The sequence below is a fragment of the Cyprinus carpio genome, chromosome B24, assembly GCF_018340385.1.
Source record: "Cyprinus carpio isolate SPL01 chromosome B24, ASM1834038v1, whole genome shotgun sequence".
Lineage (NCBI taxonomy): Eukaryota > Metazoa > Chordata > Actinopteri > Cypriniformes > Cyprinidae > Cyprinus > Cyprinus carpio.
The window spans coordinates 5,258,006-5,369,264 of record NC_056620.1 but is presented as its reverse complement, the minus strand read 5'-3'; the positions used below and the strand labels follow the sequence as shown (position 1 = coordinate 5,369,264).

Genomic DNA, 111,259 nt, shown 5'->3' with positions numbered 1-111,259 from the left:
GTCTTAATATATAAATATCTTCTGTAGAGTGGCTCAGGCCAATAAAATGTTTGTCCAATCATTGCATTCAGTCTGAATGGATGTCTTATCATAGATATGCAGATATATCTGTGTCCCATCTCATCTGTCAGTAGTGTCAGACTATGTATTTGCATAACTCTGTGCAGCCAATCATGAAAGTTTTGGGCGTGGCTACTGTCGCAGGCTGAGCCAGAGTGTTTAGCTGGTGTTGTGTTGAAAGAAAAAATTCAGATTCCTTCACAGAAGTGCAGGCAAATTTCGAAGACTTGCCAAAATTCACAGAGAGAAACACAGGTAAACACTAGCAGTGTTTTTTACTCGGTGGAGGTATTTGATGGAATGATGGAACTCGCGAAGTTTCTTTTCAACAGGGAAGCCTTCAAGATAAAAATATTCCTAAAATGTGGACCTTTCATTGAAACTAGTTCCTATGTTCCTTATTTGACTTTGTTTACCTTTGACTCTGACTTTCAATTTTAAACAATTTAAATTCTATTAAGCCTTAAAGTTCTGCATAATTAAGGGCGTGGCCACCTGAGTGACAGGTGGATTGCCGCTGCTTTCACCGCCGTCGCGCTAGGTGGGCGTGGCTTCAGCAACCAGCTCCCGCCTTTTTGCCCATTTTCGATTATCTGGAAGTGACGCGCGGTGACATGCTGCCAAGATGGCGACGGCTCGCTCTGCACACTTTGAGCTTCAGAAACGCTCTTCAGGAATCTACGGGTGACGTCACGGACACTACGTCCATGTTTTTATACAATCTATGGTCACAACAAACAATTTGGGCCCTAATGAATTTAAAGGGTTAGTTCACCCAAAAATGAAAATTAGCTTGTGTTTTACTCACCCTCAAGGGATCCTAGGTGTACATGACTTTCTTCTTTCAGACGAATCCATTCAGAGTTATACTGAAAATTGTCCTGGCTATTCCAAGCTCTGTAATTGCAGTCAGTGGGTGTTGCAGTTAAACAGTCCACAAGTCATCAAATAAAGCACATGCATTCATAATAAAACATGCCTCACACAGCTCCAGGGGCTGAATAAAGGCCTCCTAGTGAATCCATGCATTTTTGTAAGAAAAATATCCATATTTCAAACGTAATAAACACTTTTTTTCTCACTTCTGTTATCTGTCATACATGGAAGCCGTTTTTGGGTGAACTAACCCTTTAAGGCTAAACAAGCGTTAGCATACTTATTCACCCAGGAGACAATAGTGTTAGTGAAGAACATGAGACGTTATGCGTGAACAGAAAAATCACGGTAAATATCACTTGAACAGACTGTTTTTCATATTCTTGTTTCTTGTTGCGTACTGTTCATACATGTCTCTTTTTATAAGTTGTGGCTGGAATGCTGTATTGACCAATCAGCTTCCAGGACCACATCCATTTTTTATTCTGTATAAAGATATCATACTTGTGATGTTTTTTTTTTTTTTTTTTCCTGTGGTGGATGTTTCCTCTCTGGAGGTCTATAAATAGCTGAAGTCTTCTCCAGTAGAATAAGCCCCAGATGAAGGTTCTTGCGAGCGTGTCTTTGGGCAGCAGGAAGTGACAGTGCGGCATGATTTCACTGTCTTCCTGCTGTTTGCCGTTCAAGTGGAGTGACAAATTAGCAGTGCAAAGCCATTATAGGGCTCCGCTGTGGCTGTTTATCTTTCTGTGGGACTCTATCTTTGTCATTCACACACTCTTTCTTGGCTTCCTGTCTATCTTTCCTCCTAGTTTGTCTCTTTCTCTTTCTTTTACCAACAAAGCAGCGATTGCTGACTGCCAGTAAGGCCTCCCATTGCAGTCATTTTTGATGGGATGACTTCCGATACATAAACAAGCTAGGAGTGTGTCCACCTGCTGTCCTTTCAAAGCAGACAGCTGTGGTCCTCTTGTGGATGGCTGAAGGTACCAGAGGGTCTCGCTGAAGGGGGCGCCATGCTTTGAACCTAATGGAGCCTGAAGCATCATAACTGACGTGACTGGAATGAGGGCCGAGTGCAGCAGCTGCGGTGGTTTCATGTGAGCTGAATGTGTGGCAGGTGCAGTGGGATGATTTTGAGCCAGAGTTCACTATCCTTCCCCATGAATCTGCGCTTATGTAAGAATCCAAATGCTTGATGAATAGAGAGAACACCTGCAGGCTTATTTGACCTGATGACCAGTCATGACTGCATTAGTCCCTATGTAGGGAATGGTAATCTATCAGATTGATATGGGAACGTGTTTTCAGCCAGAAACGTTTTCCAGAACTGCCTCCCAAGTTTCATTTTCTACAGTCATACCAGTTATATATAGAATATGACAGAAAGCAGTCTGATATTTCAATAGATATGTATAGCAAAAAAATGTGTTTTAGCAAAAAATCAGTAAAATAGGATAAAAATAATTATTTAATCATTTAATACTCAAAAAAGTACAAAGGTTTTGGAAAAATACATGAAAGGCCAGTTCAATTCAGTGGCTGAAGTGACAAAAGTGTGATTTTGCATGCGTCTATGCGAAAGATTTTTAATTACACATTTGATTTAATGGTACGAAAACTCACATCCTGCTTAAAGATCATATTAATAATGTTGAAAATGTTTTACATTGCCTTCATTATTTATGTAAAATTATTTTAAAAATATATTTTATGTATTTTCTTACTCATGACACAGATCTTCGAATTTAAAGGAACACTCCACTACTTTTGAAAATAGGCTCATTTTCCAACTCCCCTAGAGTTAAACAGTTGAGTTTTGCCGTTTTCGAACGGTAGCACTTTTAGCTTAGCTTATCATTGAATTTGATTAGACGGTTAGCATCTCACTCAAAAATGAAAAAATAATTCAAACATTATACCTAATCAAAACTCCACTATTATTAACTTACATCATGTACTAAGACCGATGGAAAATGAAAAGTTGCGTTTTTCTAGGCCCGTATGGTTAGGTACTATCAGGAGATCGGCTGTATAGATTCAAAAACGGCAAAACTCAACTCTTGAACTCTAGGGGAGTTGGAAAATGAACCTATTTTCAAAAATAGTGGAGTGTTCCTTTAAAATATCACAGTCTACCATAAAATAATAATTCATGCATTTTAAAAACTATCAACTAAATAAGAATGAAATAATCATAATGTAATGTATTGTGTGAAAACAAAGTCACAAACTGCAAATTATATAATATTGACATTGTAGTATGCTACTTAAGAATATGTGTGTGTGTGTGTGTGTGTGTGTGTGTGTGTGTGTGTGTGTGTGTGTGTGTGTGTGTGTGTGTGTGTGCAAACGGCAAATTATTAAGTTATATATACATGATATATATATATATACATGACTTTAGTCTGTTTAATGTTGTCTGTGCATTATGTGTTTGACATACAGAGTTGCTGCCTGCGGAGAGTGTTTCAGATCACTAATTTAATCAGGTTTCATTTGAGTTAGGATGTTGTCTTGGAAAGTAGCTGCTTATGTAGACAATGAAACAGCTCACTAGATTTTGGAAAAGAGCCACAGTAAGGCTCATTGCCCTTCATAGGTAGTATAGTGATCAATGCTTGTTTCCGTGGTGGTGGTATTAAGGCCCACAGATCTGTTTAACAGAGAACCAACCAGACACTTGATTTTCAGAAGAGATCATCTAGATTAGTATACTGATTGTTTCAGGATAGATCTGTAGTGTTCAAGTAAGCCCTTGAAAACCAAAGATAACAGCACATTTCTTTCTTTTTCTTCAACCAAACCACCTCCACAATATGGAATGCAGTGGCATCTGGTGTTTCCTGTTTTGTCTCACTCGTCTGACTGGTTTGCTGTTTTTGTAAAGCACAAAAATCTCTCGCTATCATTTGCAGCCATTGTATTGGATGTCACACACCAGCTTTGCTCTGGACTGCCACACCATCCTCTAAAACACTGTTCATGCTGTGTGTTTATGCCGCAGGGTGTGCGACTCGTGTCTTAAAATAACCAACACACCATTCTAAGTGGGTCAGGCCAGGAAGTGGATGCCAAAGGCCCACACATGCACCAGTGGGCATACTGAGCTACATCCCAGTCATTTTCCCTTCAAGCTAATGTGAAGAATGATAGTGTCTGTTTAATGCAGGTCAGCGTATCACTGACACTTTCATTATGACGGAACTAAAGTGTGGACAGTTATGGATACTGCTCTGTTTTCATTGCCTTAGCCATAGTAGCCATTTTATGTGATCACTGACTGATGATCAAAACTGTATAGAGTTAATTCTGTTTCACCTGCTCTCAAATTATTCGTCAAGTTACAGCATGTGTGTGTGCATAATATACTTCCATATCAGTGTGAATCTAAAAAAAAACAAAAACAAAAACATGTCCAGTGCACTCCAAAATCGAAGGGAAAAAAACATGAATACATACATACATACATACACACACACATATATATATATACATATATATTATATATATATACATATATACATATATATATATATATATACATATATATATATATACAGAAAATGAAGACTATTTTGAATATAATGCATCTGAAAATTATACATATAGTTCAGAGGTCTTATGTTATGAATGCTATGTTTATTTGATCAAAACTATAGTAAAACAGTAATATTGTGAAATATTATTACAATTTAAAATACCCATTTTCTGTTTTAATATATTTTAAAATGTCATTTATTCCTGTGATGCAAAGCTGAATTTTCAGCATCATTGTTCCTGTCTTCAGTGTCGCATGATCCTTCAGAAATCATTCTAATTTGGAGCTCAAGAAACATTTCCCATTATCATCATCAGTGTTGAAGTTATTGTATGCTGCATTTATTTGTGATTTTAAGCCTTTGCTGTCAGAATATTTATTTGTTTGTTTTTTGGAGAGAAAATCTTTCTGACTCAAAACTTTTGCATAACAGTGTGCATATATATTAGATTTTAAAGATCGTTTAAAATTAAATAATGTATTGTATATACTATGCTATGCATACTAATTAAATACTGATATTTAAAAAAAATCACATTGTTATAAAGGGAGTTGTATTGTCTAAATGTGCAAAATTATCATAAAAATAATGTAACACTGCAACAAATCATTTTCATATTTCTCTTTCATTTTATATTTAAATGCTATTCATTCTTTTTTTTTTTCCTATTAATTTTGGGGTGAAATATGTCCTGGCAACTTCCTCAAATATTCTCAGACACAAGGGGGCAGACATGCATTCTGCTATAAGAGTGAATTGTTAAATGTCTTTCTGGCATATGCAGACACGCATGATTATTGTGGTTTTGAGGGGTGTATTTGTAGGATATGAGTGGATTGGATGCATGTTTTTCTTGGACTGAAGTCAAACTGTGAGATTCTGTGGCTTTGTCATGCCCTGTAATCATGTAACATACGTTGATTGAACTCAAACTGCACATACGTCTGCATAAGAAAAACAAAAGCGCTGTAAATATTACTACGTTCACTCATTAATATAAACCACTAATGGTGCTAAATACAAACCAGAGGATTCAATACCTTATACATTTTAATCAACTGAACATTACATATTAATGAAATTTCATTACTAAAGAAATTAAATCCGTATACTGCACAATCTCTTTTCAATTTCAGATTTGTGGCTGTGTTGTTTTATCAACAAGTCTGCAGGTCTGACATCGCTCACATGTTCTCCATCTGGTTGGCGCTGATAAGAACTTCCAAAGGCCTTCTGGGTAATAGTCTTCACCGACTTAAAAAGCTGGGATATAATGTATTCTGGCTGAGATGGCCCTGCCGGCAGCCTGCGTCTCCTGCTCTGCACAATCAGCTGTGAAGTGTGCGGTTGTCAGAGGCGAGCGTCTCTCTGAGAGGATGATTCACACTGCAGCCCCATTTCAGAGAGAGAGAGAGACAAAATGGCTGCTCTCAGGGCCAGAGGGGGAGCCAAAAATCATCACGCAAGCTGAAAATTGTGGCAGAGATTGAATGGAAAAATACTGTTTCACGCTCCCCGATGAATCCACTTTAATTTAGATATCATGTCGGTTTCTGAATTGTTTCATGATCGAATATTTGCATATATAACAAGATGTTTTATTTATTTTTTTATTTTTTCAAACTGCAAAAATATGGTTAAATCTTAATAAACCTGTCAAGAACTGGGATATGTTTTACTCCAAAATCAAAAGATTTAAATAAGAAATAACACAGTAAAACATCTAAATGCATTGCAGTAATGAGGATATGTGGAGGAAGGTTTTTAAATTATTATTTTTTTTGTCCATTTGGTGGCCTATTTTTTATAAGCTATTATATACATGTGTATTTGTGTTTTATTTTTTATTTTTCTTCTCTGTAACTGTTTTCACAGACATCCTCTCATGCTCAGAGGCTTGTGGGATATGTAAAAAGGACACAACCTCTATTTTCTGGGTCATGAGCTACGGTTTATGCCCCAGGTGTCATCTTCGCAAGGTGCGTGATGGGATGCCAGATTGTATAGATATTACATGCAGAGAGGCAGGAGGGAGTGTATATCAGGACACAACTGTGCAATTTTCCAGAAAGTCTCAATAACTTTCCAGGCTTTATGTAGTTTTATTTGTACAGCACTGCAAAGGTCAGTGGCTCCTATACTGTAGATTTAAATCAATCAGATCAGTTGTGTCACATTTGGGTTAAACAAAAAGTAATTAGTAGTAAATTTATTCCCATTTAAGCGAACAGAGACAAAAGTGGAATAATGCTCAGCTTTGCGTATAATCAGCAAGAAAAAGAAGGCAAAAAAAGGGCAAAAAACTCAAAACCGCCCTTTTCCACCTCCTCCACCCAGTTGGCTTCAAGTGCTATGACGAAAGAAAGAACAGACGTCAGCAAGGAACATGTACGTAGAGAGATTTCTCTCAGTCCCACCCCCCCTCGCATCTTTATTTTTGGTCAGACACACCAGGAGGTTTCGTTTCTTTTTGTAGTATATGTGTGACGTTGTGCCCTAAAAAGCATCGCCTGGTGTTTGACCGCCTTGTGTTCTCTCTCTGAAGAGTTAATGACAGGGAAAATTAGAAAAGGACTGAAATTATGTAAACTGCCGGTCATTATCAGCCAATACAGATAGGTGGGGTGCACAGTGGTAACCAGTGGAAACACATTGGTTTGTGCTATTGTACTGGTGGTGGTGCCTTAAAACACAATGCCCTGCCATGAGGAGCGATGGGATTTCAGTGGGTAAGGGCAATGATTTGCCATTTAAGCGCTCCATGATCCTGTTAATGGTCTACGGAAGGCATAATCGCACTCTTTGCGAGGAGAAGGGATAAGCAGATGCCATATTCTTTATTTTTCTCTCTCGGTTTGACTCTTTCGATAAGCCTGGTTAATGATGCAGCGATGGACTCACCTGTTCAGCCACAAAGGAAACGTTTGGGTTTTTAGAGCACGTGTAAGTGCTGTGAGAGTGTGTGCTCTGTGAGCCAATGGAGACACTGAAAAAAAAAAAACACTACAGTATTACATTTTCTGGAGAAAATATGAGTGGTGCAAAACCCGCTATTCTGAGAGGGTGTCTCTATGTGGTTGCTAGGTGAGAAAAGAGCCTATTGTCATGTCTCCATGATATGTTATTTCCTAGATATGGTTTATTAAGTGTAGGTTTTGCATTGACAAAAGTGAGCCGCAAGCAGCAGAACTGAAAAAAAACTCTGAAAACAGTGCCACTCTTTTAGAATGTCTTGTCAAGACACTGCAAAAGACGTAAAATGTAGGCCTGGTGGTCAAAGATGTCCATCTAGCATATTTAGAAAGAAAAAAACAATGGAAAATAGTTGATTGCAATCTAAAAATGTGTTCTGTGTGAAGTTGTTATGCTTTATAACTCATTATGTGGAGTATCGATCATGTCTGTATAGCTGAAATGGTGTAGGACGAGTTACGCCCTGAATTTTAATGCAAGTATGAAAAATAGGGACAGTTGCATTAGCAAACACCACTGAGCTTTACAATTCAGTGTGTTAACATTTTGCATGGCCTCCTAATAACCCCCATCCACTGAATTGGCTCTCTGTCTCCTCTCCACGTGTCCACCACCTGGTGGATGCTGCACACTGGTGGTGGTTGAGGAGAGACCCCCCACGTGATTGTAAAGCGCTTTGGGTGTACAGCAATACACAATAAAGTGCTATAAAAGTGCTACATTTTCATTCATTCATACCCATAAATGTGTTTCAAGCATTGACACTCTTTCTGTCCATTTTTGTGGCATTTTCCATTGATTGTGTCAAATGCAATTACCTCATGGTGGCGTATGTGGGAGGATGTAGTGAAATTTAAACACGAATCTGACTGGCTGGCTGTCGGTCGTGCTCAGGCGAGGTGACGCAGGCAGCTGAGAGACTCATCAAACTGGGACAAGAGCTAGATGAGACGGCTGGAAAATCCTCCCTCAGGCCTGGGGAAGCGTGAACCAAGCAGCAGCCCGACCCCCACACGTTCATAATGTCTTTTGTTATGATTAAGGCAACGCTAGAGGTCCAGCAAAACATGACACCCCAATACAGACATTTTTATTGAAAATGATTTTGATTATTCTTAAAGGGATACTCCACCTCAAAATGAAAATTTTGTCATTAATCACTTACCCCCATTTTGTTCCAAACCCAAAAAAGCTCTGTTCATCTTCGGAACACAAATTAAGGTATTTTGGATGAAAACCGAAAGCCTTGTGACTGTCCCATAGACTGTCCACATAACAGTGTCAAGGTCCAGAAAAGGTATGAAAGTCATCTTCAGAATACTCCATCTGCCATCAGACGTGCAATCTGGGTTATATGAAGTGACGGGAACACTTTTTGTAAGGGAAGAAAACAAAAATAATGACTTTATTCAATAATACCTTTGTCAACAGTCTCCTCTGTGTCTCCATATCACCGTATGCTGTGTATGCTCTTCTGTGTCATCCGTGCCACAAGGATGCGCTGTTTTATTTCAAATCAAAGCTAAATGCATGTAGAAACAGTGCATCCTTGTGGTTTGTATGATACAGAAGAGCATACGAAGCATGTTGGTATGGAGAGACACAGAGGAGACCGTTGACAAAAGAATTATTGAATAAAGTCGTTATTTTTGTTTTCTTCACTTACAAAAAATGTTCCTGTCACTTCATATAACCCAGATTGCAGGTCTGATGGCAGATGGAGTATTGTGACAACGACTTTCATACCTTTTCTGGACCTTGACACTGTTATTTACTTGGCAGTCTATGGGACAGTCTCAAGCCTCAAGCTTTTACGCGTTTGGAACGACATGGTGGTAAGTGATTGACAAAATTTTCATTTTGGAGTGGAGTATCCCTTTAATTAATAGTATTTGGTTAGAAAAGCGTCATTGTCCTATTGCTCAGATTTAAGGTTAGAAGTTTTTTTTTTCTCTAACCTTGAGTACTAAACCTTAATGTGTAAATTGTCCTGTAATGTTGGCACTACAGACATGAAAGTTGTGTCAAATAATGCAGAGTTTGCTATTATATTTCTGAGTGATCATGGTCGACAATAAAAAAGTTGGAAAAAATGCCATCAGACCAGGGGTTCCCAATCCTGTTTCTGGAGATCTACTATCCAGCAAAGCTTCAAACGCTGATCAAACACTACTGAACCAGCTAATTAAAATCTTCAGGAGAACTTAAGCAGATGTATTGGAGCAGGGTTAGAATTAGTCCCCGTTTACACCTGGTATTAAGATGCATTTTGGGAGAAAAGGGAGACACATTCTTGTTCACACCTGTTTTTTTTAATCCATCTCTTCTGTCCACTTTTGACCACTTTTCTCCTGATTTTAAGGGAGGGGCTATAGGTAAGTATATCTATGTGCTTTTTTTCTTATCTTTCAAACTATTAATTGTGAAATAAGCCTTCACACTTTACATAAGAATGTGGAAGGAGACAACGGAAAACAGTACGAAGATCAGCAGCTTTCATTTCTGCTGTGATAGCCACAAAACTCTGTCAAACACTGTGGGTTTGTTTTAGAATCAGGACTGGTAAAAGGACATTGACATTTATTCATCTTTATTCCAAAGTTACGATTTCAGACAGCAAAATTTAAACCTCTCTGGCTACAACAACATGTCCCGTAATGTTTCAGAATGAGGTCACTAGGCAGAGCGGAGGCAGTTTTGATGGCTGTTCGAAAGCATTTGATTACATGAGTGTCCAAACTGAGAGCAATCCATTCGAATTAGCTTTGAACTACCTATGGAAGTTATCAAAAGTGGACAAGCTCAAAAATGTCTTACACTGTGTTTACACCTGTATTTAGCATCATTCATTTGTAATCAGATCAACCTAAATGCATCTTAATAACAGGGCCTTAAACTCTGCAGGAAGTTACATCTCCAAGAACAGGATTGGGCACCTCTGCCTCCAAATACCCACACTTGCGGTCTTGGCCACTTGAGAGCGCGTACGCGTGACAGGAAGTAAGTGCACAAGACTGTCCAGATCTTAAAAATCCCAAAGCGCAGTGCCCTTAACGCACACTAAATACACACTCCGGAGCGGTATTCAAGACTTAGTGTATCCCATCATGCATCATGTTGCTGAAATAATTTGCGAGACTTTTTGCCAAGATCGCGAGATGTCACGGACACCTTTCCAATGTAAGTTAAATATTAATATTAATCAGATATTACATATAATTTGGTAGTAAAACAAAGTGCTACACATTTTGTTGGTGCAGAGCTGAGTAGCCTATATTTATTTTGTACATCATTTGCAACTGCTTTTTATCACTTAATTAGAAGCACCAGAAATTAAAGTGTGTCCCATCAGGTAATGAACAGTTGTACACACACTTATGGTCTTCATCCTCACTTGAACACTTGGGCCAAATACAAGAAATACGTCATATAAGTAGTCAAGTGATCAAGTGCAAAGACCTCAAGTGTGGGTATTTGGACAAGGCAACAGACTTTCTCTGAAGGGGGGTCCTGAGCCATATCTGTAGATCAGGGGTGTCCAATCCTGCTCCTGAAGTTTAGCTCCTACACACCTGCAAGTTTGTACAGCGGGGGTGGCAAAGCTGTTCCCTGAGATCCACTTTCCTGCAGAGCTTAGCTCCAACCAATTAAACTAACCAAACACACCTGGACAAGCTAATCAAGGTAGTGGGGGGAAAAAAAACTAGTGGGGAAGTAGGCATATACTGTATGGATGCATGGCTAGTAATTCTAAAGACCTTAAACCTTAAACTAAGGTTGCCTTCTAGGAGCAAGCCTGGGCTGGCATTGCGTATAGTTGATTTGGGCCAGTAAGCAACCACAAAGCTTGCCTTAGCAACAGCCCGGAAACCACTCTATAAAAGTTGTAGCAATCACATGAAATCCACTAAAACCACTCTAAACACCCTAAAAACTGCATGACAATGCCCTGGAAACCACCTACACTGTAGCATCATGGTGGCAATTAATAAAATTATAACTGTACCACTGATGTTAGTCATATTGCAGTATTCTTAATGCTGGTGTAAGACTCATCTCATCCTTCTGGCGGATAGATATGGATAAAGTGTTATACAAGTCTCTGAAGGCTTGAGGAGCCATTTGCTCTTTCTGTCAAGGGTTTCTTGCTGACACATAACATAATCTCCAGCTGTCTACTTAGTAGTCAGCCTACCAGAGGTTATGAAACGGCATAAATATTTTTGGATATGGTTTGATTTTTTATATATATGTATGTAAAAGTATATAATGAGAACTCTTGTCTGACTTTACAGTGAAGTACTGTAGGTCACGGATGGGCAACTTCAGTCCTGGAGGGCCACTGTCTTGCAGAGTTTAGCTCCAACCCTAATCAAACACACCTGAACAAGCTGATCAATGTCTTCAAGATCATTAGAAAGCTACAGGCAGGTGAGATTTTATCGGAGTTGAAGCTAAACTCTGCAGGACAGTGGTCTTCTAGGACCAAAGTTGTCTATCCCTGATGTAGTTTTAGTTATAGCAGGGGTGTCCAGTCCTGCTCATAGAGAGCCACCTAGCTCTAATTAAACTTACAAGAACCAGCTCAAGGTCTACAGCAGGGGATCTCAACTCTGGCCCTCGGGGTCCACTTTCCTGCAGAGTTTAGCACCAACTCTGATTAAAAACTCACCTGCCTGTAGTTTATAGGATCACTAAAAACTTCCAGACGTGTGTTTGAGTCAGTAAAGTGACCCTACATGAGCCAGAGTTAGTTATAGGCTGTTATTTTAGGATTTTTTGTGACAGTTCTAAAAGTAAAGCATGTTTAACTTTGTTAATTCACTGTTTTTTCCCCATAAGCCAGGCATTTATTCAAATGCCATTTATGTGTGGATAATACAGGTTTGATTAAATCATTAAAGAAATGATGAACCATTTCCTGTGGAGATTGAAGTTCACTTCATATGTAGATGAAATGTAGAATTCAATTTGTACATCAAAGATGTCTGTAAATACAGATTCAATCAAGGCACTGCATAATGACTTCAAACAAACCACATCAAATGCAGTAAAATTCAGCAGCCCATGTTAACCAGCCTCAAAAATGAAGCACAGACCACACGTGTTTTTGTGTTTCACATTGTGATGTGTCTTTAAGTCGAATTTTGTAGGGTTAATTCTGCAGTTTTGTACAGCAGATTAAAGCAATGAAAAAAAATCTATGTCTGTTGCTCTCAGTATCTACATTTAACCTTTAAGTTGTGGCATTATGGAAGTAGCAACAGATTTTTTATTGTTTAGTGACATACATGTAAGTGAAACATTATTGTAAAAGAAAAAAGTCCCTGCCCTATTTTTTTTATCCATTGGTTGTTGATTGGATAAAGACTGATCTGAATTTGAGCTTGAGGTCAAGCTTTTTGAAAGTGGTGGGGTTTAAGCAGTAAGTAATTGGATCCCGACATACATCACCAGGGAGAAGTCTGTAATATCTCCGGATGATTGAGTTTGATTTAAAAATGATTATGCTTTATTCATTTAAAGGGGTCATGAACTATTTTTTTATTATTATTTTATTTGAAAAAGTTCTCTGAGGTCCAATTTTAAAGGTTTTTTTTTTTGGTTTGTTTTTTACATTAAAAATATCATGATTTGGAAGGAATAGTCTTTTTATTTATAATAGGCAATGGAACAGACAATTCAATATAGGTAAAAAAACATGTTTACTCACACTTACGTGTTGCGACATTGGACCAATATAGTCATATCTTGTCCAAATACCCACACTTGCGGTCTTGGCCACTTGAGAGTGCGTGTGTGCAACAGGAAGTAAGTGCGTAAAACTGTCCCAGGTCTTAAAAGGCCAAAGCGCAGCACAAAACACCATAGCGCACACTAAATCCACACTCCAAAATGCTATTCGAGGCCTAATCAGTGTTGTCAACTGCTTTCAATTGAAAGTAGCTAAACTGGTAGCTAAATGTCACTAGATGACATCATAATGGCAAATTCACTGATCTATATAAAGATGACTGTAGATCAGTGGGCAAGATGAGAACTTAGATAAGGTTTGTCCAAGAAGTTGTTATTTTTGTCCCTAAACTTTTGAAAAGAGTCTCAAAAGGGGTGGGGAAGTCACTAATCTAGCTACAAAGTAGCCGAATTGGCAACACTGGTAATGTATCCCATCATGCATCATTTTCTGGAAATAAATTGTGAGACTTTTTGCCAGCCTGCTTTTAATGATCAAACATTACAAAATTATATTTGAACTGAGAAAACACTATCATCTGAGAAAAGGTAAAGAGACAGAAACGGCAGACAGAAGCCTGAAAGTAATGTGATATGATGGCGGTGGTCAGATTGAGCTACTTTTGTGAATAAGGAGCTGGTAAAGCAGTACATCTGCTATCTCCAGCAGCAGCAGGGGGGAGTCATGCTCCAGTAGCCCCTCACAATGCTGAGCAGATTTAGCGGCGCTCCAGAAGGAACACATTCAACTCACGTCCCCCTGCACGACAATGGCCTCATCATTGGCCACATCAGTCTATTGACGCGTGCTGCAACCCTCAGCGCCCATCAAACCTGCCAAGAGAATCCATGGCTTTTCACAAATCTTTTTTCAGACACTCTATCTCACTCTCCCTCCGTTAAAACAGAAGTATTAATTCCTCTGGAACGTTTTAGAATTTAGATTTTTTTGCTGGATGTTTTATTTGTTTGTTACAGTGTAGCAATGAAGGCACATCAGTTGATGGCATGCATGAGTAATGAGTTTCAGCAGGGAATATATTGACTTCAAAATGTCTGTATTGTATTGGTTACAATTGTGACTTTATCAGAGTATTTTTCAGAGCCAATGGGACATCACTAAAAGCATTAGGAAAGAATAGATTTCAAATGAGACCTCAATCTCATGTCTCCTGTTTCTACTACATAGAAAATAGATTAAATGGCACATGGAATGTTTAAATCTCCTTCTCAGATGTTTCTCCTGACAAAAAGATCCTATTCGTTTCAAATGTATCTTCTCTAATATTGAGTATCTCAATAATGTCTCAAATTGTGTGTGGATTTGTCAAGCCTGCAATTTTTCATCAAATTAAATTCTCAATGATCACACATGAGCTATGGGTCCAAATTCATTTTAAATCCCTGGACTCTTACTGTATGCAATTTGTGCCTGTGTGTATTTTTTGTGTAAGGAATTTTAGGAGAAACATCATGGAATGAAGCTGAAGCTTAACTGAAACAACTGAACTCCATGAAGTATTTCACACTATTAAAGAACATCTGAGCAATGTGTCATAATGCATGTTTATTTTCCATTTCAGATTTGTCGTCCTTGTTTCCCAATTGCTAAACTCCTCGTACATTCCCACCGATCTGACATTTTATGATGGAGCTGTTCTGAATGATGGTTATTATGATTATTATCTGGTCTTGAGTCCAGTGTGTGGGCTAAGATGCTTTCGCCCACTGAAGCCACTTCACTTTGGATGAGATAATTGTGTTAAAAGCAGCCTCACATATCCAAATCGTTCGGTGCAGAACTGTCCAACCATGTCTGGAGACAGCTGCATTCACCTCTGGTAAGAACAACTCTATTTCCACCATAGCTCCACTATATTTGATATCTTTCCAAGAATCCATCGTTAAATCTAAAACTTTGTTCATACACTGCAAAACATTGTTCATCTTTATTTTCACTGTTTGACTTTTATTAATATGTCTTTCAGAACATTTTGATAGCTACGTTAGTTGGTCTGAAAAAGGAAGTGACTTTTGAAGTAATGTGTATGGAATTTCTATTGTGTTTGTAGGAATCCCCAAAGTTTTTTTTTTTTTTAGCTAGTTAACTGAATGGAAATGGTTGTTTAATTAGTTGTCTTAGATGTTTCTGTTGATATTTTTTTGGGAGAGTATAAATAGTTTAGAACTATAAAATGAATAATGCACAGATTTTTCAATGCAAACATTTCTCAGGAAATTTCTCAGATCTGTGCTTTGTTAATTTTATAGCTCTAAAGTATTTATTTATATTCTGTTTATTCTATTAGCTATTTATAATTTATATTCTCCAAACAAATATATTGACACTGCTGACTAATTTGGCACATTTTAACACATTTTGAGATATTGTAGAGATCTCATATCTTATTATTATCTCATTTATGATGTTTTCTCTTTATTCAGGTTAAATTTACATTATTTCATTGCTCTCTCTCTCTCTCTCTCTCTCTCTCTCTCTCTCTCTCTTTATTTATTTATTATTATTTTTATTTTTTTCTGCTGCATTGTCCACTGCTCATGCAATGAATAGTAAATTTGTTTTTGTAGGATTTCACAACCTTGTGAGGTTAATTATTGGACTTGGACGTGATTGAAATGGGTAGGAGGAATGAAATACTAATTATAGTGTTTTTTTAAAGACATGAAGCCACACTCTGATACATCTGTACTCACAGTTATAAACAATTAAAGTCATCATGCTACAGTAAATGTGTGTTAGACAAACTGTTCCTCATGCATTTCTGCTGTCATATATAATGAATTACATGCCTTTTATTATTATGCCTTTTGCATTGTACCTGCCACACACACACACACACACACACACACACACACACACACATATATATATATATTAGAATTGCTATTCTGAAATGACAAGCAATTATTTAGAGCATAACTCAAATAATTGAGTCAAGAGCTGTTTTTCCAAAGTAAAGACAAATTATTAGATTGCTAAGGCTTGCTATTACTATTTAAACTTTCTTTTTACAGTTAATTCAATTTATTTAAAAAAAAAAATACATTTAACTGTTTAGATATAAAGTAGAAAACCACAAAAAGTCAAATCTGGATTTTGATGAGTAAATTAACCTTGGTTGGCCCTTCAGTTTTGGGGGATTTGATGAATTTGACATGCTTGTCACCCTGAGGCAAAGCCATTTGAATCCACACCTGCCTCACAACAGCACAGACTCAAGTGTGTATGGAAACAATCACGATGACTGTGTAAATACACTGGCTCTCCAGCTGTGATGCTCTGATTGTGGAAAGAAGCTAAGAAAAAAATAAAATGATGAGATGAATATGAAGAGACAGCTGTGTGTCTTCTGCTGTTGAAGCTAACAGTTTACACAAATGATGCGTGACGAGATAAAGGTCAGCTTTTTCCCTTATGCATAAATAGACACTGGTTTTTCATAATCAGATTTGCAGTCCATAAATTGTTTAGTGAAAATGAAGTATGATTATACTGGTCAATTCTGTTCTGTTCTGTTCCTCTGGAACTCTGCAGCTTCTCTGTAGATTTTTATGCTTACAGAAGTGAATAGGATGGAAATAACAAAGCTGAAGTTAGCCATTCCTTAGTGAGGATCGACCATTAGCTTATTTGATCATATGAATATAAAGTATAATTTTCATAAAATAAATTTAAATCATATTTTATGATTTCGAAATTTAATCATGGAATTACTAATACAATACTAATGAATGTACTGTTGTTTCCTGTTAACAAAAAATAATTGCATCTTTACAAACTATATTTATTATATTAATAATTTAATGTTTTATCTGATACATTTATCAAGTCATACATAAAGGGAACATAATGTTCTGCTAGAGTCTGAGCATTAATGAGCCCTATTTCATATCTTAATAACCATGAGCATCTTGCATTAGGCATCTGTCGGCATGGCCTTTTTTTCTCATTATGATCTTCTTTGTCATTGTAAGGAAATGGCAAGCATAAAATGTCAAACAGTGAGTGAATAATGTTCAGAGAGGGATGATGAACCACAAATGTAAGGCGAGCATATGCCTAAAGCATCAGCCCACAGTCCAATGGAGAGCGTATGACTTATGTTTCTCTGGATTGATTAATTAAAGTCTTTAATTCATCTTCATATCTTCATAACCTGCTTTGACAGGGTCTTGCTGATAATTTCACGTTTGGCAATGCAACCTGCAAAATCTGTTTAATTACAAAAGGCAAAGGATCACCAATAGATTATAATCATTGATACATTGCAGAATAACAGACTGCTGGGCTGGTTGATTTTTGGTATTCACTCAGTACCTTTACTTTTATTGTCACTAACAGCTGGTCACAGCCAATCATTGCATTCCACTTTTTTTCAAGGTCTCATTAAATATTATTATGTGTAGTGCTTACTATCAATATTTCATAAAATGAGGATTATTGATTGGAACAAACCACCAAGTATTAAACTTCCATATAAACCAGAATATCACAAGAGTGAGACAAATTGAGAGTATTTACTGGATACAGATGCACATTTCAGAATCTTACTGAATACTGTGCATTTGGACATACTACTTATTGAACATATTGCTTTTTGCATAAGCATATTCAGATGGAGAGACTTGGGGGTGAACTTTATTTTTACCTAGACTCTCAAAAAAAGGGGTACAAAAGTGGTACGCTTTCAAAAGGTAATAAAACAAGAATATGTACCTTTTAGGTTTTAATATGCACCCTTCATGGCTAAATAAGGTACAAAAGTATACCTTTTAAAAATGTACCGTCCCCAGTGACAGCTTTTGTACCATTTTTGCAACAACTTCAAAAATGGCCTAGCAATCACCCATAACACCCAAACATCTGCATAGCTGCACATTTAAGACATTCAGAGCACTTTAGCAACTGTATAGCAACACACTGCCACCACTATAATGCATAAGTATTTTTTGGGGAGTTGGTGAATCGTAGAGGCTGTGCTTTTCCACTTTGAATAAGAGCCCAGAACAGGTAATGTGTCTGTCTGGCTCATTGTCTGAAATGAGGGGCCGACTTTTGTACAGAGATTCAGTCCAAGTAGGTTGTGGGCCCTGTGCCCACACTAATCATGGGGTCATTATGGCCACTGCTGTGTCTCCGCCTGTGGGTTGGACCGCACCATTTGTAACCCAACAGAGCAGGAAATGAGGCACTTTAGCTGTGGTAACTCAAGCCTGGGAGATCCAGTTGAGGGAGCACCACTTAAGGAGCCTGATCAAATTGGACCCCTTTGGAAATGAAGGCCGTCAGAGGCCAGGGAGACCTGAAGAGGGGGCGGGGATGTGTCAGTGTGATGCATGACGAGGGGCCTCCTCATGGGCCGAGACGTGAACGACTTCATACAGAGTTATTGATTGCCTCTGGTCCTCCCATCAGCTTGTGATTGATGGTCCTCTTTCTAGAGGTTGAAACATCAGTGCTGGCTTTTTCTCACTGCTTCGAATTATGATGTTTGCTTGGGCTAGTCATATGAGAGAAAGTGTTAAAGAGAGAAAGGGAAGGAAGGAAAGTGACAGGGAGGGTAAAAAGAGATGATGAAGGTACACAGGAAGAGGTATCGGCATCTTCTGACAGAGTCCCACTGGGGTGCACACAGCAAGCGAGCAGCATGGCGTCTGGTGTCTCCTCCGGTTTGAAAACTGAACCTCGGGCAAGGGAGGGACCTAATGAACACCACAGGAGCTTCATAACAAACAAGAGAAACAGAGAAGCAGCCATGAATATTTCAGCTTTCTGCAGCTCTTCGGGTATAATGCTCTATCTCCGCAGGCCACACAGATAAACAGGCACATAGAGGTTGCGCAGCAGCCCCTGTTGGTGAGTGTTGTCACCGGTGAAGTGTGAAAGGCTGCTGAAATTGATTGACAGAGAAAAAGATGCTTGTCTGTGCTTCCCAATAATTGGGAATTATAACGGGAGTTGAATGCTGTAACTTACTGGACATCCACTCAAGCAAAGAGAGAATGGAAGTCAGTGTTGATCGATGCAGAGAAGGGTAGAATAGATTGATGGCTTGCATTTGTATGTGGCACGTAACAAGTCTATGAACTGGTACATTGTTATAGGTCTAATTTGGGTCTTTGCAACACCTTGGGTTCAGCAAAGAACCATCTTCGTAGTTTTAGCTGTATAGAGTTCTTGAAGTGGTTCTTTAAAAAAATTAAAAAGTTAATGTTACATCAGCAATGTATGTACGCAGATACATGGTTTACAATCAGATCAAAGTGTAAACAACGTAAACAACGTATCTGTGTACGGTGCTGCTGACACACAACAGCATATGTTGTTTGCGTATGTGATAAACTCCAAAATGGCACCAGGGTGATGTGGAGGAGACGAATGCTTGAATAAAATCTTTTTTTTTTTTTTTTTTTGCACACAAAAAGTATTCTTGTAGCTTCATAAAATTACGTCACATGGATTGTTTTAATGATGTCCTTACTACGTTTCTGGACTTTGATCATGTTAGGATCCTTGCTGTCTATGGGAGGGTCAGAGAGCTCTTGGAATTCATCCAAAAATATCTTAATTTGTGTTCCAACGATGAAAGAAGGTCTTACAGGTTTGGAACGACATGAGGGTGAGTAATTAATGACAGAATTTTCATTTTTGGGTGAACTATCCCTTTAATCTAACCGTAACCCTACATGTCTACTAATACTCTACTAACACTCTGTAGTGAGATCTAGTAGATATGTAGGTGCAACATTATTTATAGTAAATGGAATGTGTTAAAGGGACCATTAAAATAAAGTAAAACCACATTTTCTTAAGAAAATGTAAAAATCTCTTTAGTTTGTAAGTTGGTTTTGGCTAAAGTTGGTCTTGCAGTTACATAATTTAGAAGCTAAAGATGTTGCTCAGGGTAAAAGTGTTGGCTTGCAGCGAGAAAGTCTCTGGTTTGAGTCACAGGAGGTCTTTCTGTGTGAAGTTTGCATGTTTCTGCTCTGGTTTTCCCTATAATCCAAAAACATGCAGAACAGATACATGTGTGTATATCTGTGTGTATTAACCATGTGATGGGCTGGCCATCCACCCATCCAGATTTTTTTGATTCTTTCAGCCCAAGATGCTGGAACAGGCTCCTACATAGGCAACCCTACATAGGACACGTAGTCTGGATACCTTTTATTACTTTAGCTTTCAAAAAAAACTTTGGCACTCCTGTGAAATGGTACAAATAAAATGCTACAAATGCAGCAACTATATATATCTCTGATACTGAAATAACCCTGTCTGCTTGGTAATGGTGCTGTCATTGCCAGAAGTGAAGACACTAGATGTCTCTCTAAGATAGATAAGTCACATTAAATCTTTTCAGCAGTGCAGGCTTGGATGTAGTAGCAATCACAGTACCATCTGTTGCACTCTTAGAGTCATTGTAGGTTGAGTCAGAACAGAACAATAGCATAACCTCAAAGAAATCAAACTGTCTTTCCTTACCCTGCTCTTATTTAGTGCCTGCACTGTAGGTAGAAACTCTATCACACTGCTATATAGCCTGATGTCTGGTGTCATGCCCTATTGCACCTTTTACAGTATGAGTGTCCAAACATTTGCCTGTTTTAATATGTCATCTGCAAGTGATATTGCATGCCTTCTTCCATAGGTAACCTCAGCCTAGCAGCAACATCGAGCTGATATTAAAGCAACGGTCAGAAGCCAAGCATGTTGGGATATTGTACAATATTGTGTTACTTTTTGTTGATGAATAATACATAATACAGAGAGATAACCTAACTGTAGGCAGTAACTAGCACAGTCGCCTTCCTCTGCAACAGGAGGCTATGACTGATTGATACCTGAGCATGTAGAAGCAGCGGCAAACTGTAAGTTGAAGTTCGTTTACTTGCATGCTGTGGGCTTTTACCTTTTGCTTCAATGTTTGGATCTTAAAGCAGGTGTTTCTAGGTTGTTGCAGAATTAGGGACACTGCAGTATTAGTTAAACACATTGTAGTTCTTTGCTAACAGAGAAAAAAAACATGATCTGTTTTTACAAAAGACAAACATTAGAGCTATCTGTGGAACTGGCTTTTTTGCATTTGAGTTGTATTAGTTATGTTGAATGCATTTCTTTTTAATGTCTTCAATGAACTTAGTAAGGGCAGGGCTAGATAACCAAATTTGAGTGATTTGCTTATGCCTTCAGGTGTGGGACTGGCTTAAATTCGGTGCTTTGAATGTGTGCTTGTACATGTGCCTTTGTTTAATACATGACTTTGCCACAATGAGACTTCATAGGGATGTGGCTTGATTTGCATCTAAAGTTTCAGGTAAACATGAGTTAATTTTTTTTTTTTTTTTTTGATTCAATGATGATGAGTGACCTTGGGAAGCAATTGGTCATTTTTACAGTAGCATGGCAAATTAATATATTATAATTGTTAATAATACTGTATAGAGAGTATTATTACTGTATAATACTGTAATAATAGTACAACAGGTTAAATATAGCATACATACAAAAATATTGTTGTCGCTGTAATGCTGTCTTAAAATGAGTCTTTTGTCTTCCTTTTCCTCTGCATGCTTTGCCCTGCAAAGGTTAAACTGAAACTTCAACCCACTCACAGCCTTGTAAGTTAGCTCAGGTCTCCTTTCTTCCCCTGGCGGTCCTGGCTCCTGTTTCCTTACTCTCCTCAAGTTGCTTTGGCTTTTGTTCTTTAAAAAGGTGAAATAAGGCGACTTACCATACTACAAAATGTATTATTTTGAAATGTTTCAGAGTGCTGAGCACTTTCATAAAATTGCTCTCTGGATACAAAGCAGGCAGAGATGACATCTGGGCAAAACAGGTATGCAAATATACAGTGAATTCACTATTGCATTACATTTATAATTGTGCCATTTTTGTACAACGTATTTCAGTGCAAGACCTTGCACCCTACAATACAGGTGCTAAGTACACTGAAACAGTGCTGCACCTTATTTAAATTAGAGGCAAACACACCTCCTTTATATGTAAATTTTATTAGATTGTACCATTTTCACAAAAAAGTATTGTTATTTGCCTTTTACCTTCCTTACAGAATTTTATTAAAGAAATGTTTGTGCATATTCTGTTGTGATTATGGCTGCAATAGTTCAGCAAATTGTAGAGAAGATCATTATAACCGGGTATATCAGATGTGTGGTGCAGTACAAAATTTTGGTATTTTTTGCTTTACCTGATTTGCATAATTTCCTTACTGAGCTGGATGCTAAACAAGCACAGACCAACATGTGCAAATAAAATAGAACCGGGATTTTTAAATGACCTTTAATGACCAGATTTTGTATGGGAGTGTTTTACTATTGTTTTCATACTTGCTGAAGGTAATGACTGAAAGTAGTTTCACTCATAGTGTGCAAGCTTTGTGCATAATTGACCAATCATGGTGTGCAAGAAGAGAACAGAACACAAATGCACATACATATAATGTTTGAGGACTGTAGAGAGCATGTCAATAATATATATATATATAAAAGACCTTCACAACAACTTGCCAAAAAGTCCAATTTAACTTGAAGAAATTATGACTGTGATATATACTATTGTATACAAATATATCATACTAAAATATTTTTATATTTTTATATTTTATTTAAGGAATATCATGCGACCAAGGTATTTTTAATGAATTTATGCAGTTCTGTTGTGCATCATCTTATTCTATAATAAAAATGTAATGTTTTGTTGTTAAATTAATTTAATTTGATTACATTTTAAATGAACGATCAAGCTGTTAAAGTTTTAATAATTAATTTCATTAGACATCATTTTTATGATAAGTTTGTACTGAATCATAAACCATGGAATCCAGAAAAATAATAATAATAGTAATAGTAAAATGGGGAAAAAAAAGAATGTATGGGGGAAATAAAACTGATTTCATGGAGCCTTAAAAAAAAGGTATCTTACTCTGTGGATTTAATTGCAAACAAAGTTATGTTTCCTTTTTTTTATTTTTGCAAACTCTCTAACAAAATGTTCAGTTGATCTAGGAGGTTGCCAGAATATTGCAATGTTGTTATGGTGTTTAGGTGGTTGCTTACTGGCCCAATTGAAGAGTACATTAACATTGATACCTCAGACCTTAAGTATGAGCAGCAACAGTGATGCTTACTTAGCAAGGGCCACTTAAAAATGCATACGCTGATGCACCTCATAACCTCTAAGTACCATAGGTAGGGGAGGTCATGTTACACACTCACACCCAATGTCTTGTGCTGTGGCGGGCTAGTCTAATCTTTCGTTTTCTCCTGTGTCTCTGTGTCATGGAGTTTTGTAACATATAGAAACTCAATGCATTATTGAACATGTCTGGAGAGATCCTCGGACAGTTTACATTGAGTTCTTCGTGTGCTCAGTTACATGCTGCGTGGCCTCACTGTTTAGAAGGCTAATCACTCTCTGCATAAATAATGACCGATAATGTCCTGTCATGCTTAGATGATGTTTAATAAGAGTTGGATTTGGTCGTTTTCTTAATTTTTGCATGTTTTTACCAAAAAGCAGGTAGGCCAACGTGCTTCTTTTGACTGCATCCTGAAACAGAGTAACTTAATTGCCACTTTCTACAAATGAGTACAACATTTGTTTTGAAAATGAAGTCAGAGTTTTGTGTTCTTTGTACAACAAAGGGTGAAAGGAGCCACTCCCAAGAGAAAGATGTTGCAAGAGTAGGTAAAATGATAGAAGATTTAGCCTAAATTACAATATCCCTCAGTGGGGGCTAGTTAGTTTGGGACCAAATGTTGGTTTAGTTGCCGATAAACTTATATTTCTGTTTGATCATGTTCTTAATACAGTATCTCTCGTAACATGGTTGAATGATTGAGCTAGACGTAGTCAGGCACCACTACAATTTTTGTAAAATTTGAGAAAAATGGAACAAGATTATATACTTATCCTTCCACTGTGTGAAAAATGAATGGAAAAGAAATGCTCCAAATGCTGTTACTTCCTCTGCATTACAATTTTAAGGAATCTTCCAAAACACCTAATAGTTCTTGCAACTGAAAAAAAGGAAATTGTGCCATTTTTGCTGTAAAAAAAGTAATAGCACAACCATTTGTACCTTATTCATAGACACAATTGCAATTTCAAAAGAATAAACACTAAACACTGCATGAAAGAGCTTTCTCTGGTGTAAAACCCCTAACAAAGGATAAAGATGCTTCCTAAGCTACTCTGTGTGGTTACTTTCTTTGGGTTAGAGAGGTAGTCCCCCTGGAGTTATATTCTTAGTTGTTCTAACTAGCTTTGGCACCTGTATCAATGAGTATCTAAATGAGGAAAGGCTCATGGCATAGTCGACTAATTCTACTTAATCCTAACATATCTTCTGCTGCTTAGCGTTGTTTCTGGTGCCAGGCATGGCTCGCTGGGATTAGCTTTAGCTTTGGTCAACTCCTCCACAAGTGTTCACACGCTGCAACTGCTTCAACATCGTCAGTATGGACTTATTCAACAAAATGTTCATCGACCATTTAAGAAAGGAATGTAAGTGACATGTTGAACTATACAGTTTTATCTTGAAAGTGGGTTTAATTGCAGTTAGAGTAGAAAAAGTGCTGGTTGAACTTTCACCCGGTAGGGTTACAAATGGTAAGTCTGGTAGAGAGACGGTAATAATTTGGTGATTACTAACAGTAGTTACATAATTTTAAGCTTGATTTACTATTGTTTGGAATTAATGTGTTTTTTTTTTTCTTTTTTTAAACAAAAGATGTATTTATGACCGATTTTATGACTGACATGGTTGCTATATAACAATGTTTAGACATATTATTACGTTGCACTAAAGGGATAGTTCACTCAAACATTTTTTTTTATGAAATTTCAAACTCATATGCTATTTTGTTCTGTAGAACACAATAGGACAATGTTTAAAGAATGTTAACATATTCCATTTTCACACAATTCTGCAAAGTATTGTTTAGTCTAACGCTTGTTTGTCATATTGAATGTGCACACAACTTAACTGCCTTAGTAATGCTTAATGGCCATTAATAGTCTGACTATCCTAAAAGTGGATCCTCTACAATGCTCTACAATGATAATTAAAAAAAAAAAAGAAAAGAAAATGAGGTATAATTCTTAAGGTGAGAGATCTGATACCTGATATTGTGGAAGAAAACAGACAAATTCCTGTATGCTTGTAAGGCAAACTCAAGCAAACATTAAAGGGGTCATATGATGCGATTTCAAGTTGTCCTTTCTCTTTGGAGTGTTACAAGCTGTTGCAAAGACTAAAGTCTCAAACCCAAAGAGATATTCTTTACAAAAGTTAAGACTCGTCCACGCCCTCCTAAAACGCCTTGTTTAAACACGCCCCCACATGTCTACGTCACTGTGTAGGAAGATTTGCATAACACCGCCCAAAAGTTCACGGCATCGTAACTTTTATTCTCGCTGTAGTATTGTTGCCGCCGTCATGTCGTGGAGACGATGTTTCATTGTGAAAGCGACACTACTTTGTTTGGTCTTCTAAAAGAGGACACAACTAGAAATCAGTGGTTAAGTTGTTTTTACAACACTGTTCCAGAACAGTTCAACCCAAATATTCAGATGTGAGCAGCACAATTTATGGAGGACGAGGAATGTTTCCTTGGAGAGTAGCCTACAACGCCAGTGTTCTGACAAATAATGTTGACTCACAGCCTGTTAGTACGTATTCATATTTAAAGGATTTGCCTCTGACGATTCAAACACAAGTTTTGAGCAGTGTAGAGTAGTGCTTGTTGTTTGTTGTTTCTCTGATCACAAATGCAGACATGGTTTTAAGTTTACGCGGCATGATGCAACATGTAAAAAGACAGTATAAGTTATTATAATCAGTAATTATGTCCCCACTGGATGCTACAGATGGCTCGTTTGTAATGGGTTTTTATTGGTTTTGTCTCATAAGGGTGCAACATTTCCATTGCACGCTTGAGGTATTCGGCCAATCACAATGCACTAGATAGCTGGCCAATCAGCTTACACCTAATTTTTCAGAACAATGAGCTTTGTAAAAGTCAACGTCTTTCAGAAGGCGGGACATAGAGGAGAAACAATAATGTACAGTATGTGGAAAATGATGTGTTTTTTGAACCTTAAACTGCATAAACACATTTCATTACACCAAATACACAAAATAATGTTCTTTTTTAGCAATGTCATATGACCCCTTTAAAGCTTTCCTTAGCAGAGCTCTAGAAAGTCAATCTTCATTTTGGAACAATACAAATATTCCCTCTGAAATCCATTCTGTCTTGTGTGATAATTGAATAGTCTCTCTGTGAAATTAGCTTACATGCTAAAATACACAATGCAACATTTTCACTGTCCACAATAATCCTGGAGTTCATTAGGAATCCCATTCTTCACTGTGGTTTTATAGCTTGCACATCAGGTTATGGTAGCCAGAGCGGTTCATACTGTTTGACACATGCAGAGAACAAAAACGAGGTCATAAAAGCTGCTTGAATCAGGGTCTCCGTTATTCACTCACATTAAAGAGACATGCCCACATTCTCCATCACAACGATATGAGACTCTTATGAGGCGCTTAAACCACAGGGAGCAAGAGCTTTGTGGGAACTATTTAATTGAAAGGAAGGGATGCAACATTGGCAGCAATCCTCTTATCTACCTCAGTTTTATTATGGAATGTTATAACACAAACAGTTTGCTCAGTTCAAGGGAAAAGAACTTTTTGGTTAAATGTATGCTATTACTTGTTTAAGTGATCAGACATAAGATTTGCTTTTGGTCAGGTGTGTCCAAACCTGCACGTTTAGGGTGCCTAGCATTATCCCAATTCAGAGGCTGCATCCTCCGATCCATCCTTGTGCATTTTTGTAATGTTAGATATTTGATTGATTTGAAACTCAGTACTTACATTTAAAAGTGTAATCCAGCATTTCCGCTCAAAAGAATCCTGTTATCACAATGAATCTTGGGAAAGTCTGGATCATGAAGGATCCATCTGCTGTATCTTTCATGTCCTGGGAAGGAATGTTTCAAGGACCCATTTTAAGGAGACTTCGAGATGGTCCGATCTTTGTCTCACTGTTGTAATGCATTCAGTCTTCAAATGTGGCCTCTGTATTGGGACACAGTAACTTTTGTGCATAGTTTAGCTCTAACAAACCTGCTTGGAAGATCCAAGTGATCCTGATGACATTGATTAGCTGGTTCATGTGTGTTTAATCAGGGCTAGAGCTAAACATTGCTGGAAGGTGGCCTTCCAGGAGCAGGACTGGACACCCCTTTTCTTGGAGGAGAGGAAAATGGCAAAATTTGCATTTAACAAAAGACCTCCAAGTCATATCTAGAAATTAGAATTTCATAAACACTTGGCTTTTTACATTTAGGACATTGATCAACCACCAAGTAAACACCTAGTACACATTAACCACTACAAAGCAATGCCCTCGCAGCCACCCATAATACTTTAGCATAGTGCTTTGCACAGGCAAGCACCGTTCATGTTTCTTCAGAACTTGTATAACTCTGCTACAGGGTTTTCTTTTATGGGGTAAGTTTCTGTCAAACTTTTTGCATTGTGCGAACCGAAATGTAATGTTTTCTTTCTCTATGTTATAGTTACTGCTAGGTTTCGTCAAGCAATATCCACATAATGTAGTCTTTGAAGGAACAACTTCTGAACCTTTGGTAAATTGGTTCACGGCATCCTTTGATCTTTGAGCCCTTGATAATATCTTCCAGCTTTTCTCGTAAATTGAGCCAAAACATTTTAGTACAAAGTTTTCTATCCCATCCTCAATGACAGGCAAAAGCCAACAACTTTTGCAAAAAGTCTGAGGGATTCGCTAAGTCAGACATAATAAAGGGTGAGTTTATCAAGTAGGACATGTTTCTACTGCAAATATGGATTTTTTGTTAATCCCGAAGCAACATTGCTGTCATACAAAAATAGTCCTAGCTGTACCAAGACTAATTTTAAAGCCCATGCCTTACATATTAGTGTGTATTTTCATGTAGAGGTTCTTTTACTCATCGCATCGTTGTTAAAAGGTGTTATCTCATGTGTACAGGCATCACAAGTGAAAAACAACTTCCAAGTTAACCACTATAAGTCAACTGGAAAAAGAGCGGGTAGCCATCTATAACTCAAGACTCAATGTGTGCTCTTTCTCCATAGGAGATCGCTCGGGAAGATGTTTCCTCGCTCAGGAAAATCCATCGTCTTTGACAGCTTTCCAGATCCGTCTGACACCTGGGAGATCATTGAGACTATTGTAGGGACTTATGGGAAAGTTTATAAAGTGCTAAACAGGGTCGATGGCAGCAAAGCCGCCGTCAAAAATACTGGATCCAATCCATGTGAGTAAAACCCTGCTAGATCAAACCTTTATGTGGTGTGTGTTTTTAGGTCACAAAGAGAGACAACAAGCATGCACATCGAACCCTGAGTCGTCATTTTTAAACACAGAGCAAACTCAAGGTCAGATTTGCACAGAACTGTGGTTAAAAGCAGAGACATTGTAGGCCTTTCAGGTTCAATCAGTTCACATTTGCGCATTTGTGTGTACCTATGAGAGTGTTTACGCCTTAAGACAGGCCTGCAGTCAATTACTGACCACTGAAAACATCTACTTGCCACTGTCATATTAAGGAGAGAACATCTATATCCTGCAGATAACGCCAAAAGGCTCTCTGTGTCTCTGTCTCTCTCGTTATTTCTCTAGCCACACACTCTATCTTTTAGTGACTGGGCAAATAAAAGGGCCCCTAACAGCACATACCCAGACTAATCATGATGAGACGGCTTTCCAGAAAATGTGCAATTTGTGTTCATTTACTTCACAAGAGTTTCTCCAGTTCACCCTTTCAAGGTCCTGAAAGGAGGCTTGGAAGTATTTCAATGGCCTTTGGCTGCCAGTATATTTAAAATTACTCATCCAGATCAAATAAATCTAGGCTTAATTTAATAGACTGCAGCTGCCGTGGTCATTGTACCTCACAAATATTTATTCTCACCGCTTTCCAAGCACAGGAAATGCAGTAATCATGTGTAGTAATAGAAATATGGAGCACTTTTGAAGCCAAAAGGCATCACAGAAAAGACCTGTGCACCGTATCCATTAAAATTCTAAATTCAGGGGTTGTTTTTTTCCTCCAGGTTCAATCAGTAAAACAGTAATTTTTCCAACACTGGAGGATGTGAAAGCCAACAAATATTATTTCAATATATCCCTCATGTGTAGTGCAGCTCTGTGGCCTGTGGGGCTTATTATTAATTTCATGGCCTTTGCAGTTTTGCTAAATTCAGTAGATAAAATGATTTTTGTATTTATTTTTTTGACTCTCTTTGAAACATTGAACACTGAATAGTTTAAGAAATTTTTCTTTTTACTCAAAAATGAAAGTAGAAGTTTGAACCATTGCCCTGTGTCTCTTAAAAGTCAATTCAATTCATTTGTTTCTTTAAGGATATTGATGAGGAAATCGAAGCCGAGTATAACATCCTGAAAGCTCTCTCAGACCATCCCAATGTCGTCAAGTTCTTTGGAATGTTCTACAAGAAGGACGTCAAGAACGGGGACCAGCTATGGCTAGTGCTAGAGGTAAAGTTCAATTCAATATCATGCACGTGGGCCTCATTTATTTAAGCTTGTTGTACAGTATATCAGCAAAACACTTTTAAATGCCATAATCAATCATCGTTATTATATTTGCAGCCAAAAAACATGCATATGTTAATGTGTTTGTAAATTAGGGCAAAGTGTACTGCATGCTATATCATTATCACATTATGGATTTATTGCTGTCATCACAGTGTGGGCTGATGGGGTATGTATGAAAGCAGTGGAAATCTGTTTAAAGAGGATTAGCAAAATGTGCTGCTAATAAAAGGTTATTAGTATCAACACTTATTTTTGGGAACATGTTTAAACTGGAACATAGAGAACATTTCTCAAATCTTATGTAACATCGGGAGGAATCTCTGTATTTTTAGAACAATCAAGATATTTTGCATAAATGTATGTATTATTTTTAAAAACACTTAAGGCCTACAGTAATCATACTGACCTTTTCTGCTGTTTGACTGCTTGAGAACAGACAGGTATAAAGTTGTTTTGTATGGAAATGGGATAAGATGAGTGTTACATAAGAGACTTTAGTTTCAGAAGTAGGTCTGGACAGAGTTTTTGTGGCAGGACAGGTATGGGGGTGTGGAGATGACTGTTAATGTGGACTGGCTGTGTCTGGCTAAGATGAGCATGTTTAGATACCAATTCTGCATTCAAACACAGGCTTTAGCAGGAAAGAAGTGGTCTATCACTGTAATGGATAACAGTATTCTGACAGTGAGGTTGCTTTATATTGCACCATTCTGTAACTATATAGTGATGAATAATGCTCAGTAGTTATGTCTTTAAGCAGTAATTATCCAGAAAAAACAGCAGATAAATGTTGTATCGAATTTACTAAAGAAGTTGTGTTATTACAGATGAATCATACAGTAATTAGAATGTGCAAGAACATTAAATTATAAACACCTAATATTTAATGTGTAATATCTTTATAGCCACAACTGCTTGAATGGTTATGCACAAAAACCTTCTGGGAAAGTTTCATTCTAGCTCATCAAAATGGAAAAGTGACAAAATGCATAATTTAATTTGAGACTAATACAACATAATTATCAGTTTGTTTAAATTGTGCTATTTTTCAAATATCATCAAGGCATGTTTATAAAATGAAAGCCTACTGATTGATTTTCATAACTCCCTCAAGGTACAGTGATACAGATATGTTATTGGATGGTAATACCAATGTACTTTGATATATGCCATACTTAAAGTCTTTGCACACTGAGTCCGAAATTTTCACACGTTGAAAAATGAATACGACCTCACGTTGTGTCAATCACATTGAAACTGAAACTTTTGTCCGTCATAAAAAATTCAGATCAGGTTTGATTTTCTGCATTTTCGCATCCGTAGCATGCATTTTAATAGGAAAGGATGACGAATGCGAAAAACGGAAAAATGCATGCGGTAATTTTGGACTCAGTGTGCAATGGCCTTTAGTGATAAAATTTTGCTCATGCAGTACCATGATCTTTACATGGGACTTTAAGGTATTTCAAATTGAACTTTCTAATATTATTTTGGTATGTGTCCAAACAAAGTGTGTTGGACAGATTATATATGTTGGGATTTGGGGGTTGACCAACTTGTATTAAGGTCATTAAACCACATAAACCAGCATTATATCTGCCACTCTGCTCTCTATATATAAGTCCAAGGTTACTAAACCATCCATATCAAACATAAACCACTACATCTTGTAGAGAGCAAATTATTTGCAGTTGGTTTTAAAAATTGTGTTGTACGAAAGCTTCGGATGTACAGGTTTGGAAGTAATCTTCTCAGTGAGAGGTTTTGTCCTTGAGTCCTTTAAATGTACTTCCGATCTCAGACATTTATAAACATTGCAGTTCTTCGAAGCCATGGAGTTCAACATGTGCTCAGCAGAATATTCACAATCTCCAACACTTATCTTTGTTCTCTGATGATCACAGTGCAAATATACATTCCTTTTTGTTGACTATATAAGCCTTCATAGAGGGAATCACATGATTAAATATCAGTTAGTTTTGTATGTTATCTTTGTTAAGCACAGTATCAATACTGTTACCCTGGGGAAACAGATCGTAAGGGCTTTTTTTCTGTTATTGCACGACTGAGTTGGATTTTGGATCGTGTTCAACATATTAGACCTGTCTGGAGCGATTATCTCATGTTTACCTGGGGTGAAACGTTACCTCAGTCTCAAGATGCGGGGCTGAGGAGGGTTTGTTGACATGTCCCACATAGTCCTGTAACCTAATCTCAGGAAGACAGTACCATGACTTTCTGAGCCAATCTTTGTAAATAAAATAAAATGAATAATAATAATAAAAATTGAAAAAAAGATAGGGTATGGTAAATGTGTTTTACTGATGTCAGACATCACACAGTCTTCCACACATATCTGAAAGCATGCAAAGTCTGGTATTAAAGTTACAAAATCTGGCCTCTGGCAATTATGCATGTGACTATAACTGTTTTATTCGTGTTAAATATGTTTCAGAATCAGAGACACACTTAAAAATGTCTGAAAATCATTGCATTGGATAACAAAATATTAAACAAAGTTGTTATAAAAGTGTTGTAAGCAAATAATAAAAAAAAAGTTCCAAATGATAAAACAATAAGTATACTCTTTAAAAATAATAAAAAGTTTAAATCTCAGAGAATATCTTTGTTTACAGATGCCACTTGAATTTTAGAACAAAAAGTGATGATATTTTGAATGTCTTGTTCAAATACTGCCACTGTCCAAAAAGATTATATGTTTATAAAGATTCCTGCATATTTCAGCTGAAACCTATTTTTGATTTGTTTATTGTTTTTCTCAGGCTCCATTTATTTATTTTTTTCCAAACACAGTAACCACAAATTACAAAAGCAATTTTCTTCCTTTGCAAAGCTTTAAGCAAGTTTCTTCAGCTGCAGTAGAGGCAATGATATTTTTTTCTTGTTCGTGTTTCCCTAAAGAGCTTTGCATTTCTGTATGCAAACTCCTACATGCAAAATCCACAGTCAGCAATCCAAATGTGGAAGATAATCCTCTGGCTGGAGTCTCAGCCGAGCATTCAAGCTGTCAGCAGCAAGTTAGCAGATGAGGAGATGGGGGAACGCAGGGGGGTTGCATTGCCATGGTTACAGTCATCCCCTCTGAACTGTAATTTTCCGTATTTCAGTAGGATCCGGGAAGAAGGCTCCTCTACGTTGAGTGACCTCTGATTACAGAGAGGACTCACACAAATTGCGTCCTCCGCTTTGCTGGCTGCTCATCAGGCCTGGTGCTTGTTCTGCGTCTCTTTTGTGTTGTAGCTTCTAATTATGGATATAAAGGGAACTGCTTTCATCTGTACTCACCGGTTCCTCATCGTATAAAGGGCCAACTCCACTCCGTCATATTAAAACTTCAAAGATATCGGAAATGATCTCTATTCGGTTTTGTTCAAGTTGGCTTGTAGGGTCTAGTTGGTGGTTAATGTCTGATAGGACTGACGACAGCAGTTCATTGTTGTAGTTTCAAATGAAACAGTATGTCTCTGTACCACTATTATTCTTTCAGTTCATTTAAAATGCCTGGCTTTTTGCAGATATGTGGCTTGTTAAAGCCTATTTGATGAAGTGGATTTATTGACTGGATTCTTAAAAATTGGAGACAGTCAATATAACATGGTGCCTGCATCATTGCTGAAGTTATTTGCATATTGTATTTTTTGTGACCCTGGACCACAAAACCAGTCATAAGGGTACATTTTTCGAAATTGAGATGTATACATCATCTGGAAGCTGAATAAATTATATATAATATATAAAATTTGTTATGATAAGACAATATTTGGCCGAGATACAACTATTTGAAAATCTGAAAATCTGAGGGTGCAAAAAAAAAAAAAAAAAAAAAAAAAAAAAATTCTAAATAAAGTTGTCCAGATGAAGTTCTTAGCAATCCATATTGCTAATCAAAAATTAAGTTTTGATATATTTACAGTAGGAAATTTACAAACTATTTTCATAGAACATGATCTTTACTTAATATCCTAATAATTTTTGGCATAAAAGAAAAATCAATCATTTTGAACCATACAATGTATTTTTGGCTATTGCTACAAATATACCCCAGCGACATAAGACTGGTTTTGTGGTCCAGGGTCACATTTATTAATCTATGTTTTTTAATGTTTTTTGTTTTACAAATGACTTTTACACATTTTAACATCTTAATCTGCATAAATTAACAATAATGTCAAATAAAACATTAATTAGCAATGGGCAGTAGTATATTTATGAATTTTCATTTTTGTTAATAATGTTAATACATCAATGTTAACCCTTTTTTTATTACAGTATACACAAATGTTTAAATGTGTTGAATCAGAATGGTTTTTTGGAAGCAATACTTTTGAAAGCAAACACTTTTTCATTGTTACAACAAAATAATAAAATTATATATATATATATATATATATATATATATATATATATATATATATATATATATATATATATATATATAGCCTATGTATATTTACACGCAAATGATTAATCGCAATTAAGCATGCAAAGTTAAGGTTTTTGTTTACACAATATATGTTTGTATAAATGAATAAATGAATAAATACATGAATAAATTAGATAAAAAATAAATAAATAAATAAAAATTGTATATATATAAAGATAAAAAAAATAAAAATATATAGAATGAGTTTTATTTCAAAAACTATTAAAAAAAATAACATAAAATAAATATTTGTGTTTTACCCTATCAATAGTTGTAAGTTAAAGCAACTCACTTTAACAACTTTATTATACATGATTTTATGTATGTGTGAAGTCAAAGGATAAAGTTTCCTTTGCATCCAATTTTTATGAAGTAGTTATTATTTCACAGGTACTATCCACTATCCATCTCAATAAATCTTAGGACAGCACGTCTATTAGTATATATATATTTAATAAAGCAGCTTGACAAACAAGGAGATTTCTGTGAAGTTCAAGCAACACTGACTCTTGGAACAAATCTAATGTAGTTACTATAGATCAATTTTATTGCAACACATTGTTTCAAACTGTTTTTGTTAATGTCTTTATATGTAATTATATACAACTTAGCACATTGTGGTTAAAACAACAGATCAAATAGCGAATATGCTGTTTAATTTAATCCGTTCCCTTTAATATGGTCAAAGTGGTGGCTGTGGTTTTTGGCCTTGTTTCCTGTATTGAATGGCGGGTTCTTTGGCGCACCCTTTGAAACAAAGCCCTTTCCGAACCATGTCTGATGTGTCTAGCTTGTGCCCATCATTAATTCACTATGAGGTTTAAAATGCCATTGTTTGTCAGGGCTTTTTCATTAAACGTTGAGGGAAAGCGGACACCTAGCTCATTATTGGAGTGCAAATGATAAGGTCGCTTGAACAAAAGAGGTGTTTTTCTATAAAGGTGAGAGGACCACACACACACACACACAGCTCAAAGAAAGCTAGTGATTTGATCGTCTGCTGCACTTAACAAAACATTCAGCTCAAATTAAATATTCAAAGTCAGGAGCTCCAGGTATGTTACTCCAAGTAACTAGTAAATGAGGGCTTAAAGGGATAGTTCACCCAAAAATTACCATTCTGTCATCATTTACTCACCCACATGTCATTCCAAACCCGTTAGACTTTTGTTCATTTTCAGAACACAAATGAAGACACTTTTAATGAAAACTGAGAGATTTCTGTCCCTCCATTGAGAGTCTACGCAACTAACTTTGACACTTCAAAAAGTTCATAAAGAGATCATAAAAATAATTTAGTGGTTTAGTCGAAATTTCCTGAAGAGAGTCTATCACTTTATATGTTGAACATATTCAATTTAGGCTTTTATTCATCCGTTCTTGCTTGATGCACAAGAATAAATTTCAATTTTTACAGAATCTCAAACGTGCTACGTAACACACAAGAATGAACCTCATTGGTTCTCACACGTCAAACAAGTGTGCTTGAGTTTTGGTTTGCCGTAACTTATGTGTGCATTGATGAATGTTTTTATGGAAATTACATGAAGGTGAGTAAATAATGACAGAATTTTAATTTTGGGGTGAACCATCCCTTTATGGGCCAGATTTGTGCCATATGCGCCAGTGCAAACCGTCTTTTGCGTCAAAATAGTCCTGTCAGGATTTACTAAAGACAGTGAAGAATTAGCACTGAAAAGGCATGACCTTAATGAATATGCATTTGTTGGAGTTTCCCATTCAGAAGTAAAATTTATGGGAGGGGAGTATTAAAATGAATCACACAACACGATTTACTAACATTTGCACTCGTCAAATTACTAGTATTTGCGCCATTATTTAACGCCATTATTTAACAGAGAACAGAGAGCACTTGGTTGAAGGCAGAGGATTTTTTCCCACACATGTTAATTTATTTGGAATGCCAGAAGAACTTATTATCCGAATCCGAACATATCCTTACGCTAATTTGAGCTGAGCTTGGTATATTGCATTCATCATTATGGAAATGAGATGTTGCGATTATGTTCTTTAATTTGTGTGTTGTCAGTAAATCACCCACAGAAATTCCACACCCATCGGCACTGTTTTGGAGTTAATTTGCCCTGTTTAGTAAATCTGGCCTGAAGAGTGTACTGTATCTTCTTCTACTTCTTCGTCTTGTTCTTTTTTTCTCTTTTTTAAGCCTGTATGTTAAGACTTTGAGAGGCATCAGCCATGCTGGAAGTGGGAGCTGAGGAAAGATAGCAGAATCACTCTTGAGTCTTTTCATCCATACGTGAGGAATTATGTTGATGGCACGTCAGTAAATGACATTAATAACATGTCCTCTGTAGCCTGAGGTAATCCAGAGTGATACGGTCTAAAAATAAAACAATATCAGGAATAAATTAAATGAAAAGGTTTAATTTAAAAGGTTCTGCTTTTAATTCCTGTACAGAATTAATGATTTTATCACATCACTTCAAACCAACATTAATTTATTTCTTCTGTGAAGCATGGCATGAGATTGTTTAGCAGAATGTTCATCCTCATATTTCCATACAATGGAAGTGAATGGGGGTTATTTAGCTCCAAAATGGCCATAAAAAAGTCAATTTAACTCATGCACTCATGAAGTGTCACTTGAAAGTTTGTGAACCCCTTGCAGTAAAATGTGAGTGATTTTCACAAAATAAGAGCGATCATACAAAATGCATGTTATTTTTTTTTTATTTAGTACTGTCCTGAGTTAGATATTTTATATAAAATATGTTTACATTTAGTCCACAAGACAAAAAAATAAAAAAATAGCTGAAATTAATAAAATAACCCCATTCAAAAGCTTGTGAAGCCTTGGATCTTAATACTGTGTGTGGTTACCTGGATGATCCATGAGTGTTTTTTGTTTTGTGATGGTTGTTCATGAGTCTCTTGTTTGTTCTGAACAGTTAAACTAAGCACTGGTCTTCAGAAAAATCCTCCATGACCTGCGTAATCATAGTTTTCCAGCATCTTTTTCATATTTGTACAGAGCCCCGCACATGGCATGCAGGAAAAAATAGTAGGCTAAATTGTGCGCACGATTTACTAATTCATTCCCTCAATGTACTAAAACTTGCACCTGATACTATTGTATTCCCTCGATTTACTATTTCGTTCACTCGATTTATAAATTGTGCGCACGATTTAGCAAATCGAGGAAATGCAATAGTAAATCGAGGGAACACAATAGTAATCGTGTGCACGTTTTAGTACATTGAGGGAACGAATTAGTAAATCGTGCACACAATTTATTTATTTTTTCTTGCATGTCATGTGCGGGGCTCTGTATATTTGAACTATTTCCAGCAGTGACTGTATGATTTTGAGATCCATCTTTTCACACTGAGGACAACTGAGGGACTCAAACACAACTATTAAAAAAGGTTCAAACATTCACTGATGGCCCTGAAGGAAACATGATGCATTAAGAGCCAGGAGCGTGAAAACTTTTTGAATTTGAAGATCAAGGTAAGTTGTACTTAATTTGTTTGCATGCAAGTATCTTCTGTTGCTTCCGAAGGGCAGTACTAAATGGAATATATATATATGTATATTTCTACAAAAAAATAAAAAATAAAAAAAAATTTGGACCTCTTCATCCTGTTCAAAAGTTTAACCCCCTGGCTCTTAATCCATCGTGTTTCCTTCTGGAGCATTGGAAGAATACAAATTCAAGTTGTAAATTTAACTGAAAGGAACATTGACACTTTTTCATGTTTTCATGTTTAATATTGTAAAGAAACTTATTGTATAAAGTGCTATATAATTAAACGTGACTTGACTTGACTGCCAAATTGCTAGGATCAGATGCTTTCTTAACTGCTGTTTTCTCACCTCTATTTCTTCAGAACTTTTCTGCTTTTATATCCATACAGCTACTGATTTTCTCATTGTCTCTGTTGGTAAAGCAAGAAAAAAAGTGTGGCACTTTTGATGACTTTACTGAATAGACCTGAACCTGGACGTTAATGTTGCAGTATCTGAAGGAAGTGTTTAGTAAAACATTTAAGTTGCTCGCTGTCAGATAAATGTCTTACTCTCTCTATCTGTCGGTGTCAGTGTGAAATTTAATGATGGCAGGTGATCTCAGGCTGATGTTGTCATGACTTAATGAGGTCAGCTTTGCTCTTTAGTCTGCATGGCACTCTGACACACTGAAGCACTGTACAAATTTAACAGTAGGAACTGAGATTTATACTAACTTTGGATGATTTATGTCTGTGATTTTAGTGCTGGCATAATTGTTTTCTTCTATAATTGTGAATATTGTGAATGATTGTTTTATATGTATGATACAATGGCATTTATTGTGAGGTAAAAGCAGTACAAATAAGACCAGGAGTGAATTATATATTAATATAATTATATATTAAAAAATATAGGTTCTTTATTAGCATCTTTAACATCCATTGAATTTTTCCATCGCACTGAAGCTTCTTTGTAGCTGAAAAAAAGGGTCATTAGATTATTAAAATGTTCTTAATGCTGTATAACTATAAAAACCTTCTATTGGCACCTTTAGTTTAATAGTGTAGGGTCCATTTTTGAATCCATATTGACTAAGTTTTTTTTTTTTTTTTTGACCTGATTACCAATTGCCTTTAGTCATTGCATCAGCAACTCAAATGAAGAACATGTTTGCTGCCACCTCTGTGCTTGGCTCTCAAGCATGTACGGTAGCCATAAATGAAATGGGCAGCTCCCTGCAGTTAACTCAATTAACTTTGGTAAACAGTACTGAAACAGGAAGGTGTGCTACAATGCCAAAGGCCCCTCTGGCACAGTAATAATGAGATTTCAAAATGGGCCCGGAGCTGTGGGAATACTCCATTTCACACCCATCAACATACTTTTTTTGTTCAAGTGTCTATGTTTCACCTTTCTTGTTCAACCCAATGACAAATGACCCTTTCATCCCACCACTTACCAAACTTGGATGTCCAGAACAAGTTAAATTGAATGCTGTGTTGCCCCTTTTATAAACGAAAAAGACAGGATGCGTAAAGAGGTAAAGAACATTTAGTATTGTTTCTAAATGTATTGTAGAGAGTGAGACAGAGCTTTGTTAAAGGTATAGCAAACCCAAAAATTAGGCCATCCAAGATGTTGATGAGTTTGTTTCTTCATCGGAACAGATTTGAAGAAATGTAGCATTATAGCAATTGCTCAGTAATGAATATTCTGCAGTGAATGGGTGCCGTCAGAATGAGAGTCCAAACAGCTGATAAAATCATCACAAAAATCCACAATTTATCCACACGACTCCAGTCTATCAATAAATGTCTTGTGTAGCGAAATGTTGCATGTTGGTAAGAAGAAAAAAAAATCATCTAAACATTTTAAACTTTAAACAGATGCTTCCAGCTAAAATACGAGTCCTCTGTCCATAATATTGCTTTCTCCAGCTAAAAAGTTGTCTGAATCAGGAGAAAAAAATGCACAGATCAAGCACCGTTTGCAAGCAAAAACTGTCTAAACAAATATGTGGATTACAGGACAGCAGGGGTGGGACTTTTTCACTGGAGGAAGCAGTATTATGAATTTTTGGTTCATATTTTGGCCGGAAGCTACAGTTTGGAGTTTAATTGCCTTAATGATAGATTTGTTTCTTACAAACATGCTGGCTGTGCCTCATTTTGACGGCACCCATTCAATGCCGAGGATCCATTGGTGGGCAAGTGACTTGCTTTCTCAAAATCTTTTCAAAAAATATTGTTTTGATTAAGAAATAAACTCATCTACATCATGCATGGCCTGAGGGTGAGTTAATTTTAAGCAAATATGCAGAGTATTACCAGTGCTCTTTGCTTTTTTATTTTTTATTTTATTTTATTTTTTTATGAACAAAATCCAGTCATTTCAATAGGAATGCGAGCATTCTGGAACTGTGCACAAAATATTTCCCCATGCAGATTTCACGTTGGCCTCAAGTTGGTCACGCAGTGCTGTCAGTAAGTGCATTTAGTGGTTTTTAATGGCTCATTCTGATGGTTTCATCACTACACCAGTAGGTGGCGACAGATGTCTTTTTGAATGAGTCATTGAATCTTTTAGCCAACTTGTTCAAAAACACTGATTCATTCTGGGCTGTAACTTATACTGAGAAGTGCTCCGACACAAGAAAACCGGTCTGAAGTGAGTTTGTTTTTTAAATATTTAAAAAGAGACAAAGTAACTCCCAATAATGTGTCTAAAATATTATATATATATATATATATATATATATATATATATATATATATATATATATATGTGTGTGTGTGTGTGTGTGTGTGTGTGTGTGTGTGTGTGTGTGTGTGTGCATCTCTAGATCTGGCATTTCTTTCTGTTCCACTTCTCTGCACTTTTTGTTTTAAAACACAAAAATATATTTTGTGTGAATGGCCACCAAGTAATACATTTTGAGATGTAAATCCACACAGGTTTATGCTACAGACATAAATGATACCTCAAATTGGCTCAGTGGAGTGCTGTTACAAATATTCAATCAAATACAGTTTTCCCCTGGTAGACAATATAAAACAGAAATCGAATATCATATACAGTATATCATATTTGACTTCCCACTTGCAATCAATGCATAACACACTAGCGTTCACATAGCAAAGTGCTGAAACAGCTTAAAACACCATAGCAACTCCTTGCCAACACCCTCTCACATTTCAGAAAATGCAGAAATGCAGTTATTGCTGCAGTTCCATTTGGTGCCGCTATAGTAACACAGAAATGACACAATTCAGCTTTACATATTTTAAGTTCTGCAGATGTTTGAGCTTTATGCATAATCAGGGAAATCAAGTCTATCCACCCACCCATCCAAACCCTTTGGGATGAGTCTTGGAAATAGAAGTAAATGTATTTGAAAATGTAAATGGCCTCTCAGGGCATAAAGTGATGTGAGTCATTGATGTTCCCTTTGAAGTGTTCAGTGTTCTGCTGAAAGGCCGGATCAAGCAGATTGTTTTCAAAGGATTTGTAATTGGGTGCATTACTAATGTTAGAGGCAATTTGCTGTCTTTTTTATTATTGGTTAGACATCTTTTTTTTTTTTTTTCTTAAAAGGTGCACATCTCTGTCTCTGTATTTCTATTTCTTTCAGCAAAATAGAAGAGAATAGATTTTGCGATATTGTGAATAATAGACTGTCAAAGCATTCATACAAACATTTTGTCCCATTACAATAGCAGCGGGCCGAAGACAGCCGTGTTTGCCTTTGGTCGATATAAATGGCTCTAAATAAGAGGGTATTGTTGTTGCCTTGGCAACATGCTAGACAATTTTATGTAATTTCAAGAGGGCTTGCCTTAGAAAAAAGAACCATTTTCACCTTTGTGTCCTCTGACTGAAGGGAAGATTTTAGCATTGATCATAACCACATCATCAGCCCTTAGTTAGTTTTATAGGATTCTGTTGCAATAAAAACTGTGTGTTAGGCTTTGAAATACAATGGTAAAAAAAAAAAAAAAATATATATATATATATATATATATATATATATATATATATATATATATATATATATATATATATATATATATATATATATATATATATATATATATATATATATATTTAAACTTCTCTGCACTATTTAAAACCTCTCTCTACATTAAAAACAGCTGCAATCTTTGTACATATTCCTCTGTAAATTTCAGCATTTCGATGAGGAACCTATTATTTGACCTGCTTGGTCTACTTAATGAAAGGGAAAAATAGAAACGTGAGGCCTTTTAAAAGCAAGTGCTCTTTAGAATGTTTGTGTCACCTTTTTTTATTTTTATTGATTGATTGATTGATTGATTGATTGATTTACTTACCACAAACTGTTGTAATGTTTCATTACCATATATAGCTGGTTTCTCTTTATATGTCTGTATTAAAATGTGTTTGAATGTTTCTTTCTTTCTGTATTTTTTTTTTTTTTTTGGTTTTTAATTTTATTATTATTATTATTATTATTATTATTATTATTATTATTATTACTTTATTAGAGACAGATTGTATTACTATATAAGAACTTGATCTCAGTTTTTTTTCTTTCTTTTACCAGAAACATTTTTTTCGCCCATATTACCATATATAATAGGTGACTCTCTGTTTGCATAAATGTCTTTATTTATTTATTTATTTATTTATTTATTTTTTGCAGAATCAGACTTTATTACCATATATAACTGGTTGATTGTTTTTAATTAATTGATGTATTTATTTATATATTTTTATCTTATGGATGTAATTATTTTTTTATTTATTATTTTACCAGAACAGGTTGTATTACCAGATATATCTATATATTTTATTAACACATAATACATCAGGTTGCTATCTATACTGTATGTTTGGAGATATATATATATATATATATATATATATATATATATATATATATATATATATATATATATATATATGATTGTCACAGAAAACGGTTGTATGTAACAAGTGGGACTCTTTTTTTTTTTTGCATTATTTAAACATTATTTTTACACATTATTTTGAATGTTGTATTTGAATGTATTTCATGTATTCATGTATTTGTTTGCAGTTGTGTAATGGAGGGTCTGTCACAGATCTGGCTAAGGGTATGCTGAAAAGAGGAGACCGCATGGAGGAACCCGTCATAGCCTACATCCTACATGAAGCTCTCATGGTAAAATCCAAAATCAACCCTGATCCTCTATATTTTAAAATATGAACACAAATGCATCCTTTCAGTGATTTTAGATCTGTAACATGTGCTTTTGTGTCTAAAGGGTCTCCAGCATTTACACATCAATAAAACCATCCATCGAGATGTCAAGGGCAACAACATCCTGCTCACCACAGAAGGAGGAATCAAGCTGGTTGACTTCGGTGAGGAAGTTGTTCTTTTATTGGGAAGGGACTGCTGGCTATGAAAGAGAAAACCTGAATGATTGAGTGTGTGCTTGTGTGCGAGTGAGAGACCGGCAGCTTGAAAACAATGTTTTATACACGGGTCAAAGCCATTAAACGTGAGCGTTTCAGTGCTAACTGAATAGCACTTATTTCTTCTCATCAAGAGCAGTGCATTTACATGTACGGTGATGACAGATGTCTAACACACTTGCATTAAACCCCCTGTCTGTCATCATGCCATTGGGACAGAGGATATTGTCTGCATTCAGTTACTAATGATTTGCTTCTAGCTTTTCTTAACCAAATGAAGATCTCTTAAATAGAGTGTGTTAAAACAGAGCTGCATGATGAGATGCAGTCATAAAGGATTTATTGAATCCACTTCACCTTAATGATTCTGTTTCCTTATCAGTTGCATTAGCAGATCTTTGAGTAATTTAACTGCTAAGCTAACTGTCTAGGTATATACTGAGTGAAGATAGAAATGTGTAGTGGTAGCAATTTTTCTGTACCACTACTGTACAGTAAATATATTTGTGTGGCAATCAGTGGGCGGAACTGTACATATTTACATAAGAGAATGTGAAGATACATGACGTAATGTGAAAATAGAATGTTTGTTTGTTTACAGTTTCAATAGGTTATAGGTGTATAACAGTTAACTAAAACTAAAACAAAAAAAAAAATATTAAAAAAATTAAAAAAAACTGAAATAAATATAAAATTTATATAATGTTTTTTGTTTTTTTTTGTTGTTTTTTTTTTAGATATGTATAATTGTATTTTATTATAAATATTACAAAATTTCAACTAAAACAGCTTAAGCAAAAGTTAGAAATGGCAATGTCAACTAAATAAAATAAAGTTGAAGTTGACTAAAACTAAAACTGAAATAAAGATAAATTAAAGCTATATATGTGTGTATGTATATATATATAAATATATACATACACACATTCACAAACTATAAAATAACTGAATAAAATTAACTATTAATTTTTACTGGATCAAGAAGCTTTACTATCTTTATTGTACTATACTTGGGATTTAGTTTCTCAGTGTATGTGTATACAATATGCAAAAAAAAAATAATTCTAAATTTATCTAAAAATCTACATTTAGTAGCGCTTGACTCTGTGATGCGTACTAAAAATAATAATAATAATAATAGCCTTTATTTTTCACTGTATTCACAAGATAACTCTGCCTCTCTTGATTTATTACTTCATAAATCTGTCCTCATCTGAAAAAACCTTCAGATGTCCCAGAACCATTCTTTGAAACAAATGTCATAAAAATTCTAATAGCTAATCTGTATTTTCTCAAAAATGATTCTAGTTCCAAATATAACCCAAAATATAGCACAAATACACCAGTGAAGCAGACCATTCCTGAATGCCTCTTTCTATTACTTAAGAAAAACATGTGGCCTTTTCATTGAGGCAGTAAGTGGAGTATTTTTAAGAGCTTCTTCCAGAACAGCCATATATGAGAGCTTATAAACCTTTAGAAAGCCAGTAAATGCTTTTCTTGGGAATAAACAGCCAATCGTAGGCTTTTGTGATGTGGTACAGACTAATGTTTGCTATGCTCCACACGTTCCCTACACCCCCTTCACTATTAATTTCCAGCCTAAAATCCACTCTAAATGTAATCTCCTTTTACGTTATTCTCTAGGCCGCATTGAGCCCCTGAGAGGAGATAGTCCCCCCCCCCCCACACACACACACACACACACACTCCCCAAAAAAACCCTCATAGGGGTATCAGGCCCAGAACAGAGGCACATAAAGCCAGTAATTAGTTGACTGCATCTGAGGGATGCGGGAGATAACGGAACATTTTCCTCATTTTAGGGAGGGGAAGGGGGATGGGCGTATGGAGAGACAGGAGAAGTGGACTGAGCACTGTGGAGAGAGAAAGAGAGACAAGAAAGAGCGGGATAGAGTGATGACTCATGCCAGGAACTCAGAAATGCTGTAGCAAAGTTGCTGTCAGCAGAAAGAGCTTTCTGTCAGAGTTTGTCAAGGACATTGACTGAGCTCCTAAGTGACATCACAGAAATGTGACCAATAGAATTGCAGAGCATCACTATAGCCTGCTTTAAAGGGTTCAGGGTATGTGAGCAGTTGGTGTACTTTATGCACTAAATTGCTTTGTTAACATGCTCTTGCTCTTGATAATGTAATAGCAACAAAATCATGTTTGTGGTTCTTAAAAGAGTCTTCCAGGTATTAGCTTTTGTGAAAAAGAAGTAGACTTAGGCATTCTCTTAAAAAGATTTAATATTATTTTAAAATATAATTTAAAAGTAATGTTTTCAGACATGTAATTGCATGTTAATTGCAAACCAATGAAAATGTATTATCAAAGGACTATTACATGAAATTAGCTAAACTTTAAAGTGTTTTTGGCCTACTTATGTATCCATCTTAATATCTAATTTCATAATTCATTCTATTGTCTTTAAAATATGAATGTCAAACGTCATGACAAGAATTTATGCTAAACTAAAATAAACTTTAAAGGGATATTTAACCCAAAAATGAAAATTACCCTATGATTTATTCACTCTAAAGCCATCCTAGGTGTGTATGACTTTCTTATTTTAGACAAATTTATATTAAAATAATTTTGTGGCTCTTCCAAGCTTTATGATGGCAATGAATGGCTGTTGAGATTCAATAGTCCAATAGAAGTCCAATAAAGTGCATCCATCTATCATAAAAAGTACTCCCCATGGCTCCAGCGGGTTAATAAAGGCCTTCTGTAGTGAACTGATGAGTTTCTGTAAAAATATCCATATATAAACACTTCATAAACTGTAGCTTCCGCTAACTGTCATATTTGTGAGAGTGGGGTTCAACTGAAACTTTTTACAGGCTTGCATGTATTAAAATATATTTGTAATTATACATTTGTTATGATCTATTTGTGATTTATTACATTTTAAATATATTATCTTTAAAATGAATGTCAAATTGCTATTTTTAGTGATGTAGTTGCAGTTTAGTACATTTAAAGTATATTGATTTAAAGAGGCCGACCGATATATTATTTTGCAGATTTTATTGGCCGAAATGAACCTGTCATAGATATATCGGCATCAGCGAATATGCCACAGATATGAATTTTTTTACAGAACATATAACGCACATGAAATGCTTTTAAATGGTGTAATTACTTTACTTAATTACTCCATTGTTTGTAATTGGCGACCCAGGTCACTAGTGACACCAGCCAACCCTTTGCCCCAGTCAAGTGACCCGTCATTCTGCTGCCTGTCTGTTTGTGGAATTAAGATGTTTTGATACATGAATCTTCCAAAATTCGTATTTCTCAGTTTCTTTTGGCTGCGCCAAATTTGTACCTTAATTCCAAAAATAGACGAGCATTCAAATCAAGGTGGCAGCTGGCTTGACCGAGTGTTCGCAGATGACGGCTCACTTGACCGGGGCCTTAACCCCGTCCCTTAAAATTGCCATGTCACTCATGCTTATCACATCGGTCACATCACATTTCCTAAGTCACCATAGTTTGTCAGTACAGTCAGTAACTTAGCAGATTGAAAAATTAGTATCTCTTTGCAGTCCAATACACAACATTGTGGTGGTGGCTTGAGTCTGTTGAATGGTGATTTAAAGCTACAGTACATTGTTTCTAAGTTGATGAGACGCAATGCTATAAAGTAAATAAACAATGTCCCCGTCTTTTACTCTCATGGAATTTACTGTATAATGCAGAATTTCACAGAATTTGTCATATTTTTGATGAATAAATAAAAACAGGTCAATACACTTAAATCAAATTGCGATATAGACTAGTGACTGTGAATATTAAACTGCGAAAAGACAATTTAAATATGAATTCTCTTAATTCAAGTTATATACATTTTGCTCTATTTGTGTTTATAGTTATTTATAATAAGTGAAGTGAAGTTTACCGTTTAGTGCACTGATGTCAGACTCATTTTGGATAATAAAGTTTATAGGTGATTCCAAGTGCCCAGCGAGGGAGAGGGGGCCTGGGACGTGGGGGGCCCGAGTCAGTGATGTCATACAGCTGTCATACAAGTACAAGTTTTTTTTGTCTCTCTCTCTCTCTCTCTCTCTCTCCCATCTCTCTCTCTCTCTCTCTCTCTCTCTCTGTTTGAGTATACAAAATGGACTTGTCATTGTTTCAACATAGACTAAACATTCTCATAAACACCCCAGTGCTCAAAATATATGGTTTTCAAATCTGCATAATTTAACATGAAGCATTTACATAAGAAGCGCATGCAGAGTGGCTGATTAGTGTTAATGCAGCCGCATAAATGCAAAATTGTAATGTGGCATTAGAGCATGACACAAAGACATGTCTTAAAGGTCTTTAAGGCTTTAAAGGTCTCATGAAAAATCTTACATTTGTAGCTTTTAGCTGAGGCTATATGTTAATGTATCTCTAAAGGCTGACAAAATAGACTTTCAACAGATATACATATTTAAAATGTGCTATCTTTCTCTTGGACCAAAACTATTGATGACACATTCTACCTCTCAGGGTTGTATATACTATAAGAACTTACATAATCCCAAGTTTTTCATTAGTAACTATCCTGAGCTGTGACATTAAAGTAACCTGACTAAATAAAGTCTAAACACAAGGCCCTGGAGTGTTCTCTCCTGATCCAAACAAATCATTCCCAATTTGCGTATCATTTATGTAACCTTAATAACCAAATCATGTACCCTGTCTTCGTTTCAGACAGGGCTTGAAGGACACTGCATTCATATGGAGTAGAACAATCATATTTTATACCAATATGCTGTCAAATGTCCTGAACCTAAAAAATGAATGCCATACCTATTGTTTCTTAAAAATACAACATATTTCACGTAATCTTTCTTTCGTGTATGGTATTTTTTGCATGTTTTTCTATTTTCCAGATTGCTATGTTACAGCAACTAGCTTGTTAGTTGATGTTATCAAAGTGTGAAAAGCCAGTTATCAATAAGGCCAATTCAGCTAAAAAGGTAAAGAGAGGCAGTGTTATGTTTTAAATATAGTTAAGAGGTAGTTAGTTAGGCTTGGCATGTAAAACACTTCAGCTATGATTATATTCACAATACAGCAAATCATTGAGGGTCTAATAGTTATAATAATACATAACAATAGACAGAAAATACATATATATATATTTCAGAAGGTATTGCTTGAGGCCTTAACCTAAACATATAGTGAAAGCAGGAAATTAAATCTTTTCTATTCTCTGTCTGCATCAAACCACGCAAACCTCTCTTAAACGTCGCTCTGTTTACCCTGTCAATCTAATTTTTCCAAAAAGAGTGCATTTGTTGAGTGCTTGGTCGGAGACATGCTGGGGGCGATATCTGTCTCCCACTGTCAGGAATGGAGTCACGGCGAGTGGGTGGCTGTTGGACCATGGCTGTATGCAGAGGTTCCACGTGCCCACGTTTCAGAGAGCTCCGAGTCACGCAGGGCTAATGCGTTATCCGTGTGAAGGGGCTCACGCTATGCTGAGCAGATAAAGCCCCCACACTGACTCATCTGAACGAAGAAAAAAAAAAAAAAAAAGCATTTATTAGACAAAAAGAGCAAGGGGGTGGAGGATGCTTTAGTGGCTTTGTCATGAATATTCTAATTGCCAGTGTTATCTCTGATGATTATTAAGACTGGCCCCGGGGCCCCATGCAGATCTAATGTAGCAGAAAGGGAACAGCCGCAGGAGACTGTTTAGTGCTGTGTGTGTGTGTGTGTGTGTGTGTGTGTGTGTGTGTTTAACTGTTATTCTTCAATACGTCTATTGTCTGTTGTCCATTTACAGCCCACAGCATACGTGAATCCATGTTTCTGTATTTGTCTCTGGTGTAGTGGGGATTTAATGTGTTTGTGAGTCTTGTGAATGCAACGAATCCTTTTTGACACTGCCAAGAATGGGTTGTTTACTGGTGATTCAACAGCTCTAATCCGATCAGAAACTGATGAAAGATTCCTGTAGAAACATTCTAAATATGAATCATGTGTTCATAGTTAAATTTAGCAGTCCGACACAATCTACTCTAATCTAAACATTTCAGATTCTATGTGACTTACAGATTTTAGTGGAATGTGTGTTTCTTCACAGCAGAAATCCAATTTTCTAATATCTTGTTTCCAAGGAAAAAATATTTACATATACTGAAGTTTGTGCTTAGAACAAATGACACTAGATTTGCATTTTCTGAAGGAAAAGAATAGTGGAATGGTTTAGCTATTTAGCCGTGGCGGATTATAGATATTTACATAGAAGCAAAATAGAAAAGACCAGTCGCAATTCAGTATGCAAACAGATATAAGGAAGACCAATCAGATTTCAAATGTAAGTATTATGATGATATCATTGATGTTGGTGAAATTTCTCTTAAAGCAAGTATTAGACTTTCAAAATTCAGTCTTGAATTACTTAAAAATAATAGCATTTACAACTAATATCATTCATTTAATAATAAGAATACGGATAAGAATAGTAAAAATGAAAATGTCAAACTTATCTCAGTCAAATGTCAAATCTATCATATTCACATCAAGAAAATTAGGTTAGTAGACTGTGTGTTCCAATCCCTAAAGTTTTGGTTTCTGCAAATTTTGCCAAACCAAAACCAGTTATTTCAATAGAAACTACTTGAGGGCAAAGGAGTTCCTCAGATAGCTCTCCCAAGCTGCTTGGTTTGAGTTCTGTGTGATCTGTGTGACATCTTTTCCTGCAAATTTGACCTCACCATAAAAGCTAAACTTGTACTGTGAAAAGTGGTAACCTGCCATTGTTATTTCAAAATTTACTTCTACTTGATTTAACCTATATTAAGTAGTTTTTGGTGATACAAATGAATACATTTACATTGTAAATTGTTAACCAGTGATAGTAAAAAATATTTTTTACTTAAATAAATCCCATTTCCAATTCAATTCCAATTCATCTTTTTTTGTCATTGTAAATAGACATACATTGAAATTATAGACTTTCCAACGTATACAGCAAAAGAAAAATAGAAAGAAGTGATAAATATAAAGTAAAGTGCACAGATGTTATTGTCATTAATGCATGCTCTTGAATATCAAGAATGTGTTGTAGTGTGTTTTTTCAGCTCAGAGTTCAGTAGGGTAACAGCTTTTGGATAAAAACTGTTCATGAATCTTGTGGTGCGTGTTTTAATGGACCTATAGTGTTTTCCAGAGGGTAGCAGTTCAAACAGATGATGGGCGGGATTATGTGAATCCTTTAGAATGTTGTGTGTTTTCTTCAGGCAACGTGTAATGAATATGTCTTCCAGGGCAGGTAACTGTTGGTTTGTGATGTTCTCTGCAGTCTTTGTGACTCTCTGCAGAGTTAATTTACTGTTACTTCTTTTAGTTTACCATTTTTCAGTGATGTTTAACACTAACCACTCTCTTGTATATCCTTGCAAGCACCATTCTTTCCTTCAGTCAAGTAAAATTCTTACATAATTTAGCTTCTTATGTAAATTGTGCTCATTTTAAGGAATAGTTGACCCCCCCAAAAATCAGAAACTTCTTCCTTTTCTCTCCATCATGTCTTTAAAACCCATATGACTTATAGCATAATGTCCATTCTGCTTTTACAGTGACAGTGAACAGCTCTTAAAGGGGTCCTTTGATGCTACTAAACAGAACATTATTTTGTGTATTTGGTGTAATGAAATGTGTTTATGCAGTTTAAGGTTAAAAAAAAAATAATAATTATTTTCCACATACTGTACATTATTGTTTCTCCTCTATGCCCCGCCTTCTGAAACGCGTCGAATTTTACAAAGCTCATCTCTCTGAAAAGCGAGGTGTGCTGTGATTGGCCAGCTATCCAGCATGTTGTGATTGGCCGAATGCCTCAAGCGTGTGATGGAAATGTTACGCCTCTTAACATATTGTAATGCTTTGTCCTGCCGGAGTGACGAGGCATAAACATAAAACCCATTATAAACGTGATATAAACATGATTTCTAGTCGTGTCTTCTTTTGGAAGGCTAAACAAAGTAGTTTCACTTTCTCAATGAAACAGCGTCACACACCGCAACCTTGAGTGAGCAGAAGTAGGCGGCTTGAGGCGGATTCTACGAAGGAGCATACCTTGTGCTTGCGGCAACCACATGTGACGACCCCGGGCTGGACTCCGCTTCGTCCACGGTGAAAGCCCATTCTGCGATCCACAGTGCAAAGTTGATGTATTTCCTCAACGACCAGCACGGATCAGCTCCAGGCATGACGAAGCGGATATCTTCCTCTTTTGGAAGGCCAAACAAAGTCGTTTCGCTTTCACAGTGAAACACACAGCGTCTATACGTCATGGCGGCGGCGGCAACAACAGTACTACAATGAGAATAAAAGGTACACCTTCTTTTTTTGCGTGAACATCTGTGCAATGCTATGCAAATCTTCCCACATACTGACGTAGATATGTGGAGGAGTGTTAGAATGAGCCGTTTTAGGAGAGCGTGGATGAGTGTTAACTTTTATAAAGAATATCTCTTTGGAATTGAGACTTTAGTCTTTGCAACTTTACAGATCTTTTTTATTTACCAAGAGCTTGTAACACTCCAAAGAGAAAGGAAAATTTGAAATCGCATCATATGACCCCTTTAAATAGGATTTTCAAGTCAAGATTTTATGTAAATAATGACTTAGTCTCAGTCAGAAGGCTCATGGGTCAGTGCTGGGTTACTACTGTATGATCACTGCATCCAAGACAACACATTCTTTTTTCTTTGTGACTCTTGAATATTCAAATTGTGTTTCCATTGCCACTCGGCTAGTTCAGACAATCCAAAGACCTTCCTTGTATCCAGAGGCCATCCATTAAATCTGTACGGATAACTGCCTTACATGATGCTTTGTTGGTGTTTCTTCCTCTCATCAGGGGTATCGGCCCAACTTACAAACACCCGGCTACGGAGGAACACTTCAGTCGGAACGCCCTTCTGGATGGCCCCTGAGGTAGGACCGTTGGCAAGTAGTTTGCAAAGCATGGAGGTGACATTGTGGGCTGCATATGTTTTCGTTTACTTCATTTTTCCATAAGATTTCCATATGAGACAGGCGAGGAGGACTACAGCTCTGAAGTTGTTTTGAGAGTCGTAGTCAACATTTTCATATGACTCAAGGGTAGAGGCTTACGTGCCTCAATTTGTCCTAGGTGTCAATACAATCAAAACACAAACAGAGATTCATTATTAGGTCATTTTAGATTTCTAAACATCTGTGGGGAACACTGTGGGTTCATTTCTGGACTAACTGCATGGAATAAATACTAAAGACGCTGGACAATTTATTTGTTTTTCTAATTCTGAGGTAAGACCACATGCATTCCATTCTGCGGTTTTCTGTCCACATAAGGTTTATGGCACAATATTAAAGGTTAATGTAGAGGTATAAAATGTTTTTTTTTTGTTTTGTTTTTTAAATGGAGAAATAAGTTTTTGATTATTTATTCCTTCACAAAAAGGCATGTTTTTATTAGCAGCTCATTTGCTTAGATTATAGTAGATTTATATTTCTCTCATCCCTGCTCAGTCTCTCTCTCTTTCTCTCTCTCTCTTAAATTATATTTCTGTCTTCTATATTTTTAAAAATATAAAATCAACATGCTTTTAGTTTGTGTAATATTCTTATGCATTTTCTGTATTATTAAACTATTATTATTCTACACTATAAGGTGCCCAGTTGCAGTTGCTTTTGTAGTATTACAACTAGAGATGCTCTGATTGCAGTTTTCCTGGTCAATTCCGATTTCTTATTTTTTTATTCTGTTTTTCATTCTATGAACTAAAACTGACAGCATATACAAACAAAAAAACGAATTTTTCAATGCAAGAAAGAAAGAAAGAAAAGAAAAAAAGAAAGTTTACTTACAGTCCCCTACAGTTTACTTTGGCCCTACTCGTATTACAAATTGCGAACTTTGTCTTCTTCACTCACGGTGGCCAGTGATCGGTGCATTTCTAATTACAACGTACTGTAAAACAAAAATGATAATAATGTAATTAGATAGTGAAAGAATGCTTTATTTTTTAGAATGTCTTTACCAGGATAGACTCTCTTTGAATTTAATTTAATTCCAATTCAGTTTTCCAACTGATGAACTGAAAAGGGAGAGACTTCTTAATTCTTCTTCTAAATTCTTTAATTGACATATTATTTCTATTCCCATTTTTTATGTTAACATACTGTATACATTCTTTACTACAAAATACATCAAGTGCATGTAAGCATTTAATTTGTGTAATTTCTTAAAGGGATACTCCACCCCAAAATGAAAATTTTGTCATTAATCACTTACCCCCATGTCGTTCCAAACCCGTAAAAGTGCCGTTTGTCTTCAGAACACAATTTAAGATATTTTGGATGAAAACCGGGAGGCTTGAGACTGTCCCATAGACTGCCAAGTAAACAGCAGTGTCAAGGTCCATAAAAGGTATGAAAGTCGTCTTCAGAATACTCCATCTGCCATCAGACATGCAATCTGGGTTATATGAAGGGACGGGAACAATTTTTGTAAGCGAAGAAAACAAAAGAGATAAAGAAAGAAAGAATGAAAGAAAGAAAGAAAGAAAGAAAGAAAGAAAGAAAGAAAGAGATAAAGAAAGAAAGAATGAAAGAAAGAAAGAAAGAAAGAAAGAAAGAAAGAAAGAAAGAAAGAATGAATTAATTTATGCGCATTTTCCCCTAACCTTATTAAATGTATTTTTCATCTTTCACATCAACTTCTTACATTTTTTCAGTTAGTTAGAATAATAAGGCACTGTAGATTTGTTACCCTTCCAATTAAATCAGTATTAACAAAATCTGTCTTTGTGCTGCAGAGGAAACAAAAGCATTAGCTGTATTTACACAGACTGTTTGATGAACCAGAGGTGGCATAAATAATGTGATAAGATTAATGTTTGAAATATTTTTTGAACATGCAAATAAGAAATGTTGGTAAAAAAAAAATTAAAAAAAATAAATAAATAAATAAATAATGCTTTAAATATGAAACCACCAGTAGGTGGCGGCAAATGGTTGTTTTAATGTGAGTCATTTAGTAATTCATTCAACTGATTCATTCAAATTGATGATTAATTCAGAAGGCAAGTGGCCTAATGGGTTACTGAATCATTGACTCACTCAATTCGTTAAATCCCAAAAATAGGGATTCATTTAGTAGGGAAACAGAGACACACATCAGTTCTGCTGTGGCTTTGGAACTATTTTCTTTTGTGAAATTAAGCAAAAACAGTCAATAGTATTGTGTCTAAAGTGTAAGTCACTTCATTTCAACTTTTTTTGGACTGCCATTGTATAAAATCAGTGTCACATTGCAATTATGCTGATATTCGGGGAAACGTGTTGCTTACCTATTTTTTTTTTTTTTTTTTTTTTTTTCACTGAAGTATGCATCTGTAACTTTCTTTGAGTTACTTTGTGTGCAGTTGCGCTCATTTATTTTGATTTCTGCACTGCGTGCTCTGTGTTTCCCCTACAGTTTACTTTGGCCCTACTCGTATTACAAATTGCAAACTTTGTCTTCTTCACTCACGGTGGCCAGTTGATCGGTGCATTTCTAATTACAACTTACTGTAAAACAAAAATAATTATAATATAATTATATAGTGAAAGAATGCTTTATTTCGTAGAATGTCTTTACCAGGATCGACTCTCTTTGAATTGAATTTAATTCCAATTCAGTATTCCAAATGATGAACTGAAAGGGAGACACTTCTTAAATTCTGAAAAGAATTAAATTCTTTTATTGACATATTTATTGACATATTATTAGAAATATTAATATTATTTCTATTCCCATTTTTTATGTAAACAATTTTAATTGCATACTGTATACATTCTTTACTACAAAATACATAAAGTGCATGTTAGCATTTAATTTGTGTAATTTCTTAAAGGGATACTCCACCCCAAAATGAAAATTTTGTCATTAATCACTTACCCTCATGTTGTTCCAAACCCCTAAAAATGTGTTTCGTCTTCAGAAAACAAAAATAACGACTTTATTCAATAATCCCTTTGTCAACGGTCTCCTCTGTGTCACTCCATATCACCGTATGCTGTGTATGCTCTTCTGTGTCATCCACGCCACCTTGTGAATTATTGAATAAAGTCGTTATTTTTGTTTTCTTCACTTACAAAAAGTTCCCGTTGCTTCATATAACCCAGATTGCACGTCTGATGGCAGATGGAGTATTCTGACGACGACTTTCATACTTTGTATGGACCTTGACACTGCTATTTACTTGGCAGTCTATGGGACAGTCTCAAGCCTCCCGGTTTACATCCAAAATATCTTAAATTGTGTTCCGAAGATGAACAGAGCTTTTACGGGTTTGGAACAACATGGGGGTAAGTGATTAATGACAAAATTTTCATTTTGGGGTGGAATATCTCTTTAAATATAGTTAACTCTTCCTAATACGCTGGAAAATGTATTTTAATATACAAATAATAAAAATGTGAATGTCATTTGTCAATGTCAGTCAGATTATAATCAATAAACATGGCAATAAAATTTGTGAAACATATTGTTCAACAGTGGAATTTCTGTGCTCTGGTGACACTGTTCAACAGTCAGTGTCCATTATAAACATTTGCAGTTCAGTAATGACTGTGTTTGTGTATTTGAGCAGGTCATCGCGTGTGAGCAGCAGCTGGACTCCACGTATGACGAGCGCTGTGACGTGTGGTCTCTGGGTATCACAGCCATAGAGCTTGGTGATGGAGACCCGCCCCTTGCTGATCTTCATCCAATGAGAGCTCTCTTCAAAATTCCAAGGTGATGCCCTTATTTAGGTGTGACACTTGTTGTACACAAACATTGATTTCCATGACTACTGTACAAAATATTCAAAAAGACCTCACAGTCCACAAGGTCAGGTTTGTGTCAGTTTTTGGAATAATTTGTGATTTTAGTATGCAGGCGGAAAGTACTGCTGCTTTTCTTGGGCCTTGGAGCTGTCAGAAGCCAGGCTGGTTTCATTCTTAGGTCTTTTTTTTAGTGCAGCTTTAATGTACTGTACATCAGTTTCTTGAAATGCGTGTATCTTTGTGGACACAAGAAACAGAGCAAGCAATTTTTGTCTCCATTCTCTCCATCCACCTGTCTGAAGGTGAAATGTGATTGTTTACTTTTTTCAGGCTCAGAACAGAAACTGTTATCACTAGTGTCATCTTGATGGTGCAGCACTTTTGTGTTATAATACACCTCTCACACACACACAGAGCATCCTTCCACTGAGCGCTGTGCTGTCAGAGCAGTGGTGTTCTGACTGCAGTCAGTGATGGGGGTGGTGGGTATAATCACAGAGCGGTGTGGTTATGTTTGTGACTGCTCATGTACACACCGCAGGCTGTCTTTGTTGGGTCTCTCTCGTGTTCTCTTTCCTTCTTATTAGAAAAAACACACTTTACACCCCCCACACCCATCCAGACTGAGAATAAGCAATGCATTGTGACAAAACTGGAACACAGCCATTAGAATCTCAAATCAGAAAATCAAAATATTTCACTTAAGATTTATTTTGAAATGTATTTTTATATTTAGATCTACATTATTATTAAAATGTTTTTCAAAGTCTCACCAAAGCTGCATTTATTAAAAAAAAAAAAAAAATACATCATCAACATTATCAAAAAATACATTTAAAATAGTTATATTGTAAAATATTATTACAATTTAAAATAAATATTTTGTACTTTAATATATTTTAAATATATTTTACCATTTGATTCTTTGATAAACAGAAACAAAAATATTTTGTAACATTATAAATATCTTTTTATTGTCACTTTTGATAATTTTAATGCATTCTTGCTGAATAAAAGTATTTCAGGGTCTTATTATATTTTTTTTACGTATAAGTATATTTTAGGTTACATATTAATATTAAAATGTATATAAAAATGTATTTATTTATTTAAATGGGTCATTGGATGCCCAATTTCCACAAGTTGATATGATTCATTAGGGTCTTAATGAAAATTCTGTAACAGTTTGGTTCAAATTTCTCAATAACAGTGTAAAAAACACTTTTTTTTTTACCGTCAAAAACAGCTCTTTTCAGAGCAAGCCGTTTTGTAGCATTTTCCTTTAAATGCAAATTAGCTCTGCTGACCCCGCCCCTCTCTTTCAAGCTGCTCTCAGAGAAGCTGTTTACTTTAGCCGCATTCATCATGGAACTTGCTAATTAGCACATTATTAGGCAAGCTTTCAGCTCAAACTGCTTGTAAAAGTGTATGCAGTATCTGATGACCCCTTTAAAAAATAAATGTAGACTATAAAATTAGATATTTGAGACAACTTTTTGTTGATAAATCACTCTCACAATTAGCCAGGTTTGAACTTGTGTCTCTTATGTTGAATGATTTTGCCTCGGGTAGAATCAGAGGAGATCTGGAATGACTCTGACGCTGTAGGGTTCGAGAGCTGGTATGTGCTCAGTGAACGGTACTAGGCCAGTGGCACATGCTGATGACATATTAAGTGTTACATTTGTGTGACCCAGATTAGGCCAGACTAAGCCTCAAGCCCTGGGCACAACACGTCCGCGTTCAGCCCCCCTGCCACCAACAGACAGGAATACACACATTTAGCCAGCGGACAGGAGCTGAGGGCCAAAATAAACTAGAAATAAACACATCCAGTGAGAGAGATGATACATAATCTGAAGATGCTACAGACATGTAAATGGATGAAATTTAGTCAAAACTCTCAGTAACTGTTTAATAAATCTCTTCCAGTTATCAGTGCTTTAACATATAACAACATTAAAGGTATGACAATTCTTCCATTAAAATATAAATACTTTATACGGTGGAAGCCTGTTTCTGCCACAGAATGATAATAATGATAATAATAATAATAATAATAACAACAATTATAATAAACTAATAAATCAATAAAAACCCATTTGTGACTTTTTAATCTCATATTTTTTTCTTGCAATCCTGAGAGATATAAACTTAAAAAATTAAAGGTCTCAATTACCTTTTTTTCATAGTGGAAACAAATAAAAATTGTGAGAATTGTGAGATATAAACTAAATGTCAGAAAGTCAGTCACAATTCTGTTTTATCTTGCATTTAAAAATTTTTGTGAGAATAAAAAAAAAAAAAAAATTTATGTATGTATGTACCGTATGAATTTATTTTTGTGTTTGTTTCTGTGGTGGAATAGGGCTTCCATATAATTTAGCAAGGATTCATTAATCACGATCAAAATTAAGTAAAAATAATAATAATAATATTACAAGAGATATTTTATTTCAAATAAATGCTGTTCTTTTGACATTTTTATACATCACGGATGTATATTTTCAGCATCATTACTGCAGTCTTCTTCAGTGTCACGTGATCCTTCAGAAATCATTCTAATATGCTGATTTTCTCCTCAAGAGAAATTATTATCGTTGTTGAACAGTGTTGCTGCTTAGATAGTAATAATATTTCACAACATTTCAGTATTTTGATCAAATAAATGCAGCCTTGGTGAGCATAAGAGACTCCCTTCAAAAACATTAAAAAAATCTTACCAACCCCAGTCCTTTGAATGGTTATGTACTATCTGGTGCTTTTATTAGTGACATATGACTTACCAGAACAAAACACATCCCAGCCCACGTTATTGTTGTTGTCTTGTGGATTTTGAATGCTGTGCTCTTATCAATGTGCTTTCAATTGCAGAAGACTTGTTGTTTTCATCTGTAATCTTTTATTTTTTGCTGCTGCATTTTCCGATAAGGATGCACTTTAATAGTCCAAGCGTTTCTCCAGCCGTTTCTATGTAAGCGTCTGACAACCGCTGTTTGTGTGGGGTGCAGCGTGTGATAAGCAGAGATGTATGCCCCCCATTAGGGTAATTAATCGCTGTCAGTGGCACAGAGCGTGCTCCTGACGCGCTAGCCGTTGGGCTGGAGTACACCTCCTCAACCCTGCTCTCCCTCTGCTAATAGCCCCCTTCACCAGGACACCAAATGATGGCTAATTAGCTCTATTGTTCCACAGCAGGGAACGCTTGTCAGGTCCTCTGGGACACCGTTAAGTGTCTATCTGCTTACTTATCTACATTTACAGGGAAAAGCTTTTTGGCAGCCTTCACGGACAAAGCTTTCTCACATGAGCACAAATTCACTGAAAATGTCACTTTCACTCTTGCAACCTTAAACAGGGATAGCTGTCACTATTTTTACCTCATTGAATATTTCTTAGCCTTTTTTCTCTCTCTCTTTATAGTCACAAACTTTAATATCTTCACTACAAAACCATATTAAATATTTCCACTGTTATTACAAAGAAAAAAATAGACTGCAGTGGGGCATGTTGTCACTCCATTTGAGATAAATTGTAAAAAATGGAAACTGGCTGTTTATTGGCATGGATTGAAGAATGATAAATAATAATAATAATTATAACAACAACAACAACAATATGAATAATATTGTACCTAAAGTAACAAACAGGCCATGTTTCATAACATACTGTATATCTATTTAAAGTGTATTATAGGCTATAGTGGCTTTCCAACTAAATTTAAAAAAGCACAGACTAAAATAATCAAACATCAAAAAACATCACATACAAACAAACATACATAAAGTAATTACTGGATTTAAAAAAAATAAAATTAAAAAATCCAATAATATTGTGACAACATTCCTCAACTTGAAATTTATGAAAAATAATTGTTTATTGTACGAAAGATTAACTACTCTTTTGTGTGCTAGCTGTCTGAAACCAACATTGAGAACCACTAGAGAAAACCAAAATATTACATTTGTATGATTCATATAGACCCAATACATTTTTCAAATTAGGAGCATGTTTTCCACCATAATAAAACCTCTATAGTTTTTACTTTTGAAAATAAAAAAAGAAAATAAGGCAGCTATTGAGAAATACTGATATATTGCATTTGTTAAATTAAATAATTGTCAGGATTATGGACTTATCTGTGTGTGTTTTTGCCCCTGTTACCCAGTTTTGTCTACCATTGATTGTGTTAATTTGATCCCAGGTGTGTCTCGTTCTTCCCCAATTGTCCTGTCTTTAAAAACCCTAGTCTATTCAATTCTTTTTTGTCGGGTCTACTTGTTACGTTGATGTGTCTTCCTGCTGTCGCCTGCATTGATATTCCCTGTGTTCCATGGATTAAAGCCTGTTTCGTGTACTCGTGCCTCCTGTGTGCTTCCTAAGTAACATAGTGTGACAGAAGACCTGACCCACAACAGTTTATTGTGTGTCTCCCCTCCATTTGTTTTCCGTTTTTTTCCGAATTCCTCCTCCTCCTCCTGCTGGAGCAGGGGGGCATACGCTCGAGGGTCATACCAGACTGTTTCTGGCCATAGCCTATCTTACCACCTACCCAGACGACGCACTCTGCTCGTTCTATGATGCCAGCCTCAACCCCGCATGCAGAGTGCCGTCGTCTGAAGATGGCCCTCGAGCGGATTTCGCTGCCTTCGTGAAGTGGATTCTGGTGAGAAATGGATCGCCATTCACCATTGGCCCAGAGGAGGATCTCGCCGAATCCACTCCAGCCCCAGTGCACAGCCCACCATCTACCTACGGTGCGGAGCATCAGACTGAGCCCACCGATGATGGAGAGCCCATTACTGCCGCGATCAATGAGCCGGGGCAATGTGGAGCGACTGAGTGGAGGATCGCCCCGGATATGGAGCCCAACCCATCAGACCAGGTGCGTGAGCTGGCTACAGTGCCCACTTCAAGGGAGAGAGCCATGGACGGTGTGAGTGTGGAATGGAGCTCCACCCACTGCATTGTGGCTGAGGGTGAGCCAAGTATGGAGCACGATTGGTGCCAAAACCGGAAGGGGGATCTGATAGACTGGCAGTCTGAACTGGAGACCGAACTGCCCCCTCTCCTCTCTCCCTTGTCTCCGCTGGTCCTGTCCAGCCCTCCTTTGTCCTTTGATCCCTCGTCCAGCCCTTCGGTGGGGCTGGGGGCTTCTGGGCCTCCAGTGCCTGTTCCTAGAAAGTGTCCTCCAGTACCTGCTCCTAGAAAGTGCCCTAAAATGTCCGCCCCTTGAAAATAAACACCCTCCCACCCGCTCCAGCCTCCTCCACCGCTGTCGTCTGGCAGCCCCTCTGCTAGCCCTCAGCCCACGATCAGTGCGATGCGACCCCCGTGAGACGGCCATTCTCCAGCGTCGTCAGAGTATCCCTCACCTCCAGCCTCCAAGGCCCGGACTCCACCTCAGCCCGTAGGCCCAGCAGCTCCACCACGGCTCCTAGCTCCCTAACCTTAACTGCCAACCATCTATCCGTCAGCTCCACCGGGCTTCCTCGTCCCTCCGGCTCCACCTTGGTCGGGCATCGACCCCCCCCATCGCCTCTGGACTTCTCTCCACTGGCTGCACCTAGTTGCTCCGTCCCACCAGCTCCACCTTGGTACTCAGTCTCTCTGGCTCCGCCGTGGATCTCTGGAAATCTGCTTCGTTCGCCAGAGCCCTCAGCTCCACCCTGGCCCCCCGGATCCTCGGCATCCCCCTGTCTTGTTGACTCTCTGTCTCCACCTTGGGCTCCTCCTCCACCTGCTCCGCCGTCATTAGTCGGCCCCCTGGAGTCGGCGGGCCATTCCTCCTCCATGGCTCCCCCCCACCGTCGGCTCCACCTTGGGCCACTGTTATGGCTGCGGCCTGGGGCCTGCTATGTTCTTCCTGCTCTGGGCTCCTCCTGTCTTCTCCCTGGCTCCTCCCTCCATCGTCTCCAGGCGAGGGGGCATTATGTCAGAATTATGAACTTGTCTATGTGTGTTTTTGCCCATGTGACCCAGTTTTGTCTTCCATTGATTTTGTTAATTTGATCCCAGGTGTGTCTCTTTCTTCCCCAGTTATCCTGCATTTAAAAACCCTAGTCTATTCAGTTCTTGTTTGTCGGGTCTACTCGTTACGTTGATTACGTTCCTGCTGTCTCCTGCATTGATATTCCCTGTGTTCCATGGATTAAAGCCTGTTTCGTATTCTTGTGCCTCCTGCGTGCTTCCTAAGTAGAATATTGTGACAGAAATGAGGTAAAATAAAATTACTTTACAATACAGTAGTATTATTGTAATGTATTTCTTTGATTAGTTCAGTTTTTATAATGTAAAAAAAGCAGATTTTTAATAATAATTTAAATAGCAAAATTCATACAACCTTACCTTCACATTGTGGAAATACAAACAGGAGACAGAACACGAGCGCAGTGCTAAATACTGCTGGAGCTATATAATTCTGAATTACAGTTCTTCCATAAGTGACAACTTGCCGCAGTCTCTTTTATAGCATATGCAGGTATGCAGTTTGGTATATATACAATTTTCTTTCTGCATACTTTATATGGTCTGTGCTTGAAATGATTCATCTAAACAACAGATGATTTTAGGCAGTAATCTAATAATCTTATCAAGTAAGTGAAAGGAGTGCCTTTTTCCTTTGAAATGAATTGGATCAATTTGCTGTGAGTGGTTGTCTCCTCATTGCTCTCTCACACTTTTCTTTGTCTGTTTAAATGTTTTTCTCCATACAGAAATCCTCCACCCACCCTACACCAACCAGAGCTCTGGTCAATCGATTTTAATGATTTTCTATGCAAGTGAGTAAAGCAGGTTTGTAATTATATGTACAGCATTGGCAAATACAAAGTTTGCTGGTTGTTTTGTTCGTTTTTCTTTTTGACACTGATTTTGTAGGTTAATTACTCTCATAAAGAGCCATGCCTCAGTGTCTCATAATGCCTCGTAATACTCTGATTATCCTCCTGCTGTTTTACCAGAACATTTTTCGTAACCGAATTCATCTCAACAACCTTTAGCTTGTTTGTGTTTTTCCTCAATCTGGTCCTTATCAGTTGCTATTTGATGTGATATCTTGGACATTTTAACACAAATTCTCCCATTCGATTGTGTCCCCTTCAGGTGTCTGATAAAGGATTTTGAGCTCAGGCCCAGTGTGTTTGACCTTCTTCAGCATGTCTTCATCAAACAGATTGTGGGCCGAGAGAAGACGCTGCAGATGCAGCTGATGGAGTTAATTGACCTCAACCAACAAATAGGCGTTATTGAGAAAACAAGGTAGTTCTATTGGAGGGCACCCTTGGTAAATATGAGCAAAGTTGGCTATAAAAATAAATCTGCATTGTTTTATTCTTTTGATCTTTCATTAAAGAAAATTCACAAAATTCTAACCTATCATTGAAGTAAAACAATTCAAAATGGGAAGAAAATCTCATGATGAAATAAATGTTTTTCTTCAATGCATATTTGCCACAATTATTGGCACCCCTAGAAATTCTTATGAGTAAATTGTCTCTGAAGTATATTCCCATTCATATTTATTTTTTTTAAGCACACCAGGGTGACTAGGAGCATGAAATTGTCCAGCCATGACTTCTTGTTCCACAGGATTTTAAATATGAGGAAGACAAAGGTCAATTTCACCTAATCATCCATCAAAGAAAAAAACCTAAAGCACTAAAAAACCTCATTTCCACCATCAGGGCAATAATTAAGAGATTTTAATCAACTAAAGATGTAACAAATCCGCTGGAAGAGGACATGTGTCTATATCATCCTAATGCACTATTTATTTATTTATTTATTTATTTTTTACAGCTTCCTTTGCGCATATTAACCAAGGGTTAAATAAAGGGTTACCAATTTATAAATAACTCAAAACTCAAGAATAAGTCCTCTGTAATCAGTCTTGAAAGCCAGAGATACATCAGAATTACTTATATTTTTAAAACTTTCATAAACACGTTCATAAAAATATAAGGATCTCTGCTGACTGCAGTGCTAGCCATTATAGCAGCACCATGTAAAACCCTGCTATGCTTCTAAGATATTAACTTTATTTTTATCATTAAAGCCATCTTGGAATATCTGAAAGGAGAGACAGTGATTACATGATACCAGGTATAATAAATTCAATTCACACAGTCACATAGATCAGATCGAATCTACTTCCTGTGGATGTAGCAGTAGCAGTAGCAGCTTCCTGTCCAGATCATATGTTGTGGTTACTTCCCTTGCAGCTTTCCCAAAAGTGTTGATTGTGTACCCAATGGTGTGTTTTTGTGATTCATAGAATGTTGTTAGGCAGCTCATTTTTGCAGCTTTAGTGTATAATACCAGTATCATTAAGAATATATGTTGTTCTTTTCTTGGCTCTGTAATTAATAATCTTAAGCGTGCTTAGGATGTAGGGTTTATTCAAGAGTGACTGTTTTAACCCTCTGGTGTTAATGTAATTAATTTATTAATGTAACATATTTTTGTTTTATAATATTTTTTTTTTCTTTTGTATTTTGAGATAATTTCATGTTATGAATATTTATGCAATGGTTTTTTTTTTCATATTGACAATAATAAAATTATGTATTTTTAAATTACTTTTCAATTAATGTAGTATTGCCTTTAAAATCCAGTTTTTGACACCAGAATCGTGCCATCTGATGGGAATAAAATAAGAAAAACATCTGCAATGCCATGGTTTAGCCCATGGATTCCTATATAGCTCTATATACAGTATAATGACAATACATTCTCTAATTGTTTATAGACATAAAATAATTGTTTTTTATAAAGTTGTGGGTTTAGATATATATTTAGACATTCTCAAAACCGACAACTTTTTGTAAAGATGTAGATATTTTTTTTTTTTTTTTTTTTTTAAATGTTGATTTGAAGCATCAGATTTTGAATTATTATTACTACAGTCAAACCTGAACACAGAGAAAGGATTTTGTTACACAAAACATTAAAATTCTATAACAATTTAACAAAAATTAACAGGAATGTTTTATTAGAGCTTAATTCATCTGGGTCTGATCTGATTTCATTTTTCTGACTCTGTTTGGCTATATGATTATAGCGATACCAATTCATTTGAGTGTGCATGTGTGTGTGTGCATGCATGTGTGTGTGTGTGTGTGGTGTGTGTGTGTGTGTGTGTGTGTGTGTGTGTGTGTGTGTGTGTGTGTGTGTGTGTGTGTGTGAGTGGATGCCTGTTTTGCACTGTTGATGTTTTAAAGTGTAACCCCTTCTTTGCTGTCTACTTTTTTATTGTATTGTAGTTGAATTATTGCTTTTATTTAACATATTTGCTGTGCTACTAGTTCATAGGTGTGTGTATAAGTGTGTTTGTACGCTTGTATGTGTGTATAAGTGGATGTGTTGGTTTTGTTGTTTTAGAGTTTCACCTTATAATTTTGCTGTGTTCATTGTCCTGCATTGTGATGGATTTGTAGATTGTAGATTTGTTGACATTCGCTATGGTTGGTCATTTTTGACCAATGACCACAAGCGTAATTCTTTTTTTACGACCACTTAGCCTGCTTAAATCATGCCCTCAATTGTTTTTTTTTTTTTTGTTTGTTTGTTTGTTTGTTTATTTTGTTTGTTTGTTTTTTTTTGTGTTCACATTCCAAATGCCATAAAAGTTACCAAGTTTCCTATCATTCCGATGAAGCTGTGATTTTTAAAAATTCAAAACAGAAAATTTTGGGGTCAAAAGTGACTGAAGAGCAGCAGAGGGGGTTGCATATATAGATATATATATATATATATAATATATATATATATATATATATATATATATATATTATATATATATATATATATATATATATATATGAACGCCTGTTACAGCACCTATTGTAGTTTGATAAGATTGTAACTCAATTTATTGTGAAAATTTTACTGCATAGCTTTTGAAAATAATAATAATAATAATAATAATAAAGCTATAGAATAAAATAACCTTGAAATAAAGATTTTGAAATTAGATATGGGCATCTTCAAATGACTTTGCAATTTTCTTATATAACTATTGATTTTTATTTCATCATTACCTTTAATGCCTTTATTAATAATTTCAACAAGGTAATTTGTGTGAGTAATTTCTGTGATTGTAAATGTCATGGTTGCAGGCATGAGCGGATCCACACCAAAAAAGGCAGCTACATGAAGTCTCAAAGTCAAACTTGTGACGACGTGGATGATCTGGCAACCCTAGAGGTTCTAGATGAAGTAAGAATGAATGCAGGCCCCACACGAGAAAGGCCAAAGCACACACACAATGGTTTTGATCATCAGTACAAAGGCTTCAGGAAATTTCCCATCCTTCTGTCAGACAGCCCATTCATTCCATCTGGAATATTTTGTACTTCTTACAATTTCCAGTAGTGTATTTCAGAGAGACTGTCAAGTGACCATAACTCATCCAAGCAGTCCTCATATTTTAGCTGTCAAGTGAATAAATAGACAGATTAGTGAACAATAACAGAGTTTATATAGAAACACATTTAAGGTGATTTATCAATGCAGAGGGCTCTCATTGACACTAGATATATTTTCTCATCCATTATGGTAGCAGTGCTGATAGGAAGCACTTGTATTATGCTTTTGTCCTTGGACTGATATCACCAGATGGGGACCTGTGATGTGTGTAACTGTCTTGTATGGCCATATTGGCCGCATATGGCAGCAAAATGTACATAGTGTGCAATAATCACAATGTAAAGAGCCATTAATGCAGTAGTCTAGATAATGAATCATCTCACCGTGTTTTGGTCATGCATGAAAAATGTGGTATTAGATGGTTTATATTGTTGTGTTATTGGGTGTGCAGTGTTTTGATGGGACGGCCATCTGTAATGTTTAATTGTCTCTCTGTTAGAACACAATCACTGAACAGCTACAGAGACGTTACGCAAAGGAGCAGATCTATACCTACGTTGGAGACATCCTCATAGCGGTTAATCCTTTCCACAAATCGGAGCTGTACACGCCGGAGGTGTGAGAGATTTCATTATGGATGCCATCAGCGTTTCATAGTCTACAACATTCCATTTTGTTCGCTTTCTTCCTCACCTGTCAGTCTGTATCTGTTTTGTGATATTGTGTCTTTTGCAGAAAGAGTGTATATTTTATTTCCCCTTTTCTTTCATTCAAATGCTCTCCTCTCTCTAGATTTTCCTTGTGAATAAAAGAAATACACTTTAGTATACTTTAAAAAAGGAGTGCTTATTATGGAATAATATACTTTAAGAATATACTGAACACTTTAATTACATGTTACACATTTGTTTCAGGAAATGTGAATGATCAAATTAGTCAAATTCAGTCTAATATTTTGTGATTCTCTGACAGCATTCTAAGGTTTATATTGGAGCCAAAAGAACGTCCAACCCTCCTCATATATATGCAGTTGCAGACATCGCATATCAGTCCATGGTGTCCTATAATGCTGATCAGGTAGAGTATGTTCCTCTGTGATCCTAGAGTATGTTCCTTTAAAATATTGTAACCTGCAATTGTTACTTTAAAGAGATATTTCTACCTGATTTAACCCATATAAAGTTTTCAAGTATTGTATTAGGTTGAGTCAATGATAGTAAATAATATTTGGTAACACTTTAGTATAGGGACCGATTCCCACTAGTTGCTTAATAGCATGCCTATTAATAACATATTGGATGTTTATTAGTACTTATAAAGCATATTCTGCATAACCATATTCTACTTCCCTAATCCTACCCCATACCTAAACTTAACAACTTCCTTACTTACTATTAATAAACAGCAAATTAGGAGTTTATTGAGGCAAAAGTCATAGTTAATAGCGAGAATTGGACCTTAAAATAAAGTGTGGACTAATATTTTAATATTTAGATGTTACCTTTTTTTTCTTAGTGTAGCATCAGTCATGTTCTGAACTGTTTGTTTCTATGTGCAGTGCATTGTCATTAGTGGAGAGAGCGGTGCTGGGAAAACTGAAAGTGCCCACTTATTAGTCCAACAGCTGACCGTCCTTGGAAAGGTCCGGAAAGCAGCTTTACGTTCTCACTGTTGTGTTATGACACATTTTTGTCATACAATGTCTCTCATATCACTTAATGCTTTATTCTTCTCACATAATGAAATAATTCCAACTGAAATCTTTTTCTATCATTTTGTTTCTTCAGGCAAACAATCGGACCCTTCAAGAGAAGATTTTGTTGGTCAATAGTCTGGTGGAGGCCTTTGGAAATGCCTGTACTGTGATCAATGATAACTCCAGTCGTTTTGGGAAGTACCTGGAGATGAAGTTCACATGTGGAGGGACCGTGGTGGGAGCTCAGATCTCCGATTACCTGCTGGAGAAGTCTCGGGTCGTACACCAGGCCGTGTAGGAGACCATCTCTCTCATATTGCCTGAAGTTCAGCATGAATACAGAAATAAAGTGCCCCTATTATGGGTAATGAAAGGCTAATATTTTGGTTTTGGGAGTCCCCAATAATAGTAGACAATAAAAAACACTTTCATTGTCTCATAATATGCATTTATTTTTATCGTACTTGCTCAACAATTCCCAAAAGATTTGCTCATCGATTCAGTTTTTCAAACACCTCCTTTGCGTGATGCTAATCTGCTGTGATTGGTCCGATTGTTCTCATTTTCATTTCATCATAAGCCTGTAATGCCTGATAAAGCAGCGTTTGTGAGCTTAGTGCTGGTTTGTGTACAGCCGTTACCGGGGAAACCACTATTCTTACCACTCAAAAAGCTGCACCAAAAAGCCCACGATCAATATGCAAATTCATCAAGACCAAATCAACATGAAAAAACAAACAAGTGGGCGGGCAGTATGCTAATGTTTCATGTTGACATCAACATGAAATGGCTTGGGCTTCATTTTAAAAATGACTCATTTCAATGATTCAGAGTCGACTCTTTCTTTTGAGAGACAATAACTTTATACACGGTGCGCTTTCAGATGTAAAACTTTGCAGGATGTTTTCATTCACTTAGAGCTGTGTTACACACTGCATGAAAGCTAATTTTCAAAAATCCATAATAGGGGCACTTTAAATATCGAAGGATAAAGACTGACTGAATTGACCAAACACATTTTGATGTTTATTAGTTATCCTGTTTTATCAAAGTATATTAAGTGAATGGGGTAAAAATCATTTGTTGAAAAAAAAAAAAGTTTCAGCAACAATAAATCAAGCACAATGAAAAAAAAAAGAAAATTGTTACAATTGTACATTTGTTATAATTTTCAGACATTTCAAGTGAATTTCAAAATTATCTATAAAGAAATGACAGCAAACACATTGCATTCAATATATTATACATATATTTTTTTTAAACACATATCAGTATTCTGTTTTATTTATGACTTTTTATATTTTATACAGTGCATTCAATAGATTTTGTTCAACAAGTAAATCAAATTTTGTATGCTCACTTTTTCTTTTATATATTTTAATATGTATAGGTCAGAATAAGTTTGTTGTTTAAGTTTCTTGCATAAATATAACTGTTACCCTGAATGACAGTGGAATATTATTTCAACCACATTTTTACATTTTATTTTTCCAAAACTTATTTGAAACCTTAAAAGTAGACACTTTACTTGCATTTAATCAATGTGCTTACTATGTACATAAAATCACTTTTGTAAAATGTAATTTAATGCAGACATGTATATATGTTTATGCATTTTAGTGTAAGCACTCACATATTGGAAATGGAGAATATACTTTTTTAATCAGTTTACTTGCCATCATTTACCGCCAACATTTTCTCTCAACTGCGTAGATGCTAAAATCCGTTCTATAGGCAAAGATGTTTTTATTTATTTATTTTTATTTTTTTTTTCAGAGGGGAACGTAACTTCCACATCTTTTATTATATCTATGCCGGTCTGGCAGAGAGGAAGAAACTTGGCCACTACAAGCTGTCAGACAGCAAAACTCCAAAGTAAGTTCTTGAGCACCTGATAACAGCCTGCCGTTTTTATCCAGATCCTCATCTGACGTCCTTATTTCTGTTTTGTACTCTCTGTTTTTCTCAATTCCAGGTATCTCCACAATGAGAATGTTCAATTAGTGCCTGACATTGTGGGCAATGCCTTCTATAAGGAGCAGTTTGAGACAGTGGAGCAGTGCTTCAAAGTCATCGGCTTCACCCTAGAGGTACACAAACCTATCGCAATAAAGTGTTTACAATATTAAACAAAGGTTCAATACTATAAGGTTTTTTTTTTTTTTTGCTGCATAGAACGTTTCTTTTTAGAATCACATTTTCAATAATAAGTGTCACTTAGAACATTTATTTACTTTTTACATAATTCTAGTTCTTATATTGGAGATGATAGCACTAACTTTCATTATACTAAAATGCAAATGTTTCTTTTGGAGAAGAGGCTAAAGTGTCATTTGATTACCAAATAATGAGGTGTAATAGACAAGCGGAATGCTAATGTGCAGTGACCGTGAGAACAGCCTGCCAGTGCTCCGAACGCTGGCGATGGCCTGTGTGGAGGGTTATGTAGAAGTTGTGACCCAGTGCTCTAATGCCATCAGTCTCCACAATTACCATCAGGCGAATCAGTGATGCATGCTGGAATACATTACCAGTGCCCATTTTGTCTGGAAGGCCACATCCGAGCTTATCAGTGAAATAAGATATCAGATATCCCAAGATCATGAAACAGTCACAATAGAGCGCAACGTAATAGAGTGTAACCCAATTCATTTCCTTAATAGAGAACTTTATTTTTAACATTTCAATGTAGACGCACCACAAATAATATACTGTAGAAGGTACAAATAAGAAATTATGTTTAATAGCCCATTTTTTGTAAATGTACCAAGCGTATCTTATATTTGTATGAAATATATGAAGAAACCGAACAAACTGAGATGTGTGGCAACGTCTCCAAGATGCTTCAAGAAACCTGTGCTTTATACCACTGAAATACCACCAGGCCAACATCTAAATCTTCTTAGAGAACTTACTCTGTCTCTGTAATGTCAGTTTAGTTTTCTCTTTCTCGAGGGAGACATGAGTAATCACAGGCCTGTGAGTGACAAGGCTTTGACATTCCGAAGCACTGTATTCTTTAGGGAGTCCATATAATCGAATAGACAGACATGTCAGTGTGCCACTAGATATTAGCTATGCTACATTTACAGAAATATGTAGCAGATTCATTCCTCTGGGCTGGGATGTTTAAACATAGATGTGATGTCATGTAATAAATCACGTTATTCATGCCTGGTGTCGCTTTTTGTGGAATTTTTAATTTAATGCATTTTGTTTACATTTTTTTGTTTTTTTTTGTCATAATCTTATTAGGAGCTCGGGACTGTTTACAGTATCTTAGCTGGGATCTTAAATGCAGGAGATGTCGAGTTCACGTCAGTTGCTTCCGAACATCAGACGGACAAAAGCAACATTTCCAACATGGCAGTACTAGAGAGTGGTAAGAACTGTCACCTTTCACTCTGTACAGCACAACCTTTTGATCTAAGCCCGAGCACAGTTATATAATCAGTCATGGGCGTTGTGTGTTTATGTAATTCTGAAGAGCTGCTAGAAACCCTAAGTAAACCCCTATTTGCATCCTTTTAGAAAAAATCTCCACAAACAAGCCTAAGGTGGCTTGTTGCTCTTAGCTGACTTAATAGATTTAGAGTGGTTTAGGGTAATTTTCACCAGCTTATTCAGACCAGCTTATCAAACTCAAACTAGCAAACCACATTTGACTATTTTAAGTTTAAGTTAATAGTAATGGGAACTATTCAATATTAAATAGTATGCCATTGTAGGGTTTTAGTGCATCTGTAATTGTACTGTGACGATTTCTTAAAGTGTCTAGGTTGATATTGCCCACATACCCTTGCAGAAGGTGTTCACGTGGTTCACCGTTGATGTTTCTGTTGCAGAAAAAAAAAAAAAAAAACTTTAGGCAGGAGACAGCAGTTTTAAATGTATGAAGCTAAAAGTGTACCATAATTAGAAAAACACACAATTACTTATTAGTGTAAATATGTAAAAAAAAATATGTAAGTTGGGATATACACTACCATTCAAAGGTTTGAGTTCAGTAAGACTTTTTATGTTTCATTGAGGCTGTATCTATTTGATCAAAAATACAGAAAAAAAACTGTGATTTTGTGAAACATTATTGCAATTTAAAATAACTGTTTTATAGTTTTTTACTTTAAAATATAATGTATTCCTGTGATCAAATTTGAATTTTCAGCGTCATTACTTCAGTCTTCAGTGTCACATGATCCTTCAGAAATCATTCTAATATCCTGATTTATAATCAATTTTGGAAACCATTGTGCTGCTTAATATTTTTGGGGACCTGTGATACTATTTTTACAGGTTACTTTTTGATAAATAAATAGTTAAAAAGAACAGTGTTTATTCAAAATAGAAATTTTGTGTTACAATATACACTACTATTCAAAATTTTGGGGCCCGTACATTTTTTCTACTTTTTTTTTTTTTTTTTTTTTAAATAATCAATGTTTTTATTCAGCAAGGATGCTTTAAATATTCATCAAAGAAAAAAGTATTACAGGTTCCAAAAAATATTAAGGAGCAGTTCAGTTCAACACTGATAATAAATCAGCATATTAGATTGATTTCTGAAGACCATGTGACACTGAAAACTGTAGTGATGGCTGATAAAAATTGAGAACTGCATCACAGAAATAAATTATATTTGAAAGTATATTAAAATAGGAAACCAATATTAGAAATTACAATAATATTTTACAATATAACTTTTTTTATTATTTTTTTTTTTCTGTTGATGTTTTCTTTCTATGGTTTTAGTTTTAGTTAACTGTATAACCCTAGTTTGTGGTTTACAATTTTATTGTATACCGTAATTTTAACATAATTTTTCATAATGATGTTCTCTGAAGAAAATCTGAATATTGTTGTCATGTTTCTATGTGTTTGTACGTTCAGCTGCATCGCTGTTGTGTATCCGTGCGGATGAGCTCCAGGAAGCGCTGACCTCTCACTGTGTGGTCACACGGGGTGAAACCATTGTCAGATCAAACACAGTGGAGAAGGCCACTGAGGTACGGGACGCCATGGGCAAAGCCCTCTATGGACGCCTGTTCAGCTGGATTGTCAACCGCATCAACTCTCTCCTGAAACCAGACAATGACAACCAGTCAGGGTAAGAGAAGAGAGTTTTCTCAATCTGTGCTCAGATTTGCCACTATTTCAACAGTTCTTTCAATGCCACCATCCATGAGAAATACAACTTTATAACATCTCCTTACTGACCAGAAACTAGAAAGTTATACTTCCATCCTGTGTATTGATGTGTGAATGACAAACATTTTTAAAATTCCATATCAATTTGTTTCTTAATTTTATCCTTGAATTTCTCTCCAGGGAGGAAGACAAAGGTCTAAACATCGGTATTCTGGACATCTTTGGCTTTGAAAACTTTAAGAGGAACTCTTTTGAGCAGCTCTGCATCAACATCGCCAATGAGCAGATCCAGTTCTACTTCAACCAGCACATCTTCGCCTGGGAACAGGTACATCCTGTCTCTGATAAAGTCATTTTATCCAGTCTTGGATTGTTTGGAAGCTTTTCTATGCCTTTTGGGAGCATTTTATTTTTTTAATTTTTTCTAAGCATAACCTTATTTCCATCTAAATGGTGGTAACACCTTATCATTTATCGTATCACAGTGTTGTGAGAAATGGAAGGAAGGGGAGTGGAATATTCAGTTTTCTTTTGACGCAGACAAGCGTGGCAATTCCCCAGACTGACTGTAGCCTTGAGGGGGAAAGTGATTTGGTGCCTCTAAAGGTTTGCAACTAACCCACATTAGTGCCTTCATAAATCATCTGAAACAAGGGTTATGTCAGGAGCCGCTGACTTTGCTTGTGCTTCTATAAGCAGACAGAAAATGCTGCTTTAGGTAAACGTGCGGATGTGATGGCCACATTTCTGTGGTTGATGCATAATTTGGTTGCACTTTATTTTACAGTACGTGTACCTACATGTACTAATAGTGTACTTACAGTGTATTAACTAAGAAAGTTCTGGTAATACAAGGTAACTACATGGGGTAGGGTTAGGTTTAGGTTTAGGGGTAGGTTCAGGGGTAGGTTCAGGGTTAGTACCGAGTTATTACATAGTTATTGTAATTACTAAAATAAGTACATAGTATGTACACGAGGAACAGGACTGTAAAATAAAGTGCTACCCATAATTCATTAGTATTTATATGGGTAAACCTCACAAATATATTTATTTGCTAGGCAGTTGCTATGAGGCAAGCACCACTCATATTCTGTGTATACAAATGTGTCTACTTTATTTTATTTTATTGTGTGTGTGTGTGTGTGTGTGTGTGTGTGTGTGTGTGTGTGTGTGTGTGTGTGTGTGGAAAGAAAGAAAAAGAAAGAAAGAAAGAAAAAGAAAGAAAGAAAGAAAAGAAAGAAAGAAAGAAAGAAAGAAAGAAAGAAAGAAAGAAAGAAAGAAAGAAAGAAATGTCTTTATTATGAGATTTTGGGAGAAAATTTACTTATTTTATATAATCTTTACTGTATACAGTAAAAACTTTGTAATATTATTTTAGCATCATTAATGCGTTATTTAACTAATATACATAGTAATGAAATTTAGGTTTTTACACTAATGAGAATGTGGAGGAAATGTAATTCAAATAAGATCAAAAGTCAAAAGTCCAAAAATATGCTTAATTATCTTACAATACAATTTATTATTTTAGTTAGTTAGTTAATTAGTTAGTTAGTTAGTTAGTTAGTTGAAAATAGTTGAAATTAGCTGAGAGCACTCAGGAGTACGTAGCCTGAAGTAAACATTGTGTTTTCTGTTATTTTTTGTTGCTTCAAATCTCTGTTGTTTTTGCATCCCGAGGCTTGCATGTCAGCAGCAGTCTTAGGCTAAGTTTACTCGAAAACGGTGTAGTCAAAAACGGAAAAGTTTTTCCCTTGCATTTTAAAAAAGTTTCACGTATACACAACAACGTTTTCAAAACGATTCGCGTTTACACATATCCACGAAAATGGCCAAAAACACTGTATTACGTACAGTATGCCAGGCACTGTCACCTTGTTACTAAACAGTACCTGTAGAGAAGTCACGATTATACAGGTCCTTCTCAAAAAATTAGCATATTGTGATAAAAGTTCATTATTTTCCATAATGTAATGATAAAAATTAAACTTTCATATATTTTAGATTCATTGCACACCAACTGAAATATTTCAGATCTTTTATTGTTTTAATACTGATGATTTTGGCATACAGCTCATGAAAACCCAAAATTCCTATCTCAAAAAATTAGCATATCATGAAAAGGTTCTCTAAAAGAGCTATTAACCTAATCATCTGAATCAACTAATTAACTCTAAGCACCTGCAAAAGATTCCTGAGGCTTTTAAAAACTCCCAGCCTGGTTCATTACTCAAAACCGCAATCATGGGTAAGACTGCCGACCTGACTGCTGTCCAGAAGGCCATCATTGACACCCTCAAGCGAGAGGGTAAGACACAGAAAGAAATTTCTGAACGAATAGGCTGTTCCCAGAGTGCTGTATCAAGGCACCTCAGTGGGAAGTCTGTGGGAAGGAAAAAAGTGTGGCAAAAAACGCTGCACAACGAGAAGACGTGACCGGACCCTGAGGAAGATTGTGGAGAAGGACCGATTCCAGACCTTGGGGGACCTGCGGAAGCAGTGGACTGAGTCTGGAGTAGAAACATCCAGAGCCACTGTGCACAGGCGTGTGCTTTTGAACCAGAAACAGCAGCAGAAGCACCTGACCTGGGCTACAGAGAAAACAGCACTGGACTGTTGCTCAGTGGTCCAAAGTACTTTTTTTCGGATGAAAGTAAATTTTTGCATGTCATTCGGAAATCAAGGTGCCAGAGTCTGGAGGAAGACTGGGGAGAAGGAAATGCCAAAATGCCTGAAGTCCAGTGTCAAGTACCCACAGTCAGTGATGGTCTGGGGTGCCATGTCAGCTGCTGGTGTTGGTCCACTGTGTTTTATCAAGGGCAGGGTCAATGCAGCTAGCTATCAGGAGATTTTGGAGCACTTCATGCTTCTATCTGCTGAAAAGCTTTATGGAGATGAAGATTTCGTTTTTCAGCACGACCTGGCACCTGCTCAAAGTGCCAAAACCACTGGTAAATGGTTTACTGACCATGGTATTACTGTGCTCAATTGGCCTGCCAACTCTCCTGACCTGAACCCCATAGAGAATCTGTGGGATATTGTGAAGAGAAAGTTGAGAGACGCAAGACTCAACACTCTGGATGAGCTTTAGGCCGCTATCAAAGCATCCTGGGCCTCCATAACACCTCAGCAGTGCCACAGGCTGATTGCCTCCATGCCACGCCGCACTGAAGCAGTCATTTCTGCAAAAGGATTCCGACCAAGCATTGAGTGCATAACTGAACATAATTATTTGAAGGTTGACTTTTTTTGTATTAAAAAACACTTTTCTTTTATTGGTTGGATGAAATATGCTAATTTTTTGAGATATGAATTTAAATATTTCAATTAGCTTTAAACCAAAATAAAAAATATTAAAACAAAAAAATACCTGAAATATTTCAGTTGGTGTGCAATGAATCTAAAATATATGAAAGTTTAATTTTTATCATTACATTATGGAAAATAATGAACTTTTATCACAATATGCTAATTTTTTGAGAATGACCTGTATGTTGTATAAGATGTGTCTCCGCTGTTGGTTGTAATATTGGTGAAGTAAATCCACACTTTGCTGAAAAAGTGTTAGCAAACTCTTGAGCAGCAACAACAGTACCATGTACTCCACCATTACTGTGTATGTTTGTTCGCGCTTGCCTTTAAAATCGACATGTACTGTGCATGTCTACTTACCTAACACGTACAGTACTATGCATGCGCATGACTTCAAAAACTTGCTCTTTGAAACCCATTTTCAAAAATATCCGTTTTCAGTCCACAAAACACTGTTGTCATGTAAACGAACAGGCAAAACACATAAAAAGTTTCCCGTTTTTGGCTGAAAACTTTGTTGCATAAAAGGCACCTTACTGTCCCAAAAAATGAGGAGGTTCCCTGTTCGCAGCATGACTTTACTCGCAGTTAAAATCTCTAATCCACACCAGAGATTGGATATCTTGGACAAGCTTCTGTATGTGTGTTGATGCATTTCACCGGTGAATAATAAGGTCCATGTGTGTATTATAATTTATCAACATGGCAGTCTAGAGACAAGACAGACATGACACTTGTGCTTTGGGTTGGGTGCTCTGCTCACAGGAAGTCATCGTGTAGCAGCTGGTATTGCCTGACACACAGTGTAGTTCAGATTTAGGAGGTTACAAACTCAGGCATCAGCTAGGAGAAGCCTGCAGTGTTGTTCGAAGCTTACAAATATTAATGGATAGATGAACAGAAGTACGTTCCCCCGAGGAGAAATTCAGGTGCAAAACAACAGCAGCGTCAAGCGTAAAGGTCACAGACAACATCACATTCAGAGACATAGTGCAATCAAACAAGACATTTCAAAATATGAATGCATTGTCTCATAATAAAGAGTTTTCTTTTGACATTTTATGAAGAATTTGTTTCGCATGACCAGAATTTTTACTAGCAGCATGATGTCTTGTGCACTTGCAGGTTATTCTGGCTGAAAAATGGCCAGTTAGACAGGAAGAGAATAACTGATTGACATGGATAGTGACCAGTCGTGGTTTATTTTGTTTTTCATGCCATTTTGGGGGTCATTTGCCGTCATTTTTTGTCTATTTTTTTTTGCTTCCTCAAACTACATAAATACTGATAGTTTTGCATCTGCACTAATGTTCCAAAATGTGGGGGCGGGAAGATTTTTTCATGTTTTTAAAAGAAGTCCCTTTAACTCTCCCAGGCTGCATTTATTTGCATTAAAAAAATCAATAATTCAAAATACTATCACAAATTAATATAACCCTTTTCTATTTGAATATAATTTATTCCTGTGATACAAAGCTGAATTTTCACATGAAGTGTCAAGTGATCCTTCAGAAATCATTCTAATATGCTGATTTACTGCTCAAAACACATTTATTATGATTTTTTTTTATTGTATTTTGTTTTAGGATTCTTGTTGAATAGAACGTTCAAAGAAATAGCATTTATTTGAAATATGAATAATAATTTTAAAAGCTCTTTACTGTCACTTTTTGTCAATTAATTGCATCCTTGCTGAAAAAAGAAAAGCATTAATTCTTAATAAAATAAAGTAAAATAATTAAAAACAAAACAGAACAAAACCCCAAACTTTTGAATGGTATTGTATAAAACATTCAGAGATTTGATTCCAATAACCTTATTAAATAATGTGGTTGCTCTGCAGGATGAGTATCTGAATGAAGACGTGGATGCTCGAGTGATTGAATATGAAGATAACCGGCCGCTGCTGGACCTGTTCCTTCAGAAGCCCATGGGCATGTTAGCGCTACTGGATGAGGAGAGTCGCTTTCCTCAGGCTACTGACCAGACCCTCGTCGGCAAGTTCCTCACAGCATCTGACCTTCTCCCTGAAACATCATAGAGCTTTTAGCTTTAGTTGTGTTCACCTAGTGTCTTATGACCAGGGACACTTACACTCTGTCTCCCACTCAAACACACACACACAGACACACACAATATTTACTGGCATGCTAAGTTTTCATCTGCTTTCTCCAGAGGACACTCTCAGTGAAGTCTTTGACTGACAGCTGAATAATTCAACATGCCAAGACTAGACACCTAGCTGTCTTTCCATGACTTGGCTATATTGCTTTATACTGAATGAAATGGATGGATGAATTCATTCACATGTATCTCATGGTATCACGAATTGATGAATGAATTAATGAGGGTCGGGTCGGTGAACGAACAAATATATGAACAATTGAGCAAATCAATACATGAACTGACATAAATGATGAATGATTAAATCGACAAGCTATGTAAATAATCAAATTAATTATTGAATGAATGAACTTGTGAATGGATGAGTGTGTGAATGAACTCATAATTAACAAGCAGTTGTCTTTTGTTCATTCAGAGAAATTTGAGGACAACTTAAAGTCCAAAAACTTCTGGAGACCAAAGAGGGTTGATCTGGGCTTTGGAATCCATCACTACGCAGGCAAGGTAGAAATATTATATTTTAAATATTATATTTATCACTATTTATTTCTGCATGTTTTTTTTTTTCAAACATACCACATAAACAAAGATATGAGAGACTAAAATGTTTTGTTTACACACAAAAAAAGGACAATTCTGACATCATTCACATTTCTATAAATAAAGGATACGAAATGGAGTTTTCACAGCAGTGTCATTAAAGAACCATTTTGGATTCCTCAAACAAAGATTGTGTTAAGAACTTGTCCATTCTGCTATAAAGAAAATTAAAACACATTTGTTAAAATATCTGATTTTGTGTATGTATGGGTGAGTAAATGTTAACAGAATTTTAATCTCTCTAAACCGAGTTAATCTGTGAGAATAATAGTCTAGTAGATGTAAATACATCTTGTTTCTCGTGTGGTTAGGTGATCTATAATGCCGGCGGTTTTCTGGCTAAGAACAGAGATGCTCTGCCTGCTGATATTGTTCTTCTGCTGAGGTCCTCAGAGAATGAACTGATCTGTAAACTGGTTACTCACCCGCTCACTAAAACAGGTTTGCTTTGACTTTGCACTCTTTAGAAACATTTAAAGCCTTTGGAATGTCTGCTGTTTAGATGCTTCATTTTCTGTCCTTTTTTATACAGATATAATTATTTTATGTTGCTAAAGTGCTCACAAATCCACACACATTCATCTAGACATGTGCTTGTAAAGCTTCTGGTGTGTGTGTTTCATTTGTCCTCTCTGTATGAGACAGATTTTCTAAACAGTGACCTCTAACAATGTGTCAGTCAATCCAATCATTGTGTAGTTGCCTCATTCAATTATTATTTATTTGTTGAAGCTACCACAATAAAAAAACAGAATAAAAAAATGCGGGAATGATTACATCCACCAATTACAACCACCATATCCCAATACAACAGCCCTACATAACAAACACTTATTACAAATAACAAAAAAAAAATCACAAAAAAAATTGCACACCAAATTTGGCAGAGAAATTACCCCCAAAAGATAATGTATAGCCATTAGTGTGGCTATATATAATATAATACAAATATAATACTAATTTAATTTAATACAAAGTATGAAAACATTGAGTGGGGGGTAATTATTATTATTCAATTCAATTCAAATTCAATTCAATCAAATAAAAAAAATAATAAATAACATAAAAAACAACATACAACAAACTATCATATAATAATCATATATAACAAATATATATATATACACACCATAAAAGTTATTTTTATCTGTGTAGCACCTTGTTTGACCAAAAAAATAAAAATGCAATGTTTTGTTGTCAGTTATTTTCATTGAAGGTAAGTGGTGGCAAACAATTTATTTTAGCTACATTTAATTAAACAAATTTAGTTGACTAACTTACAACATATTTTATTTTTTATTAAATGTAGCTAAAATAAATTGTTTGCAGCCACTTACCTTAAAAAATATATCTTTTTATTTCAGTGTGATTAAATTGTTAAATGTTTTTTAATTGATTTGTTAGACAATGTTTTTGATGTTACATTTACAGAATCCATAATATATATATATATATATATATATATATATATATATATTATATATATATATATATATATATATATATAATTAAATAAAACAGAAGACAGAATTTCCTGTAAATTATGTAGACATTTATATGGAGCAAATGCCACATCATCTAAAGTTCATCCATACAGAAAAGTAATCACACTTAAAAATACAACTTTACGGTTCAAACAACCTTTTTGGTATAAACCAGATTTATTTTAATTTTTAAATATTAAGCCCTCCCACAGATTATAATTATAAGCACACAAACTAGTCCTTTAAATTTAGGGACGAGTGACAAGGGTTGCTAACAGTATGACACTGTATGCTTTATTATGTGACCCACTAGAGAAAACAATACTAATATAGTGTATTTTAGCATAGCATGAGCAGCCAAATGGTAAGTATAGTCACATTCTATTAGATTACACTGCATTATAGGCCACACCACAATCTCACAGAATGGAAATGACAGTGCAAACACTATCCTGTCTGAAACGTTAAGCAGGGCATTTGATCTATTGGTCTGAACGAATGAATGTAGCACTCTCTCTAGAAAAGAAAATGTGCTCACTCCCATGTGATCTGACGTGATGAATGGAGGTCGTCTGACTGACACAGTCGATTACGTCCTGTGAGATTCACTGGGGATTGTTTTCAGGAAGTCTGCTGGGATTTCAAACCTAAGCTTCATTCATAAGGCTTTTGTTAGCTACTTGACCATTGTGAAGCTTATTTATCTGTCAGCACTGACCTCTAAAGACCATATATCCCAGTGCCTTTGAAATGGTTAACCTTGGAATAAATTGTAGATTATCTTTGAAGAACATGTGATCTAATCTAATGAAATATCAACAGCAGATTTCTAATGTGTTTGGTTATCGCAGTAAAAGCAGATATTTGCCCTGACCTCTCTCTTTGTGCAGGTAACCTGGCTCACACTAAAGGCAAGGCTGCGGGATCTGCTCGTATGGGTACACAACAATCACAACGCACCATTAACTTTGCCAAGGTACCTCATTTTGACCTCTTCTCCTCTCTGTACTATAGAGCTCCTAAAGGGACATGGTGATGGTAAAAAAAAACAAAAAAAAAAACAAAAACAAAACAAAATTAGATGGAAGGAAAATCATGTTTCAGTGTATTTCCCTTCACTCACAAAACCATTGCATTCTCCCGAAAAACTTTGCATTCACCTGCAAAACTTAGTAATATGAGGTGTTAGGAAAAACATTAAAATTCACAAAATTCTGTGCTTTTGTGAACGAAAATACAATGTTTCTACGGGGAACACTGCTTTGCTATAGAATGTAATGTTTAGTAAATAAATGCAAAGTTTCTCAGGGAAGGCAATAGTTTTGCGAGAAAATGTTTTGGTGTGAATGCAACATTTCTTAAGAAATGCAATTGTTTTGTAAGAGATCGCAAATGTTTTGTGTTATTAAATGTTATTTATTTCTGCATCTTTTTTTTTCAAACATACCACATAAACAAAGATATGAAAGAGACTAAAATGTTTACACAAAAAAAGGACAATTCTGACATCAAGTTTCTTGGAGGAACAATAGTTTTGCAAGAGATTGCAAATGTTTTGGAGTGAGCGCAACATTTCTTGGGAATTTTTTGGGGAATGCAATAGCTGTGTGATAGATTGCAAATGTTTTGCAAATGAAAATAAAGTTTCTCTGGGGAACGCAGTAGTTTTGTAACAGGTTGCAAATCTTTTGAGAGAGATTGCAAATGTTTTGCGAGAGATCACAATTTTTTTCTGAGCGAACGCAATATTTTAAAGTGGAATGCAATAGCTTTTCAAGAAAATGTAAAGGTTTTGTAGCAAGTGCACAGTTGCTCGGGGGAACACAGTAGTTTTGCGAGAGATTGCAAATGTTTTGTGAGCAAATGCAACATTTCTCTGGGAAACGCAGTAGTTTTGCAAGAGATTGCAAATGTTTTGTGGGTGAACACAAAGTTTCTTGGAGGAACAATAGTTTTGCAAGAGATTGCGAATGTTTTGGAGTGAACGCAATGTTTTTCAGGGGAACACAATAGTTTTGTGAGAGATTGCAAATGGTTGGAAGCAAATTGTAAATGTTTTGTGAGTGAACACAACATTTCTTGGGGAACACAATAGTTTTGCAAGAGATAGCAAATGTTTTGCGAGCGAATGCAAAGTTTTTTGGGAATGCAATAGCTGTGTGATAGATTACAAATGTTTTGCGAGCTAACAAAGTTTCTCAGGGGAACGCAGTAGTTTTGCAAAAGGTTGCAAATGGTTGCGAGAGTTTTCAGAGTGAACGCAACATTTCTTTGGGAAACACGGTAGCTTTGCAAGAGATCACAAATGTTTTGTGAGAAAACGCAGTGTTTTTCAGGGGCACACAGTAGTTTTGTGAGAGATTTCCAATGATTGCGAGCGAATGTAATGTTTTGTGAGTGAACGCAACATTTCTTGGGGAAACTCAATAGTTTTGTAAGAGATTGCAAATATTTTGTAAGTGAATGCAACATTTCTTGGGGAAACACAGTAGTTTTGCAAGAGATCACAATTTTTTTGCGAGCGAATGCAAAGTTTTTTGGGAATGCAATAGCTGTGCAATAGATTGCAAATGTTTTGCGAGTGAACAGAAAATTTCTCAGGGGAATGCAGTATTTTTTCAAGAGGTTGCAAATCTTTTGTGAGAGATTGCAAATATTTTGTGAGTGAACGCAAAGTTTTATGGGGGAACACAATAGTTTTGTGAGAGATTGCAAGTGTTTTGCAAGCAAATGCAAAGTTTCTTTTGGAAAAGCAATAGTTTTGCGAAAGATATAAATGATGATAAATGAAAACGCAAATGTTTTGGATTGAACAGAGTTTCTCAGGGAAACACAATACTTTTGTAGAAACGTTGAAATGTCATTTTTCATCACCATGTCCTCTTAGGGGCTCCATATTGTTCTCTTATTTCTACTCTACCTTTAAGATCTCTGTATGTAAATGATCTATATGTGTTATATAGATTGGATAACTTCAAAAAAATGCTGAAGTTGCTAGGTGTTGATGTTTAAATGTGGGCATTCATAAGGTAGTGGGCTTACTTTTTTGCTTGGAGCTTCAGTGGTTTCACTTTTTGGAATATACTAATTTTCTTTCCACCTCTATTTTGTCTCTGTCTTTCCACACTCCATACCCATCCATGACATTTCCATTCCTCCTTCTATAATATCTTCTGTCTAAAGCTGGAGGGTCTTATGTTGTTCAGTATTGTATCATTCAGTGAGGTAATGATCCTGTAGTATTTGTGCTGTACATTAGAGACGTGCTCATAGAGGATATGCACCTTTTGCCAGCCGGCACTTTGCTCCTCGGTTTTGGGTGTCTATTTGTATATATATGTGGGTCTTTCTCAGAAAACGGTGCTTTTTTATCATTTTATTTGAAAAAGTTACTTCTGAACTTTCAGGAAATCATTGTTCCCACCTCAGGCACAAATTACCAGGACAGTACTACCTTAGACATTAGCTGATCACTTTAGGTTGATGCATCCTTAACATTTTTGAATTTGTGGTGTACAAATATATATATTTTCCCCTTTTAGTTACTATACTGTTAATCCCAATATTTGAGGGAAAAAAGTTGTTTCCTGAAAATGACCCATGTCTGTGTGAATGAAACAGTATCTTCTCATTTGACCCTACCAGCTGTCTAATAGCTAATGCATTTGTAGATTGACTGATTTTCAGCTTGATTAGTTCATATAATACACATTAGAATTGAGTGTCCCTGTGGAATTTAGGAGAATTGCCTTCATGTGTTTATGTGCAGTCGCATTTTAAAAACATCTACTTGTGTTCCAAGTTTTATGTTTTTTAGCATTTAGTTTATTATTCCCAAGAGAATTATTAAGAGAACACATGATCTACTTAGAGTTCATATTCAGGTTGCACTCTGAAATGAATGAGGGTTTTAAACACATTGAAATGATGTCTTTGATGAAGACCTGCATACATTACCATTCATTTGCATATTTAAACATGCTGTCTTTAGAAAATTTTACATGAAAGATTCCATCCATTTTAGCCCACGTAAAATAAAAGCACCTGTGTCAGTGTGTGATTCTGCTTTGTGTTCAACACTGAAACACCTTGATAATATAGCCTGGTGAAATATTCATGGCCCTTTCAAACAAGGAATTTGGCCTTATTGATGATTGTCATAAGTAATTAATGCTTGTTTGATTGCTTTGCAAATTAATCCTGCAATTAATTTCATGTTATTTCTTTACTATATATCAAATCAGACCGTCTTATCACGATTTTTATGCATTTCTTTTTCAGTCTTCCTCTCGGAAATTAACTCCCACCCATGACAAAACAATGCTTGCCTTGCCTGTTGACACTGTACAAACGGTGATTGTGTTTACCCTGTCCTTTGGCGTTGTTGTATAAGATTTTCCAAGAGGAGACATGCATGAATTTATTATAAACAGATAATTTTATGTTTACAGTATATAAAAGACCCCCAATATCCCTTAGACTTTCATGATCACGTTTTCAGCACTCAAAATATTTTTTTTTCAAAAACGGAGAACATAATAGAAAACACAAAACACCACCCCAGAGAGACCACCAACATGAAGACTCAAACTGTGGCCTCTTACTTCAGAGTAAGTCTTTTTAGGACCTAATAATGATAAAAACCAATAAAAATTGTCACTCTTGAACACAGTCTTGCTTTATTCACTGTACTTTGCAGTATTCTCTAATGGACCTATTATCAAAGATGGTGGCAGGCCAGCCTCACTTTGTGCGTTGCATAAAACCCCAACATGATCGCCAAGCCCATAAGTTTGATAGGGAGAAGGTTCTAATCCAATTACGCTACACTGGTATTCTAGAGACGGCCAAGATACGCAGACAGGGCTACTCTCATCGCATTCTCTTCAACAACTTCATTGAAAGGTTGGACTGATACTACATATCACTGTGTCTCAAGTGCATAAACCCCTTTTCCACCTAAATGGTGTTTATATTGGTGCTGGAGCCAAGGGACCCGTCCCATAACTGTTTCAAATGACTTGAGGAATTAAACATGATGGTGTGAATACATAATCCCCCTTCAAACAAAACCATCATGGAACCCATTATAGCTCATCGTGATCTTTGGTCTTAGTTTTAAAAACTGATTTTAACATCCAAAGTAACAGCCATCAAAACTGGCAAGAACCACCATTTAACAACTAATAATAGACCCCCACTTCCTATACCAGCACTAGCACATTGGTGGTGGAAAGGGATTGCATCTTTAAACCATAATTTCTCAAAACTGTTATGTTCAGAGTTGCCTTTTACTAACCATTGGTCTTTTCAGATATTCTATATTAGCATTTAGAGCCAATGAGGAGCCAGCAGTGAATCCTGAGACATGTGCTGTTATTTTGGAGAAGGCCAAACTAGAGAACTGGGTTCTGGGAAAAACAAAGGTTTGTGAGTCAATGGCATTAATAACTGTCATTGTTGTTCAATCAAGCTCATAAGTCTGATGGTTATGTGTTCAGGTATTTCTTAAGTATTATCATGCGGAGCAACTGAATCTGATGGTGAGGCAGACCACAGACCGAATTGTTCTGGTCCAAGCATATGTACGGGGCTGGCTGGCATTTAAACGATACCATTTGATTCTGGAAAAGCGAGAACAAAGTGCTGTGGTGTTGCAGTCAGGTGTGCTGCTGATATTGTTGTTGTTGTTGACTAGATGTTAAAATGCAGAATACTCTGCTGAACAAGCTCTAAAAGCTCCTTTCTTCTAGCATATAGAGGACACAAAGTTAGGAAAAGAGTGGCTGATGACAAAAGCAAAGCAAAGTCAGAAGCTCTTATCACACAATTCCAAGCAGGTAAGACAAAAAATATAAAAAATGTATTGAAGAAACTGAATTAAATGAGGTTAGAAGGAAAAGACTTGCACTAAATCATGGCATCTTCATACAGTTTGCATAGGATATCTGGCAAGGCAGAAATACAAGGAGTTGCTAGATGAGAAGAACAAAGCTGCTGCAAAGATCCAAGCCCATTACAGGGGACACAAAGAGAGGAAAAGCTTCAAGAGGAAAAAGTAAGTCCTGTTCTTATTCCAGATGGTTTTATCCTCCTACTTGTAGATTAACTTAGAAATAAAAAGCAACATTTTCAATCAAAGGTTCATCATTCAGTTTAAAATCCATCTCATCAAGCTCTTTGTCCTATTGGTTCCTTGTTCTTCCAAGCATTGTCTTCATGTGCTAACCGTAAAATTAATACTAAAGTCCTAGAAAGGCCATTTTACCAAATTTGAAAGATAGTATCAATTGCAACAGCTATACCAACTTGTGTTGGTATGAAAGAGAGAAGGCGTGAAGTGAAACTAGAGATGCCCAGTAATACGGTGATATTGACAACCTTGAAGAGTCATGAAGGTCACTGTTACACATGAGTTGCTTTTCCATCGAAATTACTTGGAACAATTTGTCCCAGGATCATTTTTGTCCCCACACCTGTTGCTGTATGTGTTTCCATTGTGGTCTAAAGTACCATGAAAATTAGGCAAGTAGTCTGGTGACGTAGGACTGCGCGCAAATGCTCCTCCCATTTTTCAGTACGCAAATTTTGGTCTTGCGTCCTCGTTAGTTGGGACTCAGGAGTGTGAACTCCCAGGGACAGGACGACACAAGTCTGGTAATTCTGCAAATGGAACAGCAGCATCAGTCAGCTCGCCTCGGCTACTGCAATTTCCCTTGCTGTATTTACAATAAAACGAAATATGATATCAAACACCACTGCTTCTTTTCGTTTTCATTTAAACATAGGGTATTAATAGCCGCAGAAATGTAGTTCAGGGAACATACATACATACCATATTAATATATTAATAGAATAATAGAATAAAGACTAAAGAAGACTTATTAGATTTACCCAAAACTAATTATATCTCATGTTTAACCACTACAGAGACATCGGAGCCAGCGGCAAATGTCAAAAGGACTAGCCAATTTGAGGCTGCTCTCGTCCGTATACATGAGCACTGAGCGATGTATACTGAGCGATGTACTGAGCCCGATGATCATGTAGACCTCACATCTCCGAAATAAGGGAAGCACATTTTCAAATAGTTTTTGTCTTTACAAATAAACCACAGATTTGACTTTTAAACAACTATATTCTCGCCTGTAGTACTCTTAAAACTACATTTCATGACACAATAACAGTAATATTTTGAAAATTATACGAATAAATGTTGGTTGAAATAATGTTGCGTGAACTCAACAAATCTGCATGCTCAGCGCCCAAATCCCACAGCCGAAAGTTCAGGACTGTTGAAAAAGTAATACCTCTGAGGGGCAAATTTTTCACCCGGAACTTTATTTAGATCCTAGTTCCTGCTGTGAAAACACACCCAGTACTGGCCCAAAGTCCCTAGGTCCTGGGGAAGTTCCTGCAGTGGAAACAGGCTTATACAGTAGAATCAAGAATTCAACAGTGCTATGGTAGTATAAAGTGATTTATTTTACACAGGGAAGCCATGCAGCAGGAAAAAGCTGAGAAGACAGAGGAAGTGACGGAGGCCCCATCAGAATCGGAAGGTCCAGTTACAGAGGAACATCCACAGGAAGGAGGTGAAGTGGTAACGGATGAAGCTGATGAAAAGGCTGCTGTGGTCCTCCAGAGCAACTACCGAGGTTACAGGGAAAGGAAGAACTACAAGGAGCGTCGGGAACGTAACAAGACTTTAACAGGGGATGAGCTGGCCGTTTCCTCATCCACCCCTGAAGGAGTCACCCCTGGAGAAGATCTGGATGCTGTACAAGAGGAAGTACAGGAGAATATGGAGGAAGAAGGGAAGGAGGCTGAGGAAGAGGCTGCAAGTGGAGGAGATGAAAACAATGAACAGGAAACCAAGGCGGCCACTGTTATCCAGAGCAACTTCAGAGGTCATAAAGAACGTAAAAGACTCCAAGATGAGGGGAAGATGCCAGTTAGAGGAAAGAAGGAGACAAAGAGTCCTCCATTTGAAGAGGAGCTTCCTATTCCAGATCCACCACCTCCAGAAGAACTGATGGAATTCACTGAGGACATGGAACAGGAGGATGAGGCTCCAGCTGTACCACCAGGAGAAGATGAAGAGGCCAAAGCCGCTGTGTGGTCTTTCAGAGTAACTTCCGTGTGGCACAAAGAGCGTAAAAAGGATCCAGGAGGAAGGCAAAATCCCCAATAAAAAGCCAAAAGAAGATATGGCTAATCCAGATGCTTCAGAACCAGACATTTCTCTTGAGGAACTCCCACCACCTCCATTAGAATTCGAGGAAGACCAAGAGCTAGATTCCAGTCAGTCTCCAGGGGCAGATGAAGAACATGCTGCAACTGTTTTACAGAGAGGCCACCAGGAGAGAAAGGGACTGAGAGCAGAGAGAGAAGGAGCCACTGGAAAAGAGCAAGAAATGGTTGAGGAGATGGAGGAACAGGAGGATGGGGAAGCTCTGGACATCACAGATGTTCAGCTGGAACGGAAGGGGGTAGAAGAAGAAGAGGATTCTCAGGCTGAGGAAGCCCAATATGATGAGGAGCAGGCAGCCATTAAAATCCAGAGCAATTTTAGAGGTTACAAAGACAGAAAAAACCTGAAAGCCACATCACAAAAACAGGATGAGGAAGTGGAGTCACTCTGCAAACAGGTGAGTTATTTTGTGTGTGTGTGTGTGTGTGTGTGTGTGTGTGTGTGTGTGTGTGTGTGTGTGTGTGTGTGTGTGTGTGTGTGTGTGTGTGTGTGTGTGTGTGTGTGTGTGTGTGTGTGTGTGTGTGTGTGTGTGTGTGTGTGTGTGTGTTTACCCACAAAGGACAAATGTGTCATCATTTAATCACCCTGATTATCAATCCAAACCTGGACTAATCTTTCAAAGAGTAGCATCCTAAATATAAGACTTGATTTAAGATATACATTCTTTGCCTCATGATTTTTGAGGCTTTACACAAAATTCAGTTGATAACATTCTTTGTAACCTGCTCAGGTAACCAAGGTCTCTGAAGATTTCTTATCACTGCAGAAGAAGTTAAATGAAATCATACTTGCCCATCAGCTCAACCCCAGCGAAAATGGGATGTTTGTGAAAGGACAACCTTTGAATGGCTACATGGGCTGCTACCAGCCACCAGGTAAATGTCCTTCATAAATTTTGGTCCAGTCATGTCTAACATCTTAGTTATTGTAATTATTCTCATGTTTGTTGACTTTAACATATACTTTTAAAAAAGTGCACTTTTTAATGATGTCAAATTAAAAGTTTGAATTTAAGGTACATTTTAAATCATTGTTTTAATAATCTTTTGTCATGTTTTTAAGAAGTACACTTATTTTGATGCACATGTAAAGTACTTGATTATAATTTTAACTGTGATGTGTTATTTAGTTTTACATTCAATTCATGTATTTTAAATGTTCTAATCAACAAATGTGTAATTACAATATAATTAAATACATGACATACATGTTTCAGTAGAAATAGCATAAATGTATGCTTGTCAGTACATGGGGCAGTACATTTAAATTCAAAGATTTTAAGGTGTTACAGTATATTTATACATTTAAGTGCTGAGTAATATCAGTTAACTACATCTGCTTACTACATGTATATGGTTAGGGTTTGTCTTAGGATTACTTGCATGTAATTATGCATAATTAAATGTTATTATAATAGTAAGTACATGTAACGTGTAACAAGGACACCTTAGAATAAAGTGTTACGGAAAACTCTATCTTAATGAAACTCCTGCAGTATACTTGTAGCTGTCAATTTTATCAGAACGTAAAGTTTCCTTTTCTCTAACAGAGACTGATCTTATCAAAAATTGAATGTCTAGGGCCACAACATGCAAATTGGGCTCAACAAGATGTGTCATCAGAAAATTTCCCCCAGCTGAGCAAATCTACTATTCATTTGATTTTTGTTGCGATATGTCTAATTACTTTTGGGAGGATAATTCTTGCAGATTCTATTATTCCTGATATGCACCTTGTGTCTAAACGAAACCAGATTATTCTGTCAGCAGTGATTATGGTTTCTGTGTTGACAGATGTGGCCTGGCCTCCTGATCTGTTTTCCTCTGTCACATAGTCTTAATCTCATCTGTGAAAGCTGAACTTCTACAAAAATCTTCCTAAAGTGATTACATTTGCTTCATAAATACTGTGGTCATCTGCCCCATGTTTATTAATGATTTATTGTGACTGTAATATGTCTTTGGAAGCTCCACAGTCAAAATAAATAATCTTAACCTGAGTCTTTCTGTATGGAAACAATTATTATTGTACAAATATTATTGTTTCCACATAGAAGTGCCCTTTGAATGGCAGTCACATTTCCATGTACATGAAAGGTCTTTAAATGCTAATCGCATTGCATGCAAAAGTGCCCTGGCAATTACAGCAAGCATTAATATAAGAGCCGCAAATTGGCTTTATACCTCTGAGCAATCAAGAATTGCTGATGACCTTTCAAGTGACACATTTAATAAATATGACAAACTCTCCAGCCCGTGCCCGCTGGTCCTGGTGGGCATTGATTAATTTTCTTTACGCCGGACCTTTCTACATGATAAACAGAGCTTGAGTTAGCAGACACTATTCAAATAAACCAAAGGTCATTTTTGTACCTTTCGGTGTTGATTGCAAAGAAAAATCATATTTGATAAGATAGTATTCTGTATCAAAGGTTTTTTTTTTTTTTTTTTTTTTTTTTTTTTGAGTGTTACACTTTTTTGACATTGCACTTTTTGACATGACTTGTACTTACAGTGTACTTATCTAAGAAAGTACTGGTAACATAAGGTAGCTACATGGATTAATGTTATTTTCAGTGGCAGGTTCAGGGTTAGTACCTACTTATTTAATTTCATAAATGTAAGGCCCTACTTTATATTAAGTGGCCTTACTATGTACTTACTTATAAATTAATAATTTGGTGTGTATGTACATCTTTTTACATTGTACTTGTATTAAAAAAATATATACCTGCATGTAATTACATCTGTAATTTATTTCTGTAATTGCATTTACTCATACCGCCAAACCTGCTCAATAGCAGCAAAAATGTTTTGGTATTACTTTATTTTAAAGTATTACTTTTTTTAAAGTACATGTACCTACTGTTATAATAACAACAAATTATGCATAATTACATGCAAGTAGCCCTAAGACAAACCCTAATCCTTAACCTACCCATATAGTGAGTACATGTAGTTAATTAATATTACTCAGAACTGAAATATATAATTACACTGTAATAAGGACACCTTGAAATAAAGTAAAACCGTGTTTTGCAACATAATATGGACACAATGAGTACAATTTGATTTAAGTATACAGTAGTAGTAGAAGGCCACTTAATAATGTATGTATAAAGTGGAACCAAATTTTATGAATTAGCTTATCCATAGTTTAAACTCATCATACTTATTAACTGAATAAATGTAATTGAAAGTATTTGTGCTGATTCGAAGTAATTTGAAGAAATGCATTCTGAAAATATTATTTGTATTTTAAATAAAATCAAATAGATGCAAATAGTTAATAAACTCTGCCTATATTTTTTTATGTATAGAAATTTTACCCATTTCATTAATGTAAAAATATGCATATCATTTAGTTTATTAGTCAGTTTATGTGTAATCAAATGAATGGGATTTTTCAAATATATATTCATACTAAATATTTTTTGAGTGGATGATGGACGAAGAAAGAGAAAATATAAATGTATTTCCTTCAGTAATGAAAGCTTATAATATAATTAATTGTTGTAATTAATAATAATAATCATTGTAACTAAAGGTTCACTATTTTACCCAGTTTGTGCAAAATTTATTATTATGCTCAGTCAAGTTGCATTGTTAGCGTAGCAACTTGCTAACGTCAAACTCTGTTGGAGTCAATTTAAGTCCTCCTGCACAGTTCAAGTGAGCATTTCAAATCAGGAATTTATGAGGTTCAGTATCAGCTAGGATTCTGCCTGCCTTAGAAGGGAGCCTATGTAGACAATAGACAGCAAGAAAGCTGACTAGGGTTGAGAACAAAGCTTCATTCTCATTCTTACTTTTACTTGTCTGTGTCAGTGTTGGAACATATTGTGACTGGAAGGCATTTCTGATTGATAGCAAGGCTCAAGGGTTAAAAAATCCCGCATGGTTTGTTCGATAAGAACAAAGGGGTCAAAGGTCAGCTGGATGTTGGGTGCTGATCCTGTTCTTCTGTGTAGCAGTGGGGCTCGCCACCAGGGAATTAGTTGTTATTCACAAAGCAGACCTATAACACTAGACATAAGATCACATCTTGAAAGGGTTTAAAAGTATTGACTTCAAGGTCAAATATTACATTTTCTGTTGGTTTTCAGCCTTTATTTTTCTCATCCACAGACGACACAAAGCAGTCACGAACGTCTCGCCGCACACAGCAACCAAAGACCCTGAACACGCCAGAGGACTCCACATACTACACACTCATTCATGTGAGTCAGCATCACACAATGACTCCGCTTCAGCTTTAATGATCTTTCTCACACTTTTTCTGGTCTTTTCCAGAGGTCTGTCCAGGATGATAAAAGGAGGCCAAGAAAACAAAGGTAAATCAATTAGCAGAAGTGCTATACTAAACAACATTGTGCGCTCTCCTTAGAAGCTCCTGCTTTGCAGACAGTGACAAAAGCTATGGAATGGCTTTTGGAATGAAATATTAGTGTACCACATATAGCATAGTCATTGAACATCCTGTTTTACTTGTAAATGCTATATGTCAGTTGAGGCTTGAGCATTTCATGTTGACTTTAAGAGTGAGAAGGTCAATAGGACAGACAGATCTCTGGCTCTCTGATAACCAGCCCATGTTCTGTCAGAGAGAAATAGAGGAAGAGATTGGCAGTGGAAAGAGAGAAAGCAGAGAGAGACAGGGAACCAATAAGGTATCTGGGGAGAAAAAGGGCAAGCTGAGGACATGTAGGTAATGAAGGTGTACTGCAGTACAAATGTGCAGAACTAGAGAGACAGAGCAAACAGATGTAACAGAACACTCTGTTTTCCTGCGCTGTGTAGATGTGTCCAACCGAGTCCAAGTCCCATTTTACCACAAAATCTAAAGAAAACAAAAAGGAATCATTTTCTGCTTGAAGAAAATAAGCATATTTTTGACCATTGGGATTTTTGCTATTTTTGCCATTAATTTCATGATGTTCATCATGCATGATCTTTAAGACTGTTTTATGGTAATACAAAAATAAGTATTACATTTTTGTCATTTTTATATTAATATGTTTTGTATTAATGTTTTGAGGTTTTCCACCCAATTTCTCCATGATTAATAATATATACATAACTAAATACATAATATATTAATTCTATAATAGAATTAATACAGCATAAAGTCAGAACACAAAATATTTCTACTTTAAAACAATAATAATAATAATAATAACTTTATTTTAATGATGGTAGTGATGATGATTATTTTCTTTTTATGGTCATTATATTTTCTATTTCCAAATTTCTATTTTTGGCTTTTTGACATTCATTTCATGACATTTCTTAAGTTTAGAGCAATATATATATCTTCATAAAGTATTGCATATTTGTTGTTATTATTATTATCATCATTACTATTACTATATTACTATTATTATCTTTAAGACCCTTTCATGGTAATACAAAAATATAAGTATTACATATATAAGAATTGTATTTTGTTTTTTTCATTTTGACATTCATTTGATGAGGTTTTCCACACAAATTCTCATTATAATTGATATATCAATTATACAATTAATAAAATTAATTCAGCATAAAGTCAGAACCCCAGTTATTATTATTATTATTATTATTACTACTACAATTAAAAAAACGTAATTTATTATTATTATTATTTTCTTTATAACAGTAAATACATTCTATAACTATACAATATGTAATCATTTTCTTATTAATATATTTTATATTAATATTTTACTATTTCAAGTATAATATTATATATATAGTATATATATATATATATATATATATATATATAGCTAGATAGATAGATAGATAGATAGATATATATATATAAGATATAATAAATATATATATATATATATATATATAATAAATGTTATTAAAACAATAATTGTTTTTTGGAAGTGCATCAGTAGGCCAGTGGGGCTGACTGATATAATTGCATCAGTGGTCTGGCTGGCAGGCCGTAGGCTCTTAACTTCAATGGTTTCATGGATCTCTGTTTTCATTACATAACGCTGCTGATAAACCCTGAGACAATGAGTAAAGTCCACTGAAAGAACATTTCCTTTTGAGTCCATCACTGCAGAAAAGCCAGTCATGAATCAGAGGCTGTCCTGAAGGCCATCGCTTACATACTGCAGAACAGCCATGAAATACACTCAATACGGCATAATGGCCACCCATTAATAGCAGCCTGCTATGACAAAATAGATGTTATTTATGATCGGGAGCAATAAACTTTGGCTGAAGGCGAGGAGGGGGGGTTCGGTAACAAAGAATTCACTAAAATTGATGTCAGTAGATGAGAATGAACTCCAAAAATAAAAGAAGTTAATAATTATTCAGAGTCTTCTGAAGGAACAGATCACTGACTTTGGTCTGTTCCTCACATGAAGCTAATAGTTCCAAATTCATCTTTTTCACCAGCCCCAAAAGGCTGGACAATGATGACCAGTACTACCAGGGTTTGTCCAGCACAAAGTCCACAAGCCTGCCCAGTGACAGACGCCACTCGAGCAAGCGGAGATCTTCCACTGAAAGAAGACGCTCTTCTGAGAGACCACTGTCTGATGTGCCCAAATCTGATCTCCCTGAGGACCCAACGGAGAAAAGGTGAAAGAACATTAAACATTTGCATCCTTCTGTCTGTTTAACAAATACCATCCTCGAAACGTTGACCTCAGTGCAGCACACAGCACTGCACATGATAAATGTGTTTGAAAAGAAGATGCAGATATCAAAATGTAAAAACCTCCCCGCTTTCTTTCCTTGCTCGCTTGCATCTTCATTTCTGTGTGAAGTCACACTTTATCTGCCCCTTTCTGTCCACAGGCACTCATTCTCTAGAATGCCCTCTACAGAGAGTCAAAGTGAGGACAACCCTTATGACTACAGAAAGATACTGAGGAAGACCTCCCAGAGACGAAAGCTAATAACACAGCCCTAACCATCAAGATTCTGAACTTCTGTAAATACTGTCAGTGACTGATGGTCAGCAGAAAATGCTGGTTGTCCTTAAAGGAATGATATATCTGGCATCATTTACTCACCGTTATGTCAATTCAAACCCATATGATTTTCTTTCTTGTGTGAAACACAAAAGGAGAATTTTTTAATAATGTACCACCTGCTCTTTTCCATGCAGTTTCCATGAGTCAGGTCTGAATCACTTGAGAAGATTCATTCACTAATCGGACTGATCCGGTTCAACTCACTGCTCACTGGAGGGGAGGAATTTCTTTTTTTGGGTGACCTGTTTCTTTAAGTAATACGCCATGTTTTCAGTCCATTTATTGTTACTTGGTTTGGTTTTCCATGAAAGCACTGGATTTAGTTTAAGTAGTTAGGCAAATAATGACTACTTAATGCTTTTTGCTGTACAGAATGTAATGCTACTTGACTAATCAGAGACTTAAATTAATAGAAATTATGTTTTTTATGGATGGAGCCAAGGAGCTGATGTTTTGACAGGACATTTGTGTTGCTCTTGCTTCATTTTGAACTCAGGTTTAGCAGTTGGTGTTTTCTCTATGTTGATGCATGTGTAAGCCTCTCTGTGAATAAAGAGTTGTTCTTTTAAAATTGACCTTTATATTTGCATGAGATATATTTGAATTACTGTCTGTACTGGATTCTTTGATTTAGTGAGTCAGACTTGCTGCCTCTTTTATTCATAAACATTAAAATATGCATTATAATAATTCCTCAGATGCACTGGTATCCAAATATATATTGTTTGAATAATACATACATATGCATATGTGTATTCCCGGAATGCCACTTGTTTGTAAATATGGTTTTCTAAATATTTAATTAAATCTGTAATTAGACTAATTAAATTATAAATAATGTGCATAATGGTTGATGTTAAACCCTGAGCAGAATAAAGTTACTATAAATATAATTAATGCTAAATCAGCTCATTTCGTTTATGCGTCCTTTTTATGTAAAATACATGATATGGTATTAAAACATTCTGGATTACATGTTTAGATAGCAGTGAAGAAATAAAAATATGGTTTAGGGCTAAAGATTATATTAGAATATTAAACGAGGGTTACTACCATTCTTCTAATACAAACTCCACATTTAATTTCATAACTGATCAAATAAATCAATCTATTTAGTGTGATGCTATTTTTTTTAGAGTAACATGGATTGCAGTTAAACAATACCCTTTTCCCCCCAATGTAATGCTCTTGACCTGCTTTTCCAACCTCATGCAAACGCTTATTTTCTGCTTTATTGTTATTTTTGCTAAACGTGTTATTTTCTACATCCTATAGTATAATTATAATTGATTTCTGCTTTATTTAGGGTTTCATTTTTTATATGCATGCGGAATAAATGGCCTGTGTGCCATTGCGCACGATCGCCGCACACAATTGAGAATGGTACTGAAAATAAATAAATTCACAGTAATGTTTTTATTACTTCTAGGTTTTCCTGTTCATGTTTGAAACTGGGTCTCCGATTTCCTTATTAATAAAAAAAAAATGTTTGATGATAAAAGGGGCACAGATATAGACTGCAGATCTGAAAGTCACGGTCCATGGAGCAGCCGGGCTGCTCCTCCTGCTTCTGATGAAGTCTGCTCACTGCTGGAGTAAAGCAATTACAGAACCTAAAAAAATTGTTGTGCCTTCAGCACAGATGCGGGTGGTGCGCCAGGAGGGGCATGAACTAGAGTGTGTGTGGTCACGATTAACGACGCAAAATAGTTCGTCATGACCTGAATCGCGTCGGAATTTCTCTGGTGACGTGAAGCAGATTATCCTTACGCCACAAGAAGCTTTTATTACCACTAAAGTTACAAGTTTGCACGTTGGAGAGCCGGCGCAACGGATTGCAAGAAGTGCTTTTTAAAAATGTACTATGCACCCTTAACTTGCATTTGCAGCTGAGGCATGTGAAAGAGAATGAAAGCTATTGGATGCCTGCGTCTCCATCAGTGCTAGCGTTTCTCCATGAGTTCAGTGACGGTCTCCGGCTGCTCCAAATCATTGCGCACGGCGCACCAACTGAATCTAGACGCTCAGTCTCGGCTGTTCTCCATCTGAGGGCTTTAAACATCTTTTATGAGCACCTTAGCAATTAAAGCACTTGATTTGACTCGTTTGGACAGGTGTGATTGAAAATACATCGCGCACGCAGCTGGATTTCGATTCAGCACCACGGCCGCGGACAGCTCCTGTTCCCCCGTGACGCGCGTCTGGATGGCTGCTGCTCGCGTATCTCTGTCGCTGCTCTGATCCGCTCTGTTCGCGATGGCATCACACGGGTTTTGGTTTCTGGGTGCTGAAAACGCGTCTGGAAACGGCAGTCAAAGCCCGAGCACTCGTAAGTGGCATGGCGTTCAAAAAGAAGCTTGAAAATATGCTGCATGATTGTATTTATGTATTAGTGGGGCTGTGAGACAAAGAAATGCGACATTTGTTGTGTCAAGGTTAATTTAAAACCTTGAAATGTCATGTCAGCTGTGTCATGTGATAATAAACAACAGATTTTAGTTCGGTATTTTAAGGCCAGTTCCACGCCATGGATTATTGATGTTGTTAATGGAAGTTTTATGACGGATATGGTGTTCAAATCACACGCGCTTGATCGTTTCAGCCAGAGCATGGTGTCAGGCGGCGGCCCAGAAATTCTCCGGAGGCATCGGCTCCAAATTATGTGGTACGTTTATTTTTAACACGAGGTTTACATTTGTATCTCATCTACCTTCATAAAATGTGATATGGTTACGAACAGCGCGAGATTAGAATATCAGTTTCATGTTTTCCTACTGAACTGTTCAATGCTATTAAGAACATTTTATTTTCTTCTTCAGAGTCTAAACACTGAAACGAATGGGTGCGGTTAAAAAAGTAACTCTTTCCTGCAGTGTGATATGCTGTTGTTTTATTCAATTAATAGAATAATCGTTTCTCCTGTAGCTCTGTTAAATGTCGGGGAGGCTGAGAAAGCAGCTCAAGCCCCAGTTAAAGCAGAAGATGGGTCTACAGCCGAGAGCTGCGGCTGTAATAAACCCTGTAACTGCCCCAAAGCCGCCGTGTGCTTCTCTGATCTCTATTCAACAGGTAAACCACAACCACATCGCTATCACAACTGAAAAAAAAGGCCAAATTCCTTTGATACGCTGTCTGTACGCGGGGTTATATTGATATCAATACGTGGTTTTATTCGATTTAAATATATTTCCATTTATTTTTGTATGTTGTATGTTCACCCAGACTGCGTTTTTCGTTAAAAAGCGTATATATATGCCTGTATTTTGTTGTCTATTTCTTGATTTTTCACGTCCTCTGTATAATGCTCATTTTAAATGTCATTTCCGAAACAATTTTTAAAATGATATTTATGTGAGTAGAAATAAATACAAATAAATAAAATGAATCCCTGTCTGTGCATTGTTGGGTAAATTAGTGGATTATTTTTTATTTATTTATTGTACATAAAAATGTAAAAATGCATTTCGGAGACCTTGTCCTTTGTTTCTTTCTCAAGGTTAAATGAAGCTATTTTACTCTTGATTTTTGCACGACATGCAATCATCTATTATTTTAATGCAATCATGTTATTTTTTATTTTTTATTTTTTATTTGTATTTTTTACAGATCTTTTGCCTGCACTGGATGGGGACGCGAAGACTATGAATTTCCTGCAGGAGGTTGTGGATATAATGCTGGCTTATATAGTGGAATCTTTTGACAGGTCAACGAAAGTGATTGATTTTCACTATCCAAATGAATTGCTCCAAAGGAATAATTGGGAGCTTTCGGACGAGCCCGAGACTCTAGATGATATTCTGATCAGCTGTCGAGCCACGCTAAAATACGCCATAAAAACCGGTAAGCGTTTTCATTTGTAATTTGTAAATTATAGCCTATACTCTGTAAAAAGTGGTAACCTGCAATCGTTGCCTTAAAAGGGTTATTTTCTATTGGATCTAACCCAATAAAATTCGTTTTGTTGGTATAAATAGGTATTCTTGACTTGAATTATTTTTCATTGTATAACAGTTTTCATACTTGGATATATTTTATTGTGTATTCTACTATTCATGTTCATAATATCTATATATAATCTAAAGTACATTCTGCTATTGATTGTCTCGCTTGTAAAACATTTTTTTAGCTGACAGAACCGCAAGCATCAGTGTGTGTTTGTGCCTGAAGGCGAAACGAATCACATCAAAACATGACGTGAAATTAAATGAATGCGTCTAGAGACGATTTTATTTCCTCTGGTGGCATTTTAACAGACAGGCATTATTTCGAAAAGTGATTGTCGTTTTGGGAATAATTATGAATGATCATAAAGATTGATTGAATTCCTTGCTGTCTGCGCCGGCCAGAGATTCGTTTGAGCTCCATCTGAAGTAAGCGACTATTAATAGAGGGCCATAAATAGATTATAGATTAGTGGCACATGAATATTTTTATACGTTTAATGATTAATTTTGTATCTTCCCTCTATGTTATCTCTATCTTCAGCACACCCCAGGTATTTCAATCAGCTCTCCACTGGGTTAGACATGGTTGGCTTGGCTGCAGATTGGCTAACCTCCACTGCCAACACCAATATGTGAGTGTGGGTCTCCTTCCAGTAAAATACAAAGCAGGTTGAGATCATATCAGTTTTCTCTGCCTTCATAAGCATTATTTTGGACTGGTCTTTGTGGTGGCTGTGGTCCTTACAGATATCTGTTGAAAGGAATAAAGTGAAAAGCTGATGAATTCAGACAAGCAAAAATAACCTCCACTTTCTCGTCTTGTGCCTTTCACAGAGAGAAGATGAGATGGAAATTAAAATTACATTCAGGCTAATAAGAATAATCATTTTATGTTGGAAAAGTTTTCATTTAACAGACGCTTAATAAAAATAAAATGTTGTAACAATGTTATAACGGTGTAATAACAATGTAACGGTTTTTGTGGTGTGGGGGACAATTTGTTTAATTAGTTGTATTATAAATCAAATGTTAAACATTTTAGAATGTATTATATATATATATATATATATATATATATATATATATATATATATATATATATATATATATATGACTTACATTTCACTGCTGGTCATATGAGTAAAAAAAAATGATAAAAAATCACATTTTGCCAGAAAATGTACATTTCCATCATTGTCTGAAGCTTATTGCAGTGACACACTGCTGGAGAACCTGCAGACTGTTGCCAAATCCTCTCAAGCATCAGTTGCGAAACAGGTTGTCGTGATGTTTGCTTGTCGTGACATTTTTTTCTGGCTTGTGTAACTGAGTCATGTGATCTCTGTGCAAACAGGTTCACCTATGAGGTGGCTCCAGTCTTCGTGCTGTTGGAATACGTCACGCTGAAGAAGATGAGGGAGATCATTGGCTGGCAGGAGGGCCGCGGTGATGGAATATTCTCCCCGGGTAAGCAGCTGTCAATCTGCGTGACCTGCCTTAATATGCACTATGTTGCGACATGAGTGCAAGTACAGGAATTGGCTAAAAGTGTGAACTTGTTAGGAGAGAATGCCTCCATTAGTCTTTGAGTTGTAAAAGTTGTGGGTTGTAAAATTATTGTCCAACAGTGAATGTATGATTCCATAATAATAATTATATATATATATATATTTATATATATATGTGAGGTGAATGATGCAAATGTCACTCTCTGCCCTTTGCAAAAAAAAATTTAAAAGAATGTATCAGCAAAAATGTGTTTTAGGTACAAATCACAACTACGGTATGATGTGGACAGTTACATCAGAGAAAATGACATTCAGAGCCTGAGTAAAAACCGACTGAGGTCAAGCTCTACCTGAGTTATGGAATGAAAGGATTGCTTTATTGTCCTCTAGGTGGTGCCATTTCCAACATGTATGCCATGCTGCTGGCTCGCTATAAAATGTTCCCTGAAGTGAAGGAGAAAGGAATGTCATCCGCACCAAGAACTGGTGGCCTTCACATCTGAACATGTATGTCTGTTCATTTATTTTCAGTATCAAAAGAGATAAATAATAAAATACTGTAAATTATAGTCAAAATAGTCATTGTATTTTAAATCAGAATGTAAAATGTGAAAGTCATTTGTTGAAAACACTCCTGAATTACATGATGCTAATATATTACATTACACAAAACTGTATTTATGTCCACATTTTGAGAATTTTGTATTTCAGTTATTAAAAGAGCGAGTGAGAGAGTCAGAGGATAATTCCCACATTTTCCTTAAAAAGGTTTTTTTTTTCTGTATTGCCCAGTGAAATTAATTTCTAAGAGTAAAAAAGGAATTAAAAAAAAGAAAGTAAAGAAGGAATGTTTTTATTTCAAGACCACAAAATTGCATGTCACATCAATTTATATATGATTTCACAAAATGGCTTGATTATAGAACATTTTCATATATGCCTGTAACGGTTATTGTTATAATAATAATATATTATTATTATTATAGCAAATAAAGACACTAAACACTATTATATTTTTTTCTATGGACATTTACAATTTTTAAAGATTTATGTTTATATGTAATTCAGTGCATTAATGACTGATTATGATTGTCAGAGCCATTTTTCAATCAAGAAAGGAGCAGCTGCACTTGGAATCGGTACAGAAAGTGTCATCTGTATTAAAGCAGATGAAAGGTTAGTCTGGATTATCACTACTGATGCATTACTTCATGACTGCACACTTGAGAAATGCACGTCTTATAATCACTAAACCATATGACTTCTTTACTGTTCTCATTTCTTCCAGGGGTAAGATGATTCCTTCTGACCTTGAAAGGAGGATTATTGAAGCCAAGCAGAAGGTAATTTCAATGACCGTGTCTCCATGACTGACTCATGTGTCTCGTTTGGGTCTGTTTAAATAATCTGTGTGGTTCTTTGGCAAAAATAGGCCATTGAATAACACATTGATTTCTTTCTCACAGGGATACGTGCCGTTCTTTGTCAGCGCCACGGCCGGCACCACGGTTTATGGTGCCTTTGATCCTCTCATGGCTATAGCGGACATCTGTAAGAAGCATGATATCTGGATGCATGTGGATGTGAGTAGATCTGCTTTTCTGAACTTGCATGAACTTACATGAACTTCCTGAAAGTTTCACCCGTGAAATACAGACAGTGGACTGGGATCCAAGAGTGATCTCAGTGTTGGCACATCCGAAGTATTGTTCCTTGGATGCAGAACTGAGGACTTTTTCAATTGTACTGCATTACAGATCTTAAAGGGATAGTTCACCCAAAAGTGAAAACCCTCAAGTTATTCCAAACCTGTATGAGTTTCTTTTTTTTTTTCTGTTGAACTCAAAAGACGATATTTTGAAGAATACGGGTAACCAAAGAGTTGATGGTCCCCAGTAACTTCCATAGTATGAAAAAAATTTATCAAAAGGGTGCTATTATGCCCCTTAACAAAGTCTTTATTTGGTTTTTGGGGTGTACTAGAATAGGTTTTTAGAATAGCCTGAATAAGACATTTTTTTGTTCTTGAAAAGTGTTTTCTGTTAAAGAGAATATCTCCTTTTAGAGTGGACTTTGAGCTTTGTAACATTGCAGATCATTTTTATGCTTAAACAGCAACATTACACAATAAGACTAAGTGAGATTGAGTTGAAAAAGTACAAAACACAACTAGAACATCTTAAAACCTGCATTGCAATTTCCTATCAAGAAATCTAACAACCAGATTGGTTGAAAAAGTCTAACAACCACCAAGAACACCTTAGCAACTGCACAGCTATGCCATAGTAACCACCCAGAACAACTGCACCATAGCACTGCACAGCAAAAAACTATCCAAACACCTTAGAAGCTGCATTGCAAAACCCTTGCAACCAACAGAAATGCTCCAAATGACCACCTAGCAATTCATTAAAAACCACTCAGAAGACCTCACCTAGCAAGGAAGCACCTAGCAACACCCTGCCGCCACCCAGAAATTTAGCTTGCAGCATATTTTGCACAAAAGTAATCTCCAGAACATGTACAAATGAGTTGTTGCTGTTGAACCAGCTGCGTTTAAAGTGTGGCAATGGGATAATTTAGCAAGCATGTAATAAATGTCATCTTTTAGAAGTGTAGACTGTTTCCTATTAGAGGAATTACCTTCAATCAGTCTGTGTGGGTGTGTACATGTGTGTATTCACTCTCACGGGGCTGATCAGATTAATAGCGATATCTTATTTTCATTATTATTAATTTTTCTCTGGTGTTGCTGTCGCCTCTGGCATTTCAACAGCCACAATATTGTGACAGCATGTTGAAGCTCATACACATGCACTGCGTTTGAATCCTCTCAACTTCATTCATCTGACCTAACGGCAGCAGCTCTAATGGGCTGTGAATATAATGTACACATATATTTTGATTAATACAATATCTTCTTACATATTTTAGATAATAAAATCAGTATTAAGTTTTTTTGTCAGAGCTCAAACATCTGTATATGCCAAGATAAAACATCCTTTTTTAAAATGTGAAAGACGAGCGTGTTTCTGTTAACACATAGTGCATTTTAGTTTGCTTTTAAAACAACTGCTGTTTCTGTTTTCATACAGGGAGCATGGGGCGGGAAGTTTGCTAATGTCCCGGAAACATCGTGGGAAGCTGAATGGAGTCGAGAGGGTCAGTATAATCTGCAGGTCCTTTGGATTAAATTTCTTGTTCAGTCAAGGAAATCTATCCATGTGCTGATTGGTTGTCCTATCAGCTTCATTTCTTCCTCTATGTAACTCTATCAAATACACACTAACCTAGACAGCACACTGCCTCTGCACAAGCTATGAGAATTCTCATTTTTAGCCTTCCTCCTCCCCAGCACCACCTGTCTAGATCTGTTATGAGGGGGTCTTCTTTACCTTTTGCAGCAGCATGTTTCCTAATATCTTTATGTCTGAGCAGGTTTATCAAGTCTTCATAATCGCTCAGCATTGTAGTTTAGTCAGCCAAGATCAAACTTACCATACACCTTATTCTTATCAATAAATGCTTGTTAAATTCATTTAGAGTCGGCATGACTGAAATATGATTGAGACGTCCACAGACTTCAGTGTGAAAAGTTTACCCTGTGAAATTAAATGGATTTGATCATTTTTCTTTTGACTTGGTGTTTCACTGCACAGCACAGTGCCTCAGGGATAAAATTGTCTGAATCAAAATAACTGACTATATAGCTATTTATTCATTTCAAGGTTTTTGACAATGACTTGGTATTTTTCAACCTTACCATTTTTCTGTATAAATTGTGAATCTTACTGCTAAATCTATGACCTGGAACCCTCATAAAATGATGGCTGTGCCCATTCATCGCCCCTGCCTCTTCTAGATCAAGAGAAGGTGAGGCTGTCTGCTGTCTTCATCAAAATCAAAACATATTATCACAACATATTATGACAGAGGCCAGTATTAAACCACTAAGTCATGCTTAAAAAATTGTGATCATGTGACATCTGCCAGTCAATGCAACGAAAGTAATTTTTGTTTGTTTGTTTGTTTGTTTTCGGTAATTTTTTGCCCTTCTCTTCATGTCATCTGTTCCAGGGTTTGATGCAGAGCTGCAATCAGATGCAGGCCTGTTATCTGTTCCAGCAGGACAAGCAGTATGATCTGTCCTACGATACAGGGGACAAGGCCCTGCAATGCGGCCGCCATGTGGACATTTTCAAACTATGGCTAATGTGGAGAGCTAAGGTATTAAGAGCTTTATGTTTAGCATTCTCATAACATTTCAAGTTATTTTGCAATTCCAAGTGTGTGCAATATGATATTGTACTGCTTTATTTGGTAGTATGCTATTATGAACATTAATTTTATTATTACAAAAGTATGTGCACTGTGCACAGTATATGATGTTTTTGTATGAATGGAATTTCCAGCTATGTAGTATACAACACTATGCTCCCAACTTGACTGTTTCTTGTGTAATGAATGAGCTGAAAGTAATTACATCCGACTGTCAAACCTTAAAACATTTACACAAAAGTGGATTAAAAATGCTAAATATTTAATCTAGTTAATCTAGTAATAAACCATTCCTGTGAAAAGTGGACACTTGCTATTAGCACGTTTACTGGGCAGCTGACCTGCCTTCAATGACTGCTGTAAAGACATTTGGGACAGTTGTTCATCCAAATTGGTCGGTTGAGGTTTATTGAGGTTTATTGTGTTATTACAATGTTTGTCCTCTCATTTCTCGTCTGAAGGGCACTATTGGTTTTGAGGCTCAGATTGACAAATGTCTGGAGCTTTCAGAGTATCTCTACAATAAGATCAAGGACAGGGAAGGATATGAGATGGTGTTTGATGGAAAGGTAAGTCTGATTAGATGCATATTTATTTTTTTATTTTTTTTGGCCAACTGCTGCATCTTGTCACAAGTGCTTTCTATTCAGAAGAGAATTGAGAAATTAGAAAGGAAAGGAATTAGGAGCAATGTTCAAATGAGTAAACTACATGGTCTTTTCTGAGCAAACAAAACTTCTTATCTCAGACAGCACATAAACGGACCACAGATAGTCTGTGCATTGACCGCCCTCAGCATATTATCCACAATAATGCCAAATAATAATGTCAGAATATAGCCACAGTCATTCTGACATTTTCTGTGTTTTTTTTTTTTTTTAGAGTGAGTTTGCTGTAACACAAATTGAACTGATTTTCGGTGGCAGTCTACTATTGTGATATAAACACAATATTATATAACCCACCCCTATATGGCATGAATTAATGTGTGGGCTTTTCCTGTATAAATAAGCTGCAATGTTGATTATGCTTTTTATAAATGATCAAAAGTCTGAATGTGTTGACGTTATCATGAAAATTAATCAATAAATCGATCAAATCTTACTTACCCCCAAATTTGATCAGTAGTGTATGATTATGATTAATTAATAGAAAATACACTTATACCATACAATATAATATATTGTATATATTTATTTATTTATTTTTAATGTAAAGTTGAATGGTTTTTTTTCAGAATTATTTAAATATATTCTGAATGTTAAAAAGATATTCAGATTAAATCAGTTCATTTCATTTATGAAATGTATTCCTAAATAATTTCGCAGGAAATAGTTCATCTGCATAAAAGATACAAAATGCACAGTGTTTCTGAATCCTATCTGATGTCTTTTAAAAAACAAAAAATCTGAATTTAAATGCAAGTCCTGTATTTCTAAGTAATTTTGCCAAATGCAAAGCTGATTGTGTGTGCTAATTCATCTAACATGAAATGTTTCACCCTTGAAATGACTGAGCAGTTGTTCGAGGCTCATTTAAATGTAAATTGTGCCTGGTGCCGATGTGACAAAATGATTTGGCTGGAGGCTCCTTGCCGAAGTCAGTGCAGTGCAGGGCGAGGAGGGTTGCAGTATGATCGAATGCCATTTAACAAAACATTTCAGCTCTCAATTTCATGTTTAGCAAGCTCTTTTTGGTTTGAGCATGCCAAGGTATGACTCGATCTGTGCTTTGTCTGTATGTCCCACCATTTGAATGGCTAATGAGTCCTTTTCACTGGTGCATGGAGGCATTCTTCTCTAGCGTGGCCCCTGGAGCCTCACAATGAGGACGAGGGCCTCTAATGGACTGCAGTGTCTGTCTGTGAGCTACCTGCTCAAGCGCTCAAAGCCCTCATAGCAAAGCCTTTTGATGGAATAGATTACATGGCTGCTTCCAAACTGACAGCGACTAAAATTCCCATTATGGCCCCAGACGGCCCCTAATCATTTTTTCCGTCACGGATCTTTAATGGACTCCCCAGAGTGCTCTATTTATGCAAGCGTGTGTTGTATGTTAAATTGAGTGATAGGTGTGTGTATGATATTGCATGAAATCACCCTGATCATATCTGCTGTCCATGTGTCCTTGCAGCCTCAGCATACCAATGTGTGTTTCTGGTACCTTCCACCCGGCGTGCGCTACCTGGAGGACAAAGTGGAGAAAATGAAGCGTCTCCACAAGGTGAGAACAATTGGTGATGTGAACTGAGCTTTGATGTTTCAGAAGATGACATATTGCTTTTGCAGCAGTGGGACAATGAAAGAGTAACAAAAATGGAAATGAATCTTCATGCTCTGTTTTGTGGGTTGGAAAGACCCTAGGGGCATTTTAATAAGCCAAAAGCATATTTAACATTGAAATAACAAATTTTTAGTATATTTCATGATACAGTCTTATGAGAATTAATTATAAGCAAAATAGCAAACAGTCCTCCATTAGCCTATTCATGAGATACCAGACATAAAACATAAATATGATTTTATTCATTTATGCAGAATTTCCATATTCTATGAAACTCTAAATGGCTATATATGAGTGCTGTGATACAAAATGGTTCCATGATGTATCTATTATATTTATCTGTTATATATTTTGATTTTGTTAAGGCCAGACGAACATCCATAATGAAAAAGAAGTTTGCTTAATTGTATTAAATGTGCACTTACAGTGTACTACTTAATCATAAAAATGTATTTTTTAACTAAAATGTACTTGCAGATAATGTAATATTAAGTGTAAAGCCACTGAGTGTACCTTCATGTCTGTGTTTTTAGCATACTTTAATGCACTTTGTAATAATCAAATTAAATTATTGGTTGTCCTATCAAATTAAATATTTTATCTAAAAAATACATTTCAAATCACTGTTTAAATCATCTTTTGTCACACTACCACGTCTAAAGCACATGTAAAGAATTCGATTACACTGTTTTTTAAATAAAACAGTAAAAAAAAAAAAAGATTTAGCTAAATAAAAAATACAATTTCATTCTTTCTACTTCAAAAAATTAACATTGAATTCAATGTGTTGCCCTTATTTTGTAATTATTTGTGAAATGCACTAGCAATTTCTGAAAGAGGTCTGTTTCAGAGTAAATCCTACATCAACATATTTTTTTTGTGTGTATGTGTAAAGCTGTAGTGCATTATTTGATATAGAAAGTTAATATGTTATAAATGTACTTTTTTGCAACGTCATCATTATAAATATGTAATTACAAATATATGACATACAAGTTTTAGTTTAAGTTATGAAATTATATAAGTATCCCCTAGTCCTGTTTAAGTTGGACAAAAAACACTCTAAAGTTTTAGATAATTGCATTTACTATAAATTTAAACTGTAATACATTTTCATTTAATTGCAATTAACATGCAGTTAAGTGTCCAAAAGCACCACATTCAGTTCAAACTTAAGTCTGTTCCATAATAAGCACTCTTTCTGTATTTCTTTTTCACAATAGTGATTTTTAAATATTTAGCACTGGGGTCTCAGGGACCCAAACACAACAGCACATAATGGTCAAGATGTCTGTTTGTAACGTCTAGATGCTTCAAACCAGAAAAATATCTAACATGACATCCCTACAGTGATGCCATTGTAGGGGGAGGGGCCGCTCATCAGGTGTCCTTTTATTGGCTGGCTGCTCTACAGTCACTCCCATGCCAGCAAAGCTCTAATCGGCTATTAGTCTGAACAGATGGTGCTCATGCTACTCATACACAGAGTCTCTATCTAACCCTACCCACAACCCCCTCCTCATCTACCTGAAACTAGAACACTTATTATTTGTCCTTTACAAAGGATAAAATTGGTTTCCGGAGACTCTATAGTTTGAGCATTTATGGTGCAGGGACAATGCAATACAGTATTTTATTTTTTTATCTTTTTATATGAAAAGACACTGGACAGGTTCCAGTATATCAGAGCTCATTTCATAGAGATGGATATGGTTTTAAGAGCTGGATACAGGCCACTGCTGATAATAGCTAGACACCTGCAAAAGATTTGAGGGGAAGTGCGTGTAATTATGTGGTGATGAGCGGCTGTGTGTCTTTTATTCAGATTACAGTTCCACATACCGTCCAAAGCTACTGCTCTAATCAAGTGAGTTCTGCTCAGGTTAAGTCGAGGACAGTACATCAGGCGCATAAGGAAACACTGGATTGATATTACTGGTTGACATTCTGGCTAGGCTTTAGTCTAAAGTATTATGAATGCAATGAAAGTTTTTAAGATATTTTGAGTCTTTATTTTTAAAAAATATTAAACTCGTCCATTGATGTAACTTTTATTATTAAATGCACATCTAAATAAATGCAAAAATTAAGTTTCGAGAAAATGTGAAAAACATTTCCCAAGGCTAATAAAATGTTCTCTCACAGGTTGCCCCTGTGATCAAAGCCAGAATGATGGAGTACGGAACTACCATGGTGAGCTATCAGCCGCAGGGAGACAAGGTCAACTTCTTCCGTATGGTCATCTCCAACCCAGCTGCTACCTTTGAAGACATTGACTTCCTCATTGAAGAGATTGAGCGACTGGGACAGGATCTTTAAAAACTTGAGATGCCAAAACCTGTTATTCTTGTGTCCCTGGATGGATCGAATATTTGTTGTGAATGTAACGGTAAATCTTTGATTCCTCTTTTCCAAAGTCATATAAAGGTAGTATGATAAAAAAAAAGACAATATGAAAATATCTAGACTTTAGTATTGTAATGTTGTTGTGGGCTTCGTGGTCCAAAGCCCTGTAAAAGTGTTACCGTCTGCTTTTACTGTCTGTCTTAGTTTACATTACTTTTTTGGTTTACATGTGTTTATTGAGAATACGAAGAGTTACTTGCTTCTTATTCAGTGCAGGTCCTAAGTTTCTATTTGTTCAAAGTGCCAGATTACAGACTATATTATAATAGAGACGTATTATCTAAATCACTTCATCGTACCTAAAGTTTTTGTATTCTGAGACAATGTGTGACTTATGTTTTAGGTTTTATCAGTTTTCTCAAGATACAGAACCATAGGAAGAGTTTTGCAAGAGTTTCGACCACCAACTGTATTGAGTATGGACATGAAGTTCATATATACAGTAGTTTAAATTAATTAACGTATGCTCACAAAACAAGCACAAATATAATGTTACGCTCTAAAATGATATTTTCCTATAGTGATCAACAATGTTATATAAACATGTCTATACAGTAGCATATTATATGCTACGGTAGTTCTAAAATTTGACCAAATTAAAATGATAATAATACATCTTTAAAATTATCTTACTATAAAAACAAAATAATCCTGTTAGCAGGATAAAATGCTCTTTAAAATGCTTCCCTCCCCCTAATAACGTGCAATTATCTAATAATATTCCTTATTTCTTTACTCGGAAATTCAGAATTTCCAACTTAATACTTGGAAAAGTGCAATAGAGTGGCATTTGGATGGCAGTTGGTCT

General features: G+C 36.1%; 2 protein-coding genes across 2 annotated transcripts; both read left to right on the top strand.

The window, feature by feature from the left end:
• Positions 1 to 14,897: 14,897 nt before the first annotated feature.
• LOC109050412 (myosin-IIIb) lies at positions 14,898 to 96,607 on the top strand. The gene is given in 39 exon segments (XM_042752053.1): positions 14,898 to 15,025; positions 28,382 to 28,541; positions 28,543 to 28,563; positions 29,673 to 29,807; positions 42,881 to 42,985; positions 43,089 to 43,188; positions 52,124 to 52,200; positions 55,884 to 56,029; positions 62,778 to 62,843; positions 63,166 to 63,321; positions 66,180 to 66,279; positions 66,929 to 67,045; positions 67,402 to 67,506; positions 67,988 to 68,071; positions 68,217 to 68,419; positions 69,902 to 70,000; positions 70,101 to 70,215; positions 71,381 to 71,507; positions 73,013 to 73,229; positions 73,451 to 73,598; positions 78,429 to 78,582; positions 79,125 to 79,213; positions 79,621 to 79,750; positions 81,684 to 81,769; positions 85,075 to 85,152; positions 85,326 to 85,403; positions 85,493 to 85,698; positions 86,108 to 86,219; positions 86,295 to 86,457; positions 86,547 to 86,633; positions 86,728 to 86,851; positions 88,288 to 88,909; positions 88,912 to 88,935; positions 88,938 to 89,444; positions 89,778 to 89,922; positions 93,175 to 93,266; positions 93,340 to 93,380; positions 95,449 to 95,634; positions 95,854 to 96,607. Coding segments are annotated over 39 exon segments (5,349 nt in total). The 5' UTR covers positions 14,898 to 14,996; the 3' UTR covers positions 95,969 to 96,607.
• Positions 96,608 to 97,625: 1,018 nt separating this feature from the next.
• LOC109049605 (glutamate decarboxylase 2) lies at positions 97,626 to 110,590 on the top strand. Its single transcript, XM_042751959.1, is given in 18 exon segments — positions 97,626 to 98,361; positions 98,635 to 98,697; positions 98,958 to 99,101; positions 99,639 to 99,872; positions 100,518 to 100,608; positions 101,331 to 101,443; positions 101,875 to 101,966; positions 101,968 to 101,991; positions 102,581 to 102,660; positions 102,773 to 102,827; positions 102,951 to 103,067; positions 104,580 to 104,591; positions 104,593 to 104,646; positions 105,278 to 105,327; positions 105,546 to 105,711; positions 106,224 to 106,331; positions 107,896 to 107,985; positions 110,191 to 110,590. Coding segments are annotated over 18 exon segments (1,740 nt in total). The 5' UTR covers positions 97,626 to 98,288; the 3' UTR covers positions 110,365 to 110,590.
• The last annotated feature ends 669 nt before the right edge of the window (positions 110,591 to 111,259 follow it).